This window comes from Halichoerus grypus, chromosome 7, assembly GCF_964656455.1.
Source record: "Halichoerus grypus chromosome 7, mHalGry1.hap1.1, whole genome shotgun sequence".
NCBI classification, from domain to species: domain Eukaryota; kingdom Metazoa; phylum Chordata; class Mammalia; order Carnivora; family Phocidae; genus Halichoerus; species Halichoerus grypus.
The window spans coordinates 155,363,936-155,478,137 of record NC_135718.1 but is presented as its reverse complement, the minus strand read 5'-3'; the positions used below and the strand labels follow the sequence as shown (position 1 = coordinate 155,478,137).

General features: G+C 54.7%; 3 protein-coding genes and 2 long non-coding RNA genes across 10 annotated transcripts; 2 read left to right on the top strand and 3 right to left on the bottom strand.

Moving 5' to 3' along the window:
• The first annotated feature begins 2,116 nt into the window (after positions 1 to 2,116).
• Positions 2,117 to 43,970, top strand: IL6R (interleukin 6 receptor). Of its 2 annotated transcripts, none has more exons than XM_036086862.2 (10): positions 2,117 to 2,624; positions 18,641 to 18,889; positions 19,301 to 19,424; positions 21,455 to 21,636; positions 21,905 to 22,071; positions 22,492 to 22,633; positions 31,719 to 31,765; positions 32,916 to 32,985; positions 35,794 to 35,887; positions 40,591 to 43,970. In XM_036086862.2, exons 1-10 carry the CDS (start codon positions 2,165 to 2,167, stop codon positions 40,835 to 40,837), a joined length of 1,782 nt encoding a protein of 593 aa, XP_035942755.2. In that variant the 5' UTR covers positions 2,117 to 2,164; the 3' UTR covers positions 40,838 to 43,970. The 2 variants fall into 2 exon arrangements, with proteins under 2 accessions (XP_035942755.2, XP_035942756.1); XM_036086863.2 differs by lacking the exon at positions 2,117 to 2,624 and adding an exon at positions 5,248 to 5,474.
• Positions 43,971 to 44,146: 176 nt separating this feature from the next.
• On the bottom strand, positions 44,147 to 46,622 carry LOC144382648 (uncharacterized). Its single transcript, XR_013450046.1, has 2 exons — positions 46,067 to 46,622; positions 44,147 to 45,960 (listed from the first exon to the last, which is right to left on the bottom strand). It is a non-coding gene; the product is annotated as an uncharacterized LOC144382648 (long non-coding RNA).
• A 2,629-nt stretch (positions 46,623 to 49,251) lies between these two features.
• SHE (Src homology 2 domain containing E) lies at positions 49,252 to 66,540 on the bottom strand. Its single transcript, XM_036086866.2, has 6 exons — positions 65,656 to 66,540; positions 62,875 to 63,001; positions 55,613 to 55,897; positions 54,469 to 54,625; positions 53,920 to 54,039; positions 49,252 to 52,520 (listed from the first exon to the last, which is right to left on the bottom strand). Exons 1-6 carry the CDS (start codon positions 66,139 to 66,141, stop codon positions 52,334 to 52,336), a joined length of 1,362 nt encoding a protein of 453 aa, XP_035942759.1. The 5' UTR covers positions 66,142 to 66,540; the 3' UTR covers positions 49,252 to 52,333.
• Positions 66,541 to 66,674: 134 nt separating this feature from the next.
• LOC118532351 (uncharacterized) lies at positions 66,675 to 104,193 on the top strand. Of its 5 annotated transcripts, XR_013450044.1 has the most exons (5): positions 66,675 to 66,803; positions 96,494 to 96,969; positions 100,095 to 100,199; positions 100,739 to 101,541; positions 103,380 to 104,193. It is a non-coding gene; the product is annotated as an uncharacterized LOC118532351 (long non-coding RNA). The 5 variants fall into 5 exon arrangements; XR_004915663.2 differs by lacking the exon at positions 96,494 to 96,969 and having other exon boundaries at positions 99,742 to 100,199; XR_004915664.2 differs by lacking the exon at positions 96,494 to 96,969 and having other exon boundaries at positions 99,742 to 101,056; positions 101,395 to 101,541.
• Positions 104,194 to 105,853: 1,660 nt separating this feature from the next.
• Positions 105,854 to 113,725, bottom strand: UBE2Q1 (ubiquitin conjugating enzyme E2 Q1). Its single transcript, XM_036086867.2, has 13 exons — positions 113,233 to 113,725; positions 110,895 to 110,999; positions 110,470 to 110,574; positions 109,854 to 109,904; positions 108,428 to 108,568; positions 108,146 to 108,230; positions 107,853 to 107,913; positions 107,654 to 107,744; positions 107,496 to 107,554; positions 107,361 to 107,409; positions 107,016 to 107,111; positions 106,733 to 106,799; positions 105,854 to 106,334 (listed from the first exon to the last, which is right to left on the bottom strand). The coding sequence occupies exons 1-13, from the start codon at positions 113,557 to 113,559 to the stop codon at positions 106,303 to 106,305; spliced, it is 1,269 nt and encodes a 422-aa protein (XP_035942760.1). The 5' UTR covers positions 113,560 to 113,725; the 3' UTR covers positions 105,854 to 106,302.
• Between the last annotated feature and the right edge of the window lie 477 nt (positions 113,726 to 114,202).

The window sequence follows — 114,202 nt, the reverse complement described above, 5'->3', positions numbered from 1 at the left end:
CCCCGGGTTATCTGAGGGAGGGGCCTGCTTCCAGTCCTTGCGTTCCTGCCCGCGCCGTGTAGGGTCCCAGACCCAGCTCGCTTCAGCCCACTCTGTTCTCGTTCCTGCTTCCTGGTGACTCGACAACCCCATTCCCACTCTGCGATTCCCCCGGGGGCCTGAGTCTCTCCCCCCCCAGGGATGAAAAGCCAAGCCTGAGACCCTGGTGGCCCCAGGGACCAGGTCAGGGTGAGGGCAGGTCCCTTTTTTATCACTGTTTTTCGGATGGAAGTCTGGAATGTTGTCTCAAGAATTCTGAGGGGCGCCTGGGTGGCTCAATCGGTGAAGCATCTGCCTTCGGCTCAGGGCATGATCTCGGGGTCCTGCGATCGAGCCCCGCATCCATCGGACTCTCCACTCAGCCGGGAGTCTGCTTCTCTCTCTCCCTCTGCCCCTCCCCTGCTTTTGTTCTGTTTTTCAAATAAAGAAAATCTTTAAAAAAAACCCACACAACAGAATTTTGAGTCTCCGCTTAGTGTAGAGTTCCCGTGGGCTTGCCAGAGGTCGGAGAGCTCGGAGGCCACATCCCCCTGGAGACAAAGACCCTCGCCACGGGCCGGGCCCTGCTCAGCAGCAAGGATACACTAGACGGGCTTTGTGTTGTGTTGGGGAAACCAGGGTGGTGATCAAAGTCAGTGTGGGCTTTTGGAGGAGCATAGAGATAGGGCACCTAACCTGGCTTTGTGGATGAACGCGTTCCAGGGAAGTGGAAAAGAGAGCAGATGCCTTCCTGGAAAAGACATCCCAATGCGTCTTAAGGGTGAGCAGGATGTAGGACAAAGGAGCGGAGTATCTGGTAGAGGACATAGTTTGAATAAGGGCGTGGGGGTGAGGAGCCATAAATAATATTGTACAAACATAATTATATGCAAGACACGGAAATCAGAAAACGAGGCTGAGAAAATAAAGGTGGGCCAGATCTTTTCACTGGAACCACACCACCAGTACTTTGCATAGTGTTGCTCTCCTCTTACAAATCAGGAATCAGAGGCTCAGAGAGGTTAAGTAACTTGCCCAAGTCACACAGCTCCCCACCAGTGGATTAGAGACGGGAGGCCCAGTTTGGTGCGGTCAGTTGGGCGGGGTCTGAGACACCTGTTCTTGGGCTTCGTCATCCCTCTTTCAAACTCTCCTCTTTGAGCAGAGGGCTTTCTGCGGCTTTCTGGTTGCAGGTGGGCAGCCTGCCCCTCTGAGTATTTTCAGGTGTGCATCTGCTACAGCCTGAGGGGAAGGGAACAGCCGCAGTGGGAACCACCTTCCAGCCTCCTGCAACCCCACTTAGAACGGTAGAAGAGAAGGCCAGTAGCCAAAAGATCTACTCTCCAACAGGCCTTTCTCTCCCCTTCTGTGGGTGTGGCTCAAGGAAGCCCACCGGAACCAGCTTCCACCATAGCTGGGACAGGGCATGTGCCTGGTTCTGCCTAGCACTGCTGATGGGTGTTCCCACCAGAGACCCAGATGCATGGGGTCTGAGGCCTGCATTCCAGAAGCTCTGTCCCTTCCTGTCAGGTTCAAGCCACCTCAGGGCTCCTGTCAGCCCATGCCCATTCCAGCTATCCCAGGAACCTGGATTTGGCCCAAAGTGGAAAAGCACATTCTACTTAGTAGTTGGTTTTTCAGAAACTTCTCAGCCTAGACCTTATTTCAGGATTTTTTTTTTCCCCTTCAAATTGAGTTCTGAGGCCCCCCTATCAGCTCCAGGCCCCCTCCGGAGCACAGGTGGGCCCTTCCGAGAGGTCCTGCGGTTGCTCCTGAAAGCCAAGGGCCAGTTTCTATCTGTCAAATCGGGAGGGAGGACTCGCAGGCTCCGACCTCGCCGCGCACCTGTGGCCCGGTCCTGGGTCAGGGGTGTCCATGTCGTCTGCTGGGGTCGCCAACACAGACTTTGCTATCTGGATACGACAGGCGAGCACCGCGGAAAGCCAGAGGTTTGGAACAGTGACCAGGGCAGGCGGAGGTCTGGATGCGGAGCCGGGTCCGACGTGCCCGCCTCCGCAGCCCGAGCCGGACCCCCGGGGAGCAGGCGGCCCAGAGCGCGGACCTTTCCCGGAGCCGGTCTGCGGACGCCCGGGCCTGATCGCAGAACCCCGGAGCGGCCGACGCGGTCTTCGGGGCTCCCCGGGTGATGCCGACGCTGAGAGCCCGCTCCTCTCACAGCGCGAGCCCGGCCTGGGGACCAGAGCTCAGACCCGGGCGGCGGTGCTCCGTCCCCTGCGTGCCCCGCGCGGGCCGAGCCGGGCTGGGGTCTCCGGTGCCCGCGGCCCAGGTGCGGCGCTGTGGCCGGAAGCGGCGCCCGCGGTCGGCCGCGCGGGGAGGTTGCGCCACGCGCTCGGCTGTCGTAACAGCGCCGCGGGCCGGCGGGGACGCTCGGGCGCCAGTTCCTCCAGTGTCGTCCTGCGCTGCCGGCCGCTCGGGGCTCTGGGGCGGGCGCCCGCGGGAAGGCGCGGCGACACGGAGCCGGGCCCAGGGACTGCCCTCGGGGCCTCGCCGTGGAGGAGACATGCTGGCCCTGCGCTGCGCGCTGCTCGCCGCCCTGCTGGCCGCGCGGGGGGCCGTCCTGGCCCCAGGGGGCTGCCCCGAGCCCGGTAAGAGCCGCGCGCCTGGGGGGCGGGGGCGGCCGGCGGGAGAAGGGGGGACGGCGCCCCTTTGCGGTGGCCGCGGAGGTCCCCGCGGGCGCCCCACCGCGTCCTGCCCGCTGAGCCGGCCGTGGCGCGTTGTCGGAAGCCTCCCGAGCCTCCGGCCTGCGCCCCGCCGGGCCGCACAGAGGGCAGAGGTCCCGGCGGCGTGGGGTCTCCCGCCCGCGCGGCCCGTGTAGGAGCCTCCGGCGCCCGCAGCTCCGGGGCCCGTGGCTCCCCCGCCCCCAGGGCCCGGACCGCGAAGGGCTGGTCCCCCGCCGCACTCGCTTGGGCTTGGGCTTCGGCAGCCCCGGGCGCCAGCAAGCCGTGTGCCCCGCGCCGGGAATTTCACCCGAGTCGGGAGTCGGTCGGCTTGGGGCCGGCGCGGACTGGGCTCCTTGCAGAGGAGAGGAGGGCGAGGCACAGGGCAGCGGGCACTTCTGCCCCTGTTGACTGTCATCAGCCCTTGGCAGCCGGGCCCTCCTGCGGGCCCTGGCAGCGTGCCCAGCCGTGTGTCCAGGCTCTCCTCTAGCCCGGCGCCGCCACTGCTTCTCAGGAGGTTGATTTTAGGGTCCGAGGGCTTCTGTGAGGAGCAGCCTGAAGGTTTCTGGGAACAGTTGGCTCCTGTCCTGGGAGAACATCCTCAGCTCGACCTCTCTCTCTGATGGGAGAGAGGGCTCCAGGGCCACAGGCTGATGAGCTGCCTGCCTTCTGGATGGTGACACCCCCTTGCTCTGGGCAGAGGGAAGTAAAGGGGTTCTGAGCACACGGTGAGCCCTGCCGGGAGCAGTCACTGTCGACTGGAGCCTCAGGTACCTTCACCTGTGTGCCGGGCCTCTGCTGGATCTGAAACATACTTTGTTCCAGAGGAGACAGGTTCAGAGAGTTTGGGACGGGAGGTTGTCGGGTCCTTGGCGGAGGCCCACCCTTCCATGGCTCCAGTGCTGTAGACCCTCAAGACTCCCAAATGCAGAACTAGCCCTGCAGGCAGAGCTGGGGGGTGTTGGGGGCCAGCTGAGAGCCGTGCCCGCCGGCTGAGGGCTGGGGCAGAGGGGCCAGGGGAAGGGAATTGAGGTCTGGGCGAGTCCCACTGCGGTGCAGAGGCCTGCAAGGCGGGGATGAGGCTTCAGGCTCCCTTGGCTGCATCGGTTGCTCCTCACACCACACCCCAGGGCACCTGCCCCAGGGGGATCCTGCCGTAGTGGCTGTGCCCTCTGGCTCCTAGGAGGTTGCAAGGGGCAGCTCGTTGAAGTCAGTCTCTATCTGCCTGGTGGTCTGCAGGGACGGGCGAGGTGGTCTCGAGGCCCGGACAGCCCAGGAAAGGCAGAACTGAGAGTTGGGGGAGGAAGTGAAAGCCCAGCTCAGAAGGAAAATGCAGAGAAGTAGAAAATACCCAGCTCTTCTCCCACACCCACACAGACTCAGCCCACAAGCTGGGGAATAAAAATAAAGACATTGTCCAGGAAGCAGGCCGCAGATGACTGTGACTGTCCCGCTTTGGAGGGGGCAGCAGAGGCTGATGCTGCGTGAGGGGAAATCCGCCGGTTCTCCAGGCTGGGGGCTCGCCTAGCCGGGAGGCGCGCTTTCCTCGCAGTTAGTGGCTGCCCACGTGCCCGAGAGCTGACAGCCTGCCCAGGTGTGCTTGCCGTCTGGGGGCCCTGACCGGCGGGGACTCAGGTGTTGGGCGTGGAAGTCCTGGACACGGGTGACTCAGGTTCCTTCCGCCTTCTGCAGAGCTCGACGGGGCACAAACAAGCACATACAGCTTTAAGTCTCTTCAAAGACCTGTCTCGACTTCTGAACTTCCCTGAGGCGACTTCTTCCTGCCCCCACTGCCTACCTGTTCCTGGCCTCACCCGAAATCAGTATTTCTCAGAAGGGCAGTTCTGGATCTAGTTGTATCAGAATTCGTGTCTGTGTTGGCTAAGTTTTGGCCCCCACCCCAGATTTACTGAAGAGAGAGATCTGGCAGTGAGGCTCGGAAGTGTCCTTTTCTACACATGCTTGTGATTTGCTGGCCTGGGGATGACTGGCTCACGTGTGTGCTTGAGAGGCTGAAGGAAGGCCCTCCCCCCTCAGGCTTCTAGTTGCCAGAAATCTCTCTCCCCGCTTTGGCTCTGCCCTTGTTTATTCATTTCGGCAAACACTGAGTCCGTGTAAAGCCCTATGGGGCCTCTGTGGGACCAGCCACCCAGACTCCACCCTAAAAGGAGCTTGAACATGGCCAACAGTAAGTCCCTGAGAGGGACTGAGAAAACCCAGCTGTCTGAGGCCTTGTGGTACCAACTTCCCAAAGACAAATTGTCTGGAGATGGGGACGGACGGAGGAGCCAGACCCCAGGTGGCAGGCGCATGACCTCGGCAGACTGGGTCAGCACACCCTCCGGGTGCTGGGTGTTTGTGAGGATTACACGAAGCAACCGGGTGCTCACCGCTGTAAATATGCACCCTCCTTCCCCTGTCCCACCCGGCCTGCGTGCCTCTGACCCGGTAGCCACTTGCCAGGTGTGGCTATTCCATTTAAATTAATTATAATGAAGTCAGATCACAAATGTTAGTTCCTTGGTTGCTCTGCAGTGTGTGAGTAGTGGTAGCGTCCTGGACACGGACAGCGCATCTCCATCACTTTGGGAAGTTCTGCTCGACACTGGCCTGTGTCTGCCCCAGCTTTCCTGCTGCAGCTTCCTTTACCCCTCTCCAGACCTCGTCTTCTCCACGGGGGACAGCGTGGGGACAGCTCACCGTCACGGGTGGTGCTCATGGCTTGGAGCCGGACAGATCTCTGCCCAACCCTGCCGTGTAGAAATGATGTGAGCTTTGGTGAGTGAGTTGACCTCTTGGAGACTCACCGTCCTCATCTGGAAAATATAAATAATTATATACTTAATTGGTGGTTGTAAAGACGAAAGGAGAGAAGGTATAGAAAAGCCCCTCCTGCAGAGCGTGTGCTGAGGCTCGAGTAGCTAATAATTCCCGCATTTGAGCAAAGTATTTTGACTGTTCCAGATGCTATTCTTAGAACTGTAGATGCAAAAATGAGCAAAACAGACAAAAATCCCTGGCTCCCTGGCGCTTCAGTTGATGGAAATGTGAATTAAATGCGTAACATGATGGTTACTAGCGCCAAAGGGGGAAGTGCAGCAGGGGAGGGAGCCTGGGACTGTGTGCATATGTAGGGGCAGTGGAACTGGCCTTTCTGAGGGGGGGCCCGGGATGTTCTCATGGACAGGGTGACATTTGAACGAAGGCCTGGAGGAAATACGAAACTCTTTAGAGATTCCTTATACTCCCATTTTGGGCAGGGAAATTCCAGCCTCCCCTTTAGCAGTCTGATCCTGTCTGATACTGAGGGCCCGTTAGGTTCTGGAGCCGAGGGCTCCGTGTGGACACTCAGTGCCCCTTAGACACCAGCTGGGCGGGGAAGCGCTAAATGTCATGTCATCAGCTGCCATCAAGGTAGGAGTCTTTAAAAGAGAATCTTTGAGGGCTGGAGTGGCAAAGGAAGGCTTTTAACCTCTGGTCTGGCGAGGCCCCGGTGGCTTCCTTTGGGTAATTAATCTGTGTGCTTTACTCTCTCCTCTGGGCTTGAGATCCAACGAGGTCTGCAGTCCTTGGCGGAGTCGGCCTTTTCCAGCATGGTGCCGGGTCCTCAGCAGGCCCCCCCGCCCGCCCCCCCCCCCCCACCGCTCCTACCTGTCTCGGGGCTCTGTCTCGGGGCTCTCCCCCTAGCAGTGTGGCCCTGAGGCCCTGCATCCAGGCTGCCTCTCCAGCCCCTGTTCTCTGTGTCCCTCCACCTCCTAGCTGTCTTTCCTGAAAAGCATAAATATGCACCCTCTTCCCTCTCTACTTGGCCATTATGATAACCGCAGGCAGAGAAGAGCGCCGCTTCTACTCAGCACGGAGCCGAATGTTTGAGGGTTAGACCCACTGTGCACGTGGGACAGGCCACAGGACGGGCAGGTTTTGTTGGAGGGGAAGATCAGGAGGTCAGTTCCGGACATACTGGAACGGAGACTTCCATCAGACAACCAGCGGGAAGACGCTGAGGAGCTGGACGCAGGAAGCTGGAGTTTGGGAATGAGGACTGGGCTTGAGGTGTGACTATGGGAGTCGGTTAACGGCAGGTGTCATTCCAAGCCTTGAGGTGGCTGGCCTCACACAGGTGAGTGTAGCTGGGGGACAGGAGCGAGGAGGCCCCAGTGCACCCTTCTCAGGCTGGTCGGGGAGGAGGAGGAGCTGAGGCCGGTGGAGTCGGAGGGAGCCAGGAGAGCTGCTGTCTGACAGCCCAGGGAGGACAGCTTGTCGAAGAGGAGGGTGCAGTCCACGGCGTCCCACGGTGTCCCACCGGGCGGGGGCCAGGCAAGAGCAGGGCTGGGCCCCGACCGGTGCACCTAGCAACAGGCAGGCCTTTGGTGACCTTCACAGGAGGGGTGTCAGTGAAATGGTGGAGGCCGGAGGCTGCCGGGAGTGGATTCACGAGAGGATGGGAGCAAGGAAACTGGGAACGGCAGGCACAGGCTGTTCTTTGAGGGTGCGAGCTATAAAGGGGGTAAAGAAATGGAGTGTGCCTTCGCTGGAAAAGTGGGGTCAAGAAAAGGCATTTCTAGAAAGATGACTGAACTGTCAGCTTGCTTGCATGCTGATGGAAATGATGCAGCAGGTTGGCGGAGGTGAGAGCTGCTGAAACAGTCCTTGAGTGGGCGAGAGGAGACTGAGGCTCAGAGAGGTTACAACTTGCCCAAGATCACACAGCGAGGAAGTGACAGGCCCAGCTCTGAACCCCGCTATTTGCACTAAATCACATGTGCTGCTGAGTGCACCCCCACCCCCCGCCCGCAAAGTACAGTGACGCCAAGGTCACCTTCACTCTTCACAGCATCCACAGCCGAGGCTCACCAACACCACGCCTTGGTGTGGCCCAGGCAGGGTCTGCTGCCTGTCTTAAGTATTGAACAGTGCAGAAGGCCGCGTGCACACCTCCTTCTCCCCCCTATGCATCCACAGCCCTTTCCATGGGGCTGTTTGCAAGTGCCAGTCACTGTCAGGGAGCTTGCCCTGGGGGAGGCAGCTGGTTCTGTGTGGGGTCGGGCCCTCCAGGCCTGTGTCTTGCTGCCCCCCAGTGTGGGGCAGGTTACTTCAAGCCTAGGCAGGCAAGACTTCCAACACAAAATTAATGGGGCTTGATGGGTGTTATTGACTCTGGGAGCCCACTGGGATGGGAGGAGGGGAGGCTATAGCCTGAGGACTGTCCTGCAGAAGACTGGAGACACACTCATGCGGTGGCGATAAGAATTGTTGAGCCGCCTGGGCGGCTCAGTCCATGAAGCGGCCGACTCTTAGTTTCGGCTCAGGTTGTGATCTCAGGGTGGAGGGATTGAGCCCCAAGTCAGGCTCCACACTCAGCGTGGAGTCTGCTTGGGATTCTCTCCCTCTCCCCCCCTCCCCCGCCCCCGCTCCTGCACGCTCTCTCTCTCTCTCTCTCTCTCTCCAATTGCTCATATTTCATGAGAGATTAGGTACGTCTGAAAAATAAGGCTGGGGTTTTAACCTTAATTATCGAATGTGAGCCTCACAACAGCATCTTGAAGTGCGTAGTCTTATCATTTCCAATTTATGGATGGGGAAGTGGGATCTGAAGAGCCTGAGAAGCTAGCCTGAGGCCTCGTAGGTCCTAAGTGACGCCCTGCGGTTGGAACTTGGGTCTGAGCCCTGTGCTTGGCCTCTTGACCACTGCACACAGTGGACTAGGAAAGAACGCAGATAAAGAGTTTCCTCTTAATGTCTGGGTGTCTTATTACATGGATACGCAGAGTCCTTTACCCATCTCCTTCTGGCGGGCACCTTCTTGTTTCTCGTCTTGCCGTGACGGGCAGCGGTGGGGGGAACAACCACACAGCACTCATGACACCACGGTGTGAGAACACCTGCAGGATAAGTTCCCCAAAGGGGAGTCTGTGGGTCGAAAACCGTGTACGGTTGTAATTTTGAGAGAGAATAGAAGCTGCACCAATTCGGACCCCCAGCGGCAATGAGCGAATGCCTGGGTCCCTACACCTTTGTCCGAAGTATTTACCTTATCTGAGTGAGATTGTATAGGTGTTTCCATGTTTAAGAGACATTTGCTTAACCTACTTCTATGAACTGCATGTTCATATTCATTGCCTACTTAAAAAATTTGGGTTGTTGGTCTTTTTCTTATTGCTTACATATATTAAGGAATTTAGGCCTTTATGATGTGATTTATGAATATTTTTCTCTGGTTTGTCATTTGTCTTTTGACTTTTTGGGGGGAGATGGTGTTTGCCGTGCAGATTTTTTAAAAATGTAGTTGAACTTATCAATCTCTACGATGTCTAGGTGTTGTAGCATACTTAATGAGATCTTCCCTATTCTAATATTATTTTAAAAGATTATTCTTTTTTTTTTTTTCTGGTGGCTTGAAGAGTTTTTTACATTTAAATATTTGATCCATTTTGAGTTTATCATAGACTGATGCATGAGGTGTGACTCTTTTTTTCCCCAGTTATAACCTAATGTCCCTTTACAGTTTATTGAATAATCCATTTCCCCCACACTGGTTTTATTTTATTTATTTATTTACTTAGAGTGGGGAGGGGCAGAGGGAGAGAGAATCTCAAGCAGACTCCCTGCTGAGTGCAGAGCCCCACATGCGGCTCGATCTCATGACCCTGAGAGCACGACCTGAGCTGAAATCAAGAGCAGGTCCCTCAACGCACTGAACCACCCCGGCGCCCCTTCCCCACTGATTTTAAAGAAGTGACCTTTCAAATCTGCCAAATGCTTAAATGCTTGGGTTTATCCTGCTTCTCGGCGTAGCGAGTAGTTGGTAGCGCTCGTTCTGAGGCCTGTTGCCTGGGTCTGACCCAGGCTCCCCCTTGACTGGCAGTGTCACCGGCCTCCTCCTCCGAGAGACAGACTGTTGGGAGGATCGGGGTGGGATATGTGTGTGCCTCTGTGTGGCCAGGGCTCAGACTGAGCTACTTTTTTAAGATTGTGGTAAAATACACATCAAATTTTTTTTTTTTAAAGATTTTATTTATTTATTTGACAGAAACAGCGAGAGCAGGAACACAAGCAGGGGGAGTGGGAGAGGGAGAAGCAGGCCCCCCTCCCCCCCGAGCAGGGAGCCCGATGTGGGCTCGATCCCAGGACCCCGGGATCATGACCTGATCCAAAGGCAGATGCTTAACGACTGAGCCACCCAGGCGCCCCAATACACATCAGATTTATCATCTTGGCCATTTTAAAGTGTGCAGTTCATTAGTGCAGACTAAGCAATTTTCGGCTATTGTTATTTCTGAGCCATTTCTAGTTTTTCCATGCTTTCTCGTCTGTTTGTGATGGTATCATACTGCTTTAAGGTTTGGTCGGGCCCATCCCTGTCTCCTTCCTCCGCTTCCTCAGAATCATCCTGGCCGCCCTTGCTGACTTTTCCTTTTGAATCAGCTTGTCGTGTTCTAAAAAGTTCCCGTTGGTATTTTTATTAGGATCAGGTAGACTTTGCAGGTTGGTGTAGGGAGCACTCACAGTGCCGAGTCTTCCTGTCTCAGAGTGTCCCAGGCCGGGGGCTCCAGGCTTCACAGCTGCCTGCCGCCCGTTGGGAACCGCGTCCTTCCTGGGGACCCGGGGCGGGCTGGACGGACCAGTGAGGCGCGCAGGTGCGTGTGCGCGCGTGTCCCAGGCCCGAGCGCAGGCAGCCGTGGGACTTCGGGAGCTGACTTGGGGGCCTTCATACAAATGTGCGTGGCGGCGCCACACGCCCACAGACAAGAGCGCTCAGCGTAAAAGTGCAGCTCGGTGAGTTGTCACAAAGCACACGCCCACGGGGCCACCACTCAGATGAGGAGCAGAAGGCGATCCGCCCCCCGCCCCACCCCGCCACCACCACTCTGCGGCTCCTCAGGTCTAGGGGGGTGGGCTGTGGGTGCCGTTTGGGGCCGGGGCGCCAGGCAGGACCTTCTGCGAGCGCGCAGAGGACACCGCCCGCCTCCCAGCGGGCCAGGCTCCCGCCAAGGCTGAGTTCAGAGATGCGAACGGCTGTGCTCCGGGAGGGCCAGCCAAGAGGTGGACACGGCCTGGCCGGCCACGCGACCCACGGGCACCGGGCCCCAGCTAGCGGGCTGCGGCCCCCACGGTGGCTCTCTGCCCAGCACCCCCAACCCAGCCCCTTTCTGGCCCGAGGCAGAGTCAGTCTCACTGGGCCTCTGGGGCCGCTGGACTGTTTGCCCTCCTTCCCTGTCTTTCTCTCTAATTACGTGATAATCTCGGGGAGGTGACCTGGCCAGACCTTCCGGGCCTGGCCAGCAGATTACCTCTGAGGCCTCTGGGGCAGGATTACACATTTTTCTCTGGAGTTGGTCACCATGAGGGGCTGAGAGCCAGCATCCAGCACCTCCTTTGTATGGGTCCTGAGGAGCCTCCTCTCCCCAAGCAGGGTGTAGTCCACGGTGGGAGCCAAGGTAAACACCAACTCTGCCAAATACAAGGCAAATACAAGCAGGTACTGGACCGCAAACAGGAGAGAGGAGGGGCGGGGCTGCCGGCAGGGGTCAGGGTCTGGGGAGGTGGGGCTGGGAAGAGGCGGGTTGGGGGGTGGGTTAGAGAAAGGGGCAGGGCCTCAGCTTAGAGCCTGTGGCCTGACCTCTCCGTGGGACCTGGGGACTTTAGGCATTTAGGCATGGGAATGGGTGACCTGGTGAGAGCAGGAGTGTGTGTGTGTGGGGGGGGGCGTCACACACTGCTTCCTTAGGGAAGGTCAGGGTGCTTGGGCCCTGACTCCAGGTGGAGGGTGTGCCTGAGGAGGCCTGTTGCCCTCACCTCCCTCACACCTAGGACTCCCTTCCAGGAGCTTCTGTGATGGGTGGAAAGGCAGGAGACGAGCAGGAACCGACAGGTGGTGGGCAGCCCAGAGAAGGGGGAGCTCGGGGGAGCTCCAGGGGAGCCCAGAGAGGCACCTGCCCCGGGGCAGAGAGACTCTTGGCTGGAGCAGATGCGGACTCCCCACCTCACCAGCTGCTAGAATTTGGCAAGTTCCTGAACTGCTCTGAACTTCGGTGCTTCAATCATGCTACGGGGACAAGCTTCCCTTCCTGGCAGGGTGGTTGTGAGGAGCAGCAAGCTCCTGGGTGAATCACCGGGCATGCTAAGTGCTCATGATGGCTAATGAGCATTATGATTATTACACGGAAATCAGGAAATGTGTTTCAGCTGGTAGATGGAGAGCACTGGGGACGTATTCTAGGCTCCCCAGGACCAAATTCTGCATTTGGACACAGGGACCCACGTCCTTCTGGATACTTCTCAGCAGCCGCTCCCTTCAGCTGAAGGCCTTTATTGCTGAGCAGGGATCCGTTTTCTCTCTGACCCCTCCTGAAATCCTGGGCCTCTGCAACCCGAGAGGCTGGAGCCCATCCCGCGCTGCCAGTGGCCCGTCAGCCAGACCCGAGTCCCTGCTCAGAAGCCAGGGCCGTGGGATTGGCAGGTGCGCACTAAGCCCGTCCTCAGTGGCGGTGTGCTGGGCAGCTCGCTCACCACTTACGTAAGTGCGGCCGGGAAGCTGAACGTGTTTTTGCTGGCAAGAACAACTGCAGGCTGTGACAGAGTTGAGAAATATGTCTCCGTGTGCATGTTTTTCTGATTATTGACATTTGCAGGTTTATTTGAAGATGAAAAAAGTAGGAAAACAGCAAAGCTGTTTGGGTTTCTGGCACCCAACCTGAGGTCCAGAACGGGGAGGGGCCCCGTTTCCCAGGGCTGTGCTGCAGAGTCCCCAGTGGTGGTGGGGCCCCAGCGCCCCAGAGACTGGGATGGCTTGGGCCTGAGGGGCCTGCAGGTGTGGGATTGGTTGCCAGGGGTTACTTCCTGTCGAGGAAGGGGAGGCAGGGATGTTGTGGGAATTGCCCTCCCTGAGAGCTTTCCAGGGAGAGAAGCAGCATTTGTCTGAGGGCACCGGGACCTGGCTCTCATCCTTCTCCAAACCAAAGTCATCAACTATTAGAATAATAAACCTATCGATTAATTCCATGTTTTCAAGCTGGTATTGTCTGAGGTGAACAGACACAGACGTGCTTCCTGACCTCTGAGAGCTGAGGACTCCACACGGTGAGATGCTAGGGGCAGGAACGGGGTCTGAGTGCTCGCTTCACAGAGAGAGAGGGGCTCAGCCAGCGGCTCTGTAAGGAGCCCGAGGCTGCCCGTGAATCGTGGCAAGACTGGGGATGGACTCGGGCCTCCTGTCCCTTCCACACCAGGCTGTCCCCACTCCTAGATGCATAGTTCATGGTAAGCGTCAGGCCGGGAGACCCGACACCAAGTGCTTTGGCATTCAGGGAGGCGATGCTGGGACCTTTGTTTTCAGGAGTGGACACTTCTGATTTCGGTCCCAGGTGATGTGCTTTCATCCTCCGCAGAAGCCTTGTCTTTGCAGGAAGCTGGGGTGCAGGGTACTGCTGTCCTGCTTCTGACACTGGCCTTGGGACAAACAAAGCAGGCTCCCAGTCCTTGACTGCCCCCCCCCCACTGTCTCCTGCCTCCAGGGCGCTTTGTGCAGGAGCTGGGGGGAAAGGGGGGGACAGCGGGCTCATTCTCGAGGGGATTGGAGGATAAACAGAAGGAAGGAGCGGGACTGGCTCCTGTTGGGGCTGGAGGCCTTGAGCCTGTGCCCTTCCGTCTGAAGAGGCAGGTCTCACCCTCTGAGGACCCCACATGCCCACTCCCCTGTGGGCTTTCACTTTTTGGCGCCTTTTCCAGCTATTCCCTCCTGATGGAACAGGGGTACTCCACTGATCAGACCCCTGACTCAGATCTCCCTTCCCTGGAGCCTCAGCACGTCGGGGACCGTTAGCTCAGGATGGCCTGGGCTTCGTGCGGTTTGACATTACAGTATGGACAAGAGGAAGAGGACTCTTGGTGCCTAGTGGTGTTGACTATCCATTCTCCCCGAGTGAGGACTTCTGGCCTTGCCCGTGATGGAGCGCAGAAACCCTTGCATTCTTAGGAGGGGCAGGCATAGGCTTGCAACCTGCCCCCCAGACAGCAGAGCAGTTGCTTGGGGACAGGTGCCGAGTTGCGTGCTTTTCGTTCAGTGCTAGAGTGTGCAGGCCAGCTCCTCCCTGCTGCCCCCATCGCCCAGGGTGGGAGTGAGGGCCATGGAGATGCATCTGGAAGAATGGCTGGAGCAAGAAGGGGCCGCCCAGGAGCAGACAAGCAGGGGCAGATGGGGAGGAACCATGACCTTGTGCAGACCAGGGGATCCGGCCAGCAGAGCTGAAGGGCTGTAGAGCAGAGCGAAAGTGACAAGTAACAGGGCACAGAGCCCAAGGGCGGGTGAACCCTCTCAGACCTGGAGGGGCTTGTCCTGAGGAGCCCACCCTCACCTTCCCCTGTCCCCTGGCTTCCCTTGTGCTCTGCCCCACCTCCTTCTCCCTCCTGAGACTGAATAACTTGGACAGACCCAGGCTATGTTGCTTCTTTGTTTTAAACGAATATATATTCGTTCTGAGAATAATACAGCTTATAGAAAATCTAAAAACTGGGACACCTGGGTGGCTCAGTCGTTAATCATCTGCCTTCGGCTCAGGTCATGATCTCAGGGTCCTGGGATCAGCCCCACATCGGGCTCCCTGCTCAGCGGGAAGCCTGCTTCTCCCTCTCCCACTCCCCCTGCTTGTGTTCTCTCTTTCTCTGACAAATAAATAAAATCTTTAAAAAAAAAAAAAGAAAATCTAAAAACTGCGGGAAGATGGAAGGAAGAGAAAGAAATCACGTCCAGTCCCACCCTCTGGAGAGGTGGGCAGAGGTGCCAGGAGGGCACTGGGGACATCATTTCCTCCCTTCAAGGAGACGCTCGGAGGCTCCCGCCCAGCCACGCGGTTGCTGTGGGCACGGGCTCGGAGAATGGTCGGGAGCAGCGGTGAGTGGTGGCCGGGGGGGGGGAGGGACAGCCTTGCCCATTCTGGCATTAGCACGATTATTTTCTTGTGGTCTTTCCTGAGTATTTGACCAGCCTGCACGGAGTGCTTTTAGAAGCATAGTTAACAGTGTTCTTCACAGGTTCTTGAAAAAACATAGTTTGCACGCTTTTTTTTTTGAGTAACCCTCTGTGCTCAACGTGGGCCTTGAACCCATGACCCTGAGATCAAGAGTTGCATGCTCTACCGACTGAGCTAGCCGGGCAGCCCTGGAAGAAACACATTTTGAAGAAGCCTGGGACAAGCAATAGTTGCCAATGGGTGGTTTATAATTAATCATTCCCCATTAAAAAAAAATAGTGACTCAGTTTTAAAGATTCAGAAAACCATTACTCAAGCTACTTGGCAGAGGGAGTGGCCATCACGTTGCTCCCCCAGCTCTGCTTTTGTGGACGAGAAAAAAAGCCTTTTGATTTGCAATTTCTCTGAGCTGCCCCAGTGCTTTGGGCATTGTTCGAGCGAGCGGGGAAGGAATGGCCCTGCTGTTGATCAGGCTGGTCACTGCACACGGCAGGAGCTTCCGTCTGAACTGGGGGAGGGAGGTGGGCAGAGAAGCAAATTTCCTGGAATGGGCAAGTGCAGAAGCAGGAGAGAGCTCCCTCTGGCTCCAGGCTCCTGTTTTCTTTCGGCGGCATCTCTGCAGACTCCTCCGGACTCCTCCACTCCTCCGGTCTGCGGCGGGGGGCTGTGCAGCTTGGGGGGAGGCGCGAGGGGGGGTTAGCAGCACCATTGAGACCCCTGTGTCATCTGTGGCTAGCACTCTTGGCCGTTTCCGGTGGGGAGGCCCTGTCCCTGGGGTCCCTCTCGGGCACCCTACATTAAACCTGCATTAAGCACACACTGAGTTCTTTGATGAGTATTAGTGGGAGCCCCTGTCTCACAGTCACGGCTGGGGAAAGTGTCAATGAAAGGATGAGCCACGTGTGGACCTTCGTGCAACCTGCCTGTGTCTGTTGGGTCTGTTGTGTCAGGTGAATTCTGATTTCCGCTCCTCAGCTGATGAGGGATCGTGAAGCTCCGCGCCGACCAGCACAGTCCTCTTCGGCGGTATCTCCGTCTTAGTTCCTACAGTGGTGGTAGCTTGTGTGTGAGCTTGACATCTGTGTTAACTTTCATCCTTAGAGCTGCTTTAGCAAGTGGAAAATGGAGAAGTAAAAATATGGATACGGTGATCAGAAGTATTGGGTGGTAAAAATAAAATCTTAAAAAAACAAACAAAAGATAGGGGTGCCTGGTGGCTCCGTGCATAGAGCATGTGACTTGATCTCAGGTGTAGAGGTTAGGCGGGTCTTCTAAAACAGAGCCTCATCGGGCACAGATGGAAATCATTCTGTGGGCCAGGCGCACCCATCTGGTGCCCATCGGCGTACACGCATTGACTGCGTGTTTGGTCATGAGGGAACAGGACACATGTGACACACGCACTGGGACTGGCAGTCCTGCTCCGGGAGAGTCCTGGGCAAATGACCAGGAGCACACGTGAGAAAGTTGGTCGCCACACCCTGGTGCAGCAGGACGCTGGAAGCCACCCAGCCCTCGCGGAGCAGGAGAACCACTTGAGTGCACAGTGGAGTATCACAGGCATGAAGGTGGGTGAGTCCCAGAGCCATAATGAATGGCGAAAGCACGTTCCAGCAGACTACATACAGACCTTTTATATAAAGCCTCCAAATCAATCAAGGCCAAGAAAAAATTAGGGGTCTGTGCACAGTGAACCTATTATCAAAGGTAAAGGACGGTTGCACCCAAACTGTAGCACTGCCAGGGCAGGGCTTCCGGGACAGTGGCTGTGCGAGGGCTGGGGGTGTCTCATGCTTCCTAACTTCTGTGTGTATTACATGTATTACTGTGCGTGTGTTCAGTATTTGGGAGTACCTTTAAAAACCATATCTGAAACGCTGGAAATACATTATTGAGGATTCCATATGAAGGGTGTGCTGTAATTCGGGCTTTTCAGAGCCCTTTCAAGCCATCTGGCCAGGGAAGCACCCTCAGGGGACCTGGGCTTCGGGGGGCTGGGACTTTGCTGCTGTTGGGAAGTGTGGTTCCTGTGTCCCCGTTCTGCTGTGGGGAATGCATCTCCTGTCCTTGAGGGCAGGGTCTCTCTGCTGCCGGTGTCCTCCTCACTGGCCCCTGCCGCTGGGCGCCTTCTCGAATATTTGTGGAATGTAGGACAGAGGGAGGGGATATCAAGGCCAAGGGGTCTAAGGAACCTGCCCAAATTGACCCCCTGCACGGTGAGATTCAACTACCTTTCTCATCCAGAGTCCAAGGCTCTGGTGAAGAAACCTGGCAAGGACCAGCAGCTACCCTGCCCCTGTCCCCAAGCTGCCAGCCTCAGGGCAGAGGGTGCTGGGGGGGGGGCATCAGGCTCCACGTGGTGAAGTGAGGAGGACACCTGAAGGCCGTGAGCTGTGTCCAGCAGTCGCTCTGGGGGTGCTCTCCTCCTGGAGGGCTCGCTGACCCTTAGTCCCTCTGACTGCCACTTTGGATGGGCGGGAGGAAGGACAGCCTGCCAAGTGTGACATAAAGTCCTCCCGAGCAAGAAGGCTTAGCAGGTCAGACACGGTGATGCTGGCCCTCCAGGCCCGGGAGCTCGGGAGAAGGTGAGGGCGGTTCCTGCTGGGCTTTTCCGAAATCTTTGGCCAGATTTATTGCTGCTCCTCGCTAATAAATCGTTTGAAGGGCCAAGTGTGCTTAATATGAAAACTGGCCTCGATTCCCTTAGCTGGGTGGACTCATTTAATTAATTGGTTAGACTAGTTTTATCTCAAATTCTGTGACTCTATTTAACCTATACTAAAAAAAGTTTACCTGTTCCTTTAATTTTCAATATTATTTTCCTTGAGTAGCACATACATGATATTTTTCAGGGGTAGGGAGCACATTTATTTTTTACCTTCTAATTTGCTCCCTAGAATAAAAATAGCGTGGTCCTACAGGTTTCATAGACAGGAGTGGGTCCCCGGACAGAGGGCCACACCCCAGTTGTGCAGCAAGCTTCCTGGTGACCTTGGGCGGACCTCTGTGTCTTACTGTCTGTAAAATGGGCCACTTATGGTGACACTCCAGGGATCCTGAGACTTCTCATTTGGTCCTGCGTCTTGTGAGCCCCAGCTGGGTATCTGCGTGCATTCATTCAGTCACTACCCCATCGTGTGTCGGGTGGGCCCCTGTCATGTGCCAGGCAGTGGGCCAGGCACTGAAATATAACACAAGAAAACAGGGTGTCGATTCTTGTGGCCTTAGAGTCTCGGAGAGAAGACAGATACAGACTTGGTAACCATATGGCAGCGTGTGATGGGTGACGGGGTGAGGAAGACCGCACCTGGTGGCGGCCTGATTCAGCTGGGGGTGAGGGAAGGCCTCAGGGAGGGGATATTGAGGCTGAGACCTGACATAGGAGGTCGTGTGGGGTGGGGGAGGGGCTCTGTACCTCCTGAGGGGCGTGGGGAGAGATGAGGCCTGCAAGCGCTGGGGAGACGGGTGGCAGAAGGCCCTGTGAGCCAGGCCTCACGCTTGGAATTCATGCTGTGGACAGTGGCAGGCCCCTGAGGGGTTTCTTTTTTCTTTTTCTTTAAAAATTAATTTATTTTTATTTTTATTTATTTATACATTTTTAAAAGATTCTATTTATTTATGTGAAAGAGAGAGTGTGTGAGCATGGGGTGGGGGAGAGGCAGAGGGAGAAGCAGACTCCCCCCAGAGCAGGGAGCCTGATGCGGGGCTCGATCCCAGGACCCTGAGATCATGACCTGAGCCGAAGGCAGATGCTTAGCCAACTGAGCCACCCAGGCGCCCCAAGGGTTTTCTGACCGAGGGAGTTGGGTGGCCAGGGGCGGCTTCCGGAGGCCCCCTGGGGGCCGTGGCCTGGGCCAGCGGATGGGCTTGAGGGACGTGTGGTTCTGAAGCCCCTGGCTTCCCAGATCAGAAGCAAAGTCCTTCCCGGCTGCTGTAGGCTGCTATAGGCTTACCGAGTGTCTTCTCCCTCCGCAGAGGTGGTGAGCGATACGGTGACCAGCCTGCCTGGGGCCAGTGTGACTCTGACCTGCCCGGGCGGGGAGCCGGGGGACAAGGCCACCGTTCACTGGCTGCTGGGGAACCGTGTGGCAGGCTCACACCAGAGCGGCTGGGCTGCCGTGGGAAGGAGGCTGCTTCTGAGGTCGGTGCAGCTCAGTGACTCCGGAAACTATTCATGTTACCAGGACGGCCGCCTGGCCGGAACCGTGCGTTTGCTGGTGGACGGTGAGTGCGAGCTCAGAGTGCTAGGAGACAGGTCCCAGCTGTCCCTTTAAATTCCTGTTATTTCCTTGGCCCAACAAATTCGGGGAAAGATCCACTGACGTCTGCCAGCAGTGAGATGGAGGAGCCTCCTCTTGGGTGGGGGCATCTGCCTGACGGGGACTCCACCCTCCCCCTGGCCTGAGTGCTTAGGGCAGAGGCCCGGGTAACAGCCTGCGGCCTGGGTTTGGGTGCTCCTTCCCAGCTTCACCCCTGTGCCCAGTGTCCCTGGTGGTCAATATGGTTAATTTTATTACCTTACCATTGTTGGGAAGATCGCGCGAGTGTGTGTGTTGGGGGGCTGCTGTTTGGCCTCGGGGCTGGCTGGCTGCAGGGCCATGCTCCCTCCTCACACCGGCTGTGCTCTCCCTTCAGTGCCCCCTGAGGAGCCCCAGCTCACCTGCTTCCGGAAGAGTCCCCTCAGCAAGGTAGTCTGTGAGTGGGGTCCTCGGCGCCCACCCTCCCCGACGACCAGGGCCACGTTACTGGTGAGGAAGTTGTGAGTATCCGGGCCGGGCTGTGTGTCCGTGTCTTCTCCATCCTACTGAGGCCCCTCGAGGGCTGACGGCTCTCACTACAGCAAGTGGGCTTCTGGCCAGTGGTTCCCAGACTTCATCACTGGGAAGTCATCACTTTGGGATGGGGAGGAGGGAGTGGGGGACCTACCGAGAACTTGCCGGCTGGGCGGTGCTGCATTCATGACCACACAGTCTTGGGGAGGGAGGGGGTGTCGTTTTCCTTGTTTAACATGGTGGAGAGGCTGAGCTTGAGCCAGCCATGAACTTGCTTTAAGGTCATCTTGCTTGTAAGTGGCTCCGCTAGGAATCAGATCCCAGTCTGTCTGAGTTTATCCAAAATGTCAGGTTTGGGGTGTGCTCTGAAGAAGATGCAGAGGTGCCCCCCTGTGAGGGCAAGAGCTCCCCAGTAGTCTTGATGGTGGGAGCCTTTTGTCAGGCTCTTTCCCCTAGACAGGCCTTAGAGCAGTGGGCTGGGGCGGGGAGAGGGCGGGTGTAGGAGCCCAAGGCACCGCTGGGCCTGGGAGGAGCCCAGGACGGCTGTGAGGAGCAGGGAGCTGCAGAAAACACACGAGCCTCCGTCCCCAGCGCAGGGCCCCTCCGTCCAGGTGTCCGTAATGGAGTTTGAGCTGTGTCGTCAGTGTCAAAAATCTGAGCAGTGACTTCAGCAGGCGGTTGGTTTCCATGGTGTCTGTCTGCAGCGTTGTCAGGCCTGGTCTCCGTGCAGAACTGTGCACACTGTTCATCTGCAAAGGGCACCGCTGCCCATAGGGAGAACTGGAACCCTGCAGAACCCAAGCTGGGTTGTGGGTGTAATTGTCTGGGACCTGGAGGGTGTTTGTGCCCGGACAGGGTGTCCTGCACCGTGGCTGGCGGCTGCCCAGACTAGCCACAGAAAGCCGGTTCGGGTGACGCACCTCCCCTGTCCTGGACTGAGGAAGCGGGCGGGGAGCGGCACCTGGGGACCCTGTGCCTGGGCGGGGGGAGGTCCGCAGGCCCCGGGGAAGAGGTGTGTGCGTGCAGGTTACAGCCTCGCCCCACCGGGCTGGCTCACCCGTTCTTCCCCAGCACCTGCCCTGGGCTCGGTACTTACTGGGGCTGCTGGGGAGACGCCCATCCTCAAGCCCTCCCTGGCGACCCACCTCCTCAGCGTTGGGTGGGCTGGAGGCGCTAACTCCCCCTGGGAACGGAGGAGCAGGCTGCCCAGAGGGAAGGAGTTTGTTCTGGGCCCGGGGTCTACACCTGAGTCAGCAGTGATCTGTGGCCCCAGCGGCAGGGCGAGTGGCTGCGGCACTTCCCGCGCCCGCACATGTCGTAAGTGGGCCAGGTGGGGCCGCGTCTGACTCACCTTGAGTATCTGTGGCCACCCAGAAGTCTTTTCCGGGCCCATCGGCTGGAGATGCCCCCACCTCCTCGGGGAGCCTGCGAGCCCTGTGCTTGGCTGTTCCACTGGCTGTCCTCGCCCCCCGGGGGAAGGCGTTTCGTTAGAGGCCTGAGGCTGGGGATGGGGCCTCTCCGGACTCCTTGCGGCACCTGCATTGGGACGAGGCTGGGAGGCTCCCCCATCCAGTGCCTCAGGGGCCAAGTGTGCTCTTCAGCTCAGCATTTTGACTGGCCGGGCCAGGCAGTAACCTTGATGTCTCACTCCGTGGTCAGCGAACCCTAACAAACCCCTGTGACGTGGGTATTACTAATACTCCCATTTTCAAATGAGAAAACAGGCTTGGTGAGGTTGGATAATTGACTGAAATCACAGGACCTACTAAGTGCTGCTGGGTGAGGTTGGATAATTGACTGAAATCACAGGACCTACTAAGTGCTGCTGGGTGAGGTTGGATAATTGACTGAAATCACAGGACCTACTAAGTGCTGCTGGGTGAGGTTGGATAATTGACTGAAATCACAGGACCTACTAAGTGCTGCTGGGTGTGGAGGATTTTGTCTCCGTGGCCCTCGCCCACCCTGAGTAAGGGCAGACGCTGCTGGCGAGCCTGCCCTCACCTTGTGCCCACAGCCGGAGCAGCCCACTGGGGGACTCCCAGGAGCCGTGCCCGTATGCCCAGGGGTCCCGGAAGTTCTCCTGCTTGCTGGAGGTCCCGGAGGGAGACAACTCCTTGTATGTCGTGTCCCTGTGTGTCAGCAACAGTGCTGGAAGCAAGTCCGGCAGACCCCACACGTTTGAGGGCTACGGAATCCGTGAGTAAGCTCTCCCGTACCCCAGCCCGGAGGCCCCCGTGCCCTCGGACAGCCCCTCACAGATGCTCGGGGGCGGGGCCGGGCGGGCCGGGGTTTGCTGAGCCGGTGCCCTTTGGGGCCTCCTCTGCCAGGGGCCTGGCAGGCGGACGGGGGCCCTGGCAAGATGGCACGGGCAAGTGGTCTGGGCGCTGGGGTGGGGTGCTGCCTGTTTCGGGGGGACGTGCACCACACTCGCTGCCGCATGGGAGCCTGCTCTCCTCCCCCACAGTGCAGCCTGACCCGCCTGCCAACGTCACTGTCACTGCTGTGGACGGAAATCCCCGCTGGCTCAGCGTCACCTGGGAAGACCCCCCCTCCTGGAACTCCTATTTCTACAGGCTGCAGTTCGAGCTCCGGTACCGGGCTGAACGGTCAAAGACCTTCTCCACGTGGATGGTAAATTCCTCTTTACTTCCGGACCGTAAAGTGTGGCGGGGTACTCAGGGCTCCTGGCACGGAGAACACGGTTCTGGGTGCTGCTCTGTGACTCAGCGTGCAGGCCTTGGGTGAGTCTCCGACTCCTCCTGAGCCCTAGTTGTCTCGCGCAGAAATAGGAACGATGATCACAGGCCTGTCTGAGAGGACGCGCGGGACCGCGGCCGGCAGTTGGGTCACACGCGGGTCGAGGGCGTGGCCCGCAGGGTTGTGTGGCCCGGGGAGCCCCGTCGCGCCCTGAGGCTCCGAGCGTCTCTGTGCAGCCTGGAGCTCTCACTCCCTGGACCTGAGAGAGCATGCAGCCGAAGGGCAGGGTGGCCCAGGGCTGCCTGACCAGAGCCCCCGGGCCTCACCCCGCTGTCGCTGTGCCCCCGCCCGCAGGTCCAGGAGCTCCAGCACCACTGCATCATCCACGATGCCTGGAGAGGCATGCGACACGTGGTGCAGCTCCGGGCGCGGGAGGAGTTCGGGCACGGCTCCTGGAGCGCCTGGAGCCAGGAGGCCACGGGCACCCCCTGGACAGGTACTGTGGTGGGCGTGGTGTGGTGGGTGTGGCGCGGATGTTTCAGCTTCGTCGCTATGTAGCAAGTCACCGCCAAAGCGGTGCTGAAATAGCAACCATGTATCCACTCAGGATTTTGGAAGGAAGCCAGGTAGGCAGCTCCCGCCGGGACCTGCGGGACCAGCTGCCGGTCCGACTCGCGGTGCTGGTGGCAGCTGGGGCCTTCGGCCCTCCCTGTGGCCGTCAGCTTCCTGCCGGCCACAGAGGCGCAGGCGGGGGAAGTCACTCCACAGCTTGATGGGAGGAACCGCAAAGAATTTGTAGCTGGGTTTGGTGTACCACAGTTACTAAAAGATGTTAAAGGTGATAATAATTTCCTTTGGGGAATTACTGAAATTACTGTGCTTGATATAGAACATGAAAAATTCCACAAATGTATGAAAAATAATTATTATCAGTATCTTTACCACCTCGAGAAAACCAGCGAGAACATTTTAGTATGCTTCTTTCGTTTTTCTAAGTACATTTGTGTGTGTGTGTGTGTGTGTGTGTGGAGAATACTGTGAGCATTCTCATGTTATCAAATATTTTCCAAAAATGTGTTGTTTCGTAACTGCATGATTAATGTGTTTTTTTAACTGCTGAAAATTTTTTTTAAAGATTTTAAAATTTATTTATTAGAGAGAAAGAGAGAGAGATCATGAGCAGGGGGAAGGGGTAGAGCCCGATGTGGGGCTTGATCCCAGGACCCTGGGACAATCAGCTAAGCCGAAGGCAGACGCTTAATCACTGAGGCACCCAGGCACCCCCAAAATTCCATTTTGTTGGAAAGTTCTTTCTTTGTCTTTAAAAAATGTTGAATCATGGTAAAATATATGTAACTTAATTTTTACCACTGTAGCCATTTTTAAGTATCTATTCAGTGGTGTTAAGTAAAATCTTGCTGTTGTGCAGCCGTCCCCCATCCACTCCCAGAACTCTCCATCCTGCAGAACTGAAACTTTGTCCCCATCAGACATGGAGGGGACCACCTGCTCTCTGTCTCTGAGAGTCACTCCTCATGTAAGTGGAATCAAACGGTAGTTGCGTTTTGGAGACGGGTCTATTCCACATAGCGTGATGTCCTCCAGGTTCATCCGTGTTGTAGCAAGTGTCCGAGTTTCCTTCCTCTTTGAGGCTGAGAAATATTCGTGCACGATGGACCACGTGTTGCCTGTCCACTCATCTGTGGACAGACACTTGAGTTGCTTCCACTTTTTGGCTGCCGTGGCAGATGCTGTAGTGAACACTGCTGTACAAATATCTGTTTGGGGCCCTGCTTTCAGATCTTTTGAGTAAATACCCAGAAGTGAAATTGCTATGTCATACAGTAGTTCTATTTTTAATTTTTTGAGGAACTACCACACTGTTTTCCACCGTGGCTGCACCATTTTACATTCTCATCAGCAATGCCCAGGGATCCGATCACATCCTCCTCCACACTTGGGATTTTCTGTGTTTTGTGTGTTTGTTCTTTGATAATAGCATCCTACTGGGTGTGAAGTGGTATTGTGAGGTTGATTTGCATTTCCATAATGAATAGTGATGTTGAACATCTTTTTATGTGCTTCTGGCCATTTGTATGTCTTCCTTGGAGAAATGCCTGCTCAAGAAGAAAAGTTCTAGGGCGCCTGGGTGGCTCAGTTGGTTAAGCGACTGCCTTCGGCTCAGGTCATGATCCTGGAGTCCCGGGATTGAGTCCCACATCAGGCTCCCTGCTCAGTGGGGAGTCTGCTCCTCCCTCTGACCCTCCTCCCTCTCATGCTCTCTATCTCTTATTCTCTCTCTCGCAAATAAATAAAATCTTGAAAAAAAAAAAAGAAGAAAAGTTCTTTCCCATGTGAACCCCACCTTGTCTTCTGGAGATAAGGCTGCTGGTCTGCTCTCCCGAAGTTCTCCGGGATTCCCAGAGGACCCGCGTCTGCTCGGGTGTCTCTTCCCAGGCTGTTGTGTGGGATGGCCTATGGGTTCCTCACCGGTCTGCTACCTGTCTGCCACCTTCCTCTGAACCTGGTCTCCTTTGTGGGTGTCCCTCTTGAAATTATTGACATCCCCCCACAGTGGGAGACGGTGCAGCTGGGCCACCTGGCCAGCACTGGGTCCAGTCTCTGTTCAGCTTCGAGCTGCTGGGCTTCTGTGCCTTTTTGGAGTGACCCTCAGAGGCTCGGACAGGACACATATCTCCTCCCATAAGCAGCTGAAGCATTTGAGAACCCCATCCTGTGCACATGTGGTTTTGGGGGGTCCTCAAAGCCAGTGGCAAATATGCCCAAGAGAGAAACTGGCTGCCCCCCCCCCCCCCCCCCCCCGCCTGCTGAGGGCAGAGCCAGAGGAGCTTGGGTGGCTAATGTGAGGGGCTGAGGTTGGAGATCGGGGAGCACGTCTGGAGAGTGAGGTTTAGTGAGTTTTACTGACAGTGCAGTTCCTTGGCTGTTTGGGGCACTAGTGGGCTTCCCAACCCCCAGGACCTGAAGACGCAGGCTGTTCCTGCCTCCCAGCCTCAGCGTGGAGTTGGTCACCTCTGGGGGGCACGGGGCTTGTGGAAGCATGCTGGACCGGGGAGTCAGACTGTAGGACCTCTCAGAGCCTCAGCCCTGCCATGTGTTGGGGGGGATGATGCTGTGATCTGTCTTGTTCCCTTCGGAGAGTTGTTTGTTTTTAAAACAAGCTCTGGCCAGTTTTATTAAAGAAATACTTTGCATGATTTACTTTTCACCAGTCTGTTCTGGCCTGCCTCTTGTGATAGCAGACTTGTCTGGATCGGCGGCAGCTGGGTGTGCTCTCTGCGCTCTCTTCCACGCGAGCTGCCCCTGGCGTGGTGGGCCCCAGCGTGGGCTGACGTGCATGGTGCCTTGTTCCCCGTGACCCCGGGCCAGGCAGGTGCTGACGAGGACGACCAGTCTCTCTCTGCCTGTCTGCTCCTCTTCAGGGTCTGCTTGGGGCCGGGCACATACTGTTCCCTTTTCCTGAAATGTTGGAGCCTACAGATGATTGACTCCAGTGACTTTTTTGTTCCCCACCCCAAGGGCAACCCCCAAGATGGCCAGGACGGAGACCCCTTGCAAAAGTTTTTATGAGCGCAAAGAGAAAACATCCTTCAGGAATAGTGGTGCATCCGCAGCTGGGGCTGTTAGCGATGCAGTGTTGCTTCGTTCCTGGGGTGACAGGAGGCAGGCTGGGGGTGTCCCGGGATCACTACCCTGGACTCCAACCCGGAGCCGCTCAGGTGGGATGGGCGGTGTGGAGAAACTTTCCCAGTGGTTGTGGAATGTGCAGGGGGCGTTTGCCCGACTGTAGTGTTGGCAGGCTGCGGGGCCCCCAGCTCCTGGGGGGCCCAGAGAGAGCAGGAAAAGCTTCATGGAGGAGGTTTTTGAGTCGTGTGGTGGAGGGTGTGTGGGAGTGTCCCCACAGAGATGGGGATTATGGCTGTCTGTGTGGCGGGTGGAAAGGGGGCTTTGGGTGAGGCTGGAACACAGGTGTGAGAGTCACAGGACCGGGCGGGGCAGGTGCAGCGGACCTTGGAAAGCCTGCTTGAGGGTGGGGTGGGGGGTGGAGGGTGGAGAGGGCTGGGGGGGCCGCTCCAGCCAATAAGGCCTTCACCCCTGACAGCACCTGATGCATGGAGAACTGCCCCTGATGTCTGGCCGGAAGGAGGGTCACAGCGTGGAGGCCAGTCAGCCTCTCTCACCAGTGGGAGGGCTTCTCCAGACCCCTCCTCCCTCAGCTCTCACGGGGTGACCTTGAGTGAGCCTGGGCTCCCCAGAGCCCCTCTGCAAAGAGAGTGTGGGCCGGGGGCCTGGGAAGCCCATGAGGATAAGCGGGTTATGTCTTGTTGCTCACAAACCCTTCGACCCCCTCACACACTGCTCACCCGCTCACCCACGCTCAGGAAACAAGTAGCACCGAGCGGCCTTGGGGTGCCCTGAGCTCAGACCCTCCAGCCCCCCGCTTCTGTCCCAAGAGGGAAAGTCTGCACCTTCAAGAGCCCCTGGGCATGCGTTTCTGGAGAGACTGTGCCCGTTGCGCTCAGCGCCGCTCCTGACAGGCCCTCTCCCCATGCCTGGCCCCTTGCTTGCCGCCCTCCCGCGGGCCTGAAGCGGGCCTGGCCGCACATGCATGTGCACACACACGCACACCCAGCCAGGCCGCACACACACGCACACCCGGCCCGGCCGCACACACACGCACACCCGGCCTGGACGCACACGCACGCACACCCGGCCTGGACGCACACGCACGCACACCCTGCCAGGCCGCACACGCACGCACACCCGGCCTGGACGCACACGCACGCACACCCTGCCAGGCCGCACACGCACGCACACCCTGCCAGGCCGCACACGCACGCACACCCGGCCTGGACGCACACGCACGCACACCCTGCCAGGCCGCACACGCACGCACACCCGGCCTGGACGCACACGCACGCACACCCGGCCTGGACGCACATGCATGTTCACACACACACGCACACCTGGCCTGGCCGCACACGCACGCACACCCGGCCTGGACGCACACGCACGCACACCCGGCCTGGCCGCACACGCATGTGCACACACACACGCACACCCGGCCCGGCAGCAGTCACCAGTGCGCCGCTCTAACTTGCCAGGTCCTGGGCCCTGGGATTCCGCTGTCTTTGGGGACCATATAAGGTTGCCAACTTTTAATTTTGCTAAGTAAGGACATAAACAGTTAAGTAAAAACTAGCTATTGACATTTACTGTTACCATTATTTCATAAAAGAAGGGAGGGCCGCGTGGGCCGCGTGGGTGTCCGGCGGCCTCTGGGTGGGTTTTCCGCTTTGGCCGCAGAGCAGCGGGCTTCCCTGTAGACCAGCGGGGGTGACTGACTGCTCCCCAGGAGCAGCTCCTCCCTGAGGGTTTGGTGTCTGCTCGGAGGGGAGCAGTGATTGACTTTCTGGCGGGTGGTTTTCAGGTGTGAAGCAGTGAGGGAACCCCGAGTGGGAAGCTGTGCCGGAAGCCCGCCCCCGTGCCCCCTTCCTGCTCGGGCACTGGGGTTCGTCCCTCTCTCCCAGTCACCTCACCTCTCTGCCACCAGCCTCCGCCTCTTTTTCTTTCTTTTTCTGCTTTTTATTCTTGGCTCACTCCTGTTTCCCTCTGTACTCCTGCCCCCGAGCCCTGCCCTTAACTGCTCATAATATACAAACAGTTAGAAAAAAATGTTTTCTGTTCTCTGCCCCCCCATTTTTTATCTATATTGAAATGTAATCGGCATATAACATGGTATTAGTTTCAGGTGTACACCTTAATGATTTGATATTTATGTTGCTGAATGGTGATCACATTAAGTCTGCTTAGCATCCGTTACCACGCATAGTTACAAATTTCTTTTTGTTGTGATGACGACTTTTAAGGTCCACTCTCCTAGCAACTTTCAAATATGCAATGCAGTACTATTAGTCATGGTCATCATGCTGGGCATCACATCCCCGGGGCCCGTTATGTTCTTTGTTCCTAATGCTGAGAGTCAGGTCAGTGTTTAAGCAAATATTAATGTGCCAAGCGGGCGCTCCTTTCAGCATAGGTGTGTCTGGGAGGAAGCCAGCCGCCTTGCTCGGAATGTCTAGGAGATGTTCAGTGTCTTGGTCAAGATCATTTACCTGTCATGAAGGCCTCTGCCATCTTTTATATTGCATTTCTCTATCCTAAAACCCAAGCAAATGAACTCAAACCTGTCCTCAAGTTAATGGAAATGAGTTTCTTGTTTTAAAAACTCGTGTGGAGGGCGCCTGGGTGGCTCAGTTGGTTAAGCAACTGCCTTCGGCTCAGGTCATGATCCTGGAGTCCTGGGATCGAGTCCCACATCGGGCTCCCTGCTCAGCGGGGAGTCTGCTTCTCCCTCTGGCCCTCCCCCCTCTCATGCTCTCTCTCTCTATCTCATTCTCTCTCTCAAATAAATAAATAAAATCTAAAAAAAAAAAAAAAAAAACAACAACTCGTGTGGAAAAAAAGAAAAAAACCCTCACATGTGGTCTATTAACCTTGTCATTCATTCATTTTGTTATGAATATGATACCTCCTCTAATCTTGGAAATATTCCATACAAGGAACACAAGCAGCGGCAGCTACATTTAATGTTTCTAATAGTCTTCCCTAAGTGCTTTTCCATAATAGAAATTTTACTAACTACACAGTTTTTCAGAAAGATGTGTTAAGTTCTAGGTTCACAAAGATGAGTAAGATAGAGTCTCTGAATCTGAGGAATGCTCAACCTAGAGATGGTTTTAAAAATAAAAAAAAAAGGGGCGCCTGGGTGGCTCAGTCGTTAAGCGTCTGCCTTCAGCTCAGGTCATGGTCTCAGGGTCCTGGGATCGAGCCCCGCATCGGGCTCCCTGCTCAGCAGAAAGCCTGCTTCTCCCTCTCCCACTCCCCCCGCTTGTGTTCCCTCTCTCGCTGTGTCTCTCTCTGTCAAATAAATAAATAAAATCTTTAAAAAAAAAAACAAAAAAAAAAAACCCAGGGGCATCTGGGTGGTGCGGTCAGATAAGCGTCTGACTTGATCTCGGTTCAGGTCGTGATCTCAGGGTCAGGAGATCGGCGAGCTCCATGCTCAGCCAGGAGTCTGCTGGAGATTCTCTCTCTCCCTCTGCCCCTCCCCCTGCTTGTGCTCTCCTCTTCAACTCTCCAATAAATAAGTTAATCTTAAAAAAAAAAAAAGTTCATTCTGAGAGCCTGAAAGACTTGCTTCTTACAAAATTTTGGACAACTTCTTTAACCTTCCCGTGCCTCAGTTTCCCCATCTGTAAAGTAGGGAAATCATGATACTGTCTCAGTATTGTTGTGGAGACTACACAGATTGATCCATGCCAGGTGGGGAGATTGGCATGTAGTAGGCGCTCAGAAATGCTGGAGATCATTACAGTTGGTGTGGTTTTGTTGCCACGAGTCACTTCCAGGCACATGGGGGCCTGTGGCTGTCCGTTCCTTCCCCTCCTTCACCCAACATGCCAGCTGAAGGGAGGCTTTAGGAAATATGAAATACTTCTGCCGAAACAGAAAAAAATATGTGCTCCCTTTCTGAGCCTCGGTGTCTTTGTGAGATGGAGCTCACAGCGAGCGCCACACGGGGCCTGGGAGCCTGCGGTGGACGGAGCCTCGGGCCGAGGAGCCTGGATCTGCAGAGAGCTGCCCACAAAGGCCGGTGCTAGCTTTCCTAGTAGCAGTCGTCTAACGTCCCTCGAGCCCGGGTCTCTTCGTCTGCCCAATGAGATGGTTATAGTCACAACAACGCAGCAGTTGCTTTACCCTCCATCTCTGGGGACACGATGGTCTGAATCGGGTCCCCATGGTCATCTCGGGAGTTTCTAAAAAGTCTTATTATGTAAGACTTAATTTTCTTATGCATTAGAAAAATTGTATTCATTCTGGGTTGAGATAAAATTTCCACTTATACCCAGAAATCTAAGCCATCAACAGTTAAACATCCTTCTCTGGACCACATGCCATGTTGGGGATCAGAGCTGAGGGTAGAAACTGGATGGGTCTCCCCTTCTAACTGAACATCTCTCTGGATTTGGAGAGCCTTTAAAACCCCCTGATGTCTGGGTCCCATCCCCGAGATTCTGAGGCCGTAGGTCAAGGATGGGACCCCAAAGCCCACAGATGATCCTGAGTGTGGCTGAGTGTGGGAGGCCCTGGATCCAATGGCCATCTGGGGTCAACTGTATCCCCTGGGTAGGGCTGCCCCCGACTCCTGGTTTTCGCTTCCGTTCGTGCCCCGTACCCTTTGCTCATCCTTCAGTCACCCCTGCTGTGAGTCTACCTGTTCTTGGCTAGGGAGGAACACCAAGGAATCAGGCTGGGTCCTTCCCAGTCCCCGAGGCTAGTTTGGGGCTGATCTGCTGTGTGATCTTGGACAAGTTGCTTTCCCACTCTGGGACTCTGTTTCCTCTGTACAGTGGGGAGGGTGAGCGTGCTCTGGTGTCCGATCCAGGCTGCTAGTGTGTGGTTTCCTCCCCTCCTGGGGACGGCACGGTCCTGCTGGACATTCTCTCCCAAGCAGAAAGCAGTACCGCCTTCTCCTCTGTCCCTTCGTCTACTCCTGCTTCAGAGAGGCTCCACCTCTTTGTGTAAACCATTTCTGTGGTATTTTTAACTTCTTGATGGAAAAATGATGGACTGAAAAGAAAATATTTTAAAATCCAGAGCATTCTACCCTTTGCCTGTCACAGCTCAGCTCTGAGTCCCTTGGGCTCACACTTGCCACAGAGCCTGGCCTTGCATTCGTGCTCTTGCTTCGATGCTTGACCTCCTGCTGCTGGGGGGGGTGGAGGGGCGGTTTCTGCAGAAATAATGCTCTGGGGGGGGGGGGGGTGCTCCTGTGTGTGCCCGAACCATGTCCCTTCTTGGGCCAAGCCTACCAAACCCACCCAGGCAGATGAGAACTTGTTTAAATATTTTTTATTGCAAAAAGGTGAGTAGGAGAACATTAAAATGTTAACAATGCTTATATCTGGTGATGTGTCCTTGTGTTTTTTCCCCTCCTGTGTGTGAATATATGTTATGGTGTATAGTATAATACTCAATAAATAATGATATAAATACGTTTCTTTAGGGACTTTGGATCAGACCACATGAGCCTTTCTTTGTCTTGTGTTTTTCATACATTATGTCCTCAATGTTTTTCTAATTTATTTATTTATTTTAAAGATTTTATTTGCGAGAGAGAGAGAGAATGTGAGCAGGAGGAGGGGTAGAGGGAGAGGGAGAGAGGGAATCTTAAGCAGGCTCCACTCTGAGTGTGGAGCCCTATGTGGGCCTCAATCTCAGGACCCTGAGATCATGATCTGAGCCGAAACCAAGAGTGGGACACTCGACTGACTGCGCCACCCAGGCAACCCTTTTCTAATATATTTTTAAAGACTATTGCAACATATGGGTATATCCTCATTTATATAACCAATCCCTTGGGGTTGACTACTTCGTTATTTCTAACGTAAAGCTCTCTTAAATAACACGGCAATGAGCTCTTCTCTGCTTCTGAGGCCCGTCAGACGGGACTTCAGGGTCGGTGGATCATTAATAGTGAGTCTTCTTCCCCACAGAATCCAGGAGCCCTCCAGCTGAGAGCGAGGTGTCGTCCTCCACGCAGGTGAGCTCGTGTTCTCGTAAGGGGTCAGGGTAGCAGCACCAGGGGGTGGGGACTGTGGGCTGGCACCAGACCGAATTTGGTTCAGATCCCAGCTCTGGCACTTACTGGAGCTGTGGCCGTGGACGTTACTGTCGTCTTCAAGCCTCTGTAAAACGGGGTGAGGGCAGTTCCGTCGTCCCAGATCTGTTGTGGCCAGGGTGGCGCGTGGAGCGGTGCTGGCCTGGCCTGCAGAACCCCTGGGTCTCGCGGCTTCTGTCTCACCTCCGGACTGGTGGACACCACTGAGGGCCTCGCTTGCGACTCCAATTCAGTTCATCCGAGCCCTTCCTCTGTGCGCTCCTGGTGTCTTAATTTTCTGGAAAGAGGATTACCTCCGAAGCTGCTTAACAAATCTTTGGGTAATCCAGTTTCCCATCCAACTGCATGTCCTCCTGTGGTCCTCAATCCCCTAAAGGCCAGCTGAGCTGCGAGGCTCAGCGCCTCCTGGAGCTAGGCGGCCCGGGGAGGGAGCCCGGGGCCTTGCTCCTTACCCATATCTGCAGGGCTGTCCGGGCACCAGCAGAAGCAGCTCCCGGGGGAAGCCTATGCGGTGCGGCCACATCACTCCCACCCGAGCCAGGGTGTGGGGACGGATGCTCGCTGGGGGCTGGCCCAGCTGTGCTCTGCTCTGGGCTTGCACCTGCAGTCTTGTTCCATCCTGATGATAACGACGTTCAGAGCCAGGATGGCTATGCCTAGAAGGGAAGAAAGTGACACCCACAGGGGTTCCAAAATCTGCCCAAGGTCACAGAGCTAGTGAGTGTGGGCCCAGGATTCTAGTCTGTGGTTTTCCCAGGACATGGTGGCGCGTACGCCCTGGCGTGGGACCTGGGGGACAGTGCTGCGTTCGCCTGTCTGTTGAGTATCTCCTCTGGGGACGGTGCTGCGCCCCCGGCTCTTGGTGGAGAGGCAGACAGGAAGAAGTCCCACCTTGAGTAGGCAAAGTGTAGCACAACTAGTGTAAATAAGAGTGCAGATGCTGAGTGTGTCAGGTCAGAATGGAGAGGTCCCTGAGACAGAGGGCAGATGGTCTTGGAGGGGGTGCCTGAGCTGGGGCCCAAATGATGGTGGGATCTGCAGGAACCGGCTGACGGGGGACTCTCTCTTTTAGGCACTGACTACTAACAAGGACAATGAAAGTAGTCTCTCTCAAAATCCTGCAAATGCAACCAGCCTCCCAGGTAAGGACCGGGTATTTTTTCTGGTGGTCTAAGGGGCACAGAATGCTTCTCTGACTTGGAAATGTTGCCAGAAGGCCAGTCCGCAGAAGGAAAGGGGCAACGGCAGAAATGCTGAGGGAACCATAAGCAGAGTGGCGCAGACCAGTGAAACGTCCCTCAGTTGGCCCAGAATACGAATACACGTGCCACAGACAATGTTACTGGAGTCTGAAATGGAAAACGTGTTGAGGGAAGCCTTTATTTTGGGCGCCCTTGACTCCAGGGCTCTGCTTCCCTATTACCTGCGAGACCAGGAGAGCTTACCAACATCTGCACCAGGAAGAGTCACGGGTCTGCCCTACGTGCGGGCCTCCTGGGGCCTGGACTCTGGAGCCTCAGCCATGGGGCAGCCGCGTCTGACGGCTCTTGGCATTCTGAGGAGGCCCTTGGCCTCTGCCCCCACGCAGGCCGCCCAGGCCCGCATCCCGGGGGCAAGCCCTGCTAACTGCCTGGGGCTGGGGACTCAAGGCGAGTGAGCCCCTCCCCCCTGTCTCCGGGGCTGTGCTGTGCGGGGGCGGGGCGGGGGGGGCCCTCAGGCTCAGACAAAGAGGCCCGTGTAAGTTAACAGAGGGCTGGGAGACAGGCCAAACAGAGGCGGACATAGAGCAAAGGGCAGCTTAGAGATAACAGAGGGCATGTCCAGTTGGGGGAATCACAGAAGGTTCTGTGGCCTTGAGTGGTGTGTGGGGGGAGGGGAGGCTAGGGTGCCGGCTCCAGGGTTGTGGTGGGGGAGGGGCCCTCTCGGGATGAGCTCATCTAGCCCCATCTCTGTAAAAGGCTGTCTGTGGGCTGATGACTCCCAAATTCAGATCCCGCGTCTGATAACCCAGTCAACTATCCAACGGCCTGGATGACGTGTCCACTTGGTGTGATGCTCACTAGAAATCTCAAACTTGGGTCTGAAACAGACCCTCGATGCCACCTCCCCTTGCCGGGCCAAATCTGTTCTTCTCCATCCTCCTCATCTTTTTTTTTTTTTCGTTTAAAGATTTTATTTTATTTTATTTTTAAAGATTTTATTTATTTATTTGAGAGAGAGAGAATGAGAGAGAGCACATGAGAGGGGGGAGGGTCAGAGGGAGAAGCAGACTCCCCGCAGAGCAGGGAGCCTGATGCGGGACTCGATCCAGGGACTCCAGGATCATGACCTGAGCCGAAGGCAGTCGCTTAACCAACTGAGCCACCCAGGCGCCCTAAAGATTTTATTTGCTCATTTGAGACACAGAGATACAGAGAGAGAGAGAGCATGAGCAGGGAGAGAGGCAGTGGGAGAGGGAGAAGCAGGCTTCCCGCTGAACAGGGAGCCCGATGCGGGACTTGATCCCAGGACCCCAGGATCATGACCTGAGCCGAAGGCAGATGCTTAACCATCTGAGCCACCCAGGCGCCCCTCCATCCTCCTCATCTTGGTAACTGGCACACATTCGCTGGGTTGCTCAAGCTGGAGGGGGGTTGGGGGCAGGCATGCTCCCTCTTCTACCCCCGCCCATGTCCAGTCCCTTAGCGGAGACACATCCGGGAGCTGCCCCTCTCACCACCGCCGGCACCTGGGCCCTCCGCCACTGCCTCTCCCCTGCCCTGTGGGACTTCAGGAGCTGCCTGCTGGTCTCCCGGCTTTCACTGTTAACCCCCAACAGACTCTTTTCTGACCAGCAGCCAGAGTGACTCTGAGATCACAAGTCCAAGCTCTGGTCTCTGTGGGGTCAGGCCCCCATCCTTAGACCTCGTCTCTCCCATTCTCCCTGTCACTCACTCTGCCCTCCTTGCTCTTCAGCACATGCCCACCTCAGGGCCTTTGCACATACTGCTTTGCTCTGCCTGCATGCTCTTCCTCCAGCCTCCACTAGGTCAGCTTCTTTACACATCCAGGTCTCTGCTCAGATGCCCCCTTGTCAGGGGACCTGTCCCAGCCACCCCGTCTGATGGAGCTCCCCTGCTGTCACTCTGTTCTTCCTCTGATTTTCACTGTCACTACTGAGGTCATATTACACATTCATTTGTTTGTCTTTCCCGTGATTAGAATGTAAGATCCAGGGGCTCCTGGGCGGCTCGTCGGTTGAGTGTCCGACTCTTGGTCTCAGCTCAGGTCTTGGTCTCAGGGTTGGGAGTTCAAGCTCCACATTGGGCTCCATGCTGCTTGGGGACCAAGTGGAGGGACAGATAAGACATGACACCCCATTGGAGAAAACCTGGTTTATTTTTATTTTTTAAAGATTTTATTTATTTATTTGACAGAGAGAGACACAGCGAGAGAGGGAACACAAGCAGGGGGAGTGGGAGAGGGAGAAGCAGGCTCTCCGCTGAGCAGGGAGCCCGACGTGGGGCTAGATCCCAGGACCCCGGGATCGTGACCTGAGCCGAAGGCAGATGCTTAACAACTGAGCCCCCCAGGCGCCCTGAAAACTTGATTTAACCCGAGTTCCTGACGTTGTCCTCAGTGGGGCTGCCACTGGTGACATCCCGGAGCCTTCGGTGTCTTGCACCCCCTGTGCCTTGTGGGGACAGGCTGAACCCCACTAGGAAGGCCGCGCTGAGTGGGCGTCTGCGGCCGGCCACAGGAGCTTGGAAGCTCGGAGCGGCTCCAGGTGGTGCGGTCCTGGGGTCAGATTGGCTGGGGCCGGGACGCTGGTCAGCCCTTCGCGCGGCCCGCTGGCTCGCAGAGCATTTCCTCCTCTAGGACGGAGGTTCCTTTGCGGCTTTGGACTGTACCAGCTGAGTGGTTTCTCTCCCTCTTCCTGCTCCTGTTTCTCCTCGTCTTCCTTCTCCTAGTGCAAGACTCTTCTTCGGTGCCGCTGCCCGCCTTCCTGGTGGCCGGAGGAAGCCTGGCCTTTGGGACACTCCTGTGCATCGGCGTCGTCCTGAGGTGAGCGGGGCTGGGGTGGCCGGGGGGCACCCTCCTCCTCCTCCTCGGGCTGATTTGGGGTATATTAGGGGAGGAACTGACGAGATTGGATGACACATTAGATGAGGAGAAGGAAAGGGGGTGAGTCAGGGTGCCCCTCGAGTCTCCAGCCTCGGCAGCTGGGCGGATGGCGGTGTCAGTCCCGCGGAGACTGGGGGGCGACGGGGGGGCAGTGATTCTGCTTGGGGGCGTGGAGTTTGAGGTGCCTGTGAGAAGCCCGGGCGGACATGTTTGGTAGACGGTTCGGATCACTGCCGGTGAGTAGGGGGGACGCGCATGAGGCCGTGACAGTCCCTGGAATTCAGAGGTTGAAAACTTGTGTGGACGCAGTGGGACCGGGAAGCCTGCTTGATAGAAGCGGAGGGGGCGGCGTCTGTCAGACACCGAGGAGGCCCCTCAGGCTCGGGGGCTGCCGTGTGATATGACCTTGCCTGTCCTCCAAGAGCCACATACCGACGTGGTTGTAGGGCCACGTGAGAAACGCCACGGAAGTCTGTGAACAGGCAAGTCCGAGGTGCCTGGCCAGACCCCCTTGGGAATATCCCACAGCTCAAAACAAGCAGACCTAGAGGGTCACCTGTCAGTGCTCTGTCCAGGCCTGTCCTCCAGCGCCGGTGAGTTGGCGCCATGCCCGCGTTGCTCCATCTCTCTCTCTCTCTCCTGTTGGCCATTGGTTTTGTCCCTGTTCCCAAGCTTGCAGGGACGTCAGCCAGCCGTGCTCCTCCCACGGGGGCAGTAAAGAACACGCCCGGTGCTCATGACTGTAGTGCAGGACCTTGCGGTTTTGCACGTGCCGAAGACCTAAAGGAGGTCAGGCCGGGCCCTCGGCGGAGAGAGTACGAGCGCAGGAGGACCCTCAGTCTGTCCCTCCTTCTTCTCCCTCATGTGTGGCTTTCCGGGGTTCTCGCGGTGACTGTGAGGGGTGTCTGGGGAGGAAGGGGTAGAGAGACTTCCCCACTCGTGGGATCCCCACAGAGACTCTGAGCCAGCTCTGCCACCAAGGTGGTCTGGGTTGGAAGATGAACGAGGTGACATCTCAAACGGTGTTCAGGGTTGTGTCCACTCTGATTCCCCAGTGAAGAGGCGAGCAGCGTGTGCAGGAGACGAGGCTCCGGGTGTGTGGAGGTCACTCCGTGGAGGGGCTGAGAGCTCACTGTCTTGTGGGGACCAGGGAGGGGCCGTGCCAGCGTGCCGCGTTCTTCCTCCTGCCTTCCGAGGGACCCACCGCAGACCCGACAGAGTCCCTGGCAGGGTTTCCACTGGGCAGATGAGGAGTCGGGAGCTGGGAGGCTCGGGGTAATGACAGCTGGTGCTGAGAAAGCCGACTCCAGCCCAAAGCTCGTGCTCTTGGGATAGGGCCTTACGGGTCCATTTGTCAGATTCTTTAATTTTACAAGTGAGGAAACAGCTCTGAGAGGTGAGATGACTTGCCCCAGGATGCGAGCTTGTTACTAGCAGAGCCAGGACTAGAACCCGTGGCCCCAGAGCCCCTGCCCACCAGGCTGGCCTGCTGTCGGCTAGCAGGTGGGCCCAGTGGCCTTGAGAACACGCCGCGCCGTCTCCGCGTGCTGTGGGGCTGCCGGTGGGGAAGCGTTAGGTTGGGACTGACCACCCCGTTCCTCGTGAACCTTGTTTGCTGATCTGCGGACGGTGCGTGGACACGGGCTGCTTGCTACGCAGCCGGCGCCCTGGAGACACGGACGGGCCGAGGGCCCTGTGTGGACGCTCGTCAGCGGTTTGTCTCCCAGCCTGGCGAGGTTCCGTTTTCTGTCGTGTTAAGCAAATGTATTTGGGAACAGGCCAGTTATTTCAAGTGATGTCCCCAAAGCCCACATGTGGAGAAAGGTGTATAAACTTGGGGAAGCTGGGAATTTGGGAGAGCTGGGGCAGCCGCCGGGTGCCACGTCACGGCAGGTGGAACGCGGCAGGCCGGCCGACGCACAGCCTGCCCGCCCGTCATACCGTGTTTTTCTGGGTAATACATTTATTGTGCGTCTTAAGCAAAGCATAGTATCTCCTAAAATTTTCCCACCATTATTAGTGACAATTAAAAAACATTTAAATGTGCCTTTGGAAACAGGTGTGGCAGCTTCTGAAGCGGGTGTTCTCACTTGGGCCGGTTCCCCCAGCCCCCCCCCCCCCCCCCCCCGCGCTCCTCCTGCAGGTCATGCCTCGAGGCGCGGGACACAGGATTTTCAAAGCTGAGAGTTACTTTTCTGCATATTTTTCGGGAATGGAGTGGCGCTTGAGTGAGGACTTCCTGTGGGCATGCCTGCTTAAATCATCGTGAATCAACTCTGTGTCTCATTCCAATAGTTTAAAACCACTGAAAACACGGGGCGCCCCTGGTGGCCACGGGAGTGGCTGTGTCCGTGGACTTCTCACTAGGGCTTGGTTACTCCATGTCACTTGTTTAAAAGAGTGACAGTTGTTCAAATGTTTCTAAAATTTTGTTTTAGCTGCAGAGCCTTTTCTTTAAGTAAAACGTCACGAAGCACAAATACGTACGGCAGACGGAAGGCAGGGGCTGAGGTGTATGAGGCCGGGCAGCGAGGCCCCACCCTCTCTAGCCCCTGGCCCGCCCGGACCCCCACTCAGGCCAGAGCAGCGCCCGCTGTGGACACCCCGAGCCTGGCTGCTTCCGAAGTCGCTTCGAGCTTAGTGATTTTTAGGAAGCGTCTCATTCAAAGTAGTTCTTTTTTTTAAAGATTTTATTTGTTTGACAGAGAGAGACACAGCGAGAGAGGGAACACAAGCAGGGGGAGTGGGAGAGGGAGAAGCAGGCTTCCCGCAGAGAAGAGGGCCCGATGCGGGGCTCGATCCCAAGACTCTGGGATCATGACCTGAGCTGAAGGCAGACGCTTAACAACTGAGCCACCCAGGCGCCCCAACTCAAAGTATTTCAAAAGAAGAAAAGCTCGTCTTTCTCAGTTACCCATCCAGTTACTTGCTTTGTAAAAAGGAGGTCAGATACTGCTTTCTGTGTGGGTTAACTAATGTCGATAGAGACTGAAATTGTGATATAGGCTTATTTGCTACATAGTGACAACTAGAAAGAAGAAAAAAATCATGCATTATCCAAAGACAGCCGCTGTTAATTTTTAAAACGTAAATGTGACCAAACTCCAGCAAACAGGAAACTGAGGTCCTGTGTGTGCAGCTCCACGAGCACGCACAAAGTGAGCACACCCTTGCAGCCCGCATCCAGATCGAGACGTGTTCATGTTTGGGTGAGCTTCCCGAGGCTCTTTCCTCGGCCCAGTTTCTTGTTTTTATGTCGCCGTGATGACTCTGCATCTACAACTGAGTCCTGCCTTTTACCTTTAGCATCAGCTAGAACATAAGCATGCTTCCGCCGCATCTCGCTTCTCTGTAGCGCTCACTTACCTCGGCTGCGGGCGCCGCCAGGCCGGTGTGCCCAGGCTCATGCACCAGCCTCAGCTGCCGGGGCTTAGCTGGTTTTGCTCTTACAGACAACACTGTGTGGAACGGCCTTGTGCAGAAAGCTTTTCCCACAGCTCTGCAGTTTCCTTAGGGTGTATTCCCAGAAGTGGAATTCCTGGGTCAGAGGGTCTGAGTATTTGGAAACCCCGAGTGTCCTGACTGCCCCCCCGTCGTGTCCGGAGGGAGGTGGCTCCCCTGAGGGTCCGGCGCCGCCGCGGGAGCCCCTGCTGCGCTGGGTGCCCGTCGTGCTGAGTGGGGACCTGCAGTCACGCCCCGCGCACTGTTTATTCCCCTTGGATCACAGGCTCGATGCCAGTGGTGGATTTGGAGCCAACGGTCAGTGATTTATCGTCACCAGGACAGGAATAGCCTGTTGATATAAAAAGAAACCCAAGGAAAACCCCCAAACCTTGTTTTTGACCTTGGTTTCCCTCCTCCCTCCAAGCCCTTCCTGGAGCGGCTGATGTGAGGTGGGCCCGAGGGAGGCACGTGGCCCCACTCTGGGGTCGGTGGGCGACAGTGGGGAACCGGGGGCAGGGTCCAGGGGCCCCGACGCGGCTCTGGAGATGACTGTCCCCGGCTCGTGTCTCTGGTCGGCCGAGTGACTTTTCTTGGTTCCTGAGCCCTGGCTGTGGGCCCAGCGCCGAGCGGGCGAGGGGAGCTGCGATCAGAGAGATGTCTATCTCCTTCCTGTTTGGCGTCCCCTTCCTGCCAGATGAGTCACTTGTACCCGCGTGGTGCCCACGGCGGGGTCTGTGAGGACCCACCAGAGGTGCCGGGGGGTTGGAAGCAAGAGGAGGGGCAGGGCTGTTGCGGGAGTGGGCAGCCCTGTCCCGCTGCCAGTTACCTGCCCCCGCCCGCCTTCGCCTGACCCAGAGGCGGGAGGCCCCTTTTCCTTCCACACGGAAAGAATACCCTCTGTTTTTTAATGGGTTTGGGACCCATGATGTGTACCTGTGGGCAGCCTCTGGAACAGGACCAATTAAGTCCCTAGTGCCATAAAGGGTTGCTCATGGCCACACAGGCCTCAGTTTCCCCATTTGTCAACGGGACCAACAATACGTACCTGCCCCCCCGAGTGTTTTTGAAATAGTATTGCATAACCCCTGGTGATGGAATGAATGGTTTTCCCTGTTTTGAGCGGAGAGCTGCCCTTCTTCACTCGGGCTTGTCACAGGGGGAGCTAAGCACCTGTGTGGTTTGTCTTTGTCCCTGTGAAGGTTCAAGAAGACGTGGAAGCTGCACACGCTGAAGGAAGGCAAGGCGAGCGTGCACCCGCCGTACTCGCTGGGACAGCTGGTCCCTGAGAGGCCCAAGCCCACCCCGGTGCTGGTGCCCCTCATCTCCCCGCCGGTGTCCCCCAGCAGCCTCGGGTCTGACAACACCTCGAGGCACAGCCGACCGGATGCCAGGGGCCCACAGAGCCCTTACGACATCAGCAACAGAGACTACTTCTTCCCCAGATAGCGGCGGGCAGGCTGCCAGGCCCTCCGAGCCTCGTGAGTGACGAAGCACAAACTAGCTCATCTCAGGTGCTGGGGCCTCATGGAAGGTGCTTCACTTCCCGAAACAGGGTTGCTGCCTCTGTCCAGAAGGAAGAGGTGGCTGAGTCTTGGAACCACCCTTTCCCAAGTGCCTTAAAGGGGTCGATCCCCGGAGGAGGCAGGTCACCATCGTACTGGACACTCAGGTAGACGAGCTGCCAGCCACCCACGCACGCAGACTCCTCTGCGCGAGCGGCAGCCTGCGCCAGGTGGGACGGATTTCCAGCCGAGACTCCCCGGGCACCTCCTGGCCTGCCGAGCAGCTCCGCCTTCCAGCCTCAGTTCTTGGAGCCCGCGTGCCTTGGCAAGTCAGCCTTTCCAGGCCTGAGGATGGGAGAAGCACCTGCCTTTCTTCCCCACACCTGAAAATAGCACAGCGGGTCGCCTAGTATCTCAGGGCCTGGTGGTTTGAAATGGAATTGTAATTAGTTCCTCATTAGCATTTTGCTAAATGTGAATGGCGATCCCAGGCACTTGCTGAATCCAGAGCAGGTGCACTGGCTCGACTTCCCTCTTTGGATCCCAGGACTTCAGGAGGAGAGAAGCAGAGAAGAGAGGGGACGGTCGTGGGGAGACAGGCCTCCGTGTCCTCCCCCGGGGTGGCACTGCCCGGGGACCCGGCCTCTGGAAGCCAGCTTCCCTGTCTCCCCACCCTGCTCCCCCGCGAGGAGGACTGGCAGGGGCTTCTGCCTGGGGTGGGGGGGCGGGTTGCAACTGCTGTTCTTCTACCTTGTTTTCAGCTGAGCCTGAGAAACAAGGGAAGATAATGTTTATGTGAAAAGACAGAGAACCCGGCAAGAATGTATTTTAACTTGTTTTTCTTAAAAAAAAAACCCCAAAACTGCTGTTTTATCTTCGAGGGTGGGAGAGCCAGTATTCGCTGAGTGTCCGTATATGAGTAACTTGGGGGAAAAGCACAATAACCTTGTTTAGCACAAAATTGAGTCAAGTGAAAAAGGAGGAGAAAAGATAATTTTCCTTTTATAGAGCAGAGAGTCTGGTTTCATTCTACATCTTGTTTTTGTCTTAAAAAGTGAGAACATAGTCTGTCTCCTTTAACCTGGGGAAAGCAGCTGCTTACCCCGCCAGGCCGGGGCGGCGGAGAGGGTGTCCGGCCCCCACCCCCGAGCCCTTGGTTGTGGGAGGGGGCTCCCTACAGAGTCCCCCACCTCGGGGTCTTCTTAGTTCCTCGATTTGATTCAGCCCAGCTAGGATCAGAGCACCCACTGACTGGCCGCGTGGCCTCACCGGCACCCTCGTGGCGAGTCCGGGCTTTGACAATTCAGGGATGCGTGTGGTCACCGAAACGAGGGCCCTCGAGCAGCATGGGGTGTCCCAGAATGAAGCTGTGGTTACAGGCAGCCTCGTAACCACCGCTGAACATTTACCAGACCACAGACTTTTCTAGTAGCCTGCTTTTTTTAGACAAACAACCACCAGCACCAGACAGGTGGTGAGAGGATGAAAATGACCGGGTGTCCTTACCGGTTGCCAGGGTCAGGCCGCGCTGCCCAAGTCCATAAATCTCAGGCCCTGTTGCTGCTCTAGGCAACTAGTCTTCAGTTGACCGAAGTTAGGCAGGTGTCTTGTTGTTGTTTTTCTCTAAAGTTTCTTTGAGAACAGCAAAAATGCCGTTAAAGGGAAATATGCAAAACGAGAATGTGCATGAGAAAGGTCTTTACCTCTTGGGCGAGGTTAGGTTTTACTGGAGCCGAGGCGGTGGAAGATGGACGGGCAGATAGCAGGCAGCCCCTGGCTGCTGAGAGCCGCCAGCTTTGATCTCGCAACTGTTATTGCTTTCATTATTATTGTAATGAAACTGCCTTTTTTTTTTTACCTGTATTGGAGAGGGTTTTTCCCCTTTATGTCTACATAAGCTAGTGAAAATGAAGGAAGAGGGTTTCTCTGTGAGCACAGGTGCCCCGCTAAGCTCTGTGCTCGAGTCCGCGGGCCGTGAGCGCGCTCCTACCCGTGGTCACCGCCCCGGGTCCGGCAGGGCACCTGTTGCCTGTCCTCCTCAGCAGATGTCACCCACCTGGCCTGCAGGACAGCCAGACCGAGAGGACAGCTCCTCCTGCTGGGTGGGAAACGCTGAAAATATGCTGGTTCAGGGTCTAAATGTGCTCAGTAATTCTTGTAGCATTAATGAAAACTTTTTTGAAATGTCAAGGGGGTAGCATTGAATGGACCTACGAAGCCTTCGGTGACCCCGAGAGCTCTTTGTTCTGACGAGGTCTTGCCCTTGAGGCCTGTTTGCCGGGCTCTGGTCTCACAGAACCTCTGCCGGTTCCCTGCTCTCCTGGGGGCGGGACACCTTGATAAAGGGTCGGGAGCCCACCGGGTGGTGAGCAGAGCCGTGTGGGGTAGGCTGGGCCTGGTCATGGTTTCGGGGCTTCCTGCAGAACGTTCAGGATCGTCTTGCCTCCTCAAAGGTACTGAAGGTTGACTCACTTGGGGAAGAGTCTGTCCTCCAGTTTCAGGTGGAGTTGGTGAGAAACGGGTCTTCATCTGGAGAAGCAGGGGCGACGGGGGGCCCTTCAGAGGCCACGCCGGCTTTCTCACGTGGCAGGCGGCAGTGGGGCTGTTGTTGGGAGGCAGGCCAGCTGGTTCGGCGTCTGTCCCCCACGTATCCCCTGCGTCCCTCCAGCATCGCGTCCTCTGTGTGGCCTGGTGGCAGAGCCGGGGAGTTTCTATGACAACCTTACTGATTATTAAAGAACGCTGTCGGTTTTATGAACATGTGCTCAGATGAAGGTCTGCTGTAGAAAGAGCACTGGAACAGCACGTAGCAAGGCTGTGAATTAGCAGAGACACCACGTTTGGATGGGGATCACACACCCGTTAAATACAATACCTCAGCTTTTTTTTTTGGAGAAAAATAGTTTTAATTTTTGTTTTTATTTTTTACCTAATTACCTGAAAGCAAATACCGAAGGCTGATGTCTGTATGTGGGGCAAGGGTCAGTATAATGTTTTTCAGTATTTTTCTTTTTATCAGCTATTTTCCATTCGAAGTGAAAATTGTAAATGTTTGAAATAAATAATTTCTAAAAATATGCTGGAGACGTAATTATGCTTTGGGCACCCGGCCGTTTGGAGGAAAGACTTGCCCAACTAAAGAGGGAAGGATTGGAGAAACGTGGGCTTAAGACTAAGCAGGACCGTTTGGGGTGGGCCTCCCCCACGGCACAATTGAGTTACCTCTAGAAAGAAGTAGGTTCCAGAAACAATAGCAATTTCTCAAAAGACTTTAATTATGAAAATGTTTCCCAAAATGAGTCCTGGGGTTTCTGGAAGGGCGTGGGCGCTTCTGCCACGTTTAGCATCACGGCCGGGGGATGGGCGTGTGGGGAAGGAAGAGGACGGGCAGCTATTCATCAGGAGACTGTTTATTGAACAGGGGGTGTGAACCACATCACAAAGGCGACCCTGCCCTCTTGAGCGGCAGCCTCCATCTGTCCCCTCTTGGAAAGGGTCTCTGGCAGGAAAACCTCGGGTCGCGGCCATCGCGGCTTCCAAACAGAGGAGAGCCATCGTGTGGCTGCCTGTGGACTGGAGTTGGCAGACGGCTCCAGGCTGGGGAGCCCAGAGATTCCGTACGTCAGACTGGAAGCCGGAGGCCCTGCCTGAGCCCCGCGGGAGCCACGGCGCTGGCCTGCCGACCCCCCGTCTCCTCGAGGTCGGTCCCCGTCTTGCGGAAAGTGCCACAGGAAACAGATGTCTCCCTGGTGGCTGGGCTGTGTGGGCCGAGCAGGGGCGCAGCAGTGGGCACCAGGACAGGAAATGGAAGGAGGAACCTCCCTCCGCACAGCGTTGCTGTCGGGCTGACATGGTCACGATGCTCTTTCCGCCAGAACCGGGAGAGCGGCGGGTGGTCCTCACAGGGGACGGCCGAGAGCACCCAGTTGCTGGGCCGGCCGCTGAGGAAAGCACTTTCTTTCCTCTTTGTCGAAGCAGAAGGAGACCAGGACTTTCTCCATGTCGGAGAGAAGTGCCGGCCAGAAGCAGGAAGCTTTCCGCCAAGCTTTTGGCCGCAGCCGGGCGGTGCTCGAGGGCAGCTGGGGCTCGGGGTGGCCCCGGGGCACGGTGGGGGCCGGACCGGCCGGCTGTGGGGCCTGTGCACGCGTGGTGATGGCCGGTGACCTTGAGCCCTGCACTGGCCTTTAAATGCTGACCAATCCCTAGTGTCTTATGGAAGTCACTGCTTGTCACTCACAACCAGACAAGACACCTTAGCCATGTCTTATTTCATACCAGTAGTTTTAGATGACAATCCAAAACGTGGGTAAAATTAAGTTTTTCAGTAAAATCATGAGACGCTCATACTGCGGATGTGTGTAATACTCAATTAAGGATGTTCTTCTAATTTAACTTCAAATTGCTTAATACATCTGCCAGTGTTCACAAGTAGCTTACTGCGAAACGGAAGCTTCGTTATGATTTTCTAAAGAATGGAACTCATCGGGAAGACAGTTGCACATTATTTTGGTTTTTAAGTTGAAGTGCTGTGCAATAGGGATGTTGAAATGTTGAATGTTGTAAGCGCGACACCCTGGAGTCTGTGGCCAGCAAGGGAAGAAGGGAGAAGTGGGGGCAGACGGCAGCCTGCACACACCGGCCGCCAGGGCGCAAACCCGCACCGGTGCGGAGTGGGGACCAGCAGGGACTCCGTTCAGTAGGTGTGATGTGGGCGCAGAAAGCTAAGTAATCCCCCAGATGGCTCCGAGGAAGGTGCTCCTGAACCCCAGGGGTGACCGTGGCCATTTCTGGGATGAGGTGGGTGCTGGGGGCGTCCCACATGAGGACGTGGCGTCCTTTGGCGGATCGTTTCCACGGACAGGTCTGAGGGTCAGGAGCAGCTCGGGCCCCGGCCGCGGACCTCTGACTCACAACGGCGGTGCCTCCGTGTTGAGGGTCCCTGTGCGGCAGACCACTAGGCTGGAGCCGGGGTTCCGAGACAACGTACGGTGTTAATCGGGAAACAAAATCTGTGCACAGCAAAGGCGGACACCACCAGCCCTGCTGGTCACCTGGAGTCCACGGCCCCTTTTTGGTAGAAAAGAGAAAGGGTCCATTAAAATTAGCTGATAATAATAGCTACCACTTGTGGACCCTCCACCACGTGCTTCACAAACAGGATGTTCTTTCTCACCTGAACGGCGCTGCGGGTAAGTGTTCTAGCCAGCTTACAGGTGAGGCGGCTGAGGTGGGGGCAGGGGTCCAAGACAGGCTGACCTAGGCCGTAAACCTGGTCTGCCTGACTCCAAGAGCAGTGCTGTCCTCGCCATGTGGCTCAGGCCCCCCGGCACTGGTGACCACCGGGATGGTCCTCTCCAGCCCCCGTGCAGGCGGGGTCCTGGCCCACTCACCCCCAATTCCCCATTTGGTTTGTCACACCTGTCATGTGAGCGAGGGCTAAGAAGCCAAGCCCGGGGGAAGAAGCATGCCCACAAAGGCATGTCCCCAAAGCAGCCAAACCCCAAAAGATGAGGTATAGAGGGGAGGGGCAGCAGCTAGTTCCTTACTCATAATGACCCTTGATCAGAAACCGAATCCAACCACTTCCCCCCAGTCTGTACCAGCTCTCTGAACTCTGCGTGGATGGTTTGATTTTCTCCTGCTGCTTCCTTGGTATACACTTCGGTGAACTTCCTTGAAATGCTGCACGTGCGCATTATGCCCACTCTCTCTGGAAGGTAATGGCCACTGTGCTGTGAATGCTGGTTCTCTTTGGATGGTGAGACTTTCAGGAAAGTGTCCTGAACCACAGTGACCCAGGAGGGACCGGCCCCGTCCTCGGGATGCTGGCCATCCACCAGAGTTTGGGAGCAAACACTCCCCAGGAGTGGATGGCCAGTGTGTGGTGGGGTTCAGTGACGGGTCCGGGTGGAGAGTGGCTGCATGGGCTCAGGCTTGCCCAGGGCCGCTGGTGAGGGCTGGGGGGCTGCCCTGTACACACACTGGGTTGAGCAATTTTGTGCTATTCTAAAAGCAAGGAAGTCACTTTAGGAAGTCACTGAAGACTACATAGATAGATGACTTTTTGATGCATATTAAACATTTTTTCATGAGCATGTATGTTTTTACAATTAAAGCTTTTCACCAAACCCTGTGTTTTGGCATAGCTCAGCCGCACTGTGCTGTCTATGAAGAATGTTTCTTGAGAAGTATGAGAAGTAGGTGGGGACCAGAGGTTAAGCAAAGCTGACCGCGAGACAGCCAGTGGGAAGCTGCCCAGAGTCTTAGGTGAGTCTTTCCAAAGCCTTGACATTCTCCATTTAAAAAAATGCAAGGACTTTGGGGAGAATGTTTCACTTGCAAACATACCATTTTAAACAATCCAAAACGAATATAAACATGTCTCTTTCTTTTATTTATTTGACAGAGAGAGACACAGCGAGAGAGGGAACACAAGCAGGGGGGTGGGAGAGGGAGAAGCAGGCTTCCCACCGAGCAGGGAGCCCGATGCGGGACTCGATCCCAGGACCCCGGGATCATGACCTGAGCCGAAGGCAGACGCTTAACGACTGAGCCACCCAGGCGTCCCTTTAAAACTTTATCTTTCACTTAACTAAAACCACGTGGCTAGTTTAACAACCTCGTCCCACTGGTTTGATTGTGTTCTTCACACGTGGGGATTCTCCAGGGCTCCTGTCTCGCCGGGAACGAGCAGGAGGCTGTGGTCTGCACCCCGGCACGCACTCCATGACGGACCCAGGACAAGGTATTAGGCTCTTCTAAGTGTCCTGATCCGAAAATGAGGCTGCCGCCTGGCTCACAGGCTTAAGGAGGATTGAAGACATGCTGTACGGGAGCATCGGTTTAAGCAGCACAGGTGGTGGTGAGGGTCTAGCCTCATTGCTCACACCTCGGCCTTCCACAGGGTCGGGATCTGACAACACACAACAGCCACCCGACCCTGGGATCTTACAAACATGTGCGCCACCTGGACTCCGGAAACCGTTGCTCTGATTGCTGGGGGGGGGGGCTGGGGGTGTCGAACAGTCCTCGACGCAAACGTCCTTTTCTGTTACACAGAGATGGGCAAACACGCCAGGCACTCGTACCACCTGGTGGCAATTTATGTAAATGTTTAATGGAAATTAAAAATTTGATCCTCAGTACCATAGCCTTCTAGAAGCTTCTAGAACCTCAAATGAATGTATTTGCATTTTTCTAAATAGTAGCTTCCATTGGTGGTGCTCAGCTGTGGCTGGGTATCAAAATCACCTGGTAGAAGTTTAAAAAATTATAGATTTCAAGCTTCACGACAGACTAGAGCATCAACTCCCACGGGTGGGATGGGGCGTCTGTATGAATAACAAAGGAAAGAGAGCCGACCTTCAACGCAGGACGCAGGACGCACGCGGCTACCGAGGAAGGGCTGAGGACCAAGGCAACAGCTCTCTGCTCGAGAAGATGCCAAGGAACCGGGGGGAAGCTTCCCGGGGCCACGTCCGCCTGGGCAGAAGCCGCGCGAGACGAGCTCCGGTGGGTCCAGCGGTCCCGGCCCGCCTGGCGTGTGCAGCGGCCGCAGGAGAGCGGCAGCGTTTACCAGGGGAGGGGTGCTCAGCCGAGTCGGAGCGAGCACACTGGTTTTCTCGGAACAGCGTTTATTCGCAGTTACATCTCCGCGAGCATCTTCGGGGGGCGCGTGGGGTACGCTGGCTGCAGCCAGACATCCAGACATTTTACACAAGCTCTCGGATACAATCTACCAAAGCCCTGCAGACGGGCGCGGGCATCCCACACACTTCAGATGCTTCCAAAGTTAGACGTAGGTATTAGTTAACACGTTACAGCCCCTAACAAAATAACTGAATGGTTAGGAACGTGACGAAATGATCTCAAGGATCTGCTGCCGGCGCGCCCACTAAAACACGACGGCACGACCCGCCGCCCGGGGCCTGCACATCAGCCTTCCGCGGGCGAGGCCAGGTCTCAAGATGGCAACTGGGGCGCATCCCTGCCGCCCGCCCCCCGCCGTGGGCTGTACCCTCCCCCGCGCGCCTGCCTGCCCGGGCCGTTCGCTCTGTCCCCGCCAGGTGGCAGCGACGCACCGTCTGGTCCTTCCTGCAGGGCCGGCGATCAAGGAGGGTGAAGTGAGGCCCAGCGTCTCCAAGTACAAGTTAATGGGGCACACAAATCGGAGACCAGGATGAAGAGTGATATTCTAAAGAGACCGAAGGCCAAACCAGTACGGATTATGAACAGGAGAGAGCCGACCTCCGTGAGAAAGCGTCACAGCGGTTTGCCAACTACTACAAGGTGTGAGCGGGGAGACAAACGCCGACGTCTTCGTTTTCCCCCAGACTGATGGAAAAATGAGGCATTACCTTTGACTGAAAAAGCACATTTTAATGGAACAGAAAGGCCACCCTTGTTCGAAGAATATCTCAGATGCTCAGTTCTTCTGAATCAAGTATGAACATTTACTCACAATGGCCATTAACAAGGTAAGAGCAGTGAAATAATCCAATTAACGAATTAGGACTATTTCCCCACCTGTCCCAAAAACTGCCCAACTCCCCATCCGACAGCAGAGGCCAATAAATGAATAACGACTGAGCAAAGAATAAAGGTTCTTTTTATAAGTGCTTGAGAAAGTAATTCTGGATAACTTAAAAGGACACTTCTCTCCCCAAAAGAAAGCAGGCATATCCGTATTTTCCTTTAAAAAACTATTTATTTTAGAGAGAGCGAGCATGAGTGGGGGAGGGGCAAAGGGAGAGGGAGGGAGGAACTCCAGCGGACTTCCCACTGAGCTCGATCTCACCACCCTGAGATCAGGACCTGAGCCGAAATTAAGAGTCTGACGCAACCGACTAAGCCACCCAGGCGCCCCATTTTCTTTTATTACACAGAGTAACACTGCTCCACTACCTTATTCCTGCTTATTTAAATATACAACTCCCCTGGTTGAAATCCATCCTGACAGAAACCGCTATGGTAACAAAGTAACTAGAAATGTCCTGTAGGCCTGAAATGAAGCAACTAAATAAATTCATCTAGCGAGCCGGGGCAGAGCATTTTTTTAAAAAGGGGTGTACTGGAGAAGGAGCACGGACGCAGGGAGCTCGAGGGCACCACACTCCAGGCGAGGGGGCACACATCTGCCAGAGGACAGTTCCTCTTCAGGAGGAACCCGAAAAGATTCTGGGAGACAGAGGGAACTGAAAAGAAAGGAGACTATGGGAAAATATGTGTATTGAGACAAAATGGCAAAAAGCCCAAGCACTGGGAGCTCCGAGAGGAAAGGTGTCACAGGGGTTCAGATGAGCTGGCCCGGGAGGCCCCACAGGGAAGCCACTCGGGACGTCCCCGAGGCACCTGCCTGGCCCGTGTTCCCAGCACAGGGCGCCTGCGGCTGGTGAAGCCTCTGCCACTGTCGGCCGGCTCACAGCCTTAGGAAGAGAAGAGCGGCTCGGCCCCCTTCCAGTCTACTACGTTCCTTCCTCCTACAGCCCCCTGCGTAGTGTGAAGGAGCTGGACCATATACAAACTCCACATCTCCGCTTTCAGCTACACAAAGAACATGACATAACTGCCATGGAAAAACAGTGCAGAGAAAGCACAATACTGAGCATATGATGGAAGCTTCGTAAAGACCGAGCGCATCAGGTCTGCTTCCAAGACGCTATTTCATGATACATTCATCACAGTTGCTGGGCATGGGCCAAAAATCATCCAGTGCGCACAGAAAAATTTTGCAAAGCTTTTTAGCATTGATTAAGATTAGGATAACTGCTATATTTTGTAGAATAAGTTTAAGTAAAAAATATTTCACTTCTAGAATGTTGAACTAAAAATAAGTTTAATAAATGAATTATTTGTATATGCAAGATAATAAATATTTGTTGAATGGAATTGGAACTACAGATGCTAAAAATTTGTAAAAATCTTGTACTAAAGATGTCACCCATGAACCAATGCACATTTAAAAAGCTCTATCAGTATTTAAAAAACAGACACTCTATTCATAAAATCGTTGAGATTCAATAAGAAAAGGTTCCTCTCACATTTTTTAAATCAAAGATCACACAACCCTCTGGCTACAGCCTTAACTGAATAGAGAAGCAAGTATTTACTAACCTCTAAATTATAATAGCAGAACAGTAACTAGTAACTAGAAAGATAGGCTTCCCTAAAAATTAACCAAATCAACCTTTTTTGTGTCTATAACCGAAGCTACAACAGTGAACTTCTATGGATCTGGATCCGTCCTGGGCGCCGCCAGCTAACCCAGACCACAGAGGCCGCTCACCGGGGGCTCCTCACAGAACGCCATTCTCATGGGGTTTTATTTATTTTTTTCACAGTAAGTAAATTGGCAATTGAAGTTCACAACAAACCATAAAAATAACGATACTATGAATATTAATTTAATATCTGAAGCAGTAGTAGTTGGAGAAACCTCAGTCTTTTAAGACAGTTCTGTACAGCGAAAACTGGTCTGCTCTGCACGAGACAGACTGCAGGTTTGAGACCCAGTTCAGGCACTCAGCTCCGAGGGGTAGAGATAAGTATATTTAAAATTTACTCCAAAAATACAGAGCAAATCTAATTGGGGGACACAAATTAAAAATCGTTCCCTAACAGCTGAAATGCTCAAAGGTGAAACCAAAGACATCAGAAGTTCTGAATAATTATCCAATAAGAAAACAGTTGTTGAGCTTTGCAAATTTTTCAGATTTTTAAAAAATCAGAAATGAAATCGTTATTTTATTCTACAATTCAGAATTATAATGATGCCAATGCTTAATTTATATTGCCGATTCTTAAATCAGAGGCATCTTCCTTCCTGTTCATGTTTATATTAAAGATGATGAAAAAGTCCACAGAGATCGAGAAAACATAAACTTTCTTAGAAGGCTGACCGACAAAATACTCTCGTCAGAGTCGTGAATTTTCATGGACTCCAGAGCTGAACCAGGACACTTTCTCCAAGTCATCCATATCCACGTGTTTCCCACTCTTTGTCCTCTTCCCCAAGGAGGGGTCCAGGATACACGCTCTTCTGGTCCACACAATCATTTTTTATTGCCTCACATGAAAGCCAATTGCATTTTTGTTGGTTTGTTTAGAGACCAGGTATTCCAGGTCATACCTAGTGCATTTTTGGAAAGCCTTAATATTCCTGGACTCCTGACTTACCTTTCCTGAGAGTCACCCCCAAACAGAACACCTGCTCCGGAGAGTGGAGGCAGCGGGTAAAGTATGATTTCTTATTGTAGAAAAGCAACAGGTCAGTAACCAGGTGTCGCGGAATGGATGTCAGGCCAAAGATTTTGCCTTCTAGATGGAGACTCCCACTTCCTCCTGATCACCGTGGGGCAGTCCGGCCCTGTCCCCAGTGCCGGTCGGGGGCAGACGCCTGCTCAGGAGGAGGGGCCTGGCCAGGGCTCTTGCTGGCCGGACCTTAGTGCCCCTTGCTGTGCACGGGGTAGAGTAAGGTCATGTGTTCTGCCCCCTTGAAGGGCAGCTTCTCGTTGGAGTAATAGTGTACCACCTCGGGGATGCTGTTGAAGACCGCGCTCGTCTGATTCAGCGTGTACCTGTTGTCTTTGGTCTGGGCCACTATGATGTGGACACACCCTTGACTAGTCCTGAAACAAAACGAGATTGAGGAGGACACGTGAATGAGTGAGCAGGGGTCCCTGCCCCACAGGAGCAATGCTAGCCAGTCACCGGCAGGCAGGCTCCCACCCACCCCTGGAACGGCTACAAACTCGAACAGAAAGGCACTCTGGGGGCCCCTGGGGGGCTCAGTGGTTGAGCGTCTGCCTTCGGCTCAGGTCATGATCCCAGGGTCCTGGGATCGAGCCCCGAATGGGGCTCCCCGCTCTCCAGGGGGCTGTCAGAGGCTTTGAGGCCCTTGGCTCAAGGTGGGTCATCCTTGGGTTGTTTGTCCTTAAAACACACAAGTCATCAGGTGCTGGACCAAAAAGACACACACACACACACACACACACAAAGCCCAATCTCCCCTGTCTCCCAAATCACCAACTAGTGCTTATGCCCGAGTATGAGACCACTAGGGTGAGGTTTAAACTCACCCTCCTCGTCATGGGACAAGGACATATGTACGGTTTCCTCTTTCTTTCCTCCCCAAAGAATATATTAATAATAATAATAATAATAATAATAATAATAAAACCCCGTTTCCTCCTTCCTCCCTTCCCACCCTCAAACTGGAAAGACCGGTCCTGGTTGTGCGTAAGGACAGCTGGTACCAGAGGCTCAAGAGCGGGTCCACGAGCCCCCTTTCAGGAACGCGGCTCAGCTATTCCTGGTATTGTGTGTCTGGTGGCCGGCCCCACTTTCCAAGCCGTGTTGCTCAAACACCCCCAGCCTCTCTTCCCTCCAGTCTGATTGTTTCAGCTGCAGGGGCTCAGCTTCCTCAGGAAGGAAGTGCTGTTAGGGCTCTGACAATGATCCTCCAACACAGCTCCGCTGAACCCGCAGAGCAGCGAGAATTTCCATGACACAAAACCCGCCAGGCCCGCCTCGCACACACGAGTGTTCTCGTACAGTCAGGCAGGGAGCAGCAGGTCAGTGTGTCCTCCTTCCCCAGAAGAAACTGCTGTCAAAGCTGCAGGTGGCATTTGGACATCAAGGGATCTGATTTATTAAAGTCCCAAACACTGGGGAATAAAAGGACCACCCAAGTGTCCCGCTGGAAATTCCCCTTTTTGTCAGGGATTATTTCTCTGCTGGGCCTCGTGGAGGGCCTACGTTAGGGCAGGCAACGGACGGCACGCGCTGCGTCACTCGGGACGAGAGAGGCCCTCACCATCTCGGGAGACCTGGGGGCATCTGCCTAGTACCGACCCTGCGTTCGGATCCGAGCATTTCCCATGCTGTGGTCCGAGCAAATGCCCCCTATTTTCTGGCAATCCGTACCCTGCGAACCACCTTCAGATATGATCTTTCCTGAGCAGTCCTCTGCCCGTGACTGGAAGGGCCGGCGCCGCCCGGGGGAGCCCACCCGGCTCTGGTACTCACTTCAGTGCGATAGAGTACTTGCTGTTCCCCGACTCGCTGTTTCGAACCAGATAACCAGCTTCTCTGCAGGGCTGCAGTCGGCTCTCGGCCTCCGCTCGGGTGATGGCCCCGTGATACCAACTGTAAAGGGGGGGGGCACCCACATCAAAGCACAGATCAGACGGGGCCTCACTCCAAAACGCATTCTCTTTAATGCACTTCTGTTGGAGGGTCAGTAGCCTGATCTAGATCCTGCTTCACGCTCAGAAGAGACGAGATACGGATTTGGGTAATCCGGGATCACGAAATCCATCAGTCATAGAGAGGGAGTGGACAGGGCTAGGGCCAGTCACTACAGGAGAATGAAATGTAAAATCAGGCTCTTGGGATGCAGTGCACTTTCTATTCTGCACAAATGCAATGGGCTTTGAAAATAGGCCTTCATTAATCAGCCCCAGCCAGATGAGAATTCAGGAACAAAAATAATCACGTGAAATGGGCGAGCCCCCCTCCCCCCACCAGCAGGCTCCCAGCCGTTGTTCGTTCCGCGGGGATGAGGACGAGACTCACGGCTGCTTCCCCAGTGGCAGGGCCGGGTCCACCTTCTCCCCCTCGCTGTGGTCCGAGACGGCCGGCTTCGGGATCTTCTGCGTCCGGCTCCTCGGCCGTTGGTGCTGCTTCACCGCGTCCTCCTTGAGGGAAGGCCGGTCAGAGCCTTCAAACTGAACTGGAAAGAAGGCTCGTCTAACACAGAGCCCACGGGCAACCCGTGTGCGCTTCACACAAAAGCCTCCTTGCCCCCTTCCCGATGGCTAAAGCGCCTGCAAACACCCGGCTGCGGGTCGCACCTCGAGGGTCCCCGACGGCCACTGTCCAGGGAGACGCTCTCCTGTCCAATAGTTTCAGAAGGTGAGGGGGGTCTCGAGGGCACATTTACCGTGCACTTGTAAACACTTTGAGTTTTGGTGTATTTAGAATAAAAGACGCAAGTGCGTTTTCATTCTATGAAACCAAACAAGCAGTTTTTACTATGAAATAATAAAACAACATGCACGTGGAAACAGAAGCTACTGAGCGGCAGATGCTACGGCATCTGGGCTGGACGAACAGACGTTCCAGAGCCACACGCGGCTCGGCGTCCGGAGAGCAGGTGCCGACAGAGGGCTGTGGAAAACAGGACTGGGCCAAACCCAAACGGACTCAAATGTCCGCTGTCACGCACCTCACCCTCGGCACCCACCCTTGGCGTGGACGGCACTGCTCATCACCAGCCCGGCTTTACGGGTGGAGGGAAAACACATCCCTGGCTTTTTTAAGTCGAAGGAGAAGAAGGTTCTGCGGTCAGCCAGGCAGGAAAACTGTGTCCTGGGAGAAGCGGAAGCAGGAACACCTTTCCCACCCACTGCCCCTCCTGTTACTCTACGCACGCACACTTAGGGACGGGTTCCTGGGGGAGGGCTACTGACACAAGCCAACAAAGGGCGCCTCACCAGGCCCCCCAGACACCTCCGTCTATGATGCACTGGACCCCAAACCGCCATCGGTTAGGTAGGAATTTCAAACGGTTGAGGAGTAGCACTGAGTCGGGTTAGTGAAAGCTGATCCCAGTCTGATCTCTGGAGTGGCTGGGAGGCACGGCAGCGACCAGACCGGGATTTCTGAGCGGTGCAATCTCGGGGCCTCGGCCTGGGCTCCACGCACACGGGGTCCTCACCCGACAGCGCCCGAGCTATCTGCTCCTTCTTCCACTCCCACGGCTGCTCGTACTCGGCCGCCGGCCGCTCGTCCTCCGCGGGCAGCCGCGCCCTCCGGTCGGGGGCCCCGTCCCCAGGCTCGTAGGGCGTGTCATACAGCTGGGGGGGCTTCCCCAGGAGGTCCCTGGAGCTGCGTCTCTTGGCCGCAGCCTCCGTCTTCGTGCTGTTCTCGCCCGGCTCACACGGGCTGTCGAGCAGCTGAAGAGCCTTCACCAGCGGATCCTTAGAGCCTCGGCGTCGGATTTCTGAAAGACACACCAGAGACAGAAGCCTGACAGAAACGTGCCACGGAAGCGCCGGACAAACCGGGGCGGCCTCCTGCCGTCTGGCCGAAGGGGCGCCGCACGGATGCCGGTTTGCCCGCGGGCCCGGCGAGCAGCGAGCACCCGAGGACACGTTCCACACTTGGTGGGAAGCCACGTGGCCGCCGGCAACCTGCTCCCCGGTCTCGGGCCCCTCCTCTGCCTGGAGTGTGGTTCACCTGCAGTTTCTACACCTTGTGGGAAGGCTGAGACCCCGTCCGCTCACAGGCGTCGACGGACGGCTCACTGTCTCCCCAGCACCGGCCCACACGGAGGGGAGAGATCCGGACGCCGGACAGAGTTCTGGACTCCCCGGCAGTTTCCAAACAGAGGAAGCCAGACACACTCACAAATGATCCTGCGGGCATAACGACAACAGTGAACACCCTCGATGGTGCACCCCGCGATCTTCACAACTGCCCTACAAGGCGGCACCATTATTTCCCTAATTTTACAGAAGGGAAGGCTGAGGCACGAAGCCGAAGGAAGCCGTCCTCACCCCAACGTGGCAGAGCTTGGATGTAAGAGCAGGAAGCTGGACTCTCCAGGGCTGCACTTGGACGGACTCCAAGTGGAAGAGAAATGGAAGATGGGTTCACTCTGATAGAGAAGGTCACTTCCAGGGGAGGAAGCTGCGTGAGTGCAGATACGGAGGGGGGACCACAGAGGGCTGGTTCCCATGAGGGGGAAGTGAGGGGTGAGTTCAAAGGACACAGGCCAGGAGGGATGACGGGGTGGGAGGCTGGAGAGCGGGCACGCCGGGCTCCAAACGCACACACGTGAAAGGAAGGGTACACAGTTCGCACCGTCCGCATGTGCTACGTCGTGTGCTCCTCAACAGGTCACATCGATTACATCTGCGTGTCACTGGAAGTTAAGGATGCAAAACCCAACCAGCAGCCACAGCGGGAAGGACGGGAGCGCGGGGACGACCAGCTCGCGGTCCAGAGGCCTTGGCGGGGGGCGTGCTGTGGTTCTTCTCAATGCCCCACGGGAAGCCTTCAGTTCCCCCCGCGACCCCGTCAAGAACCTTCTAAGCACCAGCACCTCAGGGCACCACTCAGCCCGCGAGCTCTCCGTGGTCTCCTTACACAGCGCGGGCGGCTCGCACGGCCTGGGGCGCCGGCCGTGACCAGACCACCTTCCTCCTCCGATTTCTTCTCTTCACACCACCCGGCCCCATCCCCCCTCAAAACCCACTTCTTGACTCCACCCAGATGGAACTGCTGACGTTCTCTGCACTTGCTGTCACGCCCTGTGCCCTGGGGACCCCGCCCGCGTCTCCTCCCCTCTCCGGCCCACCCCCCTGCCACGGCCCCACGGCCCGCCGCTCTGGGCCTGCCCTGCTCCCGGGGCACAGACTACGGATGTGTCTGCATCTCCGGAGTGGTGGACACTGCCGGGCGGGGACCATCATGTCTTACCTTCGGGGGATACACAGTCGTGCTAAGGACTGACTGGGCGGCCGGTGGGGGAGGGAGGGAGGAGCCCCCAGCCGTGCGGATGTGGGGCTCAGAGAGATGAAGGTCACGGGTACACACCACAGAGCTACCCACAAATAAATGCAGGCTGTTAGTCTGTGAAATTGAAAGCAACCAGCAGAGAAAAGGAGAGGGTCGAAGGCGGAGCGGGGTGGCTTCAGCTCGGGGCGGGCGGAGGGGTGTCCAGGTGAGCAGGGGAGGGTGGGAAGAGCACAGTGCCGGTAACTTAAAACGTCAGTGACACTCGGGAGGAGTTACTGACTCCTGTCACGAGGAGGGGGCAACAGATGAAACATTCAAGGGAAAGTGGGAAAATCAGGACACTAAATTCAAAGGGTGACCCCGGTTTCAGTATTAGGTTCTAACCCTGGATGGGGCCCTGACCGCAGCCGGCTCCAACCCTGCACCCGATGCCCGGCCCCTCTATTTAGCTGGTCTGGGGCACGGGGTTCTCATGGGAAGCAAAGCCTGAGAAGCACTTGCACGCTCCCTGGTCCCCGGGGCCCCCGTCTGAGCTCCTCCAGCCCTCCACAGCCATCCTGTCTTTGCTAGCTCCGGGGCAAGGAGAGGGGTTCTCCCTGGGTCTGAACCCCCCCCCCCCCCCCCGCATCGAGGTGTGGGAGCTCCCGCCCCCAGGCCAGGACGGTGCCTGGGGCTGTATGAGGCCCCGCAGGGTGCTGGGGCAGGAGGCTGCCTGTCTGTCCACGCCTCTCGACTTTCAGAGTCCTTTACATCATTCTAGACAAAGTTATGGGGAACGAGAAACACACTCTGCTCCTGGTCAGTAAGATAGCGCTGGAATCTCTTAACAAGAACGTTTGTGTAGCGCTAAGAAAAAGGAAAGAGAAAACACAAAGGAATTCAAAGGGTGAACTCAGAAACTGTACGTTTCTGATCAAAACGGTTTGGACGGCCTGGCGCAGGCGGGGGTCCCCTTTCCCACGGTCCTCGCCTCAACTCCGTCCCAGCTGATGGAAACCGAGAGCGGATTCCAACCTTAAGACACAGGAGTCCTGCCCACAAGGAAATAACGTGGGTGTTGGAATGATGTACGACATTCTCCCCACACGTGTGTTCGCGTGAGGCGAGGGCCTGCCCTCCCGGTGCTTGGGACGGCTGTGCGCCCGCGGTGGCGCCCAGGGGAGACCCGGGGGAGGCCCGGGGGAGGCCCGGGGGGCGCGCGGCCAGCAGCACTCCTCCCAGGACGGCCCTGGGGTTGGCGGGATCTGCAGAGCAGCGTCACCTTGACAACAACGTTCAGTTAGGGGAAGCCAGGGCTTGAGCGCGGGCCGCCGCCCCTTCGAGGCAGCAGCCCCCCAGCACCTGGCTGCCCCCAGCCTGCGGCGCCACAGAGACAGAAACAACCGCGGAGCCGCGGGCCGGCCTTCCTGGGGGAGAACAGCCCCTGACGTGCAGGCCTGGCTGCGGGAGGAAACGGGCCGAGGAGGAGGAAACGGCCGGAGGAAGCTACGCCCCAGCTCTGCCGATAGAGGCCATTTACCGCGGCGACAACAGAACGCGGCGGCGGCAGATAAACAGCACCCGCAGGCCCAGGCGGCCCCCAGCCCACCGAGACGGGCCCGTCCTTCACCCAGCCGGCCGGGTCGGCGATCACGGTTCCTCCACGCTCGTCCGGACTTCTCCTTGAAAACACGATTCTCTCTGGCCTGTCTAAACAATGGCGACATGCACGGGACACGCGTGCACTAGGCGTGTTACCCCAGCGTCTCCGTGAAGCCGCGTAACGCAGTGAGGAGCGCGTGATCCCATTTTCACAGGTGAACAAACCGAGGCCGTGTGCGGTCAGGGGAGCCGCTTCCTGCCTCGACGCCCCAGAGTTCACGCAGAAGGCGAACTGTGTTTCTGCGAGCACCTTTCCCATCCATCTCACAACGCTTGCTAAACGATCAACTTGCAGACTCGCAGGCTGTTCTTCCCTCAGAATCAGAAAAGGGCTGTTTCTACTCACATCTTTTATTCCTACTCTCGCTTTTGATTTAAAATGACAAACAGGGGCGCCTGGGTGGCTCTGTCGGTTAAGCATCCGACTCCTGATTTTTGGCTCAGGTGGTGATCTTGGCTCAGGTGGTCTCAGGGTCGCGAGATCGAGCCCTGTGTCTGGCTCCAAGCTCAGCGGGGAGTCTGCTTGAGATTCTCTCTCCCTCTGCCCCTCCCCTAGCTCTCTCTGAAAAATAAATAAAATGACTTGAATATTTTCTTATCAAATAAATCTAAATAGCTGAACAAAAGCAGATATAATTCAGGAGCCCTGAAATTTAAGTTTTACAAGGAAAGTATAGACACATTAGATAAATCAAAAAGTCTTCTATATTTTTTTCCATAGTGGATTTTTTAAATGGACACCCCAACATTGAGGTTCTCCCTTAGATTTGACTATTTGAACAAGCCAACAAAATCATTTGTAGGCAAAAATAAAACTGAAAACCACCTGAGACAGGATACGGCGAGTAAAAGCGGACGCGGAAGGACCCGGTGCCTCTCCCGTCCATGCGGACACGGCGTGGAACGGGTCCAAACTCCGTGCCCTCACTGCGGGCCAGGCACTTCTAACACCCTGCACAGGCCTGCAGGGTCTAGGCAGGTGGCTGGTAAGCCTGGCGCCGACTTACGGGATGCCAGCTTTGGAAGCAGCTTTCCTACTGAGTGACGTGGTCTCGGGACCGCTGAAGACCCTTCCTGTGGAGTTCCTGATGCTAAGTTAGGGAGACTGTTTCTGCTAATGGCTTAGCTAAAATGTTCCTGCTCCTTTAGCAGAACAGAGAGGTTTACACTAATACTGCCTTGTATTCATAATCCTATCTTTTTATGAACCATCCTTTGGGTAAATCTAAGGGAGAATTTATTTATAAACTTATAAATTCTTAGCTTTCAAAGTTAAGAGCAAAGTTTGGGGGGGATCCAGGGAGCCTGGGTCCCACAGTGATTGGGCCATGGGAGAGTCATAAATGCTTTTTCTGTTTCTTCCTCTGCTCCTCACGCAGACGGTGACTCTTACCCTGACTTCACAGCACTCGCTGCACTTTTCAAGGACATGTTTTCTTGTTTGTTGCTGTTAGGTCTGTTTGCCTCCTGGGTTGTAAGGTCGGTCCCTGAGGACATGGGTCACGGGGGTCTTGTTTCCTGGATGCCCAGAGCCCAGCACAGGGCCCGCTACATGGTAAATAAACGCCTAAGAAGCATTTGCTGGATGTTATAAAAGAACATCGCGAACAGTGTTGGATCAGGTGGCTCCCCTCACCGTGCGGGGACCAGCGAGGCCGGCCAGGGGCTGGTGTTCGCTAGCACCTCTCCATCTCCTGAAAAATGCCAAAACTAAAGAAAAATCCCTAACGTTCTCAAGAAATAAACATTTCTTAAATGGGACATGACCACCAAGCATACAAGGAACAAACTGAACAAAAAAATGTAGAAGGTTTAAAAAAAACAAAAACAAAACAAAAAAACCCCAGCAGCAAATCTTTTATTTCCAGCTTCCGATCAACTCACTTCCTGTTATTCTGTCCAGCTGTGGGCGCGCGGGGAGAGCTAGAGGTGTATTCTCCGCACTGATCAAGAAGGTGCTTTTTGATATAGGTTTTAAGAGACTTTAAAATTCATGGACTTTCTTAAGACAAAATAAGCTGGCAATTTTTTAAAAGTTAGTAACTTAAATGTTTAATAAGTTTGAATTTATTCTCCAATTGAATACATTAATCTTATATTCCTAAGCAAATGTATTCACATAAACTGTAAACGGAGACTGGCACTTAATAAATGCTCCAATATTAAAACCATTATCATTACATTTATTTCATGTTGGACAATTCTGACTTTTCCTGGTAGGTCTGGGTGGAAAGATGCCTTATATAAAGTGCTTTTGCATCCATCGTTTCAAATGTGTCCACCCAATCTGGAGTGGGGAGATCTTGGTTCTACTTTCTGCTGTTTCTTAAAAAGTCTACGAGCACAGGCAAGTCAGAATCTCTCTGATTTTATACCGAGGGGAGAGGACTGGAGTCCACGAGCACACAGAGTCTTATGGGGATTATGTTGGGGGTGGGGGGGAAGCAGGGAATTTTTTCCCTATTATCAATGTGGCCCCACAAATAAACAGCTGGGACAGCGTAGATAAATTACTTATTCTGGTTAACGAGAAAGAGAAGAATAAAAACCAAAGGACAAAAGAAAGATAAGTCAAAATTATCTTTTTTTTTAAAGAATATCTTTTTTTTAAAGAATATCTTTTCCCTCAATTTTATGTAAAAGTAAATCTTTTCCCCTACTCCTTTCAAGCCTCTGATATTTTTTTAAAGTTCTGACTAAGTTCATTTTCACTTCCTTTCATTCACAGATTTCATTAGAGGTCACAGTCCAGTGACCTTCAGGGTCATGGCCTGGCCAGGGTACGCCCTCCCCCGTGCGCGGCCTTATCTCTGGAAGCAGGGAAGCAGGACACGGCGCCCCTTTCCTGCGATAGCTCATTTTCATTCTGAAGCCTGTCCTGACCCTTCCAGGATGCCGAGTCCCCTGTGCTCACCTCCTCTGAGACCAGCCTGCGGGTCCTGCGCCTGAGAGTTTTTCAGTCTGTTTCCAAACAGGGGAGACAGTCTGGAACGTGTGGCCAGTGAGGCCTTCCCCAGGCATGAAACACTCAGACAAGGGTGCCATGGGTCAGCGCTCAGAGATGCATTTTTTCATTATGGATTAAAGAACATTTAAAAAAATTGGGTGAACAAACTATTTACTCCAAATTTCACAAATAAATCTAAAAAACTTAGTTCATGTTATTTTGAAGTATCATTTACACGAACTTAAGAGAATTATGGATAAAAGGGAAAAGTTTGATACTAACAATGAGAGGGTGATTGCTTTGCTGAAGCTAGAACTGTTCCAACTTGAAAGGTCACAAGATCAGTTGACTTTGGTTTTAGGAGGTCTGCGTGGCGTGGCTTGGCTCACACCAGGGATTAGTCACTAATTCTCTCGCTCCAGTACCGTAGGGCTAGCTCGTCGAGAAGTCAGTTTTCCACCGTAACACAGAGCATCATGTCACGTGCGCATCTTCTAACAACATGAAATCCCTTGGCAGAGATTCACAACCCCTATTACGGACGTAAGAGATTTCAAAGCAGCCAAGAAATGCATATAAACAATCTCCACCCTGAAGGTCACATTCTAAAGCAGGTCTGCAAACTCGCAAGTGTCGTTTTGCACAGAATTAGGAAAACTTTAAAGACCGTGCAAATTCTAACACCGAAGGATACAAAACCAGAAAGGAAGGTCACTAGAGATTTTGACCTTACTCTTGGGCCTGATTTCTGTTTCTTCCAGTCAGCAACGTCTGATTAGGCCGCGTCATTGCTCTTCCCCACTTACACGGGTCAGTACCTGTCCCCACCAGTGCGTGAGACTCCGCCCCCGGGCGTCCCAGTCACACACCTGTTATCATTTGCTGCGCGTCGTAGGGCTCCATGTAGCCATCATTCTCTCCTGCTCTCTCTGCGTCCCTTTGACCTTTCGTCCTTTTGGCATCATAAGGGTCAGCATAGTCTTCTAAAATGATGACCTTAAAAGAACCAGAGAGGAGACCTGCCAGGGTTATCACACACCCGATGGCCATGGTATCAAAATGGCTACTAACGATCTGCAGACTCAAAAGAAGTCAAGATCTCCAGCCACCTTTGCATGGTGTTTGCACTGGATCATGTCGTTATCCATTGTGAATCTGGTGGGCAAACATCTGATTTATCTTGGTGGTCTAACTGACTGGCAACGATTCACCCAGAGTGCTGTTCACCCCCCAGCATCTCTCCATGCCTGCTCTCTCCCCAAGCAGTAATGCATTTGCGGGGGGCAGTGTGGCAGGGGTGGGTGGTGGGGAGTGGAGGATGGCGGTCACTGTAGAGCAAATGAAATGAACAGGTCTAGCACCTTCCCTGGAATGTTGGTCTTTTTAATGCCAACCTGGTGGGCAATATAGACCCAAGTCAGCTGGTCCCCCAGTGCCTACTGAGCGCCCACCAGCACTGGGGAGACACCGTGAGGGAATCAACCTAAGACCAAAGCTGCTCTGGTCCTCAAGGGATCTGCAACCCCTCCAAAGGGAACTTCATAAGAAGTCTAGGAAACAGCACTAAACAGCACTGAGGGAGTTCTAGGTCCCATAATTCACAGGCAGACAGATCCTCCCAGGCTACAGTCAGAGTTTTGGTCGGTATTTGCGGCAGAAAGCATCGAATCTTCCAAGAATAGAAAGGTGCCCGGAAAGGTGGTGTGTGTGATCGGTTCTACTCTGCAGCTGCTGGTGACAATGCTGGTTCGGGAGCTGAGCTTGACAGGCTCTTCTCAGCGGGGAACAGTTTTGTGGGAACTGTATGGGGACAAAAAAGCACATACTTGCCCAAGAGCAGTGTGACACGATAATAAACAGCGGGGATAGTATAAACTCAGTACTCCAGCTGAAGAGGAAGACAGGAGTAAGAACCAAAGGGCAGAGAATGTTAATCAGAATTACGGGAGGAAGCCCCAGGTCCTGCTACGGTCTGACTACGCTCTCCAAAGGGTTCCCGGAGAAGCAGAGAAGCATCAGCCAAGCCGGCAGGGAAAATTCAGATGAACAGGGAGACATGGGCGGGGGGGGAGCCTGCCTGGGAGGAGACGGCCTAAGAAATGGCGGACATCCAGAAGAGAGGCCACTGCAGAGCACCCCCAGCTCCATTCTTCTCACTGCCCCCGACGTGTGCCCCTCCAGGGGCTACCAATGAGTGCCCCCCACGTGTGCCGGGACAGAGAGGAACGAGGGGCGCAGCACTCAGCCCTTGGCTGCGAGGTGCTTAGATCTGCTTAGATGGAGTCAGTCAGGGAGACCATGGGCTAATTCTGGGTGAGCTGGGTCCTTGCTCATCTCTCCACCTCCCCCCACCCCGGGGCCGGCACAGCACAGGCCCCCTGTCAGTATTTGTGGGAAGAACGAGTGGAGGATGAACAGAAGGGCCCAGTGCAGACACATAGGGTAGGTGCTGCGGGCTCCTGACTACACGCAGGGAGGCAGTGTGTTTGGAGTCTGAGCAAGAGAAAGCTGAAGTTCCCACAACAGGAGGTGACAGCCTGGGCTGGGGTCTGGAAGCTCCGTCTGAGCTCTTCTCTCCCTTTTTTCACCCAGAAGAGCGAGTTTAAAAAACAAGCTATCAGGGGCGCCTGGTTGGCTCAGTGGTTAAGCGTCTGCCTTCGGCTCAGGTCATGGTCCCAGGGTCCTGGGATCGAGCCCCGCATCGAGCCCCGCATCGAGCCCCGCATCGAGCCCCGCATCGGGCTCCCTGCTCCGCGGGAGGCCTGCTTCTCCCTCTCCCACTCCCCCTGCTTGTGTTCCCTCTCTCGCTGTGTCTCTCTCTGTCAAATAAATAAAATCTTTAAAAAACAAAATAAAATAAAATAAACCAAGCGAACAAAACCCAGCTTATCTCTGTAAGGATGGAGTGGGTCTCCTCACAGGGTCATACTCCTTTTCTTAACTGCCTCGCACTGGACGGCACCCAGAAAACCTCTGGGGTGTAAGAGGCAGGAAACACCTTCTCTCCTGATCTGTGATTTCCTCAAGGGCACTTCCTTGTCCCATTCCGTACCCTCTGCAGCCCTTGGAGCCCTGCACGGCTTCTCCTTGGGCTACTGCTCAACAGACGTTCACGGATCGGAGGGGCTGGGACAGCCGTGAGGGGGCACCTGCCCGGGCAGTGGTGCTTGAACTCCCACCCTAGCAGAGGAGGGGCTGGGTCCCACCTGGGTCCCACCCGGTCCCTGAGGCTCTGAAATCCATACTTTTCCTTCTGCTCAAGAAGCGTAAATGTATACACAGATCTGGCTTGGCAATCCCCCTGGATTTCAAAATTAAAATAAACCGCATTTATAAGGAGGTCAAATTTAACAAAGCAGGAATGACTCATTCAATTACTCTTCTAAACGGCTAACAAAATTAAATGCATAGTACCTTTCCAAAAAGTTCCCCATCCTTAGAATGAGGATTTTTCAAGATGAAAAAAACAAAAACAAAAACAAAAAACAAATGTAACGACGTGAAATGGTCCCTTAATTGTCACCAGACGTTGGAGGGACGCACACCTCACCTTCCCTGACGCATAAAGCAGCCCAGGGCTGAGCAGGTGCACTATGCTCCCCTCTCCGTCCCGCTGGGGACAGGCGGCCCCGGGGAGGCTGCACTCTTACCGTGTCTGGCTGCTTCGCCGTCTTGCCCTTGTCCGGTTCGGGGCCCAGCGAGGCAGGCGAGGAGGACGCGGAGGACGACGACGACGAGCTGCTCGTGCTGCTGGTGCTGGAGCTGGTCTTGCCGTTCTTCTCCTGAGCGTCCACCTTGATGAGCCTGCTGATGTAGGTGCGGCAGCCCGCGCTCCTGGCCACGCCCCGGTGCGGCTCGTCCTCGGCGGCCCGCGAGTTCTTGCGGCCCTTGCCCGCGGCGGCCTGGATCAGGCCCTGCAGGCTGTCCCGGGGCGGCCGGCTGTCCCTGGGGGCGCCGACGCCGGCCCTGCCGCTCCCCAGCTCGGCCGCCGAGTTCTTGCGGCCCTTGCCCGGGGCCGGCCCGGCGCCGCCCGCCTCCGAGTTCTTGCGCAGTCGGCCGCCGCCGCCACCGGGCCGGGCGCGCTCGGACGCCGTCTTCAGGTTCAGCGGGAACTCCTTGAACCACCGGGCCGCCATGGGGGGGGGCCGCGGGGCAGGCGGGCGAGGGGCGCGGCGCACACGCGGAGGGGCGCCAGGGGCCGCGGCCGCCTCATTCCCCGGGGCTGCTTCGCGTCCCCGGCCGGCCGGCGCGCAGCCCGGCGGGGTGGGGCCCGGGGCCGGGCTCTGCGGGGCGGCGGGCGCGGGGCGTCCCTGCTCTTCCCCCCGAAGCCGGACAGCCCTGCCCACCCTCGCCGGGGAGACACGGGACGGCGCCGCGACGGACCGGGGACCGACGGCGGGCCGCCCACCCTGGGCGCGCCCCTCCCTCGCGGCTGGCGCCTCCCGCCCAGATCCGCCGGGGTCGGCGCCTCCGCCCGGGGCGCGGGGGGTGGGGGTGGGGGGCGGAGACGAGCCGTCGCTGCACGTGCCGACCGGGGTCCCCGCGGTCGCGCAGACTCCCGCAGCGTCGCCGAGCGCCCCTGTGCTTCGCCACGAGCCTGGCGCGCCGCGTCCGCGCACTGCGCTCGCCGCGGACAGGCGGACCGCGGGTGGGGGCTCCGGAGAGGGGGCGCTCCCGGCGCCCGTGCCGCCCCCCTCCCTTCCGGCCCCGCCCGCAGGCCTCGAGGAGGCGGAGCGCACAGCCCGGGCGCGGGGGCTCGGCGTGCGGGCGGCTGGTGGCCTCGCCTGGCCCGGGGCAGGTACGGCGCGGCGGTTCCAGTCCCCAGGCTGCGGGGCGCGGGGTGGCGAGACCGGGGCGCTGGGAGGCCGCTGGGGAGCCGCACCCCCATTTCCACTCCGGGGTGGCAGGGCGCGCGGTTATCCCCGGGGCAGTCGCTTGCTCGCGTCGGTGCGTCTGCAAAAGTCTTGGTGGGGATGGTGGGTGGGAGTGGACAGCAGAGACTTAACCTCTGCAGAACTGGGGGCACTTTACCTTGAAAGAGGCCGCTGCAACGCCCCTCCCGTTGCGAAGCCATTACAGATTTTTTTAGCTTAAAAAATCTAAACGCGCTGCGGAGGCTCACGTACTAAGTCCTAAATCCTCACACATGAGCCTTGGGGACGGGTCGATCCTGGCCACCCGTCAGCTTCATCTGTGTGAGCTGTGCTCGGTGAGATGGGGTGGCAAAAGAAAGCTTGCTCGCAGCCGTTCTTGGAAATGTATCTTGACTTTTTCTTAGAAGAGCTTTACTGAGATATAATTTACGCACCATAAAATTTACCTTTTTTAAGTGTACAGTTCAAAGGTATTTAGTATACTTACGATTCAGCCATTACAATCTAATTCTGGAACATTTCCACCACCCCAAAAGGAAACCTTGTGCTCATTAACAATTACCCCGTCACCTGCAGCCTAATCTACTTTCTGTCTCTACAACTTTGTCTGTTCTAGACTTTTCATATAAGTGAACCATTGGGTCTGTGGCCTTTTGTGTCTGGCTTCTTTTCCTTAGCATCATGTTTGTTTGTTTGTTTTTAAGATTTTATTCATTTGAGAGAGAGAGAAAATGACAGCACAGAGCAGAGGGGAGAGGCAGACTCCCCTTGGAGCAGGGAGCCCCACCCAGGGCTGGATCCCAGGACCCCGGGATCATGACCTGAGCTGAAGTCAGATGCTTAACTGACTGAGCCACCCAGGCGCCCCAGCATCATGTTTTTGACATTCATCCACGTTGTAGCATTTATCAGTTCTGTGTTACCAGATGATGCTGCCTTGTGTGTATATACAATATCTGATTTATCCATTCATCCATCAGCTGATGAACATTGGGGTTGTTTCCACTTTTGGCTCTTATGAGCAGTGTTGTTGTGAACATTTGTGAACAAGTCTTTGTGTGGACATAGGTTTTAATTTATCTTGAGTAGACAACTAGGAGTGGAATTGCTGGGTCATATGGAATTCTTTGTTTAACTTTTTGAGAAACTCCCAAACTGTTAAAGGGGCTGCAACATTTACATTCCTACCAGCAATGTGAAGGTTTCCATTTCTCTGTATTCTGGACACTTAATATTGCCTGTTTCTTTAGTTACAGCCCTCTGAGCGGGTTTGACTGGTATCCTTATGGCCTTGACTTGCATTTCCTGATGGCTGAAGAGGTTGAGGGTCTTCATGTGTTTTTTTGGCTATTTGTGTATCTTTGGAGAAATGTCTATCAGATTGTCTGCCCACTTTTTTAAAATTTTTTTAATTAATTAATTTTTTTAAGGATTTATTTGAGAGAGTGTGCATGTGCGCAGGAGGGGGGAGGGGCACAGGGAGAGGGAGACAGTCTTTTTTTTTAAATTTAATTTAATTTTTTAAGATTTCATTTATTTATTTGAGAGACAGCACCAATGGGGGGGAGGGGTAGAGGGAGAGGGAGAAGCAGACTCTCCGCTGAGGAGGGAGCCCGACTTGATCCCAGGACCCTGGGATCATGACTTGAGCCCAAGGCAGACGCTTAACGGCCTGAGCCACCCGGGTGCCCCAGAGGGAGACAGTCTTAAGCGGACCGGACAATGAACTGAGGTCCCCACCTGGGGCTCCCACGACCCTGAGATCACGACCTGAGCCCAAACCAACCAAGAGTCGGGCGCTTAACTTACTGTACCACCCAGGCGCCCCATTTGCCCACTTTTTAAATGCTTTATTGTCTTCTTGTTGTTGAGTTACATGAGTTCTTTGTATAGTATAGGATACTACTCCAGAATGGAAGCTCATGACTTTGAGGTTCTATGGTCTAGATTCAAACACAGGCTTGTCCGTGACTGAGCAGAGATGGCATGACCTTGGACACAGTGCCAGGTCTTCATCTCTGAGCTCCAAGGCTTCACCTGCACTGTGAGTAGCATTGCCCAGCTCTTAGGGTTTCCATGAGGATTAAATGAGACTGTGAGTATTCACAGCTTAGCGAAGCCCCAGCAGACCCTTAAAGGCATCTTTGAAAGACTTAGGGTGGGCCTTTGCTTGGGAATGTGGGTGCCAGCCCTGTTCCAGCCCACAGATTTTCCAGGGGTTACTAGGAAATTGGTCCTCATGCTGCAGCCCCGATTCTGCCCGTGAACCTCTCTATTCATCCATACCCGCGTCTTCCGATCACCTTAATGACTTGTAGCTCTGTTCCGTGTGGTTGCCGCTAAGCACTCACTTCCTCCCACAGCTGGGAACGATTTAGAGGAATTACCACTTTCTTTCAAAATTTAATGTTTTAATTTATGTTTCTCCTAAAATAAAAAAAAAATCCCTTTAAAATGACTATGACAGCCTTCTTCTCTGTAGGAAAAGAACCAAGTATTTAGAGTCACAGACCTGTTATCTCAGTCTCTTTTATTTTTTATTATTTTTTTAAAAAAGATTTTATTTATTTGACATAGAGCGACACAGCGAGAGAGGGAACACAAGCAGGGGGGAGTGGGAGAGGGAGAAGCAGGCTTCCCGCTGAGCAGGGAGCCCGATGCGGGGCTCCATCCCAGGACCCTGGGATCATGACCTGAGCTGAAGGCAGACGCTTAATGACTGAGCCACCCAGGTGCCCCCTCAGTGTCTTATAATCAGAAGCAAGTCATGTGATGTCCTTGAGGTTTGCCTTTTCCATCTGTCAAATGGGGAAATAATCCTCCACAAGGTCATAGGAACGCACCCATGAACTCCACACAGAGAAACACAGCTGCTCTCTAAAATGTGGCAGGTGCTTTGAGTGCCGTATGTCACACCCTTGGGACCTCTGGCCTGGGTGTTTGGATTCCCGCGACCCAGGTCTCCGGGCTGCGCTCAGAGCTGCAGTAACATATTTCCTCTTTTTAGTGTTTCAACAACACAAGCAGCACGTCTGTCGTTCTGAAGTCTGACACGGGTCTCGCTGGGCGAAAATCGAGGTGTCGGGAGGTTCCAGGGGAGACCCGAGTCCTTGCCTTTCCAGCTTCCGGAGGGGCCGGCACCGCACTTCTCAGCCACACCTTTCCCACTCTCCAGGGCCCCTGCGACTACGCTAGGCCCCCCCATCGTCTGTTTTATCAGCTGATAAGCAACTCGATTTCCGCTTGTCATGTGACCAAACATATCCATGGTGTGATATTGTGGTTTATAATAAGAAATATATACTTGGTCTTCGTCCTCTTCCTGGCACAGAGCTCCTAAAACCCATGGAATTGGGGCGCCTGGGTGGTTCAGTCGTTAAGCGTCTGCCTTTGGCTCAGGTCATGATCCCGGGGTCCTGGGATCGAGCCCCACTTTGGGCTCCCTGCTCAGCGGGAAGCCTGCTTCTCCCTCTCCCACTCCCCCTGCTTGTGTTCCCTCTCTCACTGTCTCTCTCTCTGTCAAATAAATAAATAAAATCTTTAAAAAATAAAAAATAAAAAAATAAAACCCATGGAATTTCCTGTGATAAGAGCCCTAAAGGTGTCTTTGGTTATGCTAATGAGGTGGCCAGGAAGGCTGCCAGGTAACCTAAGGATGGAGGCTGGTTGCCAGGGCCCCAACCCTGTGTTTGGAGGCCCCCCCACACCCCAGGGAGGGGAGAGGGCCTGGAGGTCGAATCCATCACCAGGGCCAATGACTTAATCAATCATGCCTGGATAATGAACCCTCCATAAAAACCCCAAAAGACAGGGTTCTGAGAGCTTCCTGCTGGTGAGCGCATGGGGGTTTGGGGAGAGTGGTGCGCCTGGAGGGCACGGAAGCTCTGTGCTCCTTCCCATACGGATTTACCCTCTGCATCTCTTCCACCTGACTATTCCTGAGTTCTAGCCTTTCATAATAAACCGGCATTCTAGTAAGGAAAATGCTTCTCTGTGATCCGAGAGCCGCTGTAGAAAATTAACTGAACCCAAGGAAGGGGTGGTGGGACCCTCCAATCTATACCTGGTCAGCCAGAAGCACAGGGGACAAGCTGGGCTTGCAACTGGTGTCTGAAGGGTGGGGGTTGGCCATCATGCACTTAACCTGTGGGGTCTGATGCTACCTCTGGGGAGACCTTGCCAGAATGGAGTTGAATGGTAGGACACCAAGCTGGGTGTCTGGAGAACTGCGTGGTGGCGTGAACACCATTCTCCCCATATTGGACTGTTGACTGGAAACCTTAATATGTCCCGAGGATTAGGACATTGGCCACTTTGGGGGGTTGTTGCTCTGCCTGCCACAGGACCCCTTCAGGAGTTATGTGATGGCGAATCGTCCTGTCATCCTGTCACCAGCTTGGCAGGAGAGCCTGCTGGAAGGGACTGCAGCGTGTGAGTTGCTTCCTTTTGTTGATAAGCAATCCTCTTCCACCCCACAGCCTTGCCTTTCCCCTGTGCCTGCCTCACTGTGCTGGAGCTCAGGAGTCACCCCCGGCTTTGCCCTAAATGTGCTGTAACTGTTAGCGACTGAGAACGCGCACTCGGGGGCTTCCTGGCTCGGACCCCGGTCTGGCGGGAGGAGGGGCGCAGAGGCTCATGCAGGGTTCTGGGCTCGGGGCCCGGGATGCCGAGACCGGTGTGCGGCGGGTGCTGGAGCCCCAGGACTTCGCACCCTCTGCTGAAGCGCTCGGGAAGAATGCGGTGTTGGAGGGGCCGGGGTCTCTGGGGCTCGGTGGGTGCCGGACCCTCAGTCTGTATCACCTGGATCCCCGTGCTCCGTGTCTGTTCGGGCCTGAAACGTGGGGCCCGTCCAGCTTCTGCCCGGGCCCCCGTCAGCGGTGTGCTGGTTTCCCGTGGCGTTGCTCCCGCGCCCCTGCCACGGCGCAGACCCCTGCCACTGGGCACCTGCTCCTGGCTCCATGCTCCTCCTGTATTCCTCCCTCCTTCCTCCCCTGTCACCCTCCGCCGTGCCGGAGCCGTCTTCCTCAAGCCCCGAGGGGCTGATGTCACCTCCCTGGTGGAAACCCCTGAGCGCCCGCAGAACACACGGTGAGCTCGACGGGGCGCTCCCCCGACTTCCTGCCTCCTCGCTCACCGCTGCCCACACGGAACACGCAGCTCCCCGAACCAGCCTTTGCAGGTGCCGTCCCTCTGCCTGGGTCGTCTTCGGCCTCCCTCGTGCGCCGCACCCTTCCTTCTCTCCTCAGCTTCACATTAGCTCCCAAACACCCTATGGCCCTGAAACCCTTCCTTACGATGTAGGAAGGATGTGAGGGTTCGAAGCCGACGGCCAAGGAATAATTCTTGAGATGTCTTTTGTGCAAAAAGGTGGTTTATTAAAGCACAGGGACAGGACCCGTGGGCAGAAAGAGCTGCACCGGGGTCATGTGGAGTGGCTGATTATATACTTTCACATTGGGAGGGGGTTAGGGATAGCATCAGTCTCTAAGGAATTTCGGAAACAAGGTTTCCAGGGCCTTGAGGGGGGCTAGCTGTTTTGGGAGAAGGTCATTTATTACTGTTTAGTAAAACCTGAGTCATGAGACCCTCCAGATGTGTATCGGTGGGTCATATGCTTGGGGATGATTGTCAACATGTTATCTTGGGGGTTTAGAGATAAAGGAAGTTTCCAAAGGAATTTTTTTTATTTTTAAAGATTTTATTTATTTATTTGAGATAGAGAGAGCATGAGAGGGGGGAGGGTCAGAGGGAGAAGCAGACTCCCCACTGTGCAGGGAGCCCGATGTGAGGGGACTTGATCCTGGGACCCCAGGATCATGACCTGAGCTGAACACAGTCGCTTAACTTCTGAGCCCCCCAGGAGCCCTCCAAAGGAAATTTTAGATCTTGAAGTAGACTTAAAGGATCCTGAGGGGGTGGGCAGTTCAGGCTAAGGTTGCCTTTTGCTCTCAGCAAAGTATTAACATCGAGGCAGCTGAGTCCCCGGAGGAAGGTCACTCTGCCTGCTCCAGGGACTCGTCAGTGGGCTGCAGGGCGTAAGGAAATCTAATCATTTTTCTTCTGCCTTTGTTGCCCACATCACTAAGGCGTCCCTGAGGGCACTGGATTGCTGGTGTGCTCTGACCCCAGCCCCAGCCCTTCCACCTGGAAGGCAGTGGTGTTCGCCCCAACGCTTAGCACTGGGTTGCTCCCAGGACATGGCCAGGTGTTTGCCAAATGGTTGAGCACGGCATAAGCATTTACCGTTCACAAGGGGAGGAATGTTTGGGGGGTGTTCCCACTGAAGAAAATGTGTCCCTTACCACATGCTCTGACCTCTCTAAAGCCCCTAAACTTACGCCTCTGTACGCTGTTTCTCGTCTTAGGATCCAGGAAAAGAGAGAAGTGTATGTTGGCGATCTTCCGCTGGATAGCTCTGAGGTTCTTCAATCTGTGAACAGCGCTTATCTTTGCTTGTCCCCCATATGACTTATTATTAACTTGCCAGTAACTTAATTTTACCAGTTTTAAAAGGTATTTTAGAATGATGACTCTGCACACTGTTGCTGGTTGGGGGCGAGGCTGACGAACCCTTCGAGGTCTTCCGTGGGCTTGGCCGGTTTGGGTGCAGAAGGTCCTGTGTCCTGCGAGCTTTGTCCCTCCTCCCCGTCCCATGTAAACCTGGGGGGAGGGGCCTTGTCGGGGTGCAACCGCCAGGCCTCGGGTCATAGGGAGGGGTGCGTTTCAGCCAAAACACCACACTGTCTCATTTTGAAACGAATCAGTTCAATCAGTTGGCTGTGTGCTTAGAAAGTAGAGCATAAGCAGTGGTGTTTGACCCCCAGAATCTTCTTGTCTGTGCAGGGAGGCCAGGCTATCGAACCTGAAATAATTACAGAGCAACTTGAGAACTTGAAATTTGTAATAAGCGCATCTGAAATACAGAAGAATGGAAAATGGAAGTGTCATCTACTGAGTTAATCTGCCCCTAGCTTTTTTTTCTTTTTTTTGAACATTTTTATTTTGTACATTATGCAAAATATTGTGCTTGGGGCTCAGTATGCTTAAGACAAATAACCTAGTTTTTGCCCCCAGCTCAGAGTGGGATGTAGCGTGAGAGGAACTAACCTTTGTGGGGCCCTGGCTGCAGGCCAAACATTTGTCAAGAGTTTGCTGGTCTTGGTGCCCCGTTACCAAGCGGTCAAACTCAACCTTCTCTGCCCAGTTGTACCTTATTCCTTCTGTGCCACGTACTGTATTTTCATTATTTCATTTCATTTCCAGCAGGCTCTCCTGCAGGAAATAGGCCAAATGCTGCGGTGGTGTGGTGTTGTTAAATTCCTATAACAGCTCTGGGGGTGGCCGGTGTCTCCGTCTTGGGGGTGAGGCGCTGGAGGTTGAATCCTCAGCCAAGAGCTGAATGCATGTCCTGTTGCCCCCAGATACCAAACCACATAACCAATAAGATGTGTAAATAACTTGCCATAATAAAAGATGGACTTATCATGTTTTTATCTGACAAAGAGAGAAGAAAATGGCATTGGGGCACAGAGCATGAAGTAATTCATTTTGACCCGATCAGTGAACTCATAGTCAATCAAAGGGGTGGGTTGGGGGGGACACCTGGCACCTGATCGGGCGCTGGGGCTGACTCCCCTCCCTTCTTGGTGGGCTGGTCCCACCTGTCACTTGACAGTAAGATGGGACAGGAGCCCCTGTGGCATCTGCAGTGTCTGGGTAGGGGCCTCTCCAGGGGTCGAGTTGCCAGACCTGGTTCCTGGGGCTTGCTTGGCCTTGCCGTCCTCCATCGTGGCCTAGTTTGTCCCCTTATGGGAGCCTTCCCCACAGTGCTTGCTGTCGACTTACAAACACAGAGCAGCCGCATTATTTTATTTTATTTATTTATTTTAATAATCTCTACACCCAACATGGGGCTCAGACTCACAACCCTGAGATCAAGAGTCCTACGCTCCACCGACTGAGCCGGCCAGGCACCCCAGAGAAGTAGGATATTAAAGAGAAGTTTCTGATTATAACATTACTGCCCTGTCAAGGGCTGTGAGTGGGTGAGACGTCACCGATTTGCGGACGGACGATTAGCGGTGACAGTTCACGGCTGCTGGTAGAAGACGACCTCTGTGATCAGAGCGAGGGGCGATGCGTGGCTCACAGCAGCGGGACTTTTTTCATTGTTTTAGCATTTCTTTTTTAAAATTGAGGTCACTTCACAGACCATAAGAGTCACTGTCTTAAAATGTAAAGTTCCGCGGTTTTAAGTGTATTCTGAGGGCGTGCAGCCAGGACCGCGAAGGCCAGAGCACGCTCATCACCCCCAAAATCAGCCCTATGCGCCTCCGCCCGTCCCCCCCCCCCCCCGCCCGCCTCTGGCAACTGCTCACCCCCTTCTCGTCTCTGCGCTCGCCTGCTCCAGAGCTTCCTAGACGTGAGATCAGCTTGTGGCATTTCCTGCCCTTCCCTCGCGAGTGTTCTCAGGGCTCATCCATGTCATGGCCTGTCCCCGCACCCCGGGCCTTTTCACGGTGGAACCCACGGGGTGGGTACGCCACAGTGCGCTTATCCGTGCGTCACTTCATGGGCATTTGTGTCGTTCCCGTTCCCTGGCTCTCATGCCCGGTGTTGCCCTGAGCAGGGTGTGCGAGCGTGGGCGCGAGGGTGCCCCGAGACGTGGCCTCGCGGTCCTATGATAACTCTCCTCCGCCCGTTTCCCTCGGCAGCCGCGCTGTTTGGCGTTTCCGCGGCCCGCAGGGTTCGGTTTCTCCACTTCTCACCAGAACCTGTGTTGTCTGTCTTCTCATTATAGCCATCTACTGAGTACGAAGTGGGATCCCATGGCTGATTTGCATCTTCTTTTTTTTTTTTTTAATTTTTAAAGGTTTTATTTATTTATTTATTTGACAGACAGAGACAGAGAGAGAGAGAGCATGAGCAGGGGGAGCGGCAGGCAGAGGGAGAGGGAGAAGCAGGCTTCCCGCTGAGCAGGGAGCCCGATGTGGGGCTCGATCCCAGGACCCTGAGACCATGACCTGAGCCGAAGGCAGACGCTTAACGACTGAGCCACCCTGGTGCCCCGATTTGCATTTTCTTAATAACTAAGCATCTCTTCCTGTGCTTGTTGACCATTTGTATGTCTTCTTCGGAGAAATGTCTCTTCAATCCTTTGTCCGTGTTTAACCTGGTTTATTTGTCTTTTCATCACTGACTTGTGAGAGTGCTTTGTACATTTTGGATGCAAGTTTCTAATCAGACACGTGATTGCAGATGTTCTTCCTGTCAGTTGTATGTTACGATCTATATAGTGCTCTTTGATACACGAGAATGTTTAATTTTGATTAATCCCAATGTTTCTATTTCTTCCTCAGTTGCTTATGCTTTAGGTGTCCTATCTAAGAATCTATTGCTTAACCCAAGATCACCAAGATTTATACTTATTATTATTATTTTTAAAGATTTTATTTATTTATTTGACAGGGAGAGAGACACAGCGAGAGAGGGAACACAAGCAGGGGGAGCGGGAGAGGGAGAAGCAGGCTTCCCACTGAGCAGGGAGCCCGATGCGGGGCTCGATCCCAGGACCCTGGGACCATGACCTGAGCCGAAGGCAGACGCTTAACGACTGAGCCACCCAGGCGCCCCTATACTTATTTTTCTTCTAAGAGTTTTATAGTTGTTTTTTTTTAAAAGATTTTATTTATTTATTTGAGAGAGAGAGAGCACACAAGCAGGGGGAGGGGAGAGGGAGAGAGAGAATCTCAAGCAGACTCCCCGATGAGCATGGAGCCCACGCAGAGCTTGATCTCACAACTCTGAGATCACGACCTGAGATGAAACCAAGAGTCAGATGCTCAACTGACTGAGCCCCCCCCAGGTGCCCCAAGAGTTTTTATAGATTTAGCCCTTATATTTAGGCCTATGATTCTTTCTGAATTTGTTCTTGTGTGTGGTGTGAGGTAGGAGCCAACCTCTTTCTTTTGCATGTGGACATCCAGCTGTCGCCATCTTCCTCATGGAATTATCTTGGCACCCTTGTCAAAAATGACCATCATTGTAGCAGTTTATTTCTGGGCTGTCGTTCTGTCCCATTGATCTAGACGTCTGTCCTTGTGCCACCTTCTGCTCACTGTAGCTTCATAGTGAGCTTTGCAATTGATCACCCACTTGCTCTAGTAACCACGAGAGTGCTTTCTACCCTCAGTAGTTTTCTGAGTCTCTCCTTGCTGAGAATACAGGTAACCTACATGATGCCAAATGGATCAAAAACCTTCGAATGTCTCTGTTTCCCAGCTAGTGCCCCCTGAAATACCCTTTCCCCACTGAGAAGAGCCAGGCCTTCTCAGAGAAATGGCTGATTCGGGGCCTGGAGCTGTTATGACGACTAGAAAGCTTTGGCGTCATTGGAAGGACAGGAGGCTGTATGAGTGGTAGGATGCCTGTTCCCTGGAGCTATGTACCAAAATGTTCGCACATGAAGTGATGTGGAGCTTGGAGCTTTGTTTCAGGATGGCCTGGCGGTGGGAGGGTAGCCATGAACGTGGGATGTCCACGAGAATTGCTGACGTTGAGGAGGGGTACGTCGGGTTTGTCTTACTATTTCCTGTATTGTTTGAAAGTTTCCAAGTAAAATAAAGAGACTGAAGAATTAGCATAGAGGAGACCCCACGGGCTAAAGATGCGACACTTGGGCACCAAAATACAGAAGACTGTGTTGGTTAAAACTCACTGATGGTAACAGAGCAATAATTTGTAATGACACCTAAAGAAAGGAGAAGGAAAGAAAGTTCCCTGGACACGATCGAAGGTGGAAACACAATAGTGCATTGATATTAAACTTGGTAATTAAAGGGAACAAACCAGTATCCTGCTTTTCCAACACAAATGCTGTTTTAAGCCAAACTCTAGCTCACAAATGCAGAAGAAACCATAGGATTAGAAAATCATCATTTTGTAAACCATAATAAGATGCCCATTTCAGACCGTGGTTATCAGAGCACAGTAAGCTCGGGTGAAATATTGGTAGCAGCTTTATAAGGGAGGGGCCAGCCTGTCGCCGTCTGAACTTGCTGATTAATTTAGTGTCACTAAAAGTGAGACCAGATGTAAGCCCCCCAAAGTGAGTGCAGGGTTATCGAAGAAGATCACACCATCTATAAAGTATTTTAGCCAAAAAAATTCACCCATGTCTAGAGTTCTGGGGTTAATGTCCCGTCTGAAGGGAAGAGGGGCCCAGGACATCAGGGTGAATGCCACCAGCGGGCCGCGGCGCTCCTCCATACGGGACAGCCGACCTGGCCTCGAAGCAAGGTCACCGTCATGGAGAAATCTGATGTAGATTCAGAGACTAAGAGAAATGACAGCCGAATATAATGAGTAGACATTTGGACAAAACCAGGAAAAGGTATTTTTCTTTTTTTTAGAGAGAGAGAGTACATTCAAGCAGGGAGGGGAGGGGCAGAGGGAGACAGAGAATCTTTTTATTTATTTATTTGACAGAGAGAGAGAGACAGCAAGAGAGGGAACACAAGCAGGGGGAGTGGGAGGGAGAAGCAGGCCTCCCGCGGAGCAGGGAGCCCGATGCGGGGCTCGATCCCAGGACCCTGGGACCATGACCTGAGCCGAGGGCAGACGCTTAACCACTGAGCTACCCAGGCGCCCCGGAGACAGAGAATCTTAAGCAGACTCCCCTCTGAGTGCGGAGCCCGACGACCCGGGGGCTGGATCCCACGATCCCGAGATCATGACCCCAGCCGAAATCAAGAGTCAGATGCTTAACTGACTGAGCCTCCCAGGCGCCCCCATATTTTCTGTATTTCTATAATAAACATTTAGTACTTTTATAACTAAAAAATTCTAATAAGGTATTTTCATTATTTAAAATGAGATGTAAAATGTTGCCTACGGGACATGAGGCAATTTTAGCTTAATGTACCAAGTCGCCTGTCAAATCTATAATCAATCAACATTTTTTAAATTTATTTTCTATTTTTTTTAAAGATTTTTTTATTTATTCATTTGAGACACAGAGATACAGAGAGAGAGAGAGAGAGGGAGAGAGCATGAGCAGGGAGAGAGGCAGAGGGAGAGGGAGAAGCAGGCTCCCCGCTGAGCAGGGAGCCCGATGCGGGGCTCGATCCCAGGACGCTGGGATCATGACCTGAGCCGAAGGCCGACGCTTAACCATCTGAGCCACCCAGGGGCCCTCAACATTTTTTTAAAAATTTTTATTGTTATGTTAATCACTATACATTACATCATTAGTTTTTGATGTAGTGTTCCACGATTCATTGTTTGTGCATAACACCCAGTGCTCCATGCAGAACGTGCCCTCTTTAATACCCATCACCAGGCTAACCCATTCTCCCACCCCCCCTCCCCTCTAGAACCCTCAGTTTGTTTTTCAGAATCCATCGTCTTTCATGGTTCGTCTCCCCCTCCGATTCCCCCCTTCATTCTTCCCCTCCTGCTATCTTCTTCTTCTTTTTTTTTTCTTAACATATATTGCATTATTTGTTTCAGAGGTACAGATCTGAGATTCAACAGTCTTGCACAATTCACCGCGCTTACTCAATCAACATTTTTTTAAAGATCTTATTTATTTTTATTGGAGAGAGGGAGAGCATGCGCTCATGCATGAGTGGAGAGAGGGACAGAGGGAGAGAATCCCAAGCAGATTCCCCACTGAGCTCGGAGCCTGATACGGTGCTCAATCTCATGAGCCTGAGATCATGACCTGAGCTGAAATCAAGAGGGACGCTTAATTGACTGAGTCACCCAGGTGCCCCTCAATCAAAAATATTTTATTTAAAAAATTTTTTTAAAGATTTTTAATTTATTTATTTGACAGAGAGAGAGAGAGAGAGAGAGCACAAGCAGGGGGAGAGGCAGAGGGAGAATCAGGCTCCCCACGGAGCAGAGAGCCCGATGTGGAACTCGATTCAAGGACCCTGGGATCACGACCTGAGCCAAAGGCAGACATCCAACTGACTGAGTCACCCAGGTGCCCCAAATTTTTTTAAATAAACTGCAGGGTAGAAAAAATGTCACAGTTGGGGCATGCCTTCTGATTTTAGGAGTTCCCAGTGTTCCTGTCAATGTGAACAGCATCTGCTGATAGGCTGACCTCACCGACGACATTGGCTGGAGTGCCACAGATGGAGAGATGTTGGCGGGGTTTCTTTTGGGGGTGTGTGTAGTGCTGATGGTGGTTCTTCTCTCCTCCCTCCCTCAAGCACATTTCCTGGAAACCAGTGTTTCCTGAATCTACATGATACCATGGAACAGTAGCATTTGACCTTGGCTGCATATTAAAATCATCTGGGGAGGGGCACCTGGGTGGCTCAGTCGTTAAGCGTTTGCCTTCGGCTCAGGTCATGATCCCAGGGTCCTGGGATCGAGCCCCGCGTCGGGCTCCCTGCTCCGCGGGAGGCCTGCTTCTCCCTCTCCCACTCTCCCTGCTTGTGTTCCCTCTTTCGCTGTGTCTCTCTCTGTCAAATAAATAAAATCTTTAAAAATAAATAAATAAATAAACAAATAAATAAATAAAGTAAAATCATCTGGGGAGCTTTTAAAAAATATTGATCCTTCAAGACCAGCCCCAGAGACTCTGCTTCTGTCCATCTGGGACGGGCCAGCCATTGCACTGGTAGTTTGAAAAGGAAAGAAAAAGTAGCTCTTTAGCTGAATCTCATTTGTAGTCAGAAGTGAGAACCGGGGCTACAGAACAAGGTCTGACAAACTTTTTCCGTGAAGGGTCACATAGTAAATATTTTGTGCTTTGCAGGCCGTAGGTCTCCTGCAAACACTCGCATCTGACACTGTACCACTTACCATAGACAGTAAGTAAGCGAATGCATGTGACTCTGTTTCAATAAAACTTTATTATGAAAAGGTGGTGGGTAGGATTTGGCCCAAGGCTGTGGTTTCCTGACACTTGCTATAGAAGAAATAAAAATATTAGTTTCCTATTTTATTTAATAATGGTAAAACCGGAACAAAAGAAAGCTGTGATTTTGCATGATACAACGAAGAGTGTAGGATTTGAAGTTAGGAGCTCTGCTTTCAAATCCTGCTCTAAATTTGCTATGGAATCTGAGAGAAGTTACTTAACCTCTCTGGTCTTTATGCTTCTGGGAAAGGACAATAATAATGTGCACCACACAGGTGGTTTTAAAGATCAAATGGCATAGGGGATGTGAACATGTTTTATAAATTGTGAACGCTAGGCACATATTGCTTGCTCTCACAAGTTGCTTGTTGCTCGGCATCTTGTAAATTCGTGTGTAATAAACATTAAATATTTAAAAGTAAAGCAAATTAGAAAATTTGAATTTAAACTTAATATAAACATGAAGACTGAGAAAAATGAGTTCTACATCATGCATTTCTATTTTCTAAAGCCAGCAAAGTGAGTTTAGATTGGTAAAAGCTGCTTTTAAAAGAAGATGGTGTAAATATACATTTTTCCAAAATGGAATTTTCTAGGGAAAATTGGTTTTCATCATGGTGGGGAAATCTACAACTGTAATGTGCTGGTCAGAAGCTAAGGGAGGTAGAAGTGGAGGGGCACAGGTAGGAGCTGAGAGGAGGTCCAGGAAAAGCCTCTGACCTTCGACCTTCGGGAAAGACTTTTTGGGAGGGCAGGAACAGAAGCCAGACTCCGGAGGGAGTGGACCGAGAGGAAACGGGCCGCTAGGCGGAGACAGCCCTTTCTACAAGTTTGGCACAAAAGAGGAAAAATAGGGTGTAGCCTCAAAGGGCATCAGGGTGGTGTAGACATTATGTCAAAGCAGGGAGGGCGGTGTGTGCGGAGTGGGAAGCGGGGGGACCGGGTGCCCGGGGACGCAGGCAGCCTGGGGGCAGCCGGGGAGGGTCCAGCGGGCAGGTGGCCAGTGCCCTGGGCAGCGGAGGCCAGGCCCGCTGCGAGCGGCAAGGGGTGAGGGGCGCCGCGGGGATGTGGGGAGGGCAGCCTGGCTGGAGGCAGCGTCCTGCGTCCTTTCCTGCCCTCCCTTCACCTCTTCCCGCCAGAGCACAGGAGACCGCCTGGTGTGTCCCCAGGCCCAGGGGACACTGGGCGGAAGGCCTGTGTGTGTGCAGGGAGGCAGCTGAGGGAAGGCCGCAGTGGACTCAGGTTAGAGCCAGCCTCCCACCCACGGAGAGATGAAAGGGACGCAGCTTGCGTTCCTCCTACATTACAAGCCGCCTCCTCCTGGGAGCCTGTCCTGACCACCTCCTCTCCCTCCAAATCTGGGTCAGCCTGGCGCACTGCCTCCTCCCGGCCCGTCAGCCCTGCGGTGGCCTGCGTGTCCTGTCTGCAGCCCCCCCGGATGCCTGAGCCCCCCAGGGAAGGCCGGGCTCGGTTCTCTCGTGGGTCTGTGTTGCCACACCTTGCACACGTAAATTCTTATTAAGCGCGTGTCCAGTTGATTACAGATTAGCTGGCTGAGGATCTGAAACCCTGGGAACTGGTTGTAAGTTTTGTCTTTTTCTCTTTTAACCCCCTGCCGCGGCAGGAGGCATTTCGGGGCCTTCTGAAGGACTTCAGCCCCCTCCGTGTCCACAAACTCCAGAGCGGCTGCCGACGGCCCTGCCGCTCTTCCCTTCTTTCCCCGGGAAGCACCTCCTGCCCCCTTTGTCCATTTTGCCGATATGCTGGTGCCGCAGGCCAGCTCAGCCCGTCCCACAGCCGCACCCGCTGCACCTTGGCAGGGGGTCCTTGGGAAGCCCCCTTTCCTCGGCAGCTAATGCTCTCTGGTCTGCACAGCCTCGGTTCAGAAGTCCAGAGACCTTTCTGGGTTTATTTTTGGGGAAGTCCTTGCTCTGTTTTCTGCCAGGACCTCCCTCAGCCTTGGTTGCCCCTGAAAATTGTACCCGTTCACGGTTTCCCTTTCTCGTTTTCAGAGCAGTAAAAGGGCTTTGAACTTTTGGGGAGAGTGGTATGAAAGAAGGCCAGAGCCGTAGCCACATGGGATCCGCGACAGGGTCAGGGCCTGTCTCCTGATCCCCAGTGGCCCAGGGCGGCTGGGATCTGGACGTCACTGCGGCTCGCTCCTGTCCCTGGATGGCCCCCCCTGCGGCTCTGTTCTTCCCAGAGCTCGGAGCTGGCCTCCCCCCCTTCCCTTGGAGCTTTGCACTTGTGGATCTGGGCCCCCGCAGAAAGTGGCACTCGCCGTCTAGGAGCTGAACAGGGAGCCCTTCCACAGACAGAAGCTGATGTGAATTCGAACCAGAGCTCTCCCAGGAGGACCGCCGACGTGGCCGAGAGGCCCCGGGAGCCGCCAGTAGGTCTTGTGGCCTCTCTGTGCTGTGGGCTTGCTCTTCAGAGCTTGGTGGACTCTGTCTTCTGCTCTTTCATCCCTGCGCAGTCTGGTCCCGCGTGGAGAAGCAGTGGCTCGGGTGGGAATGAGGGAGCTTGGATGATCTTTCGCAGTCAGGAACCAGGTCGGGTACAGAAAACGGGATTTTCCCATAAAGGGAAGCCTGACTTCTGGGCAAGGACAAGAAGTGCCATTGGGCAGTTGGCTGGGGCTTTTTCACCGTGGGCTGTTGAAATCAGGTTTTTACTTGTTTAATGTAGCGAGCACTAATTGAGTGGCCTCACCCTGGCTCCTGGTGTGAGTTAAATCTGGTCTTTCCCAGCAGGAAGACCCATAGTGCCGGAACAGGAGGTGTGGGAAGTGGGGTGTGTGCGGGGTGGGGGGGGCTGCCTCTGCGTTCAGAGCCCGGGAGCCCCCCCGACAAGCCCTGGCAGCTCCCCTCAGGTGGGGCGGGCCTGTTCGCAGCAGGTGGAGGTGAGCCAGCAGCGGAGGACCTCGAGAGCAGAGGACCCCGAGAGCGGGGACTGTTGGGGCCCGGCTGGGCTGTGTGCAGGGAAATCGCAGGGTGACCTAAACCCCTTAGCGGTCTGCGGGCTGCGGCGGCGGAGATGAGGAGGTAGGGAGCACAAGGCTGGCGTGGGGCCTCCAGGAGGGTCTCAGGGTCCAGGCAGGAAGAAGGCGGGGCGGAGGCAAGGGCCTGTGTCCTGGCGAGAGATGCTCTCAGAAGCGGGGGCCGCGGCTGTGCGGCTCGGGGAGCTGCGACTCATGGTCTTAAATGCAGGGAGACTGTAGGAAGGAGCTTTACAGATAGGCGCCCGGTTGCCGATCGTGGGGCCTGTTGGCCAGGCCGGGGAGAGTGTGCGGGCTGGTGCCGAGGGGCCGCTGGGGAGCCCCACGGGACGACTGTCAGCCGGGGCCCCCGGCGACTTCCAAACTGTTTTTCTCCCTTTCTCTTTAAATTCTGGTGCCTGGGGACGATGGCCTCACCGGCCCGTCTGGCCGTAGCTGCTGCCTCTCCGTGTGCCGCCTCTTTCCCTGCCGACCTCCACTTCGGCCTCCCTGTGGCTCTCGCCCGTGGCCGCTCACATTCAGTGTTCCTGTGGATGGCCCGCCCTTACCTTGTAGACCACTGTCCCCTTCGCCACCCTGCCTTCCCCGGGGCCAGCCTCCCGTCCCCCTGGCTGTGTCTCAGCCCCCGTCGCTGGCGGGGATGCCCCCCACCCTCACCCCCACCCCGCGCTCGGCAGCCCTCTCCCCCTCAGACTGGAGCAGCGTCAGAAGAGCTGGTCAGGAGCTTGTTAGCTCGGGTGCCGTCGTTGTAACCGCCTTAGTTCAAACACCCTTAACTCCTTTACCTCACTAGGGCCTGTCTTGCAAAACCCAGGCCTCTGCCGGGTCCGAAGCTGCCCTCTGAGCTCCTGAAGACATTCACACGGCCTTGCCACGCGGTCTCGGCCTGTGCCTGGCCATGGCTTGCCCGCTCGTCCACACTGACCTGGCTTGGGCTTCTAGGCTCTCAGGGGAGGATCTCGGGGTGCTTACCAAGGTCTCCGCACTCTGGCTGGGTTGGAACTGCATTGTGTCCCCAGCACGACAGCAGCCCTCCCCTGCAGGACCTCTCAGGACGTGCCCTGGACAGGGACCGTTCGGGGTTCGGCCAAGGACCTGAGGTGAGCCCCTAGACTTCTGGGACTTTCTGTGGCTCCTTCCTGTGTGGTACCGTCCCACAGATTCCTGGCACCCAAGCCCTTATCTCTGTCTCTTCTGCCCAGAGAGACGGCCACTAGCTGCTCACTCTGCTTCCCTTTTCCGTGGTTTGGAAAAGCGCCCCCAGGCAACAGGCCAGCCTGAATGAGGTGCTCCCCTAGCGCATTTCCCTTTCCTCAGACACGTTGCCCTCTCTGCGCGCTGTGGTCAGCCTGTGCGAGAGATGGGTACTTTCTACATCGTGTCCGGGTTTGGAGTGGGAGAGTAGGTTCTAACGTGCTGGAGTCGGGCACCAGGCACCAGGGTCGCGGGGCTGGCCTGGCTCCCGTGGGGGACGGACGTGCTTTCCCAGGACCACTCCAGATGCCTTGACGTGAGAAGTAAGTAATCGCAAGATGAACACAAATCGCCATATGTTTGGAAAAACACATCCCTAAGTCAACAACACATGGGTCAAAGAAGAAATCACGACAGAAATGTAAAACCCCTGAGAACTGAGCAACAAGGAGAATCCTTGCCTTCTGGGGTTGTGGCTCAGGGTCTGAGCAGGACTGCCAGGGACGTGCCCGGCACTGAATGCTTGGGTGCGCAGAGACAGGCTGAAAGTTCAGAAGCTAAGAGTGGACTAAAGAAGTAGTTAAAAAGCAAAAATAAACCCAGGGCGCCTGGGTGGCTCAGTCGTTAAGCGTCTGCCTTCAGCTCAGGTCATGGTCCCGGGGTCCTGGGATCGAGCCCCACATCGGGCTCCCTGCTCGGCGGGGAGCCTGCTTCTCCCTCTCCCGCTCCCCCTGCTTGTGTTCCCTCTCGCTGTCGCTCTCACTGTCAAATAAATACATAAAATCTTAAAAAAGTAAAAATAAACTCAAGTAGAGAACAGGCGCAAATTTTAAAAGCAAAGTTTTTCTAAAATTTAAAAATTTCTACATAGAACTGTAGTCATATGCCAGTTATACCTCCACAAAGTCGGGGGGGGGTGGGGGGAAGCGTGAGAAACAAAGCTACAATAGAAGAGATCAATAAAGCCACAGCTTCATTCTTTCAAGAGATGAATGAAATAGAAAAAACTGTGTGACTAATCAAGAAAAAAAGGACAAAAAAAGAGATCCTAACTGTAGATCCAGCAGGTAAAATGTAATACAACGTAGTAAGTTTGAAAACTCAGAAGAAATATACATATTTCTTACAGTGTATCATTTTTAAAACCAATATGAGGGGCACCTGGGTGGCTCAGTCAGTTAAGTGTCTGCCTTCTTGGCTCAGGTCATGATCTCAGGGTCCTGGGATCGAACCTGGCATTGGGACTCCCTGCTCAGCGGGGAGCTGCTTCTCCCTCTGCCCCTCACCCTGCTCGTGCTCTCTTGCTCTCTCACTCTCAAATCTTAAAAAAAAAAAAAAAAAAAAAAGGACACTTCTTCCTGAAAAGGAAGATGGGAGGCCTTGCCCTACAAGAAGACGTGGTATTAGCCTAGAATAGACAGTTGGACCAATAAAATACAGTAGAGAGCCCAGAAGGGGCTCATACAAATGCAAACTACTTTTTACTCTTGAGGAGTTGTAAGTCTCTGGTGAATGGGGGAACACGTCAGTTATTGAACTGGGACAATTGCATATTCAAGTAGAAAAATAAGAAATTATATCCTACTTTACCTTTGGCGCAAACATAAGCTAGATTGACTAGAGACTTAATATGAAAGACAAACCTCTAAAACTTTTAGAAAATTATGTAGAAGAAATCTGTGGCCTCAGAGTAGGATGAGATTTGTTAAGGCATAAAGAGTTCATTGAAAAAGAAAAGATGCATGAATTAAAATTAAGAGCTTATCATTTGAAAGATAATATGAAGACAGATAAATTCAAGCCCAAAGCTGGGAGCACACATTCACAATGATACAACCAACAGAGGATGGGGAAGGAGGTCTGCGAACGCTGGCTGGTGGTTCAAGTCGAGCCCACTGCCTGTTCTCATATGGCCAGCAAGCTAAGAAGGCTTTTTTTTCTTTTGGGTAAACTTTTTTTTTTGGGGGGGGAGATAATTGTAGATTCACAGACAGTTATAAGAAACAGTACAGAGAGATCCAGTGTACTCTTTCCCAAGAGTTTCTTCCAGTGGTAACATCTTGAGAAACAGTATCACCACCAGATACAGTGAAGATGAAGCCTCCTGCCAAGGTTACTTTCTGTACACACACCCTCTTCCCTCCGGTCCCCTTCCCCACCTTGACCCCTGGCAACAACTAATCCGTTCTCCATTTGTATAATATTGTGACATCAAGAATGTTATGTCAATGACATAATACGGTAGGTAACCTTTCGGGATTGGCTCTTTTCACTCAGCATCATTTTTTTGGAGAGTCATCCCAGTTGTTGCAAAAGCAACGATTATTCCTGTTGAATGCCGAGTCGCAGTCCCCGGTAGGGGCGGACTGCAGTTTGTGGCCATGCCCCCGCCGAGGGATGTCTGGAGGGTTTCCAGTTTTGGGCTATTACAAATACAGTTGCTATGAACGTTCACGGAGCGTCTGTTTCCGTGCTATGAATGCCTGGAACTGTAGTTGCTGAGTGGATGGTCGTTGCAGGTGTACTTTTTTAAGAAACAGCCGACCTGTGTTCAGAGTGGCTGTGGGGTTTTCCATCCCTGCTGGGAACATCTGAGGGCTGCGTCTTCCAGCATTGGTGTGGTCACTGTGTTTTACTGGTGTGTAGTGACCCCGTGTTGTGCTTTCATCCGCATTTCCCTGACGCTAATGCTGTTGCACGTCCTTTCCTGTGCTTATTTGCCATCCGTACTGGCCGTCCTCTTCAACAAAGTAGCTCTTTGTTTCTTTCGCCCACTTTCTAATTGGATTGTTTTCTGTTGTTGTTGAGTTTTGAGAGCTCTTTATATATTCTAGATACTAGTTCTTTGTTGGATATGTGGTTTGCAGATATTTTTCTCCCACTCTGTAGCTCGTTTTTCGTCCTCTTAACAGGGTTTGTTTCTTTTACAGACAGAAGTTTTTAATTTTAATAAAGTCCAATTTATCAGTTTTTCCTATTATGAATGGTGCTTTCATTGTCAAGACTAATATTTTTTTGGCCAGCCCTCGATCCCTAAGATTCTGTTATTTTTTTCTAAAAGCTATATTGTTTTACATTTTTTAAGCCTACAATCCATTTTGAGTTAATTTTTGTATAAGCTGTGAAACCTAGGGTGAGTTCCTTCCTTCCTTCCTTCCTCCCTCCCTCCCTCCCTCCCTTCCTTCCTTCCTTCCTTCCTTCCTTCCTTCCTTCCTTCCTTCCTTCCTTCCTTCCCTCCCCTCTTTCTTTCTTTGGCCTGTAGATGTCCAATTGCTCTAGCACCATTTGTTGAAAAGATTGTATTTCCTCTATTAAATTGCTTTCACAGCTTTATCAAGAATCCATTGGGCATATTTGTATAGATTTGTTTCTGGATTCTCAGTTCGTTGCACTGGTCTATGGATCTGTACCTTCAGCAAAATCAGAGAGTCTTGGTTGCTGTGGTTTGAAAAGTATTGGAATTGGGAAGACTGATTCCTCACACTTTATTTTTCTTTTTCAAAATTGTTTTAGCTGTTCTAGTTCCTTTGCCTATGCTTATAAATTTTTGGAATAACCTGTCCTATGCCTACAAAAATGTGGCTGGGATTTTGAAAGGAATTGTTTTAAACCTGTATGTCAGTTTTTCTTTCCTTTTCTTCTTCTTTTTTTTTTAAGATTTATTTATTTTGGGGGGGGCATGAGGGGCAGAGGGAGAAGGAGAGAAGCAGACTCCCCGCTGAGCACAGAGCCCAACATGAGGCTTGATCCCATGACCCTGTGATCACGACTTGAGCGGAAATCAAGAGTTGGACACTCAACCGACCGTGCCACCCAGGCGCCCCGTGTGTCAGTTTTTCTATGTTGACAATCACATCATTTGTAAATAGGGCCAGTTTTATGTTTTCCTTTCTGATCTGCCTTCTCTTATTTTTCTTGCCTTACTCCTGGCTCACACGTGCAGCTCTATGTTGAATTAGAGCAGTGAGCGTGGGCGTTCTTGCTTTATTCTCTCAGGATGGCAGGCACTCTCACAATGAAATATAGCATCATCCGTAGTTTTTGTTGATGTTCTTTATCAAGTTGCAGAAGGTCTTTTCTGTTCTTGTTTTTCGGAGAGTTTTTTTTTTTAATCATAAATGGGTGTTTTATTAGTTTCTCAGGACTGCTATTAAGACAAAACAAAATAAAACAAAAAACCACAAGGGGCGCCTGGGTGGCTCAGTCGGTTAAGCGTCTGCCTTCAGCTCAGGTCATGATCCCGGGTCCTGGGATGGAGCCCCACATTGGGCTCCCTGCTCAGTGCGAAGCCTGCTTCTCCCTCTGCCCCCCCACCCCGCTCATGCTCTCTCTTGCATGCACTTTCTATCTCTCTGTCTCTCACTCAAATAAATAAATATTAAAAAAAAATACCACAAACTGGATGGCTTAGAACAACAGAAATTTATCTCATGGTTCTGGAGGCTATAAGTCCAAAATCAAGGTGTCAGCAAGTCCAAGTTCCCTCTGAAGCCTGTGAGGGAGTCATTCCTCACCTCTCCTTGGCTCCCGGCCACGTGTTAGCAGCCTCCAGTGTTCTTTGTTTATGGGGCATCATTCCAGTCGTGTCTTTACATGGAATCCTTTTTGTCTTCAGGTCATCTTCCCTCTGTCTCTCCATCCAAATTTCCTTTTTTCATAAGGACATAGTTATATTGGATTAGGACCCACCCTAGTGGCTTCATTTTAACTTGATCACCTCTGTCAAGACCCTGTTTCCAAGTAAGGTCACATTTTGATGTGCCTGGGGGTTAAGACTGCAACATATGCTTTTGGGGGGACATAATTCAACCTATAACACATGTTGAATTTTGTCAAATGCTTTTTCTGTATTGGGTGATATGATCATGTGGTTTTTCTTCTTTAGCTGGTTAATATGGTGGATTATAGTGATTGCTTTTTCAAATATTGAACCTGCTTTGTATTCCTGAAATAAACCTCACTTGGTCATGGTGTATAATTATTTTTATATATTGCTAAATTCTATTGGTTAAGGATTTCTAATTTCTAAGACTTTGTTAAGGATTTCTGCATTTTTTTCATGAAGGATATTGGTCTGTAGTTTTTTTGTTCTGTACTGTCTTTGGTTTTAGTATTAACGGTGATAACTACTTACCTAAAATGAATTGGGAAATGTTTCCTCCACTGAGAAGAGACTGTGTAGAACTCGTGTTAATTTTTCTTTGATTGTTCAGTAGAATTCTCTAGTAAAATTATCTGGGCTTGGGTATTTCTTTTTTGGAAGGCTTTTAATTATGAGTTCAATTTCTTTAATAGTTAAGGGGCTGTTCTAATGATCGATTTCAGACTGGGTGAGCTGTGGCCGTTGTGAGTCCTTGAGGAGGGGGTACATCTTGCTGAATTGTCTAACTTCACGTCTAACATTGGTGCTTGTAGCTGTGTGTAGAGTTGTTCTTAGTAGCCCCTCATTATTCTGCGGGCATCTGCAGTGTCTGCGGTGACATCATCCTGTGTTGTTCCTGATATTGATAATTTGTGTCCTCTCTTTTTCTTTTCATCCAGTCTTGCTGGATGTTTATTAATTTTGTTTATCCTTACAAAGAGCCATTTCTTTGTTTCATTGATTTTTCTCTATTGTTTTTCTGTTTTCAATTTCATTGATCTCTGCTTTTCTTTTTTCTTTTTTTTTTTTTTTTTGTTGTGGTTATTTTCTTTTTTTTTCCTTTTTTTTTTTAATTTTTTTATTGTTATGTTAATCCCCATACATTACATCATTAGTTTTAGATATAGTGTTCCATGATTCATTGTTTGTGCATAACACCCAGTGCTCCATGCAGAACGTGCCCTCCTCAATACCCATCACCAGGCTAACCCATCCTCCCACCCCCCTCCCCTCTAGAACCCTCAGTTTGTTTTTCAGAGTCCATCGTCTCTCATGGTTCTTCTCCCCCTCCGATTTCCCCCCCTTCATTCTTCCCCTCCTGCTACATTCTTCTTCTTCTTTTTTTCTTTCTTAACATATATTGCATTATTTGTTTCAGAGGTACAGATCTGAGATTCAACAGTCTTGCACAATTCACAGCGCCTACCAGAACACATACCCTCCCCAGTGTCCATCACCCAGTCACCCCATCCCTCCCACCCCACCCCCCACTCCAGCAACCCTCAGTTTGTTTCCTGAGATTAAGAATTCCTCATATCAGTGAGGTCATATGATACATGTCTTTCTCTGTTTGACTTATTTCGCTCAGCATGATACCCTCCAGTTCCATCCACGTCGTTGCAAATGGCAAGATCTTATTCCTTTTGATGGCTGCATAATATTCCATTGTATATATATACCACATCTTCTTTATCCATTCATCTGTTGATGGACATCTTGGCTCTTTCCACGGTTTGGCTATTGTGGACATTGCTGCTATAATCATCGGGGTGCACGTAGCCTTTCGGGTCCCTACTTTTGTATCTTTGGGGTAAATACCCAGTAGTGCAATTGCTGGATCATATGGTAGCCCTATTTTCAACTTTTTGAGGAACCTCCATACTGTTTTCCAGAGTGGCTGCACCAGCTTGCATTCCCACCAACAGTGTAGGAGGGTTCCCCTTTCTCCGCATCCCCGCCAACATCTGTCATTTCCTGACTTGTTAATTTTAGCCATTCTGACTGGTGTGAGGTGGTATCTCATTGAGGTTTTGATTTGGATTTCCCTGATGCCGAGCGATGATCTCTGCTTTTCTTAATTACTTACTTTGTTCTGTTTTCTTTGGGTTTCATTTGCTTTTCTTCTTTTGTTTCTCCTTTAGGGTCAAAGTTGAGGTCATTAATTTCTAAGCTTCCTTATTTCCTAATACAGGCTTTTAATGCTATAAATTTCTCTTTAGGTGATGCTTTACCTGTAACCCATACATGTTGATATTGTTTTTCATTTTGTGTTGTGTTTTCATTTTCATTCGGTTCAAAATATTTTCTAGTTTTCCTTATGACTTCTTCATTCTGTGGGTTATTTTGAAGTGTGTTACTTAGTTTCCAAATATTTGGAGATTTCCATATAGTTTCTGCTATTGATTTCTGATTTAATTCTATTGTGGCAGACAGCATACTGTATGTGAGTGAAATACTTTTACATTTATTGAGACTTATTTCATGGCCCAGGGTTTAGCCTTCTTGGTTTATGTTCTGTGGGCACTTGAAAAGATATGTATTGGGGCGCCTGGGTGGCTCAGTCGTTAAGCGTCTGTCTTCGGCTCAGGTCATGATCCCAGGGTCCTGGGATCGGGCCCCACATCGGGCTCCCTGCTCCACGGGAAGCCTGCTTCTCCCTCTCCCACTCTCCCTGCTTGTGTTCCCTCTCTCACTGTGTCTCTGTCAAATAAATAAATAAAATCTTTAAAAATAAATAAATAAGAAAGAAAAGATATGTATTCTGCTGTTGGTCAGTGTCCTATACATGTTGATCGGATCATGTTGGTTAATAGTATTGTTGAGTTCTGTATCCTTACTGATTTTTTGTCTAGTTGTTCTGTCGGTTGTTGAGAGAGGGGTGTTGAAATCTGCAGTTATAAATCTGGATTTGTGTATTTCTCCTTTCAATTCGATTAGTTTTTGCATCATATATTTTGAAGCTCTCTTGTTTGGTGTGTACACATTTAGGATTGCTGTGTGTTCTTGGTGGAGTGATCTTTTATAATTATATAGTATCCCTCTCTGATTTTTTTAGTGATTTTACTTTGAGGTCTGTTTTATCTGATATTAATATAGCTATGTTTTCTTTCCTTTGTTTAATGTTTGCATGACATATCTTTTCCTATCATTTTATTTTCCTATCTTTTTACTTTTTACTTTAAAATATATCATATTTGAAGTGAGCTTTTTGTAGACATCATATAGTTGGGTCATTTTTTTTTTTTTTTTCCTAGGCAAAGAACTTTATTAACCTTGTTTCAAACTTTATTCCCAGGCTTCTTCAGCTTAATTAGCTGCAAAGAATGAATTGTGTATAAGCAAAAACTGAAGAGAGCTGCAGTGTCCAAGGGGTTTGGGCTTAAAAATATTAGAGATCTAGATTTTATCAGATCCATGAACAAAATTTTAAAAAGCAGTCATAATATAAAATAGCAGCTCCCAGTAACTTCTTCAAGTTTTATCTTCTTCAGAAGTTGACTCAATTCAGTTTGCTTCATTCTTGGAAGCTTCATCAAAATTCTCCACAAGATCTGGAACTTCATCATCATCATCCTCTCCGGTAGCAAGTGGTGCTTTTCCATCCACAGATTGTTTGGGCAGAGCTTCAGCCAGTCTTCTTAAACTAGTCTGGGTCATGTTTTTTATTTTTTATTTTTTAATTTTTTAAAAAAATTTTATTTATTTATTTGAGAGAGAGAGAATGAGAGACAGAGAGCATGAGAGGGAGGAGGGTCAGAGGGAGAAGCAGACTCCCCGCTGAGCAGGGAGCCCGATGCGGAACTCGATCCCGGGACTCCAGGATCATGACCTGAGCCGAAGGCAGTCGCTTAACCAACTGAGCCACCCAGGCACCCTGGGTCATGTTTTTTAATCCACACGGACAATGTGTGTCTTTGAATTGGTATTTTTTTTTAGACCATTTACATTTAACGTAATTATTGATATGTTAGAGTTCAAGTCCGCATTTTATTTTCTGTTTCCTGTTTTTTTATTTCTCTATTTTCCTATAGATCATGTGGACATTTTTTTTATAATTCAATTTTGATTTATCTGTAGTGTTTTTAAATCTTAAAACTGAAAATGTTACATTATTTATACTTAACTTATCATAGTCTATGTCTGTTGACTTTATTCACTTGAGTGAAGTATAGAAACCATACTTCCCTTTACTCTCCCTGCTTATAATGTAATTGTCTTAAAAATCTCCTCTGTCTTCATTTCGAACCATAACAGAAAGTGTTATAGTTTTTGTTTCAACTGTCAAATATAATTCAGAAAACTCAAGGGAAGGAAAGCTTATTGTATTTACCCATATTTTTTCTTACCATGTTCTTTCTTATTTCCTGATGTTTTAAGGTTCCTTCTTTTATCATTTCCTCTTTGTTTAGAGAACTTCCTTTGGCCTTTTTTTTTAGGGTAGGTCTGCTGGTGACAAATTCTTATTTTTCCTTCATTTGGGAATGTCTTAATTTCCCCTTCATTCCTGAAGGATATTTTTACTAGGTATACAGATCTTTTCTTTTAGCACTTGAGAAATAGTATGTCACTTTCTTCTGGCCTCCATGGTTTCTGATGAGAAATCCACTGTCATTCAAATCGTTTTTCTTATATATGGTGTCATTTCACTTTCAAGACTTTTTCTTGGTCCTTGGTTTTCAGAAGTTTAATGATGATGTGTTTTGGCATGGATTTCTTTGAATTTATGCCGCTCTGGGTTCACACAGTTTTCTGAAGGTGTAGGTTTTAGAAATCTTTTGGCTCTTCAGATTATATAATTTCAGTGTTCTCTCTTCTAGTCACTGGTTATTTCCTGTCCCCTCAGTTCTGTTGTTGAGTTTATCTATTTTTTAAAAATTTCAGTTATTGTATTTTTCAATTCCAATTTTCCCATTTTTTATACCTTTTTTTCCCCTGAGACTTTGTTTCTTTCCTGAGGGTTTTTATATTTTCATTTGTTTTAAGAGTATTTGTAATTGTTTGTTGAAGTATTTTATCATGCCTGCTTTAAAATGTTTGTCAGGGGGCACTTGGGTGGCTCAAGTCGGTAAAGCATCCGACTCTTGATTTCAGCTCAGGTCATGATCTCAGGGTCGTGGGATCGAGCCCCACATTGGGCTCCATCCTCAGTGCGGAGTCTGCTTAGATTCTCTCCTTCTCCCTCTGGCCCTTCCCCCTCTAATAAATAAATAAATCTTTTTAAAAAAAGTTTTCTGCCATGTGAGGCTGCCCCTATTTCCAGTCCTTTGGCTGGAGAGAGCAGGCTTTTGTTGGGGCTTTTTTTTTTTTTTTTGTCTGTGCCTGTTGGTGCTTGTGGGTTCTTCAATTCTAAGTCTGGGATATAGGAGGCGAGAAGAAAACCCAGGGAATTCATCACCATGGTGTCTCTTGGTCCACCCCAAGGTCATAGTTGTTTTATGTTTGGTTTATATTTAATATCCAGGTTTTTAGCAGAAGGAATAGGAAAAGGTCCATTTACACCATCTTCCCAGAGTAGAAAGTTCTAAGAATGGTTTTTACATTTTTTAATGGTTAGGGGGTAATTTTTCAAAAGAATATTATTTTATGACACATGAAAATTATATGAAATTCAAATTTCAATGTCTACAAATAAAGTTTTATCGGAAAACAGTCTCACCCATTCACACACTGTCTCCACTGCTGAGCAGTAGAAGCGCAGAGACTGTAAGCTTGCAAAGCCTCAAGCATTTATTCTCGCCCTTTACCAAAATGTTCTTCGGCTGCTGGATTGAGATCTAGAATGATTTTTAAAAACAAGCAAAAAGAAAAGCAAAATAAAAACTGAAAATCAACGAGAAAAGGAAACAACCTGCCAGAAGGTTGGGTAGGAGCTGGGAATAGGCATTTCCCCGTAGAGCAGGAGGTGTGAGAGCCGCATCGTGTCCTCAGGTGGCTGAGCCCCCCTCCCCTCCGCTGGTCTCCGAGGCACAGGCTAGTTCTGACCACATGGGCTCATGAGGCTTCTCCACCATCTGCCCCAAAGCTGCTGGTTTTCAGGGCTTTGCCCACCTGCTGCGGCTGTCATCCAAAGGGGCCGGGCGTCGTGCTGTATGCTTCTGGTCAACCTCCAGAATCCTAAGATGGTGGTTTTTGACAATTTTGTCAAGTTTTATTATTGCTTTTTGGGGAGAGGATGTATCAGTCGAAATATTTTGTAGTAGAATTATTGTAGAGAAGAGAAAAGGTAAAATGAAAGGATCAGCTTCCGTGGGCAGCGTGCGTGTTTAGGAAGAGTGCAGGTTAGCACGGAGGAGGAAATACCGAGCGAGGACACAAGTCTCCCAGAAGGGAAGGATACGAGTTTTCAGATTGAAAGCAGTCGACAAGTACCTAAGTTAATAAATGGGAAATGAAAACCTATGCCAAGACATAGTATGGAAATATTTTAGAATATTTGCTACAGCCTCAGAGAGAGAATCCACATTAATGGGTATGGGACTGGGGAGTATCATTGAATTTTGCATAACATCATGTCCAAACCCAAATCTATTCTTAAATTACTCTAGAATAAAGGTAAAATTAGGACTTGTTCAGAAAGGTAGGGTCTCAAAGAATGTGTGACCCACATACTTGTTCTCAAAAAGCGATGGAGGGATGTGCTCCATAACATGAACCAGTAAGCCCCAAAGTGAGGGCTCGGGCAGCCTCAGTCCTGGACGGAGCAGGACGGGCGAGATGCCAGAGTGACGTCTGCATGGAGAAAAGTGAGGGATCAGGGAGGTGCTGCCGGAGACTGCGGGAGACCCAAGTGGGTGGAGGAAGAAAAAAGCAGTCAGTTCCTGGAGAAGGTCACATAAGAATAAAGATAATCATAAGCACAACTTCATAAATATTAAAACTTTTTTATTCTCACGACATACAGTGACTCGGCGGCAGTTGGCGTTTCCATAGTCACGTCGAAATGGGAGCACTGGAAGGTTTGGCAGGGGCACACGGCCAGGTCTAACCAATTTGCATAAAAATCAACCCTACCGAAGCACTAAATACATGAGGTACATCAGTACATTAATTGAAGTATTCTTTACGTGGCGTAAACTGAACCCGTCGTGACAGGTGGACGCGTGGTCGCCAGCCGCACATGGAGCGTTTCAGCCGTGCAGAGGCTGTGTGTTCGCGGCCGTCAGGCGGTCCCCCTCCGTGGCCCCGGGCGGATTCTGGTTGCCTTCTGCCCTGTGGATGGGCCACTGTGTACTCAGCACCCATCCACCCGGATGCAAAGCCGCCCTGAAGCACGGAGTCGGGCGCAGAAGCAGGAAGACCGGAGGCCTCTGCACCTGTTGTGTCAGCCCGGAGGCTCTTCCCCCACGTGTGTGGGGTTTGCCTCCTCCCTTCACTCAGGTATGTTTTCTGCTGTCGCCCTGCCCCCCGGGGCGCCCTGGCCCCCTCTCCTTGCCTTGTGTTTCTCCATCGTCCTGTGGCCCCCCGACATCATAGCTCTTTGTGCTGCGGCGTCTGGGACACACACGTCTGTGGAGCGACTCAGTGTGGGCCCCCTGAGGACAAGCGAGGCCCGTGTCTGTCATCTCGGTCATGCGTGTGCCTTACCTGGCCGACAGGGAGGGGTTGAGGGTCACTGCTGTAAATATGAAATTTCCACCAGGACGTGCCCTTCGGGCGGCCTCACGTGCAGTCCCCGAGTGCACACGGGCCTCAAGGGTGACCCGCGCCGGGCCTGTGCCCGGCAGTCGGGGGACTCGGGGGCTGCGGGGCGGCCGCCGCCGTGCTCGGTGTTGCGTGAGGCTGCAGCGCTGCCCGGGCCGGCGGGAGGGTGTCTCCCTGGGCTGTGTCGGGACGGGGTGGACACCCCTCCGCCCCAGAGCTTTCTGGCCGCTGGCCTCTGTGTCCCGTGTCTTCTCGCGCCCGGCTCAGCCTCAGCGGCGTCTCCGGAGCGGGCGCCTCTGCGCGCACCTGACCGGCTGGAAATGCCCCGGACGCAGTGAGGAGCCCGCCGGCGGCCGTCGAGGCCCGGGCGTCAGCAGCCGTGGAGCGGAATCGAAACGGGCCGGGCTGGAGCCGGCGAGGGGGCGTCCGGTCTCGGCCGCCTGGGGTCAGGAGCACAGCCCGAGCCCCGGGTCTTGTCCGGGCCGATGCGCCTGCGATGCTGCTTGGGTGATAATCGTGCCGAGTTTCTTCTAAACTTAATTTCACCAACTGTCAAAATGGGATTGTTATATTTATCCCTTAAGTCATTAGGGAATAATAATTAGGCCAAAAATGTTTTAAGTGTTTCTGTATTGATAATTTTTAGCTAGAAGTCACGGCTGCCTGTTGGCTCCTGGGCCGGTGCTTGGAACGGTCTCGGGACGCTTCCGCGCGGGGCTGGAGGTGGCGGCCTGGGGCAGGGCGGCGGGCACCGAGGCTGCATCTGGGGCTCGCCGGTGTGCGCGGGGCCTCCCTCTGCGAGCCCTGCTCCGCCTGCCCTGCCGTGTGAATGGGTCTGGTGACCACAGCGGGTGTACTTGGGCGAGTCCCCCGTCCCGCCCGGGTGACGGGCTCAGCCCGAAGGAGCCCGGCAGCTCTGGGCCAGGACTGACTCCAGAACCCGCTGCCACGTGCTAAGCGCCGACAGCATGTCCTGTCCCCAACAGAAGCTAGCGCGCTAAACCCGCACATCAACTCAGTGGGACGCGCGCTATAGGAGAGGAAACCCGGCTCGGAGGCTGGAGAACTGGCCCCAGGTCACTTCTCATCCCTCCCTGCTCTCTGTGTCCGAGAGCCCAGCACACATGACCGTGTTCAGGGCCGTGGGGCTCCCTCCCTCAGCGATCAAGGTAATTGTCAGAAGACAGACATGACTCGTATTCTCGAGGCGCTTGTGTTCCCGTGGGAAGAGACACACAGTAAACCAGTAAATAAGTAAGAAGACGCCAGACAGCAAGTACCAGACGGAATTAAGATACGGTGATGTGATGGGGGGGGTTGTCACTTCTCCAGACGACTCTTAGGGCAGCGTCTTTGTGGGAAGAGGTTATCTCTGCTGAGGTCTGGATGATAGGTCAGAGTCAACCCTGTGAAGAGCAGGGGAAGAACATTCCAGAGCATTCCAGAACATTCCAGACGGGGAGCACCTACATTTGCCCCTGAGTGGCACAGCGGGGCAGGGCAGGCACAGGGGACGGCTGTGGAGGGAGGGTCAGACCACGGTGGCCTTGTGGAGTCCAAGTGGCGACTTTGGGTTTTATGCGTAAGCACAGTGGGAAGTTGTCGGAAGGTGTTAATCTGGGGAATAACTGGGATCTGAGTTTGGTTTGTAAGAGACCGTGTTGTCTGTGGGGTGGCTTTGTGGGGCCCGTGGACGTTCTGTGGCAGCAGGGAAGTCTCCAGATGCTGTTGCCGTGGCCCCGGTTGGGGAGGGCGCTGTGGGCAGAGAGAAGTACGGGAGCGCCTGGTTTGCAAGGCATTTCTGGCTTGGCTTGCTGGTGGCCTTGCTGGAGGTAGCCGGGTGGGGGGCAGTGTGGCCTGAGCCAGTGGGTAGGTCGTGACGCCGTCTGCTCAGCTGGAGAAAGCTGCTCTGTGGCGGTCACGCTGCGTGTGCGCATCTTAGCGTCCTGGTGCGGTCCCACAGACGGACGAGGGCTGGACACCTGCGGGCGGGGTCTGAGGGTATTGACTGGGTTCGAGGAGAGAGCAGTGGGTGTGGACTGTCCATCTGGACAGAAGGAAGGCGTCTACGGGTTTAGGGTGGGATTGCTGTGTCGGCAGCATCGGTGGGCAGATACGTGGGGGTTCTCTGCCCAGGGCAGTGGGGAAGCTGGCAGGGCACCAGGCCTCTCTCTCCACCAGCCTGGCCCCCAGCATAACCGTTGTCCCTCTTCCTCCCTGTGAGAGGGGCCTGCGCACCTGTCGGGCAAGCAGTCCTGGGCTGATGTGACTGTCAGTCCTGGGGGAGCCCCCCGGCGGCGGCTGCCCTCCCCACCTCCCTGTTTCTGGATGTGCTTTCTTGGGTTGGCTCAGGGTCCTGACAAGAAAGGGGCAAGTGGGTGGGAGCCCCGGAGTCTGCTCAGCCCTGGCTCAGCGCACGTGCTGTCTCCAAACCCACTTGGAGGGACCCCACGGAGGAATCAGTGGGTACTTGCCACCATTCCCGAGCGAGGCCTTTTCTTGTTCTAGGTGTTGGAGGAAGCTTCTGGTCACGGACTTGCCAAAGCACCAGTGAGATCCCGAGCTGCCGCGTTCCCGGGACGCGTCTTTGCAGCTGCTGCTCTCCCTGCCCCAGCACCCACGGTGTTGGCCCCGCCGTGTAGGGGGGCTCGGTTCCGCTGGGGTGCCTTCTGCATTACAGAGCACCCGCCCGGCAAACCCTCTGCACCAGCCGAGGGTGGGCAGGCTGCGACATGGAAGGGACCGTCCCACCACCCATGTTCTCCTACCTCTGAGGGCAGGGCCGCGGCCCGTGGGGGGCAGGGGTGCGGTGGTCCGGCGATGGCCCAGGCACCTCCAGGACTCCGGCATCTGCTTTCCAGCTCGTGCACAGCTCGCTCCTGAAGCTCCCGGCGATCCCGTGAGACCCAGGCGTGGAGGGCAGCCTTCTGCGTGGTTCCCGTGGAAATGAGGCACGCAGAGCTGTGGTGAGGCCACCGAAGGCCACTGTGGACGTGGCTCGGTCCCTGGCAAGTGGGGCACGGATGGTACCGGGGAGGGGGGGACAAAGTGTTCAGGAAGTCCTCCATCAGACCCGGGCTGTGAGGCCAATCTGTCCCCCTTTCTGCCCAGTGCCGGCCCGTGACACCCCCACCCGCCAGCGGAGCGCCAGGGGAGGTCTGGCCGGTGCTTAAACCCAGGGGGCGGTGACTGGGGCCGAGAGGTGTCCTGGGTCACAGAGAGTGCACATCTGCATCGTTTAGAGGCCCACAAGTCACGGCGGCCGGCTCAGAGCCCCCCAGTAAGGGCTCTGTCCATGCCTCTCCCCCAGGCCCCGCGTGTCTCGTTTCCGCCCACTGAGCCTGAGCCTCCCCCGGCCCTGTGCCCCCAGCACCCTGCTTTCTTGCTCCGTGTGGCGATCACCAAGGCACTTGTCGCCGTCTCTGCCAGGGCTGGGGCCTGGCCCTCCTGCCCAGGGTGACTCTCCTGCCACATTCGATCCCTGCTCTTCCCTGCTCTTCCCCAGAGGCTCCTACCTCGTGTTGCACCTGAGGGAGTGCTTCCGAGACCTGAGCTGGCCACCATCCTCAACGTCGGTGGGGAGGCGGGGCTGCTGGTGACCAGCGTCGTCCCTCGGACGCCCTGCTTCTGGGCCACGCATGCCACCAAGGCACGGGCCTCGGGGCCTTCTCACGGGGCCTTCCTGGGGTGAGCCTGGTGACGGGGGCTGGTCGCGGTTGTGGTCTCATCCTCCTGCATCGGCTGGGTCCGTGGGGCAGATCCACAGCGCTCACTCACAGGCCGCATCTTCGGAGACAGACAGACGTGGGATGCGGCGCAAACGGTGAGGCCTGTGGCCTGCAGACTCTGCACCGGGCGGGACACGCGGGCGCTGCTCGGCCCTCCGCACCGGATTCCGCCACAGCGTGCCACCTGGGGGACTCCGGGCCGGCCTGGGACGGGTGCACGCCCGGCCGTAGACAGAGCCACTCCTTTCTTTTCCTGCCTTCCGACTTTGGATTCTCTGCTGCGTCCGCTCCCAAATCCCGCTGCTGACATCGCTTCACGCCCCAGGAAGGGACAAGCTGCTGCTCCCAGCCCTGCCCTCCGGCTCTCTTGCTGGGGGCTGCTGTGACCGCCCCGGGGGAACACCGTCCTCTCCTTCCTCCCCCGCTTGGCCAGGTGCTGGGTGCTGGACAGGATGGATGCCTGTGGTCCTGCTCGTCGACTCTGGCCGGTGGGCTACCCTCCCAGTGCAGTCCCCGTGCAGCCTGGAGTGACCACTTCTGAGCCATCCCCCTCTGACTCAGCCTATCATGCTAGAGAAAGGTGACCGTCCTCCACCCTTCTGAGACTTGATGGACCTAAGTAGGACAGTCGGGGGACGGCGGAGGGGCAGCCTGGGGACAGCAGGGGGCAGCAGAGGGGACAGCAGAGAGGCAGCTGAAGGGCAGCAGGGGGACGGCGGAGGGGACAGAAGAGGGCACCAGGGGGACAGTGGAGGGGACACTGAGGGCAGCAGGGGGATGGCGAAGGGACACTGAGGGGCAGTGGGGGGACAGCAGAGGGGACACTGAGGGGCAGCGGGGGGACGGCGGAGGGGACACTGAGGGCAGCGGGGGGACGGTGGAGGGGACACTGAGGGCAGCGGGGGGACGGCAGAGAGGAAACTGAGGGGCAGCGGGGGGACGGCGGAGGGGACACTGAGGGGCAGCGGGGGGATGGCGGAGGGGACAGAAGAGGGCAGTGGGGGGACGGCGGAGGGGGTACTGAGGGGCAGCAGGGGTACGGCGGAGGGGACAGCTGAGGGCAGCAGGGGTATGGCGGAGGGGACAGCTGAGGGCAGCAGGGGGACGGCGGAGGGGACACTGAGGGGCAGTGGGGGGACGGCGGAGGGGACACTGAGGGGCAGCGGGGCGACGGCGGAGGGGACACTGAGGGGCAGCAGGGGGACAGCGGAGGGGACACTGAGGGGCAGCGGGGCGACGGCGGAGGGGACACTGAGGGGCAGCGGTGGGACGGCGGCGGGGACACTGAGGGCAGCAGAGGCCTCGGGGTACCTCTCGGTGTCTCTTCTTTGCTCTCCCCAGTGCTTGGAGCTGCCTCTTGCGTATTGGTTTCATGCCCGAGAGGGGCCCCCGGTGCTGCCCGAAGGCTGAGTTCTGTGGTACCGCGGGGAGGGCAGGCATGTCCCGCTTCCGCCAGAGCTGCTCGGCTTTCGTCTGTGTTCTGCACATTGAATTTTGCTTGATTTCCCCGGGAAAGAGTTCCATTATAGAAGAAAACTAGGATTTGAAAACCCCCGGTGGGGGTTAGCACTGGACGCGGGGCCTTCTGACGGGCTGTTTCTTTAGATCTGGACACCTGTCGGGGCCTGTTTTCACATCGTTGAGAGGGAGAGGCCAAGGTTGGGGTTGGGTGAGATGTGAGTGGGTGAGAGAATGCTCTGTCACCCAAGTGCAGAGGCTAGGGGCATGGGACCCGCGGGCAGGGGCACCCCCAGAGGTCATCTTGGGTCACTGCATGCAGAGGGTCCCTGCTGCCCAGCGTGGGGAGTGACCAGCTCCCGGCCAGGGCCCTGGAGCTCCAGGCGGGTGTTGGGGGGGCGAGCATAGAGGAGCCCCGTGCCCCAAACAGCAGCTCTCAGACAGGCAGAAGGGCCAGAGTGCCCACCCCAGGTCGGGGGGTGCTCAGCGCTTGTGTGGACATTGAGGTGGCCCTGAGAGATCAGGTGGGCTGACATTTTCCCCCTTTATGGAGGGGGACAAGTCTCAGAAAGGTGACAGGAACTTCTTCCCATTTCATAAAAACAAAATGGCACAGCTGGGGACGGACCTGAGGTCCGACTCTGTGTGGCCAGTTTCATGCTGATTCAGGTGGCCCCGGGGTTGGGGAGCGGACGGCGGGACCCGAGTGAGGGAAGGCCTCGGAGAAGGGCGCCGGCCCCCCTCCCAGCATGGAGGAACAGCTTGCTCAGCGGGCAAAGGCCTCTGCTTTTCAGCCGCCAGCCCTCCAGCTAATGTGCTCACTGCAGAGTCGAATGAGCAGTTCCGTGTGCCCGGAATTTCCCACTGGACAATGTGCAGTCCCAGATCCCTGCCATAACTTGAGCCACAGGAGTAAGGCCTTCTCTGATCTGCTCTTCCTCTGCCCTCCCACGTCCACAGCACTTCCATCTGGGGTCAGCCTGCCCGGGGAGCCCACCCCGACCGGCAGAGACTTGTCCGCCCACCGCTGCCCCCCTCTCCTCCTCGGCCTGACCGCGGGCCACAGCTTTCCTTGTGCTGTGCTGTGCAGGCACTTGGAGTTCATACTGGGTTATCCATCGCATCCTCAAAGGGAAAATCACTGGTGCTTAGGCCTTGGCGGTAACTGCCCTGTATCTGTCCTCCCTCCCTCCCGCCCTGGGGCTCCCGGGCAGGCCGCCTGGGCCCGGATGCTGCACCTTGACGTGGCATTCTGCTAAAGAAACAAGCTGAGGTTATGGGGGGGGGCCTCCTTCCCACTGAGACTAATTCTCGCTCTTCCAGTCACACATCCTGATGTTTGACGAGTTTAAATAGTGACTGTCAGCATGCCCCTTCTCTGTCCCGTTCTGTCTCCCTTGTCCTCAAGCACGGTGCACTCTTGAGGCCTTGGGGGTGAAGAGGCCACTGGTGCCCACGACTGCTTTGACCCTCATTTGGCCTTGCCCCAGCTCACCTCTCAGAAGAGAGAGAGGTCTCCACGTGTCACGGGCCCCCCAACTCTGCCTGAGTGCTGTACCACACCCAGGAAGCTTCCACGAGGTCGAAGCCGGAGGCCACCAGTGGGTCCTCCCCGCGTCTCTTCTGTGTACCCCCAGAGTATGACAGAAGTTGCCCTAAGAGATTCCGGAGAACGGAGGGGCCCACGCTTGGTTTTCCTGGCCTTCCAGAGAAGAATCAGGGAGCACTTAGAAGAGGCATCACCTTGGTGAATAAATAATGGCATGCTTCAGGAGTTGGGGTGTCGGTCCTTCTCTGTAGCCCCCCTCCCCAGCCCTGCCTCGTCAGACCTGCTGCAGTGGGGTTAGAAGCTGCTGCCCCCCGCGAGCCCCACGTCGAGGTGTAGGGCAGCGACCTGAGGAGCTTTTCGTCTCTCCTTGTCTTCCTAGTGGAGAGAAGAGCATCGATTCAGGATGTTAGGGCCTTGAATCTTTTTTTGTGCTTTGTAACGTCCTTTACAACTCTTCATGAAGGTCATTAAGGGGAGTGTTGAGTTGGATGGAAAAGGTGGAGGGTTCTCTTCCACTCGGTACTCCCAACTCCCAGGAGCTGCGCCTCTCTTCGTGCCGGTGGACACGGACCCCACCATTCCTTTAGTTGTACTGGGGGGGCGCCTGGCTGACTCCGTCAGTAGAGGGTGTGACTCTGGATCTCGGGGTCGTGAGTTTGAGCCCCACGTTGGGTGTGGAGATTAGCTAAATATAAATCTTAAAAAAAATTAATTTTATTAGAGCCAAACTATTTAAATAATTTTATTTGTTTCATCCTTTGGTAGATGAGAAAAATACATTACAAAATACATTATACAGAGAACAGCTCACAGTACACGTTACTAAAAACACAATCTACATTCCAGCCAGGGCTGGTGGGAAGTTCAGAAGAAAGCCACAGAGGCCTCGAGACCCAGATTCCAGCTCTGTGGCGTGCTCCCCCGGGGCCCCTCTATCTCAGCCTCCGTGCGTACCAGCCCCCGTGTCAGGTGGGTGTGCGCAGAGTCCGAGCCGGCTACCTCTCCCGCGCCGAAGCGACTTAGGACCCCCCAGGGAAGGGGGGTAGTGCGAACGGCCAGGGTCTCCGACAAAGCGTGACAGAGGGCTGGCGTGTGGCAGGTGCGCAGCCCAGGGCCCCGAGTCTGGGCTCCCCCACACCAGCCTTGGCCAGCCTCGCCGGGCCCACCAGCCAGGCTGCAGGCTCACTGGCCAGGAGGCGGGCAGCACCTGGACCCTGTGGGTCCGCACAGCACCGCACGGCCTCCCCACCCCTCCCCGCTGACCAGCAGTTCCCAGAGCCGGGGTGAGGCCCTGGGTGCCCCGAACAAGCCCCAGGAAGCTAACCTTTCCAGCAGGACCCACCTCAGGCGAGCGGCTTCAAAGAACCCATGATTCTCCGAGCCAGACAACTTGCTTCGGGGCTCTGCCCATCTTCCTGCACAAGCCTGACGAAGCGAGAGGTCCAAGAGGTCACTCGGGGCCAGCAGAGGCCTTTCTGAGGGAGGGGAGCCAGGGAGCACCACATCCCCCACCCCTCCATTCATTTGGAAGCAATTCTCTGAAGCGGCCTCTCCAGCCTCCGTCCTCACTTTCTTTTTCTCAGAAATTTGGAAACATCTGTGACTAGGTAAGAAAAGTCGTCCTAAGCATCAAGGGCATCATTCCAGCCTGCTCCGTTGTGGTTTAGTGGGCCAGGCTCTGCATTCCGAGGGGACAAGTGCCGGTCGCTCCGGGGGGCCTCCGGGAGAAACCTGGGGGGCGAGCCAGGCGAGCTTCAGCAGCAAAGTGCAGCCCCTCCTCTGAGCTGCCGGGCCCTGCCCCTCCCCCACCGCCCAGGCAGCGAGGGGGGGACGAGGGTGGGGCGGGAGGTGGGAAGAAAAAGAAAGATGAGTCAAGACCAGCATCTTCAAATTAACAAACTGTAATTGTTTTCCCAAAGATACATTTTTTTTCATACACATCCATCATACACTGTAACCAAAAAAAGCAGTGTACATGAAATAAGAGAAAATAAATTAAAAATCCATAGCATAGGTAAGGAGGTTCTAGTCTGGAGCACAGCTGAGTTTCCAGCAATATAAGGAGGCTCGAAAGTTCCTTTTGTAAGAATGCCTGCTAGCAGGGGTTCCAGCCAGGTGGTTGGTTGGTCTGTGAGTCAGTCTTGAGTACTTGGAACTGTGTTTTTTCCTTAGCGTTTAGAATAGCCATCATTGTCCTGCAATAGGCAGAGCTATCACGTCCAGGAAAAACGAGGGAGGGAACCACAGAGGCAGCGTGAGATCCGAATACAGCATTCAAAGGTAATTGGTCCAGTGGCGCCGGGGGAGGGGGGGTGGAGGCACGGCTCTCCAGGGTTAGCCATCTTCCTTGGGGGGTGTGTACCAGCCTGCAGAGAAGCCAGGAGACAGTCGCGGGGCGCAGGCCCGAGCCCACCCTCCCAGCCCGGTCCCCGAGGGCACCTCCAGGGTCATGGGTGGGAAGATCCTAGCAAGGGCTTCCCAGTGCGGGGGCTGGGGAACTGTCTGCCGTGACAGGACACGGTGACATGAGCTTTCTGGAAGGGCGTTCGGGCAGAGGGCAGCCACCGAGCTCCCCCACCCCTCAAGTATTACGGGCTGGCGGTGCTTTTCTGGGGAGGGAGGGAGTGGACGTCACCACCTCCAGCCCTTCTCTGGAGAACAGGGGCAGGCATGGTGGTAACGGGTAGTAAAGGCTCAGGAACCGAAAGGGGGGCTCTTGCTCTCTGGCAGGAAGTGACGTTCTCGGGCCCTGGCCATGGCTCACCGTTCTTCTCGTGGATCTGCACCAGGGACTTGTAGGACTGCTGTGCTCTCGTCAGGCTGTACTGGGACTGGGACAGGACGCCACCATCAACACGGCCGGCCGTGCCCCCCCACTCCCCCACCGCTGCCGGCTAGAGACCCCGGCGCCCCGGCGCGGTGCTCTGCCGACCCGCAGGACCCTGTGCCCACAACCCCCCGCTCTCAGGCCCGCTCGGCCAGGCACCAGCCAGAGGCCTCATCCCGGCGGTCCTGAGCGCAAGCAGCCCCGGGACCTGGCTCCTCACTTTGTTGGCTCCAAACTGCACTCGGGCTTTTCCCTTCACCAGCGTGGCGCTGATCTGCATGATCACAGACTCTATGGAGTAGGCGCTGCTCCAGCCCTGGGAACGGGGAGCGACGGGGCACACAGGTCAGGAGACTTCCCAGAGGCACCTTGCGCCTGGCCCCGGGGCAGCTGCGTGGGGAGGGGGCCTTGCCCTGCGCTCCTGGAGGACCAGCAGCTGTCGGCGGGGGGCAGTGGGTGCAGGCCGTGCCCCGCAGAACGAGAGGGCCACGTGACGCCCCGCCCCCGGCATCAACGCTGACGTCAGCCCCCCGCCCAGGCCGCCCGGAGGGAGCAGCGGGCTCACCTGCTTGGTGAGCAGTTCCATGCAGATGGCACCTCCACCCAGAACGTACCTGCAGAAGGAAGGTCAGGGAGGCGGCTGTGCCGGACGGAAGCTGCACGCCCCTTCCCCACCCTCCGCCCTCGCTCAGCCACTCACCCTCCGGAGAGGACTGGAGACACGACCCTGACGAACGGCGGGTCAAAGGGGAAGTTATCCTGCGAGGGAGACAGAGACGACATCAGAGGGGGCCCGCGCCCCCCAGGACTGCCCTCCACAAGGCAAGGAAGGCGCCTGGCTGCAGAGGGAGGTCTTACTTTGAAGGAAAAGTTAAGTAGGATGAAGTCAGCTCCTTCTTTCTCTTTGAGGATCTGGAGATCGTTGTGCAAAGCGCTGTCCTGGTCGACTCTTTGAAGTAAGAAGCGTGGGCTCAGAGCCCTGGTCCCAGCCCAGGGGCCCCGAGACCGCGCCAGCTCCCCCGGGCCGCTCCCCGCCCGCTGCCCTGTGTGCACTCACTTGAGGAGTTTGACGTTCCAATCATACAGACTGTCATTCACGAGTTCGACTGCATAGTTTCCTGGGAAGAGGGAAGAAAACACGTGTCGTCAGGAAAGTCCGAGGGGCGAGGAGCCCGATGCACCCCCTCTCCCAGGCTGACAGAACAGAGATCAAAGGCTCCAGGTCCACCCCACACGGACACGCACCCAGTCTAAGCCACTGGCTCGAGGCGCCGGATCCGTGGCCTGAAAGGTTCACGAACTCTCACATACCCCAGAACTTCTCGAGGGCCCTCCGTGACACGCACTCACCGCCTTTGAAACTCTGTGACCGGTATATATCCCTGAGCTCCTTCATCAGCCGGTCAGTGGCCTGCACCGAGCCAGACACCGCGCCCTGCCCGGGAGAGGACACACGCGCTCTGGAGACACGCCGGGCAGCCTGGCAGGTGCGCTGGACCAGGCCGGGCTCAGACACACCACAGCCCACCCGGAGGAAGCGTCTGGCCCCCAGACAGACGTGCCAGGGCCTACCCCCACCTCCCAGCCAGCACCCACCAGCCCCCGCCCACTTCTCCCGGAGAAAGCACGTACGTTTAAGTAATCTTGCCTCTGGTTCTTCTTAATCTTCTCTAGTATGGCCAAGTTTTCCTTTCCGATGCCGTCATCTTCAGATTTCTTGCCCTCAGCTGGCTCCTCCTCTTTCATTTCATAGTGATCTAGGTCTTCCGTGTCCTGGGTGAGGCGCGAGGCAGGGTGGGAGAGAGGAAAGAACCGGCACGGGTTGTGCAGACGGCCCGCCGCTCTCCCCGTCCCGAGCCGCAGGCGAGGGAACAGCCGTGTGAAGGGCAGGCTGGTGAACACAGTGCCTCTCCGTTTCTGGAGCAAGTCCCAGCCCCGCTCCCTCCACGATCTGAAGGTCTCAGGCAGCAGAACCACACAAGGACCCGGGGAAGGCAAGCAGGGACTCAGCCGTCTTGTTCCCTAGAATGACCCTGCTCCAGCCATCCCTAAAACTCCCCCTGGGCAGCGAGAGTTCCTCAGTAATTCCTAGAAGGACTCTGGCCTGACGCTGTGAGTCAAAACTCACGTCTCACCGGGTCACTAGGGTTCCCGGGAGTTCTGAGGACTCCGGGTCTAGCGGGTACCCGGGTCAGAAGAAGTCTCCCGCCTGCCCCGTCGGTGCGGGGCCTGGATCAGGCACGCGGAGGCACCTGCTCCCGACATGGGGACGAGGGAGGTGGGAGAGTCAAGAACAGAACGGGCCCCTCACTCCCCCCGCTCCAGGTGGGCAGTTAGCTCACTGTGCGTGGGGCGGCGCGCCGGCTGCCCACCTCCCACAGAAGCAGCGACCCCAAGGCCATGGAGCGGGCTGCTCACTCTGGCAGAACGTGGTGGCTACCAGCCCCCGCAGTCACCCTGGCTGCCGACACCCCCGGAATGCCCGTCACGCGCTAGGTGCTGTCCCAGGCCCTGCACGCTGCCCTTGTCGTCAGGCCCGCTCCCCACACGGGAAGGCGGAGGTCGGCCAGGTTTACCATCACGCCCACCACCTCGGCGCAGCACGACCTCACTCCCGTTCCAGTGGCCCTGAAGCTCAAGTTCTTGACCGCTGCGTGACATTCCGCGAGCGCGTCTACGTTTTCAGAGACCAGATCTAGAGGATTTCGCGCTTATCACCCGCCGCGGGGCGCAGTCCACGCACAGCACCTGGCTGCCCGTTCACAGCAACCCCGCATAGTCGTTACGATCCCGTCTTACGAGTGCGAAAACTGCAGCTTCGGGAGATCAGCTCAAGTGCCCCAGTGAGACACCGGACGCGCACGTGGGTCCAACCGCAAGGCCCCTGATGCTACCCGTGACCGTGTGGCCTAAAGACACAGGTGTGTGGGGGGGGGGGCGCCCCGTCTCCTATGACTCTGGCTGCTCCCCAGTCTAGGCCGCAGCGCCGTAAACAGCAGGTGCTCAATGCTGCTGACTGCAAGACCTGCCCGCAGTGCCGCCCCGGGGGCAGCCCTACCTCAGGCATCTCCTCGTCTTCGTCTTCGGAAGACACGTCCTCCTGCGTGCACTGCGGCGGGAGGGGAAGGCAGAGATCAGAGCCCCAGTGGCCTCCCAGCACGTGGCCTCCAACCTCTGCCCGAGCCCCGGGTCTGGGGACGGGGCGCCTGCCCTCACGCCCCAGCCTCTCCGCCAGCCAGGTCCGAATGGAAGCCACAGCCCAGGGAGCAACTTCACTGGCAGCCTGTCCTCCTCCCGCCACGAGCTAAAGATCAGGAGATGCCCAGTGGCTGTGTGTGTGGCCCGGTGCGATTCTCCCAAGAACCCCTCCCTATCGCCTCTAGACTGACGCCACGCTGGCGGGTCTCAGCAAGGAGCCCGGGCCCCCGATGGCCGCCCACTGCTACCGCTAACAGTAAAAAGGCCCCTACCCCTCAACCCGGGAGACACGCCCGTGGGTGAATGTGATAGGAGGTGAGACCACTAGCGCCCCGTCTGGAGACGGAAAGCCGAGAGCCACGGCACGCGTACGTGTCTGGAGTGGCCGGAAGGGGAGAGACACTCCTGTGGGTGTGTCTCAATGGACAGGGGTTCACTGAGTGCCACAGGGCCCCCGGAGCCCCTCCGCCGCTCACCTGCTCTGCTGGCAGGGGCTGGTCCAACATCTCCACGTCTGGGTGCTGAGGGAGGTTGTAGAGTTTACACAGGTCGGAGATGATCCTCTTCAGATGCTGCAACAGCTAGGGTAGGGGACACGGTGCTGGAGTCAAATGCTCCGGACCCATTCACTCCGGACAGGCGTGTGTGGATGAGCTCCTAAAACCCCATGTGGTACCTAGTTCTCTAAATCTTGGGGACCGTGTGGCTATGGGGGGAGTTTATTGGACCAACGCTGGGTTTGGCTCAAGGCTCTCCCTCCGGCTTCAGAAAACACCTCTTCTGAGGAGTCTGCCCCCAGATGTGCCCTTTCCAGGTATGTCTCCCTTTCACAGGGTGTCTCCATGACATGGGCCTCACAGCAAGAAAGGGTGCCCCCCACCCCAGCACCCTGGCCCCTCACCAGAGTATTCCCTTTCTTTATGTCCACCAGCCTCTCCAAGACAGCAGCCAAGTTCGGGTCATCGGACTCCACTGACCAGATGGGGGGCACAGCAGGGTAGGACTCCTGAGGGGAAAGAGCAGGAACAGTGGTCAAGACGGGAGACCCTGGGAAGGGCTACATTTTGCCTACCTCCTCTCCCCCCAACATTTCTAGTCCCTTTGCCCCCTCTACCCCCAACAAAAGCCCAGCTCAGCAGGTTATCTAACCGAACAGCCTCCCAATGAACCCCAGGCCAGGAGAAGTCCCCGAGAGGGCCCTTTCCAAAAAGCCTAAAGGCTTTTCTCTTCTCAAGAGCAAGCATCAGACAAAGTGCAACCACATTGTGCACGGGGAGGGGGGCGGGGGTGGGGGGTGGGGGGGGTGTCTCCTCTCCACCACGCTGCCGGTACGGGTTCTCCCACTCCCAGCACAGAGCCCGCCAGCCCTGCTGCTCCTCCAATCCCGCGGTCCGTTCAGGAAGGGGTCCCCTCATCACAATCACACTGATGTGAAAAAAAGCAAAGGCTGCAGATCACTTTCACTTTAGCTGGGGAAGGAGAGGCAAAAAGTAGATTCTGTCTCCAGAACCTAAAAGAAGGGAGCAGGAAGACTCTCCCCACCAGGTCACTCCCAGCAGACGCCCTGGAAGGCCAGTTCTCCCCATCGCTCCCTTGGGAGCCTGCCACCCTCTCTGCCCAGCGTAGGCTGCAGGGCTCCACATGGCAGGCTGGGAGGAAGAAGCCTACGCTGCTAGCATTCCCAGCATTCCTGAGCCACGGTGCCAAATGCAGCCTGACCAGACTCCCCCTCTGCCCAAACCGAGGGGCCCAGTTCAGGCCAAGTCTCCTTTGCAGGGGCCACAGGGACTGTGACTGAGAACCTCCTAAACTAACTTCCTTCCGGGCACAAAGACAGTGGATGGACTCTGGCCACTAGAAGGGCAGCTAGAAGGGGGCAAACCTACCCTCCAGGAGCTGGAAGTTCAATACAGGAACAGAATCAGCTCCTGGGGTTTCCACCCACATCAGGGAAACCTACCCACTTCTACTGGGGGTCTTAGCTCTGTCACAGTGCTAGCCCCTCAGTGCTGGAAAAAACGATCGCAAAAAAGATGCTCAAGTCTTCACCTCACTAAACCACACCCAGTCCTTCAATCTCAACTTTTTAGTGCAAAAAAAGTGGAGGAAGGAGGAAATGGGACATGCGTTTTGGTGGGGCACCATCCAACCCAGGCTGAGGCTTGCCGTACGCCTTGACCTGGTTTGATGGAGGAAAAGGGATAGAAAACAAGGACCACGTAAACTGCAATCAGGCCCCCAAGTACCACACAACTGGCAAGTCAGTCTCTCCCCAGACTACTGGCGTTTGCAGTCAGCCTGCCTGTCCCCTGGCTCCCTAACGCCCCTGGCAGGGAGAACGCTATCACAGCAGGTAGGATCAGCCAGAATCAGTGCTCTGCCGCGCAGTATTAAGCCTCCTCAGGTTATGCGACGCTGAGCCTCTTGCAAAGGTGTCTGAAGATGCACAGACAGGGAACATGTAGGGTGTCTCCTAGTTCAGCATGCCTAGCATGGGATGATGTTCACTGGGGAGAAAGGGGCCGTTACTGCTCAGAACCAAGGGGATGGCCCTCCCACATCACCAGGAAAGGCAACCACCCAGGGCAACTGGAGATACCCCAGGGCACAGGAGGGGAGTGGCAGATCTGCTACCAGCTGGGGCAAAAAGAGGAGAATTAGAGGTTACACCGGAATGCAAGGGGAACCAAAGGAGGAGAACAAAAAGAAGAGTCCACGACCTGCGAACCCCCACTTGGTAATATTCAGGGAGCAAAGGGGGGCTTCGGGAGAGGTGCCAGCGCAGAGATCCCACAGGTGGCACCGTCCTAAGTCAAAGGTAGGAGCGACCAGGGGGCATCACTGAATGGTGCAGGGCTCCAGGCCAGGGAGGTCCTTGCTGCTGTGCTCAGGGCAGAGGCCCGGAGCCCTGCGATGACAGCAGGGGAAGAAAGGGGCCTTCGCAGGCGGGAAGGCAAAGTCGCGGGGGGCCAGATCACGACCCTCGGGATGCGGGTTAGCGGCAGGGGCCGGTCGAGGCGCCATATGTCGGGGCGCCCCTTGCCACCAAGGGTCCGTGGCACACTCCGGGCGCACGGCACAAGCTCCAGCGGCAGAAGCAAGTGGAACCCGCCGGGAAGGAGCCGAGCCCCGAGCCGGGGGGACTGGGCCTCCCAGGTCCTCGGAGAGCAAGCAGCCGTGCGGGGTGGCCCCGAGTCCCTGACAAGGGGCCCCGGAGGGGCGCACCGAGGGGTCCTCACCGTGATGTTGCAGTGGATGCGGACGGGGTCCCCGGGCAGCGGCCCCCGCGGGGGCAGATGCGGTCCGGGCGCGGCCCCCGCCCCGGCCCCTCCAGCCCCGGCCAGCAGGAACTCGCAGCTCAGCTCGTCCAGACAGGCGCTGGCAATGCGGAAGCGCTCGTGGCCGCGGTGGAAGATGGACTCGAGCAGCTTCAGCTCCCGCCTCAGGCAGGGCCCCGGCCCCGGGCCCCCCCCCGGGCCGCCCCCGGCCCCCGGCGCCGCCCCCTGGCCCCCCAGCTGCTGCCCCGGCCCCGGCTGCTGCTGCCCCTGCGGCTGCGGCTGCTGCATCCTCCGCTCCGCTCCGCTCCGGGGCCGGCGGGCCGGGAGCCTCCGGCCTCCGCTCGGGCTCCGCCGCCGCCGCCGCCGCCGCCGCCGCCGCCGCGGTCCGCACTTCCTGATCCCCCCTTCGCCAAGATGGCGCCGCCGCCGCCTCCGGGACGGGGCCCCCCCGCTCGCCGGCCCCCAGCCGCCGGAAGCCGCGCGCCCCTCCCCCTCCGCTTCGGCGGCCCGCCCCGCCCCTCACGTGACCGCGCGGCGCCGGCCTTCCTCACGTGACCTCTCCCTCTCGCCCGCCCCCTGGTGCTCGCCTGCCGCCCTCCACACGTGACCCAGGGGCTTTGGGCCCGGCGCTCTCGGCGCCTCCGCGCGTGCTTACGCACGTCGTGCGCGCGCGCGCGCGTCGGCCCTGCCGGCGCTCCCCTGTCACGTGTCCGGGCGCCGCGTGCTCCCAGGGGCCCCCCGCGCGGGACCCGCTTCCTCGCCGCGGCGGGCGTGCGGCGTGCGGCGAGGGGGCTTCACGGCTACTGGCCGGGCGAGAGCCCGCGGGCGGCGACTGGGGCTCGCAGGCTTGTCCCCGCCCCGCCGCCCGCCGGGCGCGTGACCTTGGGTGATCGCCGCCCCTCTGAGCCTCAGTGTCTCCGTCTGTGCGGCG

Coding starts and splice junctions, on each gene's coding strand:
- IL6R (XM_036086862.2), top strand. CDS start 2,165: ATGCCGACGCTGAGAGCCCGCTCCTCTCACAGCGCGAGCCCGGCCTGG. Junction 18,890..19,300: donor CGTGCGTTTGCTGGTGGACG/GTGAGTGCGAGC, acceptor CTCTCCCTTCAG/TGCCCCCTGAGGAGCCCCAG. Junction 22,072..22,491: donor AGACCTTCTCCACGTGGATG/GTAAATTCCTCT, acceptor CCCCGCCCGCAG/GTCCAGGAGCTCCAGCACCA.
- SHE (XM_036086866.2), bottom strand. CDS start 66,141: ATGGCGGCCCGGTGGTTCAAGGAGTTCCCGCTGAACCTGAAGACGGCG. Junction 63,002..65,655: donor CGGCGAAGCAGCCAGACACG/GTAAGAGTGCAG, acceptor GGTTCTTTTAAG/GTCATCATTTTAGAAGACTA. Junction 54,626..55,612: donor GATAGCTCGGGCGCTGTCGG/GTGAGGACCCCG, acceptor CCTTCTTTCCAG/TTCAGTTTGAAGGCTCTGAC.
- UBE2Q1 (XM_036086867.2), bottom strand. CDS start 113,559: ATGCAGCAGCCGCAGCCGCAGGGGCAGCAGCAGCCGGGGCCGGGGCAG. Junction 107,914..108,145: donor GTCACAGAGTTTCAAAGGCG/GTGAGTGCGTGT, acceptor CCCTCTTCCCAG/GAAACTATGCAGTCGAACTC. Junction 107,555..107,653: donor TACTTAACTTTTCCTTCAAA/GTAAGACCTCCC, acceptor TCTCCCTCGCAG/GATAACTTCCCCTTTGACCC.